The sequence below is a fragment of the Ixodes scapularis genome, unplaced genomic scaffold (genome assembly GCF_016920785.2).
Source record: "Ixodes scapularis isolate PalLabHiFi unplaced genomic scaffold, ASM1692078v2 PGA_scaffold3__209_contigs__length_174095766, whole genome shotgun sequence".
Taxonomy (NCBI): Eukaryota; Metazoa; Arthropoda; class Arachnida; order Ixodida; family Ixodidae; genus Ixodes; species Ixodes scapularis.
Window position 1 is genome coordinate 145,526,910 of NW_024609868.1, and position 144,179 is coordinate 145,671,088.

Here is a 144,179-nt window from a genome sequence, read left to right on the forward strand (position 1 = left end):
CGAAGTGCTCGCCGAGGAAGAATGTGGAAGGCTTGGGACAAAAATCAAAGGAACGAAACAAGGCGTACTATGTGTTTTTTTTCTTTTTTTTTTGGCCAAAACGCACAAGGACGGGGTTCCGCTTCGCGCACTTTTTCAGAAATTTACACTGGGAACAGCCGCCTGTCAACCGTTCTTGCACAACTACTATCCCAAACTCAGATAAACGACTTCTCCAGAATGCCAAACCCTTACCGAGTAATCTGCTTTCTTCAGGAAATGGGATGCGACATTGTTTAAGGCTTTTCCGTCAATATCAAAGCCATGTACTATTCCGTTAACCATGCCGCTCTTCTACCGATCCTTTGTACACAAATCGAAAAGTATGGCGTCCAACATTTCCAAAATGAAGCTGGGATGAACCTCAACAGCTTCTTGGAGCTCGTAGGTATCTATATTACCGCGACTGTTGTATTTCACCAGGACCAGTGCTATGTACAAACATCGGGTGTTTGCATAGGTTGCCGAGTTGCCTCATACCTGTGCGATATGTACCTTGCAGCGTGCGGGAAGACCATCCACGATCATCTCAAAGATCATCGCATCGAGGCCATCTTCTGATACGTAGGTGACTTTCTCTTACAGTGAAATTGTGAAATAGACGAGCGGATTGATGGGTGTTTGGATGTAGTCATGCGCAGCTTGGACCAAAGATGTCCCGGACTCTCTATCACCCATGAACTTCCTGTAGACCGCTGTAATCAGTTTCTCAATCCCTGCTTAAAGTTCACAAGCACACACGTATGCTGGATGTTGTCTAGCCAGGTCATGTAAAGGATTTCTCCCGAGTGATTCCAACATTAAAAACTGTTAAATGAGAATTGGCTACTACTTCTCTTGTCTACCAACTACAGAAATCTTTCCCCCATAGGTTCGGACGCAGTTTTCAAACACAGATCCCTAGTCCTCAAGACTCTGGATACACGAGCACACTCTAGGCACCTGTTTCTGAACACATCTCCAGGCAAGTACAGTGCAAACCAATGAAGGTTATACAACCACCAAAAAACAAGCCTCCTAAACCTCTAGGGATGTTGCCATACATCCACGGGGTTACACATCGCCTGAAAAAGTTCACTGGCCGACATGTATTACAAGTCGTCTTCACAGTTCCCAACAAGGCATATGCCATGTACCGCAAGGTTAACGGTGAGGCAGACAGCAACGAAAAGAACACGTGCGGCGCCGCACATTGGACACAATACGCCCCATGGGAAATCGCTGTTGTTTACAACACTCCGCTGTCAAAAGGGAAATGTTACGTCGAACAAACTGGGCCATGTCTCAATCACCGCGCCAGAAAACACTCCGCCTATGTGCGCACAATTACAGCAGCGGTCCATTTTCCAGCCCATTGTCGCAAATGCCAACGTGCTCCCTTTTTCTCAAACATCACCATTATTGCTAACACAAAAAAACAGATCGCAAGAAAAATTCTAGAGTCCCTGGCCATTGAGAAAAAGAAGGACGAATGTGTAAGCACTGCCTCCATTGAGCGAAAACATCACAAAGCAAATAGGTTTTTGCGAGAAACGCCCCCTTTGTAAAACAGCCTGAAGGAGACCGCATATGACGCTACCTCGGGAAATGCGAGAGTTTCAAGCTGAAACGATAAAGGCGAGGGAGAAGTATTTCATCTAGGCAGTAATGAAAGCCGACAGAGTAATAGGAATATTTCAGTAAATGAAAGTAGGCGAAGGAAAATAGGTTTTTCAGTAAATGGTTCGTAGTCCAGCAGAGTGCATGTGTATGTTCCTTGCTCTCTCTATCTTGTAGATTTCTTCCTTTCGTTCAGCTGGCAAATCTCACAAGGCCCAAGTAGACTCATGTGAGCTACGCTATTACGCCACCTGTGTTTTAGAAATATAATTAGTTCATTTAGGTTATTCAAGCACAGAGTTAAATAACTACCGCTGTACCGTCATCATCATCATGAACTAAATGGCGGGTGGGAAGTGAACTTAACGGGCAAGATCGCCAACTTTGAAATTTGGCGATCCAGTGATTGCACCTTTTGCAAGGGATCAACTGTGCTTTCCAGGCAATTTTTTAAGGTTTCTTGAACGCTATACACCTATTTCTCAAGGCGCAACGTTTCTTGAGGCGCTATTTTGTGTTTTTATTCTGATTCTTAGCCAAATGATTTTAATAAAAGAGATATGAGAGAGCGCTGATTGCCGGTTTGGTTTCCTTGGTGTAAAAAAATTACAATGTAAGAGGCGAGGCTTGATAATTCTGTTGATTGAATTATCAGCCGGAGTCTTGTTAGCTTGATCCCGGCCGCTTAATTATCCTACTATACATGTTTAATTTTATTTGAAGCAAATTATATTATCAGCACGCAATTCACGCCGCTTCAAACCCTTGAACGAAGATTTCGTTGTCTATTCTGTTGCGTGTTCCATGCCATATCACAGCGAAATGCAACACGTTTACACATCACAAAAACGCTTAGAAGCCCATTTTGTTTTGCAAATCTCAACTAAAAGGCTATTGCGTACTTATGAAATATTCGCGATACAACTGTTTCCGCCTTCGGTCATCGTGTCAACCGTTGCGATTGAGCGTACATAAGTTTCTGTTTGAAATGTAAACCCAATATATGTGATCGAGCTGTGTACTATTTTTGTTAGGTTCGATTAATGCAAAAAAAAAATTAATGTCGAGTGCCTATTCGTGCGAATTAATTCCTCTTCCTTAGAACTTCGAGATGAAATGTTTGCTACGATAAAAACAGTTTCATTCCTCTTCTTACAGTAAGCAATTCGAAGGAGCATTATATTTTGCGATCTGCGCATCACTCAACAATTATTAAGCAAAATTCGAGGTATAGATTAAGTAAAAATTCTGACCAATAAATCTAATGGAAAAAATATAGTACAATTTCTTCTATGTTAGCTGAAAAATGTTATTCTATTTATCATGTCGACAAAGCGAACTGCTTTAGTGATCACTTTAAGATAGTTTTTGTAGTTACTACAAGAAACATACCTTCTGAACCAGCTTCTTGTAATTTTGAGGCTATGTCAGATATCACTGTGTCGTATGATGAAGTTTTGAATAGTCTTTCTCAACTAAAAGCTAACTCTTCCGCTGGGCCAGATCATATACTTTATCTTGTTCTGAAACCTTGTGCTTCCTTTGTTACCAAGTTTCTGGTTGTCTTTTTTAATTTATGTCTATCGTCAAAGAAGCTGCTCAGGAATATAGATTCGCGAAGGTTTTTCTGTGCATAAGAGTGGTCCCCGTATTTTGGATTCCAACTATAGACCCATTTCAATAACCAGCGCGTGTTGCAAGACTCTTGAACATATAATTTACTCTAACATATGTTATCACTTGTAAACGCATAATTTGTTGCCCAGTTTCAACGTGGCTTCAGGCAGGCTTCTCTCGCGTCACTCAGTTAGTCGAATTTTCGTATGATGAATTTTCTTCTTTTGAATCTGGGAAACTGGTAGATTCTATAATTTTATACTATAGTAAGGCTTTTGATACCGCGCCACACCCTTTATTTTTTTTAAAACTTTCATCGTTAAGTTCACCTGTTTCTGTCCTTGATTGGATAGCAGACTATCCAACCGGTCGCTCCCAAAGGTAGTCATAAATGGCTCAGAATCTTACTTTGTTTCAGTAACGTCGGGTGTTCCCCAAGGATCGGTGCCTGTTCCGCTTCTGTTTTGCACCTATATAAAAATATAGGCTACAGAACTACCTCCAAAATAATATTATATGCAGATGATTGTGTTATACAGGGATATAAATCAACAAGTTGATGCTGCCGTTTCATAGACGGATATTGATCAAATACTCACATGGCGTAACAGATCGAAAATGAAACTGAGTCTTGGAAAGTGTAATTATATCCGTTTTAGCAGAAAGCGTGAAAACATCCAGACTAATTACTATCTAGATGTAAATCAGATTACCTTGGCGAAGGATGTAAAGTATTTGGGTGCTATTTTTCATCTAACCTAACGTGGAGTAGTCATGTTGAATTAGAAACAATGAAAGCAGGGCGTGTACTTGACTTTATAAAGAGGAACTTTAAACACGTACCCTGTGACGTCAAAGAAATACTATACATTTCTAACGTACTTACTCTCTTAGAATATGCGACTATGTATTGGATTTCGACACTATAACCTTAATTAATAAACGTAAGCCATCCAAAATCGCTCTGTCCGTTTTGTTACTAACTCTTCTCATTTTGACATCAGTGTCACGGCTTTAAAAATCATTGTCATGGGTCTCACTCGAACTTCGCCGCAGGCTATCAATTTGCTCTTTTCTGAATAAAGTGGTTCGTGAACGTAGCGGCATTGATACTAACATCGACCTCAAACTCCCACCTTTACCTCCCAGATATTAGACCACGCAAAAAAATTACGACAAAATAGCACGCCGCACATCTCTTTTCTATCGTCATATTTTCCACGAGCAATAAATCAGTAGAATAGACTGCCTAAAGATTTGGTTTAGAATTCGGATGAAGCTCTTGATTGTCTTCTAAATTTTTACTTACACGAGAGTGAACCATGACTAATGTATTTGTTGTGTTCCCGGCAGGACGGCCGCGGAAGGAGGTGAACACCAGACAACGACCAGACGGTGTCCCGACCAGAATGAGAATGACTTTACTTGTCCCGTGCAATACTATAGAGAGTCGGGGTCGTGGTGCCATCTCACGGAAGGCGCCACAACTACAAGTCACCAAAAAGTGTCGCTTCACGACACTACAGTATTGTTTTGCATTGTGCTGATGTTAGCAGCTTATAGCAGATACGTGTATGTTGTGCTCAGGTTTTTTGTGACTGCGCATTGTATCACTTGTAGCATATATCGGCATGTATTGATATTTTTTTTTGCATTTCCACTTATGTATTTGTTGTGTTTATATTCATGTTACCCCCTACAGTCATGCCCCCAGCAAGAAATGTGGGTAACGAATAAAAAAAATATAATAACTTGCTTTCTAAATAAATTAAAAATATTTTAAAGGTATAGCTTCGTGCCTTAAACAAATGAAAACAACATGCTTGAGAATTTAAAGAACAGGTTCCGACGGAAACGAACAAGTCGCCCCGAGTGCCATGCTCGAGGGTATTATTGCGATGCTGTACCCATGTCCGCCACGCCTCTTTGGCAGGTTTCCAGAATTCCGTTTGCCAATATTTTTTTTTTTTTCAGTAACGTAACCTTTATCAGTAAGAGGAAGTTAAATTAAGGAATAAATATGCTAAGTCTGATAAGCCGCCACCGTCACATCGTTTCCCGGTTAGCACATGCTGCAAGACTTGTTGCAAGACTTCTCAACAGAAACTCCAAACATTTTATCGACGGGAAACTTGTCGTGTGCGTCGGCGCCGGTCACATATATTTGTAAGGAAGCTATCAATTTCCACACGCAGAAGATGTGACTCAAGATTACGCGGTATACGTGCATATCTAAAGCACATCTGAGAAGACAATCTGAGCTAGGTTTTCTTTTATTGAGAGTGAACCTTGACATAAAAAAAATATCTTCTTTAGACTGTAATGCGATTAAATGCAAAGGTGCAAGCGAGCTGGACAAGAATGACGAAAATAATCCCTGGAGAAGGGGAACAAGAGGGACAAAGGACAAACACAAATCTCCAAACACAGCTAGGTGACTGGTGCGCGACCGAAATTCTTCTTTAGACATTTTCTTTGAAAACAAATCCAGTGGCGCCATCTATCTGGTAGCCGACTTACGCTATAGACCGACACGCGGCGCGGCTCTGTTGACGAACACGGCCGGAAGGCCGCGCATGCCCAGAAGCTGTGTGGGCAAAAGCGGCCAGGCTCTCCGTGTTTTCGCCATTGCGTTGTGTGGCGTGCGGTCGTTATTGACGTTGTAGGGATGCTTCTAAATTTATTTCCACGTCTTATTTCTTGTTAACGTATGTCGTATGTTGAGCCCGACTATTCGAGCTTGCTACCCGAGCCTGAACGGCAGCGGTATCGAGACAAACTATGCGTGGACGGCGTTTCTTTCTACGATCCGTACGCCACAAACAAGGCCTGCTGAACTTCCGACGTGAAGTTGCTGCAACCAACGTCGATGGCTCACGACGTCGTTTATATAGTTTTTTTTTTTTTTTTTCGTCAAGCCAATTCACGGCCGACACAGTGCAGGCGTACAATCACTCGAGGCCTACCATTACTTCGAGACGGTGACTGCGCTGCCGGCGGAATCGGCAGACTGTGGGTCTGCGGAAATGTATTTATTACTTGATTAAAAGCACGCAGCGTCCTTCGAGTCCAGGTATGATAGTTTTCAAGTACCGTTTCAGACGGGCATCTTAAAGGCTTTTACGACGAGCTACTTTATAAAATCGGCGAACCAACGCAAGCTGTGCGCACTCAACATCGCGAGCTGACTGGCTGATTTTATAACGGAGCTTAGTGAAAAGGAGCTTTAGAACGCCGTCTGATAGGGGTATTATTACACTCATGACCACCAGGCACAATAAGCGGCAACGCTTTTTCCATCCTGCCGCCGATATCCCTCCGCTTGGTAACACAGGCGTAGCGAGCCACAGACGAGCGCTTGGCCGGTGCTTTGTGCGAGAACACCATGGGAGCAAAATCGGGGTGTTCGATCAGACGACGGTTTCTCTGCACATAAGCAAGCCTCGGGACGGAGATTTAAATAGAAGCCACACTTGCCTTCAAGATAGTGCTTGCCGCACAAACGGTCGTCCGCGCGAGGCGACTATTCTTTTAGATTCACGGATATTATCTACCTTCTCTGCCTTTCAAAGTTCACGGGGAACTTGTGGAAGCTCACTCCGCTACTTTTCCTGTACCTTTCGGAACAATTCGGTGCAATTAACGGCTGCACAGCTTTGCTGCATGCTGAAATGCTGCGACGCCCATGCAAAACGAGCGCCTTTCTGCCGCCGCGCCGCCGCAGATCCGTGACGTCAAGCGCGCGTGTCGGTCTATAAGAAAAAAGAAGGAAAAATGCAGCAACGGCGTGTTTACCTCCCTTCAACTGACGTTCCCCCAAGCGGACAGGAGAAGAGGAGCAGAGCGACAAAGAGGGAGAGAGAGAAGGAGAGAGTGAGAGAGATAGAACTTTACGAACCTCAGAAATACGAGAAGGGTGCCTCATTCCAGGCTCCCTCAGGTGGAGTTAGGAGCGAGACGTTTCTCTTTTTATCGAGTGAGACAAGTAAAAAATACCGTCCTCTCGCCTGATCTTTGTTCTGGTTCGCTGTTCGGGCACGTCGTACGCGTTGTTTAATACGCAGCATTGAGCTGCTCCAGCGTCGTCGGCAGCAAAAACCGCCTGTAATTGTCTCCTCGTCCAAACACGCGAAGCCCCTCGGTTGCATTGACGTTTTTACCCCTCATTTTCTTCAAACAAGCAAACTAAGCCTTTAAACAGGGGAGTTCCGCAGCAGTGCCGGCGGTGCTTATTACTCTGGGATAAGATGGCCTTCTCCGCAACTGCGGAACTTGAGTGCTAACAACCATCGCCGTTCTTTTAATTTTCGTGTGAGTTTAGCCGGACAACTTTTAGTCGACAGTAGGATTGTGGCCAAGAAGCTCTTTTTTCGAAATCTCCACGGCGTAGCTAGCCGCACCCATCACCTACCGCAAATTGCGGCTTTGGTTGCATTTAGCTTGGCGAAAATGCCATTTCCCTGCCCTTGAAGCACCGCTTCAATCCAACACCACCTAGAATAATGAAAGCCTCCAAATGGTCTCCTCTTCCTCTATAAAACGTCATCAGAGTCGGATCGCGCTAACTTTGCTATTGGGCCCGAGCTTGACTTTCGAAGCGCTGATTGGACACGAACCCCAGCCAAACACTGACACAGCGCTCGTGTCTAATCTCACGCCTCGATCGATCTGACTGATGACGCGTGCTGAGGCCTTCTGTCTAGGTGGTGTTGTTCATGCTGACACAATAGCGACGCCTCGAAAAAATATGAACACCTCCGTTCCCTAAAGAAATCGCTCATAATGTTAGTTGCTTGTCCATGATAACGAGACAAAAATACACATGTTTTTACAGTTGGACCCCGAAAGTTGTGTCCTCATATCGGGGTCTTCATATTAACGAGGTCCATATGAACGATGCATGACTGTACCTCAATTACGGAGGTTAATTAAAAAGTACAATTTAAGCATAACACAAACAGCGCGAAAACAAAAGCAAATGCTACGGTGGAAAAATAGTGTCCATCGCGTCATGGTCTCACGTGTCTTGTGGGGAAGTAAACAAATAACTGCTATTGATGGAAGTTGTGCGGATTGTTTTTTCGGCTGTCGGCAAATAGTTGCGACATGAACATTTACTTTTTACTAAGAGATTCATCTCTTGGGCTGTTTCAAATACTTTCCGAAAAAAAAAGATATTACTGAGAAGAAGTCAACATACTGAGAACATTATGTATTGCTTAGGAGATCACAAAGGAAATCCGTACCTTCAACACGATGACTATAAAAGACGGACGCCCGTTGTTCATGATGGGTAGGTCATGTCGATGCTTAAATGATCCCTGTATGCGTATACACATGTTTTGACTGTTCAGCTGATGAATCTGGTACGCGCAATGTACACATATATCTGCATCATAAGGTGCCCAAGTTCAATGGTGGCGAGAGCAAGCAATACTATTTTTGGGGCCCATGAATTGGGTGGTACCGACCGCCAGCTGGTCTAGCTACCGATACACTCTAAGAAAAAAGGGAGCGCGACTTAGTCCCTCGGGAGACCAAATGCGTTGCCACCATCATTAGTACCTTAGGGGAGCAACTGTAACGGGAGCAACTATTGCGCCCCGTCAGTTAGTCCCTCGCACTAGCACCGTTGGGACTAACCGTTACACCCTTTCAGTTACACCTCGAGGACTAGCTCTTAGGCCCTTACACTTGGTACTTTGGGACCAACTGTTACACCGTTTCAATTGAACCTCGAAGACGAACTGTTAGACCCTCGCGCCTGGGCCCCTGGGACTAACTGTCACACCGTTTCAAATGAACCCCGAGGACTAACTGTTAAGCCCTTGCACTTGGACCCCTGGGTCTAAACGTTGCGCCCTTGGATTTAGGCTTCTGGGACTAAAGGTTATCCTTTACATTTGGTCCCGAGCCACAAATCTCCGAAAAGAAATTAATTGTGGAGTTCAGGTTAAACGTAGCTTTATTGCCTCGTAGATACACATCGCATTCAAGGATGACTGAAGTCGAAGTTCCTGGGCGGTAGAATCCACGATAAGGCCAAATTCCGAGGAGTGCACTTGCGTCGACAATGGCTTGGACACTGGGACGTCTGTCCAAGCCGGTCGTGGTCCCAGAACCTTTTATTGGGGCACCGGCAGCTTCTTGCCTGTTTGCGAGGAATTTGGATTATTAGTAACAGGGCAGCGTAAATACCCAATCGCTTGACAAATATATGAGATATAAGTTATAACACATGCATAATAAATTAACAAATAGGCTGCATAAGTGATACAATGGTTCACATCCCACATGCGATCTGTTGACAGGAGACCAGCGCAATATTAGATTTTAGTAGACCGTTCGCTGCGAATTACAGACCCAGCGCGTGCGTGCTCAAACTATGCTTCAAAGTGACGGCACGATCTACCGCCATCAACGCGAAAGTCTAGTGTACAATCGAATAAATATCTCCATTAATGCCGATTCTCACACGCAACGAAGCGCTGATGTAGCGCTGCTCACGTGTAATGAACTACTTTTCGTCTGCCATGAGCAAGAGTTTTGTCGGTGCGATACAAAGCTGGTGACCGATCCCGTCAGCACGCGCTTAGCGCAATGCCTGTAGCGCTCCGCTGCATGTGTGGACAGGCGTTTATGGTGAAGCGATCCTGCCAGGGTCTGCGAAACACACACACACAAAAAAATAAGCCATAGGTAGAACTGGCGTTTCGTTCGATACGATTGAATATGAGGTCTCTGTGCTGCATAAAAAAATCAGCAACCATGGTGCCAAAAAAGAATAGAGCATGGCGCGCGCTTTGCAAGCTAGAGAACGCGCTCAAAATAAAACACTTTCTGAAGCCGCAGTTAATAAATACACCATTAACAGAAGCACTTCGACATACCTTAATCGAGTTCCCTTGACTTGTGACTTCAAAACAAATCAAGTGCAGTGCTTCAGTACTGCGAATCCAAACCGGATCCCGCCATGATCGGAGACGACACAAGGCGACCAGCCTCCGACGAAGGCCGTATTTCGACTTTCAACTTACTAAAAACAGGTTCTTTTCAAACAAAGACACTTCCCATTTTCCCGACGGACCTCATCTGCCCAACCAATGCCAAACCCCCCGCGTGATCAAGAAGCAAAGAATGCGGGGTAGGGGATTGGGGGGAGGGGGCAGTGCGCGCAGAAGATAATCTCTTTTCCCGCTCCCACTACACACGAGACAAGGACACCGAAGAGCTCCAAGGACGGGAGAAGGTCGCAGCTTTCAACACGCCGGTCGAGTGAAGTACAAGAAACACTTCTTTTTTCTTTCTTTTCTCTCTCTCTCTCTCTTAAGCATTTTCAGCTTTCTCGAGTGGCTTTTTTTTTAGTTTGCATTTGTTATGTATTAGTAGGGCGCTGCCAGGTGCGACGTTCCGGGCGTGGTTCGTTCTTCGTTGTTCATCTGGATTGTTTTGGAAACAGCGACCACGATTGCATGAAGGCGTCTGAATAGTGCCCCTGAATGTGCTCTTTAAAGGCGGGCGCTCAAAATTTTCTTCAGCGTGGCAGAAGATTCCCCCTCTTTTCTTTTTTTCCTCCTCCCTTTTCCTCCTCCATTTTCCTCCTCGTTTTTTCCGGCCTTTTCGCACGAGTGCTAATGGGCTTACCGCCCCCCGACAAAATCTCTGTAACCCTTCAAGGTTCTCTGCGTCAATCCCGAAGATCAGGGATTAGTTAGGCAGGCTGGATATGAGCTCGGAAGGGTTCGGGCTGGCTCGCTTTTCTCCTTTTTTTTACTATTTTTCTGCAGCTGCAGATAGTCAACACCAACTAGCCCAACAACGAGTTCTTTTACATTCAGATACTTCCGCATGCGGCCACATACGCTACAACACCGCATATTTATCTCGAGTGAACGGAACTTGAACATCACAGCAGAAGGCAAAAGGGTGGGTATTTGTATCAGAACTTTGAGCTCTAGCCAGAGAGTAGAAAATTGGTCGTTCTAACAACGGCGCACTGAAGAGTGATTGTATCACTATTTTTTTTTTCAAAGTAATATTTATGAGTAAATACAAGTCAGATATTGCAGTCAAAGGGACACAATCTGACCATTTCTGGGACATAACATATAGGTTCGTACTACAGGTGTTTTCTAGAGTGACGGCCGCCTCGTTGAAGCTACTAAGAAAAGTAAAAACAAGCTTCCATAAAAAGTGAAACGGTTTATGGTATATTTCATCTATCTTCAGCCTTTGAAAAAATTTTCTTCGTGGCCAAACGTGCATTTAGGTTCTGTCAACAAATGTAACTGAAAACTCGACAACCGCCAAATATCTTGCGTATCAGCAAAGAGAACGGGAAACACAGAGATTGAACCGCAAAATCACAATTTTCTTCGCGTAAAATAGTGCAACTAGCAATAGTAGCATATTATGCCATTTATTAAAAGACAGCAAGTATTACGAAGTTTTCATTCTCTTCGGTTCCCATTTGTTCGCTGATTAAGAAATGGAATGCCCAGATGGCCTCTGCAGCCCTTGCATCATAATTGTTCGGGGCTCTGTCAGGGTGGGCGAAGGCCAGCGACCATCTCCAAAAAAACCCAGGAGTTAGGAAGGTGTACTACCGCAAGTTTTGGGGCTGCCTGGCTAATTTAGGCGACTGGCGTTCCCCGCCTACTTAGAAAAGAAGCGGAAGAGCGGCCAGCTCAACGTCGTCACCGAGCGGGAAATCCTGCCGAAATGTGTCCTTGAACACGTGCGAGATCTTTACCCGAACCCAGCCGGGATTCGCCACAATTCCTAATTAATCTACGAAAAAAAAAAAACTATAAAAAGGGGTAGGCTTAAACGATTTGTAAATTTTTTTAATATAGTCATGCGGCCTAACTGTCCACAAGTACAAAAAGAAATGCAGTAGAAATGCAGAGCTCTGTTGTGTTCTTTATGTCCATACTTGTCTTTCGCGCTGTACGCCGATTAAAATAAATTCTGCAATATCTGTAGGTTATGCCTGGTTATGTTGCTTCTAAAGGAAAAGTAATCAAGCACGTTCGGTGTTCGGTATCGTGCCACCCAATTTGTGCTAATACAATTTTATGTGGAATTCAACGTCAAAACAGTACTTCCGCGGGAAATAATGCATCCGTCGTTCTTTGCCTTCCTGAAGCTATGAACCACCGATCTCGGCTACAGGACTTTTGGGTCCACAAATATCACGCTCAGTAGATAATTCGCCTTTTCTTCCAAATATACTGGAAATTATTTATTTTTCAAACAGGTCGGGCGGTGATGCGTGTTTGAGTGTAAAACCTATGACTGGACACTGGTTTCCGCCAAGAGTGCAGTGCTTCCTTTCATGCCGCCTGCGACGAGTGTTGAAATTTGAATATAGTAGAAATAAAATCAACTGACACTCTTAGAATTATTTTAAACTTGCGCTTTCTTCAGGTATTAAGATTTCGATCGTACGTTTTATTCACTGTCGTCTTCGATGAGAGAACAACTTGCCGAGGAGGCCGCGCTGTCCGCTTACGCGGCTTGACAGATAAGGTCGCGAATGCTTTTCACGAATATTTAAAGACCAAGCATAAAAATGAAAGACGCTTACAAATCTCTGTAACGCGAAATTGGAGCACAGCCACTTTACGCCAATGAAACCAACTTTATATTTTGGGCACACGTCTTGCGAGAGTTGCAGTATTTTTAATTATGCCTAATAAATTAAATGTTTAGGACTAAGTACCAAACTTTTTTAAAGGTATTAAGAACCGAAATGTCAATTGGAAAACTCTAGAGCTCCTTGAGAAACACCCAAATTAGCTGTTTGCAACGTGATATGGCTCGCGTGACTTCCTTCTGACTAGTAATAAAGCTTATGAAATATGACAAAATACCACGTGACAAAGCGCCCGCCCCATCATAAACTAAATTTCGAATGTCCCGGGATTTGTTTTTATAGGCCGGGAAAAAAAAAGAGATGGGCATGCGCAAGACGCGTGCCCCAGGCTTCATTTATATCAGAAAAGAACTGCCCTCTGTTTTATATACAACTTTGTTTTTTTGTGTTTTTTTTTTTTTACCTACTAGATATTAGAAAAAACGTGAAAATTAACGTTTTGTGGATGTGAGCTATACGTCCAGGCGAAGACTGGGTTCAAGAAAGAACGCAACAAAAACCGACTGATTACGTAACATTTGTTAATGAACTCTTTGATTACAAAAGAAAACGGGATAGTTGATTTATAAAGGTGCTTGGCAGAATCGAAAGCCACCAAATTGTCCAGTGAAAATTAGCGCCATTGCGGTTTGTGTAGGTGAGCCATACGGCCAGGCGAGGATTAGGTTCAAGAAAGAACGCAACTAAAACCGACCGATTGCCTAAAATTCGCTAATTAACATTTATTTAGAAAAGAAAACGGCACCGTGTATTTAGAAAGTTGTTGGTTATAATCCAAAGCCACCTACCCGTCCATTCTTAAAAAAGATGTAACGCGCGTACACTATTATACGGCGTCCTGATACGGCGTCCTTTTAATTTGGGCGCGAAAATATAGTTCTGATTTTATATGGCCTCCATCTCCGCGTGGCACAGCCTAACGCCATGAAGCCAAAGCGACAAATCATGCGCATCGCTGTGACAACGCCACCGTAGAAGGGGGCGAGGAGCGCGGCGGCCGAAAAGATTGCGGTACCACGATTCGCGTCCAAATTAGGCTTTTTAGGACGCCGTGAACTACTTCACGTCCACTTAATCTTTAAAAATGAATGATTTGGTGTTTTTGATGACTACAGATAAGGCATAAACCGCAATTGCGTAACTCTGACGTCTTTTTTATAAAAATATCTAGTCGTTAAAAAAAATCGCCCTGTATAAGCGCGATTGTAAGGCAGTTCTTTACGTCCGGCGACATCATTACGGCATGGAAGGAAACGTTGACCACAGATCGTACGCTGTGTATCATCTGTGGTCACTGTTTGTTGTTTTCGTACGAGAATGAGCAAACATTTGATACCAAATAAAATAGATTTAGCATGCACCAAATTCGGCTTGTTTACTTGATTCAAATCAATATTTGATTTGATTACACTTTTTTGTGTACCCGCACACGCCTACTTTATTCCCTAACGAGTTACAAGTAATAATTACATTGTTGTTTTGTCGTGCGACGTCATAACAATTTATTATTAACAATTGGAGCTATGTGATTACGCGGAGGAGGCGCATTTGAAGATATTCAAAATTGTTCTCAATACACAAACAACTTCAGACGTCTTGCTGTTTGGGTCCTTTCCTAAACGCAGGATCAATAATAAAGCCAAAACCTTATAGAGGAGACTATCTCTATCAACTCAACGCGCCAACACGATGTGAAGCGTGTCTGCGTACGTTGGAAAAGAGATGCCGGCGAGCAAACCATAGCGTCGAATGTCCATGCATCAAAATGTCTGTGCACCGAAATATCCGGGCACCGAAAAGGTCCTTGCAGCAAAAAGTCCGTACACTGAAATGTCTGTGCACCAAAAAGTCCGCACCGAAATGCCCCACAGCAAAACGCTCTACACCAAAAGTGCTAGACCCAGGTGAAGGACGGGATCCTCCGTCACCTCTGCCGGTTTACGAAACATAATGATTCAGAACCACTGGTCTATGGAGCGCCATCCCTGATATACAGAAAACGCCGCTCGTACTTCCCGTTGTCGCCATGAATCCGCCTAAAGAACGAAAGATACCAAATCAGATATTTATATTAAAATTGATACTTCAATGACTACTTCTTTGAAGAGAACAAGGTATTTGTGCTCTCACAACAGCAAAAAGCGTCCTCCAAACCAATGCTAAAAAAGAGCCAATGCAACTCGTTGGGAAGAGCAAGTGCCAAGCTCGCTCAAAACAGCTACTCGGTTGGTTCAGATCCTTGTCGCAGGTGTGCCGGCTGGCTTCTGGATAATCTTTTCAAATCCTCGAAGCTTTCATTTCCTCCACCCCAAACTTGTCAAAAAAAAAAAAAAAAAAAGAAAAACGGAAATTGGCGAGGAGGTAACGAGAGGCGATTTCCTCCTTTCACAGTGGCGAGAAGGAAAGTGAGGGTCGGGTTCCTTCTCTCTGCTTGCGGGCCGGCCTTTAAGTGGAACGTGCCGTGCATCAAGTGTGTCGTTGCGGATTTCGAGTTCGACATTGGACTACCCAGAAAGGTTTGTCACGCAGAGACGGAGGCGCGTTCCCACCGGCGATGCGATCTAGTCGCGCGATAACTTTCATCGCAAAAGCGACCATCGCGGGCAAAAAGCGACGCGATTTGAGCAGCCGCGTCTCGACTCGACTTTTTTGCGATGCGATCTCGTCGCGGAGCGGCTGAGCCAGTCAACGGCGTTCGGAGCGAGAGTTTTCGAGAAACGACTCGCCAACGAAGGCGTTGGACTCGCTTATCGCACACGCCGGTGTGACCATCTAATTTTTTTTTGCGATGCGATCTAGTCACATCGCGCGACTGCTTATATCGCCGGTGGGAATGCTCAGTTTTAGCGATTGAAGTGACCATTTATTCTGACTGTGAGACTCCGGTGTTAAAAGCGTGGCTTCTACAAACTGTTAAGTTTAATTTTAAAAAAGAAAAAAGTGTTAGTATTTGGAGGTGTTGCGTTTGAATAAATGCATATTTTTTTGCGCGAAGGCAAAGTACGTAAATGGGACTTGTGGAATGTCAACCGACCCTTTTTGACGAGATAGTTGGGTGAAGTCGAGTCAACACATTCGTTCACTCGCATTCACACAACGCGTGAAGCTTTACCATGTAATGTCTTAACGTTCGTGGCACATTAAACAAATTCGCCAGTTTCGTCCGAGTTTTGTCAACACTTTAAGCCGTGCTGGGCTGAGTCTCGCCGATCCCCAAGACAAGCGAAATAGCATTCGTCCTCCTGGCGAACATTCCGTTTGCCTTCGGGGACTAAATCATACAGATGCACCCTGTCTGAGGGGGACTAATGGATGCTTTTGCTCGCGCACGCCTATCGGTTGGTCCCGGTCGAGCGCAGTTAGTCCCCAGCTTTTGCGCACGGTACCTTGCTTGAGCCAAGTGGTCCTTTCGGGGAGCAACTGGGAGTTCAGAGGACCAAATGCTGCCGTTAGTCCCTTGAGGCCAACTTTTTTCTTAGAGTGTAGGTACTCTTCTTGACCCTTCCAGTCAGTGGCAGACGAATTAACCTTGTTTCACGCTTTGCCAATCATTTGTTTTTTTCGGTTCCTTGCAACAAGGAGTTAAGTAAACTGCTTCGAATTCGCAATTTCGATAACGGTCCTTCGTCTCGAAAATAGGTTACCACTCCTCCGTGACGTGCGGTGCTTACGAAGCAATTGTGGCTCAATGAATAGCAAAGGTAGGAAGTGAAGTGCGCGAAGTTGCCGGGCTTCGGTTGTCTCCGTTTAACATTGCAGTGTTGAGAACTATAGGACTGAGTGACTGCGTTGGAGATGCCTTTTCTTACCCACGCGAGTAGCTGGCTTCTGAATTAAACACAGTTCGTGAGCAGCTCGTGCTATGTTTTTATCTGCTGCTCCTCTTGCCCCGAAAGCAGTGGCCTGTTTAAATTTGTGCTAAGCAGTTGTCTGCGTTTCTTGCGATATCTGCTTGCAGGCACTGGGGGACCACCAGTGGACCCAGGTATTTCCCTGCTAAAAAACTAAGCCATCGATCTTCAGTTAAATCGCGGCAGCCTTCGGTGTAAGTAGCGACAATTGATGTAGAGTCCTCGCTAAGCCTTATTAATCTCGATTCGGTTCATTCGGATCAGCCATAATGAGATGCAGATGAGGGAGGTACTTCGTTCCCCACGTTTCAGGGACGATCTCTCCTCCCTTCCTGTGGGAATATAGGTTACAATGTCGTTCCTCCTTGGATGAGGGAATATTGCCCCAAGCAAAATATTCTGGGGGGCTAGTCCTTGTCTTAGCGCTATTTTTGATTTCGTAGGAATATTGCCACGCGCGCAGCTGGTCAAGTAGGCAGCGCGGCCGTGGCCTAACGGTTATCGTGCTCTCCTTTCACGCAGAAAGCCAGGGTCCGATTCGTGGCCGCGGGAACGCATTTATTTGACTCTAATGGGATGTTGTGGTATATTCGAGAACCTTGTTGCTAATTCGAGGTTAGAATGATCTACACACCGCAACTTTTACGCTCATTCTTTCAGAAGCCCACACGTGTACAAAAGGGGCTCCGCGTGGCGCGCCGGAGTCAGTTTCGCCCCAGCGTTCGACTCTGCTGTCACGCCGACTTCGACGCCCCCGACGCTCTGGTTTTTATGTTCCCTTTTTCTTTTTTGGGCACAAGTTCGCCCCATTAAACGTTCAGTTTCTTAAGTATTATCCCCTCAACAATTGTAATTCGTGACATTTTGGTGGAGGTGCGGGGTATTTGCATTCTATGCCCGTGGACCGTACCCCTCCGAAAACACGCCGGCCAAGTGACGTGCCCAGCCCCGGGAGGCTACCCTTCGCAGAAGACCAGACCAAGGCCCGGTCAAGTCGTCCTAACCAAGGCCTATCCCCGGAACTTGGACTCTTGCCGCAGAAATCAAGGAAGAACACCGCAACGGTGACCACTCCACCCGTTGTTGTCCTTCCCGTCGCTGCCCGTACGCCCGCGTCCTTCAACGGTGAGCCGTATGAAGACATCGAGTACTGCCTACAGCTGAAGGAGCGAGTGGCCCAACACAACCGATGGACGGACGAGCTGCACCTGCAGAGTCATTACTTTGCGCTCGAAGGGACGGCCAGCCACTGGTTCGAGAATCGCGAGACTTCCTTGATCTCGTGGACCGCCTGCAAGGATGCGCTGAGGCGGACATTCGTCAACCAATATCGATGGGAGAGGGCCTACGATCTTCTTCGATTGAGTACCCAGGGCGCAAACAAGACTATCTCCAGTTTCGTCGAGGATGTTTTGCGCCTGGTCGCTCGCGCCGACCCTCAGGCCACTGAAGAAGCTGCGGATATTAATGCGAGGTGTCAAGGATGACATCTTCGGCGGTCTTGTTCGCAACCCCCATCCACCGTCAAAAAAGTTGTCACGGAGGCCACGAACATGGAACCTGCCCTTCTCGCAAAAGCCAGCAACTGGCATCGGCACTCGAGCGTCGCTGCTGCTTCTGCATCGCGCTACGACATCAGCCTTAGCATCCCCGGGCTTCGCGACATCATCCGCGACATCGTCAAAGAGGAGCTTAAGAAGCTTCTGCCGAGTGTCAAACGCCCGGCTGAACGCGAGGTCGTCCGAGACGAGGTTCAGCGAGCGTTCCTACCACATGCCCCTGTCACCGTCGCCGCACCCGAAGAACCGACGCTGACCTACACCGCCATGGCCCGACAACCGCCGCAAGTTCACCGCCAGGTCACGGCACCACCCCGACGAGACCGTCCGATGCCGCAGTATTCTCGAAGCCAGGAAAGACAAATTCAGTACGTCCGCCAAGAGCAACCCTCGCCAAGGAAGACCGACGTGTGGAGGACGGCCGATCGACGCCCGTTGTGGTACCACTGCGGGGAAGCCGACCATATCTACCGCCGTTGTTCCTACCGGCAAATAGGGCTTCTCGGCTTCCACCCGAGCGACCCACGCCCACGCTACGGTGAGCGACCACAGGAGATTGAAGAGTATCTCCGACGACCTCAGTCTCCTCCACCTGCACCCCGCCGCGGGTCCCGGTCGCCGTCTCCAGGACGTCCAGTCTCGCCGATGCACCGACCTCGTCGTGAGAGCCGGAAAAACGAAGTGCGGCAACGCCTGGAGGTGGCGTTGCCAAAGACGACCGCTGCAAAGAGCCTCCAAGAACGACGGAGCGCCCCCACTCTCTCGACGCTACGCATCACAACGACGCCCCTGCATCGGTGTCCAAGAATCTAAACGTTATTATCGACGGCCACGACGCATCAGCACTCGTGGACACCGGAGCAGACAACTCAGTCTTGAGTGGAAGGCTTTCTCGCCGCCCTCGAAAAGTGACGACGCCGTGGGAGGGGCCGCCCATACGTACTTCTGGTGGACACCTGATTACGCCTGTCGGAAGGTGCACTGCTCGAGTTGTAATCCACAGTGAGGCGAGCCCTGTCAAGTTTGTCGTTCTGCAAGACTGTGCGAGTGACGTTATCCTCGGAATGGACTTTCTCTGCGAGTATGGCGCCGTCATGTATACCTGGGAACAAACCGGCTGACGCAACGAAAACCTGCTCCAACACCGGAGGAATCCAAAGCGACGTCATCCGCCGTCCGAGTCCTCGCAAACCACGTAAACTTACCACCGCGGTCGAGTGTTTTTGTGCGCGTCGGGATCGATGAAGCTTGCTGCGGTGAAGTACTTCTAGAGGGAAAGCCTCAAATTGCTCTTGGGAAGAGGAATAGGTGTCGCAAGAGGACTAGGTGAACTTAAGGATGGCCGAACTGTGGTCCTCGTGACGAAATTCTGAAATGAAACGCAACACCTCACGAAAGGTTCAGTCGTGGCCCACATCGAGGAACTCCAGAGCTCCGCCGTAATCTACGCGATTACTGAAGAGTCCCCTCCACCCGAGCAGACAATACGTCGCCAGCGCAGGTCGACATCGACCCTAAGCTTTCGGGCCCGAAACGATGGCAGCTGATTAAAGTCCTTGCCGAATACCGCGACTGCTTTGTGACGTCTTCGAAGGTGCGCAAAACCACCGTTGCGAAGCACCGCATCGTTACCGAGGACGACGCGCGCCCTGTGCATCAATCGCCCTACAGAGTCTCCGCTAACGAAAGGGAGGTGATTCAGGAGCGTGTTCAAAAGATGCTGAACGACAACATAATCCAACCTTCAAGCAATCCGTGTGTCTCCCCAGTTGTGCTGGTGAAGAAGAAGGGCGGAACGGTTAGGTTCTGCGTGGATCACCGACAGCTGAATGTGATGACGAAGACAGACGTCTACCCACTCCCGCGCATCGACGACACTCTAGACCGGTTGCGCCACTCTCGATATTTCTCATCGATGGACCTGTAGAGCGGCTACTGGCAGATCGAACGAAGTCGACGAACGGGACCGAGAGAAGACAGCTTTTGTCACGCCGGATGGACTGTACGAGTTTAAGGTGATACCCTTCGAATTATGCACGGCGCCAGCAACTTTCCAGCGCGTCATGAACATCGTACTGGCAGGGCTAAAGTGGCAGAACTGTTTTGTCTACCTTGACAACGTCGTAGCATTTTCAACTGACTTCGACGAGCACTTGCGACGACCCCGTGCTATTCTCCAAGCCATACAGACCGCCGGGCACACTTTCAAGCCGTCAAAGTGCTGGTTCGCCTATGACGAACTGAAGTTCCTAGGCCAAGTGGTTAGTAACAAAGGCGTCCGACCAGACCCCGAGAAGACGCGCGCCGTCGCGGCATTTCCAGCACGGACAGACAAGAAGACCGTGCAAAGATTCCTTGGACTTTGTGCCTACTATCGTCACTTCGTTCGGGATTTCGCAAGAATTTCCGCACCGCTTATATACCTCACGAAGGACGCCGAGAAGTTCGAATGGGCCGAGGAGCGGCAGCAAGCATTCGACGAGCTTAGGCGAAGACACCAGACTCCTCCTGTCCTTGGGCACTTTGATCAGGATGAGGAAACCGAGGTTCACACGGACGCTAGTAATGCAGGACTTGGAGCGGTACTAGTTCAAGTGCAAGAAGGCACCGAGCGGGTCATCGCCTGCGCAAGTCGGACGCTGTCGAAATCGGTAAGAAATTACACCACGACTGAAAAAAGAATGTCTTGCGGTCGTCTGGACAATCACAAAGTTCCGCCCGTACTTGTACGCGAGCCCTTTCCGCGTAGTCACAGACCATCACTCGCTCTGCTGGCTTGCGAACCTCAAGGACCCTTTAGGACGACTCGCTCGATGGAGTCTCCGACTAAAAGAGTTCAACATGACTGTAGTGTACAAGTCAGGCCGTAAGCACAGCGACGTCGACTGCCTTTCCAGGGCCCCTGTCGAGACACCTTCCGGCAGCAGCGCCTACAATGACGACGAGTGCTTCCTAGGAGAAATGACCACCGACGACATGGCGTGACGTCAACGAGACGATCCTGAGCTGCCAGCCTTAATAGTGCTCCTGGAAGGGCGCGGGAGTACCGTGCCCGCGTTTTCTCACAAGTCCTGCCGACCTTCGCCATTCGACAAGGTGTACTCTACAAAAAACCTTCAGGGACAACAACTTGCCGTGTCTGCTGGTAATCCCGACCGACCTTCCAGAAGAGATCTTTCAAGCCTGCCACGACGACCCGACGTCCGGACACCTTGGTTACAGTTGGACGGTGGCCCGTATTCGCGAAAAGTATTACTGGCCCAAGCTCCCCAAAACCGTCCACCTCTACACCCGATCCTGTCACGAGTGCCAGCGACGCAAGAAAACGCCGACGAAGCCAGCAGGTCTCCTGCAGCCAAACGCTTCACCAACTGCACCGTTCCAGCAGATCGGAATGTATCCACTTTGTCCTTTTCCGCCGTTGACCCTGGGGAACCGTTGGATAATTGTCGCCACAGATTATCTCACGCGGTACGCAGAAACGAAATCCCTTCCTTCACGGACTGCTGTTGAAGTTGCCAAGTTTTTCATCGAGTCCATCCCCCTCCGGCACGGTGCTCCCGAAGTTCTGATGACAGATCGGGGATCATAGTTCATGGCACAGCTGATCCAAGAAATCCTCCGGCTCAGTCACACAAGCAATCGTCGTACCACTGCGTACCACCCGCAGACCAACGGGCTGACGGAGCGACTCAACACAACAATCGCCGACATGATCTCTATGTACGTCGACGTAGAGCACAAGACGTGGGACGAGGTGTTGCCCTACGTAACGTTCGCCTACAATACGGCGGTTCAAGAGGCCGCAGGATTCACACCTTTCTAGCTGGTACATGATCGGAAGGTAAAGACCATGCTGGACGCCATGCTGCCCCATGGGCCATCTGACAATAAGAGCGACGACGCCCAAATGGTTGCTCAACGCGCCGAAGTCCGCCAGCTCGCCCGACTACTGATTCAAGACCAGTAACGCGTCGACGCGGGCCGCTACAACTTTTGTCGCAGGGACGTCCACTTCCAGCCCGGAGATAGGATGTGGGTGTGGACGCCCATCCGTCGCCGCGGCCTCAGCGAAAAACTGCTTAAACGGTACTTCGGACCAAAAAAGGTATTTCGTCGCCTCGGAGAGCTGAACTACGAACTGATGCCCGACGGAACAAGAACACACCACGCCGCCCACCACGACCTGAAGTCGTCCACGTCGTGCGGCTGAAGCCGTACTACGCTCGATAGGACTATGGACCTTATGTGTTCTAAATGACTCTTTAGTTGGCTGTTCTTTTTATTTGCTTTGTTTTCTTTTGTGGTGCATCGGGGCGATGCACTTTTTAAGGGGGAAGTAATGCCACGCACGCAGCTGGCATTACTCCCCCTTAAGTAGGCAGCGCGGGCGTGGCCTATCGGTTATCGCGCTCTCCTTCCACGCAGAATGCCGGGGTTCGATTCCTGGCCGCGGGTGCGCATTTGTGTTGACTCTAATCTGATGTTCTGGTAAATTCGAGAACCGTGTTGGCTAATTCGAGGTTAGAATGTTCTAGATGCCGACACTTCTACGCCGATTGTTCGAGAAGCCCACGCGCGTACAAAAAGGGGCTGCGCGTGGCGCGCCGGAGTCAGTTTCGCCCCAGCGTTCGACTCTACTGTCGCGCCGACTTCGACGCCCGCGACCCACTGCTTTTTTGGTTCCGTTTTCATTTTTTGGGCACAAGTTCGCCCCATTAAACGTTTAGTTTCTTCAGTTATTATCGCCTCATCAATTGTCATTCGTGACAATGTATAAAGTGGTTCAAGTCACCAGGCTCGATCTAAAATCGACCGTAAAAATTCACGCCTGTACGTAATAATCTAAACTTTTCGTCAAAGGTGGAATTCACAGGTCGGTTTTTTCTTGTAAAATTGCAGAGCGTAGCACTCTTTCTGTAAAAAATAAGGCCCAGAAACTTGCCAGGGTCTACGGCGGGCAGCAACGCAGACGACAGGGTCCATTAGCGGGGTGTGTTTGGCGTTCGTATTGATGGATGGCGCTACCTCCTTATCGCGACGGCTCCAGATCACCGTGGTATATCAAAATGAAAATAATATTTTTGAAATGTACCTTCGGTTAAAAAATAAATGCAAACGATGAAAGCAAAACTTAAAGTAAAAAAAAAAACGGGTCTTCATAACGGCAACGCTTTTGCTGCCAACGGATTTCGTCTGTGTGTCGTCTGCTATATTTCGCTGGTCGGTTACACCTTCAGACGCTGCTCCCGACGCCATCTATCAATACGAACGCCAAACACACACCGCTACTGGACCCTGTCGTCTGGGTGGCCGCCAGCCATAGACCCTGGCAAGTTTCTTGGCCCAATTTTTTACTAAAAGAGATCTACGCTTTGTAATTTTACGAGAAAAAACCGACCTGTGAAATACACCTGTGACGAAAAGTTTAGATGGCTACGTGCAGGCGTCGATTTTTACGGTCCATTTTAGATCGAGCCTGGTAAATTGAACCACCCTATATAGGCCCTTTCTTCTAAACGTGTTCTAACAGTCTGCGCTTATGTGGTACATTGTTTCGCATAAATTGTTTTTAACAAGACCGGGAAATTTTTCTGGAAATTGTATACGCTACTATTACTCAAACGCATAAACCTAGAAATGACATTGCAAGTACTGCAAGTCATGCCGTGCAGTTAAGAGCCGAAAAGATTTAGCGCATATTTTCCCACAGGCGCCAGTACGTTTGAACACGGATCAGAAATTCGAATATGTGGCATTGCTTTGTTTAGCGTGTGTCAGGAAAAACACCCCTGACCGTACATGAACTCAGTTTATACACTCAAATGATATTTTATTTTAGCCTCGAATACAACTGACACATTCACTACCAAGAAAACAACAGGAACAGTAACGAAAAATAAACTCATGGTAAAGGCAGTTTGGGAAATGTGTTATAACCGACTGATTTCTTTCTTCTCCTCGGCATTATTGTTCTCTTCTTTCCCGTCTTTAATGTTTCCAGGGTACGGAGAGCTTGACTTGAGACTTTCAACGGTGTGCAGTCTACCGTTTTGAGACTTGACTTGATTGGGGGCTGACTTGCCGCCGAATCGTCCGAGCACCAGTTTTTCCAGTCGGCCCACAGGCACCTCGCAGGAAACAAATGTGACGTAGCTAAGGATGGTGCTGGCCACAAACACCGAAAAACATTGCATTATCTGCAAAAAAATAGAAACAATATAAATGAGATAGTAAGATGTATACGGATCATGAAATTACCCCAGATAGGTCATATTGAAAGGAAATGACACAAAAAATAGATGGCTCATTTTATATCGATTTGGGTAAAACAAATATGGAACAAAGAGACATTTATTTCTGTTTCGTCCTACTTAGTCTAGCCGCCGTTTTGTTTTACTTCACAAATTTTGATGAGTGTAACCAACACAGTCGTTCTCGCTGGGGAAGTTGTTTTGGTTTCCAAAAAAAAAAAGAACGGAAAGAAAACTACACATAGAGACCGTTCACGTGTTGAAAGTTTATGTGCTCAAGAACTATCAGATAAACTAGAGTTTTTTTTTTTGCAAATAGGTAACCGAAAGTATTAGTTAAATACTTTGCAGTCACATGAATTACCTAGGCTCCTAGGTACACACGTAAGCGATATGAAGGTGAACAGCCCCCTTCTTGTTTTTGACGCTCCTGCAAGTTTTGGAACAAGCTCTGTTCCAAAAGAGGGCTAGAACGCAAAGTTTCGACCCTTGGCCACGTGCCATTTGACATGTTGAGAGTTAATATAGCTTTAGGGAGCCGTAAAACAGGCAAGAAGCCAGGTAAGGTGTTCTCCTTCGTATTGCCGGCGGGTGTACATAGGGCACAGGTGCACTCGTGATTACGAAGCAGCCTACCGGAAATCATCAGGCCCTAGCAAACGTAGAATCTCCAATAAAAAAGCGAAAAGGTGGAGTATCCAATGTTTGTGCATTACTCTCTCCAATAAATATTTAATACTCGCGTGAACAATATCGGTATAGTGTGTTCAAATTCTAAAATTAGCATTTGAAACGAATAATATTTTTAATTATTTGGACTCACAAACTGAAGTGACCAAAACCACACAGGCGTGGTTAATTAATAGAAAGCTTACGGATAATCTGCGTGTACCCGTTTCTAATGTTAAAGTCAGCCGCTCATTGGAGGTGGCTGGATTTAAATCTGAGTCGCGCTGTATTGTTCTCGCTCCTTGGAAACTCCTGATGAACTCCCTGAATACTTTATCTCCATGGGGCGGGAAGGAACTTTTGTTTTATTGGTCATTGGCTTGCGCTTCCAATACAAGTAGTTCTTTGCCAAATCCTTACACTTGCCACTGCCCAGGCAGAAAATGGTAATTTTATGGGACACTCTTATGTTTGAATCATGTCAAAGCCTTCTAACTAGCTCTTTCGTTGAGGCAATTTCCTAAAGCGAAGACTTCTTAAACCAACCGCGAGTTGTGCTCTGCGATTTGCTTAATGAATTGAGCATTGCGTGGCTGCCTTCCATACGACTGCATACGCTGTAATAAGTCTAAATTAAGCTTTGTGAAAAGTCAGTTTTGTGTTGAAATACGGATACATCAGGAAAAGTGTTAAGGACCTGAGCGGCTGAGGCGCTTTCGTCACAAAATAGGCGAATGAGCTTCCTCGGGCTGATATTTGTGTGGTGCCCTGCTACAATCATCGGATATTAAAAAGATAAAAAAAGACACGTTTGTATTCCTAAATTCCCGCAAAGCTAGTCACTGTTACCGACAGAGGAATCCAGCAAATGTCACAGCTTGGAATCTTTTTTTAATGAAGTGGTGCTATCAGAGATAGAATGTGGAGAGGAATATTTCACATGGGGATTTTTTCAAAGGCAAAATGTTTTGTATGAGTAAACGCACATTATATTTGGGTGCTCATTCGCACTGATTATTCGGTTGATACCAGAGGTTTGTCTAAAGCGCTTTGTGTAAGGACCTGTCGTTCGACGATATTGAAAGTTTTCCAAACCAAAAGGGCGAAATTGTGAATGATACTTACCAATGTAAAATGAGAGTAGAATATCCGCTCTCTTGCAATGTTAAACATTGTGAAGTAGAAAGGAACGTGAATCACGTAAATTCCGAATGATAGCCGACTGATTGGGATGAATGCTTGCCAAGAAAGAAATCTACCAAAGAAGCCTGGTGGGAAAAGAACACATGTCTGGTTACTCACATCTGCCTAGCACTCCTCCAAAATCAATCCAAGCATTGCCCAAACTTTAGAAATGTAAAATATTACATATGTTTGTGTTTTGTAGAGTATATCGCATATTTAGATATCTACTTCACTTAGAATATTTAAGCACAGGTGTTTTGGTGCTTATAGTGATACTTTAAACAAAGTTAAGTAATCATATAACTTCACGCGATTATAACTACTGTAATGTAATATTTATAAAAGTGATTATTTTTCTGTTATTCAAAATTGTTGGAAACGTTAAACGCAAACACAAACACATTCTATCAGGGTGATCGATACGTGTGATCACCTCAACACAGATCATTATTTGGGTTACCTTTTATTCTTAAAGGATATGAAAGTCGTAAGCTGGCGAAAATAGTGATATTAGCGTTCTAAAACAAAACAGTTTAACATGTATGTAAAAGTATCACCACCAAGAGAAGTCAGCCGGTTGTGTAACATATATTGATTATACAACCATGGTCCTCAAATGCGGAAATACATTCAGTAACCTTCGCCGACGCGTTCATGAGCCTCGCATGTGAAAAATACAATATCTCAGAAATATAAGTAGTTATGTTGTGCTCAGCGAAATCATATTCCGGAGAATGTCAATAACGAACGTATTCAGTGACTTGTCTTCTTACCCGTGCTAGCTGTAACGAGTTACAAGTAGTAGCGTTACCGGTAACGCTACTACTTGTAACGCTAGTAGTACAACTACTAGCGTTATCTTGTCCGCTAAAGTTGTAACGTACTCGTTAACCTTTCAAAACCGCAACGGGTAACGTTCTTGCGTTACTTATTTCGAAAAACGGGTAACGTAGTTATGTTACTCGTTACAATTGGTCCCAAGACTGTGATATATTACACTTTATTTGTTTCTTCTTGTTGCTAGGCTCCAAGTCATATAAACTTGTGCGCGTTGCGCTATTCGTTGCGTTTTTCCTTGTGAGTATTTAGGTGGAATTGGAAAAGCATAAGGCAATTATGTTCACTTTCTGGATTGACATAGTGTTTCTTGAATAATGGTGCTTATGCATGCCTGTAACGTCGAAGAGTAAGACGTCTTCATTCGTCATTCAAACACACCGTGCATTACCTTTTAACGGAAACGACAATGCGCTCATTTTATTTTGAGGAGACGTAGGTCGGTAACACGTTAAATTTATTTGCAAGTAACAAATCACGTATTCCCTTAATTTTTTCGGTAACGTCTACACAACTGCTTTTTATGTATTGGTGATCGTTACATTGTTCAGACGAAAACTTCGCGTTCGCGGAAGGCAAGTGGTGTTCCTTAGTTACAAAAATAGTTTAGATTTTATATTTTGATCACCACCGAATATTGCTCCTTTCTGAATATAAAACCAGATATAGCTCCGTTATATATGTTGTACATATTGAATTGTGATAATTCAGTCCCGAATATTTTAGTTCTATATAATTTTCAAATAGTGAAAACTTCTTAGCGCTGCGAGTTAACGTTCAAAGGCACACTGCCCCTCGCCTGGCGTACACGCAGTAAGTTGTACACAACGTTATTATCCTAGGCACCATAATCATCAGCAGTCCCGGTATGTCTCTTTTCGTAGGTTTTGTTAAACAGCTTACTGAACAACATTTTGAGTCGTAGTTAAGCAGCTTTTTAAACGCCAAGCTTTACTAAAACGCATTTGCGTGTGTGCAAAAGTGAAAAGTCGCCAAGTGACTCGCCAGTGTACCATATCCTATATTGGTGAAAAACTCTACAATGCCATTTAAATATTTTCCCCGCTTGGTTGCTGTCAAGGTATGTAGCCAAAAGTAGCATACTTTTTGCATTTTTTAATCATCACAGTTCGAAGTCTGATATTTAGTGACCAAATTTTCAACACTATGAAATTTCTGGTTTAAAATGTTTCAGTCACTAATTTTGTATTCACTGTTGCGTAGTGTTTCTTAAGTGACTTCTAGGATTCTTCTACCATTTTTGCCCCTATAGATGTATTATATTCGGCAATGTTACACGCTCATATTTCATCTCTGTTTTAATCTTAGTATTTTCCATTGATTTTCATTCATACTTGTGTTTTTAGAAAGATTATATCGGTATTAATTTCGGCTTCGTTGCAGAAATAACAATTGCATTAAATAAACCTTTGACGTTTATACAATGCTGCGTAGGTTTCATTTTTTGTGTATACAGATGTAAACGAGTTCTGAATAAGAGCTTATGCGCCGCCTAATTATTTGGATTCTGTTGTAACATGTCGTTATTTATGCCTAAGGGAAGTTGATATGAGCGCTAAACCTAAATGTTTAAATTATTGCCGACTTTATACATCGAACCACTACTCACGTGTATGCGTGTAGTCTGTGCAAATAATTCTTTTTTTCATATATAGATGGCAAGTCTACTCAGCGGTGCTCATTTTGTAGGAAGTGCAGAGTACAACACGATTAAATGCGATCACATAATGTTAAAATTACGAGTAAAGAAAACCGTATGCACACAATATTCTTTTCTTTTGAGAGAGTTACCGTGAAGAGCTGATGACACTAAATGCGCCTAACATATTAAAACGAGCATTACAATACCCTTACTTTCAAACGTGTGTCTATCTTCTAGCCCCCCCCCCCCCCCCCAGTATTATGTGTATTATATTAGAATGTGTACAGTGAATCTGTTTTTCGCGTCTTGTGCCTGGAAACAAGGTGTAATTTATCTTTCTTATACAGGAAAAACGCCGAACAAAAAATACTTGAGTTTTAAGGTGCTGAACGTACACCATCTCGTCTGTATCTTCCTTGCTATTTTAATTTTACTCATTTTAATTGTTGCTTCTGTAGAGTCAATGAATCTCCTGTATTCGTCTAGTGAAGACGTCGCGACTTATTCTGGAAGCACACAACTAGGTAGTAAAGCACGGTTGGTCCAAATATAGTAAACAATGTCTTACCACCTCTTCCAGTGGCGATAGCGAACACCGACCACATCAGGCAAAATGACCACATAAACCTGTCTGTGTAGCAGAGCGGGATCTTGATCCACTGCTGCGTTGGGTTTGTGCCACGGTTCCAGTCGTACTTCATAAACAGAGATGACAGGCAGCAGGTTGCTGCTAAGCACCATAGGGAAAGCTGCACTAACTGCGTTTTGGAAACAAAATGTGCTCTGATTACAAAGATGAAAGAGCGTGTTGGTGAAAATACGGGAGTCAAAGAAAGAATAAAAACACTTAAGGACAAGGACAGACAGCACAGTTCTTTCAACTAGCAACACACATTTACTGGTGTCTCCTTCAATAGTGCTATCTTCTTCCTAACGTTTGAGACTAAAGAGGAAGATGCGGAATTAATATTTTCATATACACCCGGAAAAAACCAACACAAATTTACACCCAATACACTAAAGATAAAGAATTCAGAAAGAAAGAAAAAAGAAGAAAAAGAAAAACACTATTGACAAATTGAGATAGAGCGCCCTTTGGCTAATCCAGCTCTGGTTTCAGGTAGTTGATCTCATTTCTGGACAAGGCGAGAGAAGGGGCAGCGATGTTGTGATCGTCATGGGCTATCTTGTATGCCTCAATGATCTCTCTCCCGAGCTTGTTCTTATGTCTCCCAATCGTGCAGGTGTCCTGGAACCGGGCTTCACAGTTTGTACAGAGACGTTGATGAACCACTATTGGGTGAAAAGTGTCGTCCGAAGCACGAGAGACCTCGAGGACGTGCTCTCGTAGGCGGGTGTTAAGGCAACGACCCGTCTGTCCAATGTATCGGTCGCCACAGGAGAGAGGGATGGAGTATACCACCCCCTCTTCACAGGGAACGGTCTGATGAGCGTGTTTGATGGAACATCTTTTGATGGATTCGTTATTGTTCACGCGCCTGCACAGTTGTTTCAGGCGCAACTTGCACGAGAAGACAACCGAAACGTTGAAGCGCGCTGCAATTGCCTTCAGTCTGTGCGCCGAGTTGTGCACATAGGGAATGCAGATAACTCGTGAAGGCTTACTACGTGGAGCACGGGGCCTTTGGGTGGTTAGAATTAACTGAACAAGAATGGTGCTCAGTAGACCTTGCGGATAACCTGCTCTGAGGAGACGTTCTTGTTGTTTTGCAATGCTGAAGCTTGCAAAGTGAGAACATGATTTGGTGCGAGAAGATGAGAGGAGAGACCGGATGATTCCATGTTTTACCAGTTTAGAATGGGAACTGCAGAATGGAAGAATAGGTTTCTGAGACCGTTGTTGGAAGGCCCAACAAATGCCGGTCGGAAGAAGATGCAGACGAAGATCGAGATACTGGAGACCATCGCCTGAGCTGTCTTCCCTTGTGAAATTCAGGCCTGAGGACGAAGAAGTGAAGGCTTGAACTACAGAATCAGAAGAAACTGAGATCGGGTGAATGACTAAGTAATCATCCACGTAACGAAAAACATGGAAGACAAGTGACAACTCTTCAAGGCGTGCTTCAAGCTCCCTATCCACATACGTTAGAAATATTTCGCTGAGGACTGGGGCAAGGCAGGAGCCTATGCAGACACCTTTCTTTTGCCTGAGAATTTCCTTTCCATGTTCGACGAGTGTTGATTGTAGATATAGGGCCAAAAGGTCTAGGACACCCCGTTCAGATACCCCAGATGAGTTCTGAAAGTCGCATGGGCCATGTTCGTGGATGGCACTTGACACAGAATCCATGAGAAATGCGGGATCTAATCGGTAATATAGTTCCTCAATGTCTAACGAAAACATGGTAAAGGCCTCGGGAGTTGAATGGAGGTCATGAAGTCGGGATACAAGTTCTGTGGAGTTGGCAACTCTGAAAGGTTGGTTGAGACTGATCGATGACAGATGCTTTTGCAGAAAAAGAGCAAGAGGCTTCTGCCAACATCCCTTTTCTGAAATGATGCTTCTTAAGGGAACTCCTTCTTTATGGGTTTTTGCCGTGAAAAACACTGTTAGGTATTGCTTGGAAGGAGCCCCAATGGCAGCTTTAAGAGCCGGGAGATTAAGGGAGCAGCAAAGTTGCTTTGCCTTTGAACGGAGAGACCCTGAAGGCCTGGTCTTCAGAGTATCAAAATTCTTTTTCAATGCCTCGCTCACCTTCTGCCCATAGGAACCTTCATCTAAGATGACAAAAACACCTGTTTTATCTGATTCCAGTAGTTTCAGGTGACTTCTTTGCAATTCTTCGACTGTAGCCCGGATCGGAACTTTGCCCGTAGGTGGAGGAGCATGGGCGCAGGCGGATCGGACTCCAGCATCAAGAAAAGCTTGCCGGTCTTGTTCTGGAATGTGAGTCGCAACAGAATGGACTGAAGTTAGTTGGTCGACCCTTGTAGTCGGAAGGTTCGGGGAAAACTTGGGACCCTTGGAAAGGAGATCCAAGGTGCCAGAACTTAGTTGATGATCACATAGAACGACCGGAGGCTCCAATTTCGTTTGGGGGGTCTTATGGTGAATAGTGGTCACACCGGTGACAACCTTCTTCCATGAAGATTCGAGAAGATTGGACGCAGCCTTTTGGAGGAACCGGAAAGATGGGTGGGTTCCATAACCTGGTCCAAAGATGATGGTCATCTGTTGTGGGAGGATCGTTTCCATGAGGCGTAACTGTCGTGACACCTCCTTCCTTGAAATTTGCATGAGTCTGTAGTTTGAAGCCCAGTTGTGGCAACAGAAACCCAGCATAGCTTCCACTCCAGGGTGAGGAATGCCTTTGCGGATGTGAAGCCCAAGGGAACGTAGCCTGAGGCGAAGAAGGGCCATGCTTGAGAAGAAGCTTGCTGCTTGAAAAAACCTTACAGGGTCGAATTCAGACGGTTTGAAGGTGGGACATGGACAAGACATAGAAAGCTCAAAAATATAAGAGACAAAGATGAAAGAGCGTGTTGGTGAAAATACGGGAGTCAAAGAAAGAATAAAAACACTTAAGGACAAGGACAGACAGCACAGTTCTTTCAACTAGCAACACACATTTACTGGTGTCTCCTTCAATAGTGCTATCTTCTTCCTAACGTTTGAGACTAAAGAGGAAGATGCGGAATTAATATTTTCATATACACCCGGAAAAAACCACACAAATTTACACCCAATACACTAAAGATAAAGAATTCAGAAAGAAAGAAAAAAGAAGAAAAAGAAAAACACTATTGACAAATTGAGATAGAGCGCCCTTTGGCTAATCCAGCTCTGGTTTCAGGTAGTTGATCTCATTTCTGGACAAGGCGAGAGAAGGGGCAGCGATGTTGTGATCGTCATGGGCTATCTTGTATGCCTCAATGATCTCTCTCCCGAGCTTGTTCTTATGTCTCCCAATCGTGCAGGTGTCCTGGAACCGGGCTTCACAGTTTGTACAGAGACGTTGATGAACCACTATTGGGTGAAAACCCAATAGTGGTTCTATTGGGTGAAAACCACTATTGGGTGAAAACAAATGCCGGTCTTCTTCCGACCGGCATTTGTTGGGCCTTCCAACAACGGTCTCAGAAACCTATTCTTCCATTCTGCAGTTCCCATTCTAAACTGGTAAAACATAGAATCATCCGGTCTCTCCTCTCATCTTCTCGCACCAAATCATGTTCTCACTTTGCAAGCTTCAGCATTGCAAAACAACAAGAACGTCTCCTCAGAGCAGGTTATCCGCAAGGTCTACTGAGCACCATTCTTGTTCAGTTAATTCTAACCACCCAAAGGCCCCGTGCTCCACGTAGTAAGCCTTCACGAGTTATCTGCATTCCCTATGTGCACAACTCGGCGCACAGACTGAAGGCAATTGCAGCGCGCTTCAACGTTTCGGTTGTCTTCTCGTGCAAGTTGCGCCTGAAACAACTGTGCAGGCGCGTGAACAATAACGAATCCATCAAAAGATGTTCCATCAAACACGCTCATCAGACCGTTCCCTGTGAAGAGGGGGTGGTATTCTCCTGTGGCGACCGATACATTGGACAGACGGGTCGTTGCCTTAACACCCGCCTACGAGAGCACGTCCTCGAGGTCTCTCGTGCTTCGGACGACACTTTTCACCCAATAGTGGTTCATCAACGTCTCTGTACAAACTGTGAAGCCCGGTTCCAGGACACCTGCACGATTGGGAGACATAAGAACAAGCTCGGGAGAGAGATCATTGAGGCATACAAGATAGCCCATGACGATCACAACATCGCTGCCCCTTCTCTCGCCTTGTCCAGAAATGAGATCAACTACCTGAAACCAGAGCTGGATTAGCCAAAGGGCGCTCTATCTCAATTTGTCAATAGTGTTTTTCTTTTTCTTCTTTTTTCTTTCTTTCTGAATTCTTTATCTTTAGTGTATTGGGTGTAAATTTGTGTGGTTTTTTCCGGGTGTATATGAAAATATTAATTCCGCATCTTCCTCTTTAGTCTCAAACGTTAGGAAGAAGATAGCACTATTGAAGGAGACACCAGTAAATGTGTGTTGCTAGTTGAAAGAACTGTGCTGTCTGTCCTTGTCCTTAAGTGTTTTTATTCTTTCTTTGACTCCCGTGCTCTGATTAACTTGTGAACTTTTTGAGAAAAAGCTTGAAATCACAATGATGCTCCTACACAAAGCTAGGAGCCGCGTGAGAGTATTTGTTCTTTATTACTGCCTCTGTGCCGGTGGGAGATAATGTTAACGCAGCTAGCATGCTACAGACGCCCCAAATTTGGCACAAGATTGGCAATCCTAGGGGCCAAACTTTGGCCTAATATGGTTTTGTCAAAAAGCAGTAGTTAGTGCCAGAGTATTTTGGCGTTTCTGTGACTTTTCTTTGGCTCCACAGATGAGTCACAAGGTGTCAGACTCAAGCCAAACATGCTACGTTTGCACCAAAAAACAACCCGTAAAGCTTAAATCTGGCACTTGGATGAAAACTGAAGCCCAAAGGGGCCACATCGAAACCGAACCTGAAAGGAATCATAACTCTGGAACTTGTTCGGTGATCTAGGTTCAAATATGCAAATCGCAGACAAAGTATCAGCGCCGAAGCCGAACGTTGGCACAGGCTTGGCTAATTTGGGCCGAGACACCGACTCTGGCTAAGGACAAGTTTGTCTATATTGGCCCTTTCGGCCTTTTCATGACCCTGAATTCCACTAGAAAAATAAAATATTTAGCCAAAGAGCCGTTCTGCCGGATGAAGATAATTTTATTGCTGTTATAAACTACAGAGGTTCATTTTCAATCAGGTAGAACAAATATTAATTTGTGTATAACTTCTTAAAGTGCTTGGATAAGTTTAACGATAATCATCATAAACGCGATCGTCACGAACACTGTTGTTTATATAAGAATAACACTTGCAATAATCCTGTAATTCAAACACTAAATTAGTTGTTCTGTTGCCAGCTCTCATACAGACACCATGCTAATTTGAACACGTTAAATATTTTCAAAACATTCCCTTTTGAACTTTCAATGGGCAAATCGCCAACTGGGTCAACAAAAAAGATTTGACATTTCATATTTGCTGAACACGACATAACAATTCGTTCCAATGCCTCAATATTATAAATCATAATGTGAATGAAGCTCTGAAGTGTCAAACCATAAAAACTAAAGTTTCTAACAATATATTTATATTTGAGGAGGCATTATAATTTATAGAGAAAATACATACTCGAATTGGAATGCATATACTGGAAACTACAAATTGAGTATATTCGTGACCACTTTACAGAGTTAAAACGAGGACGGCGAGATTCATTACTCACTATTGTGCTTTCTCTGAAAGATTAGGTCTCAAGAAAGGCTCACTTGGGTGGGAGCTTTTGAAATGTCGTAGGCACTCTTTGTGTTTCAAGCTCTTCCATAATATGTTTTATTTTATTGCTTCACGTTGTCTTTATCATTAAAATAATATTTAAGATTATTCCTAAGACTCATATTTGCAAACATGCATCTTCTTTTCACCACAGAAATGTAAGACTGATTCTATGCGTCAAATTTACCTTATGATATATAAGGCGCACCCGATAAGTAGTTTGTTCCACAGGACACTGAACAAAATTCATCTGAAGCACAATATAGAACTTTGCTGCACCGCGTGTTTAGACCTAAAAATTCGATAAATCTTGAGTGGAAGTGATGTACTCTGAGGTTTTAAATATACATAGTTCGTTTTCATTATAGAGGGGCTATCAATATAACGTTATAATTGTAAAAACTTACCTTGGACAACTTGGAGTGTTGAAAGCGTTCAACCAGAAATACGGTTATACATCCAGTGAAATAACAAACACCATGATACGATGGAAGTGGATAAACATCGTTCAAGGTGTCGATGAAGGTCCTGAAAAGAAGACAAATTATGTTTAAAATCCTCCGGAGCAGGCGCGAACATGTCAGTTAATGTTTCATAGCAGGTCGTATTATTCGGCTGTTTCACACAACCCACCTTTTCACAGAAATACACTTATTGGTCTAGGTGACGTCTGCCGATGATATAAAATTACAAAGTCATAGAATATACCTACACAGAAGATTGTTAGTCATGTCCCATTTATGAAGCCCGTCACGGGTCTAAGAACGCGACACTCAGATCACCCGTTTCGCCCTACTGCTTACCTTTGCGTGAAATCTTTGGAGCCATTATTTCGGTTTATGCTATTCTCTGCGTAAACTAAAATATATGCTATTCTTTGCAATGTGATACACGTCTTACCAACGCATCCTAATTTAAGCCAGCCGGATTTACTTCTGTACGTGATAATGCCAATCGTCACGAAAACAAACGGAATTCTCAAGGCACAACACGGGAACATTTGAGGGCGCCTGAAGCATGGACTCTTGCTAAACTTACTGATGAAACATTATCCAAGGTTCCATTATTTTTCACGCTTTGTTAATCATTTACTGTATCCCTCGCATTACATATAGTTCTGCCTATGTCTCCAGGAAGACCTATCTTCTCATAAAGCGGTGACGTTAAGAGTACATTTTCGCTACATGGGACGTTTTATCGAAGGCAATATCAGAAATAGCTTGACCTTCAAGATTTTTGAGAGTTAAAATTGACAAACTAATTCAACTCGACTCACTAAACTAGTCTCACGTTAGATATGCGGAGAGAAACAAAATAGCTGTGGTTTCTATAATGGACTATACTGACTGTAGGTTGTGGGAAACACGTGTTTCCCGTCTCCCTATCTAGGCCTAGCACAAGCAGGCCGTGGGAGCGTTATGGCGACGTCATCTCGGATACGGGGGTAAGGCCGCATTCCTCGAAGAGGGCGTGTCTTCCCTCGCCCTTTTGGGTGAAAGTGCCTCCGGCGCACCCTTCGGAAATGATTGTGGACGCGGCCCATCTGCGGGATAAGTCACACTACCTACCCCGGGCGCGTCCACTTTCCGCTGGCTAGATAAGCGGCCGCGAACGGCGGCCCTGGCTCTCGTCCGGGGAAGGCTCTGGGCCACGGAGCCTCGTTCTTTTTGGAGCTTTCCTCTCTCCGCGAATCTGCCTAATGCGGCAGCGTGGGCCCCCTCCAGGTGAATCTGTCTAATGCGACAGCGCCGACCCTTTTTCCGTTCTTTTTTTTTTATTAGTTTTGCCGACGGGCACAGCGTGGTGGCACAACAGCCAAATAAACCCGCTTCTTCAGTATCTTTGTGTTTTGGAGTGAATCCTCTCCTCGGAGTCCACGGCAGCCTCCGGACGGGCCCGGCCGTAGCAGTCCTCAACACCGAGCTACGGAGTGGGATCGACCTCGTGGTACAGCAAGGCAAGTCGAATCCCACAAATGGGGCCCCAACGTGCGGCCTGTCCGGCGACTGCAAACAAAGCAGCACTTTCGCAATGACAGCGAACCACGCCAATTTCCGGTCAAGGATCAAACAGGTGGACAAAGGGAGAGGCGAACGCCCGACACCCGATGCCACTCAACGGCTTAGTGGCACGTCAGCCACGTAAAGACAATGAATAAGTGTCTCGGCCGAACACGGACGTGACTCAACGCCCGGAATGCGTCCGGGGCATTCCCTTTCGGGACGACGCCAGCCTACTTCGCTGGGGAGAGCGCTCCTGCGCTTTTCGGGGTCAACCCCGTTCTCGAACAGAGTACGGTGACGCAACAAGTAGCAAGTGCAGCTTTTTGCCTTCGAGGCGGCTCGCGGGGCCCACCCAAAGTGGACACCCCGTCAGGGCAGAAACTGAAAGCGTATCTCGGAGCGAGAAAATGCACTGTGCCTGCATTCTCCCACTGCTGGAATACGTAGCGCGGGTGCGGAGACCGCCAATGGTGCCCCCTACGCTGCGACAACGGACCAGCAGTCAACACATCGACGGCAGGACCTTCCCGGATCCAGAAGCGAGATCGACCATCCATGGAGAACTACTGAGTGAGTCCTTTCGTTTTTCTCCCAAGCCTTTCCGTCCCCATCGAGGGAACAGGATTGGCGTCAGAACGGTTTTCGGTGAACTAACCTTTTAAGATTTCCCGATCACCCGCGACTGATTTCGGCAAGAATCAATGAGCGTCGCACGTACCGACATCTTTAAGGGGCACTGACACATCAAAATCATATTTTTTTTTATTATCCGAAACGGTTGAAAACGATGCCGGGACATTACCCTCAAAATTTGAAATTTGGGAATTCAGTATTTGTGAAGTAAAAAAACAATTTCCAAATGCCGAATTCGAAGTTCCCGCGCGATCGGCGCCGGTGCCTTGACGTCAAAAATTGCGGAGACCTGAGAGTCCCCTTTCCTGTCACCACTCCCTGCTGTTGCCATGGCGACCCAAAGCGAGGAGGATAGGAGCGAGCGCCGGCTAGCGCCGGCGTTGCGGCGGACCGGTTTTGAGCGGTGTCGCCTGTTTTCCGTTGGAGGATACAAATCCAGGAGACGGCACCACAGCGAACTCCCGATTTTTGGTATTTCAAAAAGAAGGGCCGTAGTGCGCTCGCAATTGCGTTAAAAAACATGTTTTAGGATTGCCGTCATTAAATGTTATAAAGATGTCGCCTACAAAGCTTCTAAATTTCCTGATTTTTGACGTCACCGATCAAAAGAAGCGAGGAGGCGAGAGGCGGGAAAATCAAACACCAAAAATAAAAAGGCGCGCGTGCGCGCGGGAAAATTTTTTTTCGCGATGCGGTTTTTTTTGCGTGTCTATGGCTGCAACTTGCATCGTTTTAGACAATAAAAATAAATACGACCTTTGGGGTGTCAGTGCCCCTTTTAGGAACCTGTGACTCCGAAAAAAAAAAAAAGCGACGTCGAAAACGTTGCGGAGTTTGGGAGACGTTTAACCAGCTCTACCGGACAAGTGCGAGAGGTTGAACAGCATCCCGAGAACGCGGTAGAAACCGCGTCGTAATTGCGTGTCATAAGGTGACCGCCATGCGGTCACTGGACGATATCGTGAACCACGGCACTCGAGGTGTTCGTTGGGAATCGACCGTAGCACCGATGAGTTTTTGATGCTCAGCAGAACGATCCGGGGTGTAAATATTATGAATAACTGTAAATACTTTCGCGGACTCTGCGGAGTCGGGCGGTGCGTCCGCCGGGCGGTACGTCCGCCGGGCGGTACGCTTGCCACTAACGTCGCTAAGCAACTTGTTTTGTTGCAGACGGGCTTTGGCAGCCGGGCAGTGTACCCGCCGTGTCGAGCAACTCGTGTTGTTGCCGACGTGTGTACCGTGAACACTCTCGTATCGCTGTTGGCACGGGTTTTTTATTTGGGATCGGTTTCTGTTCTTGCTGTTGCGGATAAACTCGAGCTACGGCGCTTGGCCTCTACGAACATTGGAGTTCAAGGTGGCTGTCCTGTGCGGCTGGGAGTTGCATTCGGTGCTCTTCTAGTTCGCGTTGGCCAGGGCAGCACGCGGCTCCAAGACTTTTCGAAGTTAGGTCGCCGTGCTATACCTGGCCACAGGAATTTGTGTTTTAGCCTAAGGTAAAAGCTAACATGTTTGGAAAATAACAATGTTGGCGAGCCTGCCCGATTGCAGCCCTGCATCGTTTCAATATCAAGAAAGGACAGGGTGGTGCATTTGACATATCATTGCGCACGCAAATCGAAGCGATTAGGCATCGTTAGCAAAAGGAGCTACAAAGAACTTTGCCTCTTCGATTAGTCACCAACAAATCCATTGTACGGGGTGACGCGAGTCAGCTTGGTATGTGGACATCCGTGTTCACATTAAGCGGAGTCGTGGAGCTATTTTCACAATAACTCCGCAAGCCGAGCCAGTGCGATGCACGTGACTCACGGCAGAAAAGACACCTTTGTCTCTGCCTTTTTTCTTTTTTTTTATCTCTGGGTCCTTGAGCACCCTGGGATTGGTCGAGTGTCCTCAGTTGGACGGCTCGACCTTGCTCGGACTTTCCGAGGTTCTCTTGGGAAAGAAACGGGTGAGGGGGCAGAGCGCAGGTTGCATTCCAATACCCGGCGGGTGTGAGTCATGGCGCGGCCCACGAGGAGGACAACAGTGCCGGGGCAACGTCATCATCGTCGGGGCTGCCTGTCGCCCTGCCGGCCCGAAAAGCTGGCCACTTCCGCTGTGACCAAGATGGCGTCAGGTTTCCTCCCGCTGCCTGGTTCCGTCTCCAACCCTGGGAACCTGGAGCTGGGGACTTGCTGCCATTCACGGACTTTGAGTGTCATTTCCCGACACACTTCGCCGTCACGGCGACCCTGCTGCTGCACCCAACCTGCGGATTCCCGTCCCGATGCCTGGACCCCGCCTGCAAGCCACCTGCACTGCGGGTGGGCGCTTGTGCCGACGCCAACGACGGTGCGTGTCGTCGGGAGGCGCTGCGGCGTCGTCATTCCTGGATTTCGGCCAAGACATCGTCCTGCCCCTGCGCCATGGTGAGCCACGGACTTCAACGCCGGGAGCTTCTCCGAAGATTTTTCATTTGTCAACCCGAGCATGTGGGGTCGGTGCCGGACGCGGTAGTTTTCTTTTTTTTTTTTTTTTCTTTTCTTGGTTTGAGAGTCGGTGGGCCAATTTTGTTTTTAGTCCTACTTTAGCCTTAAGGGGGGAGGAGTGTGGGAAACACGTGTTTCCCGTCTCCCTGTCTAGGCCTAGCACAAGCAGGCCGTGGGAGCGTTATGGCGACGTCATCCCGGATACGGGGGTAAGGCCGCACTCCTCGAAGAGGGCGTGTCTTCCCTCGCCCTTTTGGGTGAAAGTGCCTCCGGCGCACCCTTCGGAAATGATTGTGGACGCGGCCCATCTGCGGGATAAGCCACACCACGTACCCCGGGTGCGTCCACTTTCCGCTGGCTAGATAAGCGGCCGCGAACGGCGGCCCTGACTCTCGTCGGGGAAGGCTCTGGGCCACGGAGCCTCGTTTTTTTTGGAGCTTTCCCCTTTCCGCGAATCTGCCTAATGCGGCAGCGTGGGCCCCCTTCAGATGAATTTGTCTAATGCGACAGCGCCGACCTTTTTTCCGTTCTTTTCTTTTATTAGTTTTGCCGACGGGCACAGCGTGGTGGCACAACAGCCAAATAAACCCGCTTCTTCAGTATCTTTGTGTTTTGGAGTGAATCCTCTCCTCGGAGTCCACGGCAGCCTCCGGACGGACCCGGCCGTAGCAGTCCTCAACATCGAGCTACGGAGTGGGATCGACCTCGTGGTGCAGTAAGGCAAGTCGAATCCCACAAGGTGTAGGCTTTGCGAATTTCAAAAAAGAAAATTTAACCATTTACAAAAATAGTTTACATAAATGTGACGCAAATACAGGAATATGACAGTCAGTTGGCAGTGTGTTCAATGTAATGGAAGCTTGCATTACAGTTGTGATGCTTAAACTGCTGCATTAATTCAAGGATCTGATCTGGTAGTTCACGAGAAAAACCTTGAGCAAATTTCAACAATAAAGATCTGTTATGTCTATGAGTCTGGAATATATCACGCTATAGAGTGATTTTACCTGGACACATATAACGAACTCGACCTCAAGTTCTATACAAAGTTTCAGATCAATCTGCCAGCCAATTGCTTCAAATAATAAGTAACGGCCCTATGAAATCACTAGTTTCAATATGGCAGCGCGTCTCAGCATAGAGGATGTTATGTAAGTCTGCTTTATTCAGATATTCTACTGCTCTTCAACAACCCGGGCTTACATCGCAGTCAAACAAATTCGTATTTTAGCGGCAATTGCTGTTGAAGACGTAATAATTGAGCTATTGTGTCGCTATAGTAAGGCTTAATTCGCGACCTTGTTGGAGCAATTTGGCGTAACGACCACCGCCACATTTTCATTGCAAGAACGGCTGAAAAGTGGTTGGTTGGTGAGGTCAAGAACAGCGTTTCTCTACAGATACATTAAGAATGACCGGCGTCTTCCGTTTATGGCCAGGCGTCCATCGTTCATCTCGTGCATTTTTTTTTTTTTGTCGGAATCCCGTTTCCACTTTTTCTTTGTCGGGATGCCCGTTTCTATATAATTAATTTCAACACACTTCCCCACGAAAAAAAACGAAAAGCTTCATGTGCCGTTGCAGTAACCTTGAATGTTGAAAGAGAGATAATTCTGCCCTTTTGTGGACGTTTATGCTTCTCGGAGGGACGCGTCAATAGCCTGGCGATTTTTTTTTTTTTTTGTTTAAGTCGTTTTGTAACAGGTCATGTCTGTTATTTGCATAGTATTTAGGGATGATGTATTCTCTTTATGATATAGACAATTGGTCTTTCATTCTTTATTCCATTGAATCTGCAAGTGAATCGTGCAGCCTCGTGTATCAAAACCACGGGTTCGCTACAAGGCGCAAAGTGTACGATGCGCTCTTTTCCGAATTTTCTTTAAGACACGCGTTAGACGCTGATGTATCAGGCTTCTTCGTATTGTGCTTCGTTCCTTGTCTAGTCTGTCTTGTTTCTTAAATTATTGGTTTAATTATGGAGGTCGTTTGACATTTCCGTTCAAGATGGTTCCATTTATTTGTTTAGTCGCTTTGGCATGGTTTCGTATCTTACTCTCCTTTTTTGTTTTTTCTGATTCCATTATTTTTTTTTAGTTCACCTTCGTTTTGAATGTTAAGACTTCTGTGAGTGCCTGCTTCACACTCTTTCTCAAAACCGGACACGACTTCTTCGCCTGTTAGCATGTATTATGTGTTCTTCGCTGAAGTCGCCTGTACGGGATTATCGTTCAGTAGCGTATTGGTCACCTCTGTTGTTCCAGTTGCTGCGCATCTGCCTGTCGTCTGCTGGTCCGATCCATGTATTCTCACGAGACGATCGTCAGTATAGTTTGTGGTCACAGCGGTGACAGTTCCGAGTTCATGCTTGTTGTTATGTGAGGTCACGTAAGGCTGAGTTGGTCTCGCAAGATGTGGTTTAATGGAACCCATATCTGATGTACTACGTTGTTCAGATAAGTGTTGCTTTTCTCTTTCGACTTTTTCCAGTTTCGTCACCTGCTGAGTAACTAATTGCGCTCTAATCTTTAGCATTAATAGACGACCCACGATGCGGTCGTTTAGTTTTATGACGTGAGTGCATTCTTCTTCAAGTTCTTGATTGGGTATGAATGGCTCAATAGCATCGTGCAGGTACTTCAGTTGACATTCGTAGTTTGTTAGCCCCTCGGTGATTTCGTTAAGTTGTCTGCCTGTCGTTGTTTCAGTCATTGCTTTTTCAAGATAATCAAAGAGTGACGTGAACTTGGTGCGTAATGCAGATCTTTGTTGCAGAAGGTGTTCGTTGTCGACATTGTTGAGGGTGATATTGTCTTGGCCATCTGTTGCATTGGTTAAAATATTGCTCATCTTGCCGGTCGACCGTTGGTACGTTGGCTGTAACGACGTTTTGTTAATGTGTGCAGTCAGGTTCTCACTGTTTCATTAAGCCCTCTCCCGGGTTTTGGCACCGGATGTAGGAACTTCTGCTAGTCATCGTTGGTTACGTTAAATCAAACATTTATTTACATTATACACAAGAGACAAAGCAGTTTGATCTGACGTGTCGATCTCATCTGTTCCGATACACGGGATAGACAATAGAGACCTGGCCATGAGCGGAAGATGCCGGTAATTCTAAGGGTAAATATCTACAAATAAACGCTCTTGTTTACCTCATCAAGCAATGACCGACTAGTCAGCCGCTCTTACAACTTTACCGGAGGCAGTCAGTTTGGTATTTCTGTTGGGTACAAAACAGGCGCATAGGTAAACAGTATCAACCACGAGGAAGGGTCTAATCAGTATTTGTCCGTCGTGGATTCTTCGAAAGGGCCTGAATATGCTGCGTTCATAACGGAAGTGCTAATTCTGCATGATGCATGCCCGCTTGTGCGTGCTACATCGGACGACAAGTTCATATTTAGAAGAGTTCTGGCACTGAAGTGAGTAAATGTAGAGTGTTTAAAAAATGTACGCCTTCATTACACTGTTTTGTATTTAATAAACGTAAACACTTGCGAAGTCGCGTCACCGTGATCCATCACGTAGCAATGATTGAAAGTGGCCCTATGTAAAAGCAATTTCAAATACCCTCACATTAAGAAATCGTTGCACGAAGAACGGGGGGGGGGGGGGGGGGGAGGAGGATCGGTGGCCGAGTGGTCTAAAGCGCACGCCCAGCGCGACGCGCGTGGAGCGAAAGCTCGCGCTGCAGAACCCAGGGATCCTGGGTTCGAGTTCCATCCCTGCCCGTTTCGATCTGAATGAGCATCGTACTGGCGTGCGGTCGTGTATCACTACAGCGTGAGCACGCAAAAGACCTCAGGTTAGAAGTATGGCTAACCTGGGGTCTTACCTGGCAAAATTGCTCATCTACAGTGTAAATCAGTGTCGCCCCATCCTGGCAGACCGACCTTACGCTGTATAAATCACTAAACGTCCAATTTGACTTTTTTTGCACGACGAACAAGTCGTCTTCACCCAAACCTTTCAAACGTGTGCCGTTCAGCCGGTAACCGGACAAAAGCTCACCCGTTTTTTGACAGACCCGGACAAAAGGTCACCCCTTTTTTGACAGACCCGGGCAAAAGCTCACCTCGATTTCTTTTTTTTTTCCTACCCGGGCGAAACACGGGCTGAAATAAAGTGCGGACGCAATGGACATTGGACCGTTTTTAGGAGAACTTGTACCTCATCCACCATTGAGTTGCGAATTTTTTTAAAAAATACTTTGAAAGAGCGGGAGTTCGGCCTTTTGGAAAATTACAAGACAGATGACCAATTTAAAAAAAAAAGTTGTGCGGGATTTTAGATAGGCTCGGGTTCCTTACACCACAGCTTGTTCCACAGGAACTAACTACCAGGGAATAGTCTACCGGTGACATCGGCTACCTGCTGAACTATTTTGATTGCACGTATTTCAACGACCGCTTCCGTTATGCTTCTGTTCCATCTGCGGCGGCACCCAGAGGGAATTCTTCCCTTCGCCTGACTCTGCACCGACGGCGACCGGAGTTTCCCCCGGTACGGTGAAATATGTACGACACCACTCTTCAAGATAAAGACCAGATGAGCAACACCTCCGAAAGAAAGAGTACCGGGTTCCAGAAGCTCGTCGGCCACGCCCATCCAAGCTTCTTGAGGCTGATTGAACGCCTACAGCAAAATCAGGCGCTCGTTGCCACGGCATTGAAAAGAGCCCGGAGAGGTGAGCCCACCGTAAAGCGGGTGCGAAAAATTACTCTGCACCTGCAGAATCGTTTTAGAAATATTTGTGAGGGCTTGCATTTACATCGAGATCTACCAAGACTGCTGGAGCTAATGGGGGACTGCATTCGCTTCTAACCATCGTAAATAAACTTGTTTCTACTAAAATCAACAAACCATGCGACTGTCAGATTTAATTCATCGTTGCCTTTTTGTGTCGCACGCTTGCACCTAAGTTGTCCGCACTCGTGTTAAGACCAACATGAAATTTTCTCGTGGTGAGCTTTTGTCCGGGTCTCTGAAAATATGGGTGAGCTTTTGTCCGGGTCTGTGAAAAAATGGGTGAGCTTTTGTCCGGTGAGCTTTTGTCCGGGATTCGTTCAGCCATATATGACTCGCCGAGGATAAAAGCCCATGTGCCCTCTTCTGAGAGGCCTGCAGGTATTGTCACGGACAAAGCCAAAGCACCAGCAAGAGTGTGGTGTCTCTCACTAGAAGTGCACGTCAAGCCTGTGTTGAGATAAACCACTTGAAGCAAACGCGAACCGGTTGCGGGAGGATCAGCCATCAACATCCGGCTATATAAACTTGCAGTAATCTAGAGCGGTTATGGGTTCAGCCGATATACAAATAGCGAATGCCGCTGATCTCGCAATCGGCCGACGCTCGTTGGGAGGGGGTCCTCTCATCGTCGGCATATGTGCCTGTAGTCTCGCCGCGCGTTCCTGCGGATTCGTTGCTTGTCTCCGCGACTGGGGCTTAACTATGCCGACCGAAGGCGATGCTGCCACTCACGATCTATAGAAGGTAGTGCTTCCTTCGGTCACGCCAGAACTTAATACTTAAAACAGACGATACACACTGGCGCTTCAACGCAAGTATTTTCTTGAAAGCAGACTGCTCTGAAGTGTTGGCTTAACGCATCTGAGAGGAGCTTTCTGGGAACTCTTGAATTTCACTGACTAAACTCAACAACTAGAATCACGAACAAAAAAATTAATTGAAAAGTGCTGTCGATGACTCGCGACATTTGGACAGTGGTACTCTTAACAATAAGTTACTTTCTTTAAGGAGTGTCAAAACTTCCGTTTTGAAAACATTGATCTCCTTATGGCAAACTCTCCAGACAACTTTGATATCCCTTTCGTTCTTGCCGCACAGACCCAACCATTACTATTTTATAGAGTAATTACCGCCTATTAATACATAATGTTTATACACTAAGGTCCTATTTATTCTTATTGCTTACAAAAATTGTAATATGATTGTAGTATACAAACTTTCTGGTATACGGCTGGCTCTGTCCTGCGTGTTTTGAAGCAGGTTCATGCAACGCACATTCTTGCAACGCACTATTTAACACAGGCGATTACACATAACTAGTATATAATAGCAATGCAACAAGAAAAGCGTGCAAGCCTTCCGTTCTTAAACTCGTAGCCTCTGGTTGTGAATTGTACACTTGTAGATGACTGTGTTATCTTCCATTTCAAGCTATGCTTCGTTTCACATTAAGTACAGACGCAGCCGACGCAACGAAGTGATGGACCAAATCATACAGCGTCAAAAACGCGCCATCATCGGATTCGTCATGGTGTTCCTAATGTTTTTATACGTTATGCACCAACGCTAAACCAATCATAGACATAAAAGGCCCAGTTACTTGAGTTTCTGACGCTGCTTGATTTGTACCATCACCTCGTCACGTCGGCTGCATCTGGATTTGAGCTGAAATGAAGCGTAGGTCGAAGCGCAGAGGACGTTACGGCTGTAATGAAGACGGTCGGTTAACAACGAAGGTGCATCGTCTCGGCGAAAGTGTCGGCGAACCCGCACATGCTGCCCTTGTTTGTGCGTGTGATTGTCCAGCTCGGTAATAGCAAAACACGAGGGAAATGGGCGCCGTGTCAAAGCCTTTTTCGCTTTCCTTGCTTGGCTCTGTAGGATCGAGTAGTAGTAGTAGTACGCGTTTTGGGGTGGTCGAAGCGTTTGGTGCGTTCGGACAAAACCATAGCCTCCTCTACACTCACGAAGCCTGGCAGATCGTCACGAGACGCGGCAACCGAAAGGGAAAATGTAGAGCGGCAGACAACGGATGAGAGGAAAGCAATTTAACGGGCGCCCCGTTGCTGCGAAACGCCGAAACACACTTTTCCCGAGCGATGGAATGTCCGCTCGTGCTTTTTGCGTTCCTCGCGCTACAGCTTCTTTTCTCGCCGGGTTTGAAAACCATGTTTCGGGCCCTCGCCGCATAAAAAAACTGTGCGTTGACGACCAGGTTCAGCGAGAAATGCTCTGTGCTACCAGATACTCGCTCTCCAAATCTGGGACCGAGCACTCTATGGCTCCGTCGTCGAACTGCCAGGCTTTGTGAGTATAGAGGAGGCTTGGTCAAGACCTGTGCGCTGCCATTTTGACATCATCACAGTGGGACCGAGAGCGGGCATAGATTGGAAACATGAGCTGCGTTCGGCTGAGCATCGTGTCCAGATAAAGGACGCATCGACTGAACACTAGGCCAACCACAAAAACTTGTTGCGATCCGAGTGTGATTACGTTACGTAAAGGTAGAGATTACTCTAGGTGGTGTTGGCAACGCAGGAGCCGAGGGAGAGGAGAAGAAGCACCGGCTTCGGAGGAGATATGGAGACGCCGCCTGGCAGCAAGGACAAATTGGGAGTTTGTCGACCGCAAGAACCTCAAAATCTGCATCCTACGGCTGCTTGGGAACAAGCTTTGGAAGGGCTTTTTGTCAGACGCTGCTAACGAATACGTTCGGGACGTCAACGCATATAATGCGTAGCAAGTTTCCAGTTAGAAACTTCACCACGAAGCAACGCAAATACACACTGTGTTACTACTGCCTTTGTCAAGAAAATGCTGGAAAGAGGCAAATGTCGTGCATTGTTCCGCGTATGTAGAAGCGCGATTCGAGTAAAATAAAACAATAGATTTTATTTAGAAGGACTCGAGAAACGTAGGATGTTTACCACACTAATTTAATGTACAGGACTTTTGCCATACTCAGAACTTAAATGGCACAAAAGCAAAAAATGCACGAAAAATAAGTTATTAACCTTTCACTCCAAACTGGCGATAACCGTGACAAACACACGGCGCAACGCAAAACTAAAAGTTTCCTAAGGAAGGCTTTTGAAACAAAAACAAGACGGCGAGAGAGATGGACGAAGCATATTTTATGTCGACTCGCGGGGTGGACTCGTGCGTGAGCGCTCCTTCTGTTGGCCGTGTGGGTGACGAAGTAGATTTCATTAAAACGTCTGGTTTGTGTGGCCGTAAGTAGGCGTGGCTGATCCCGGATGTTATCGGTTTACTCTTTTTGTTCTCCGTTCTTTCCCCTTTCCGAGTTTATGTCTGTTGTAGCAGAGCAATAAACTTTTAGTTGCAAGTCAGCGCCCTCTCTATGTGTTTTCTCGTCCTGGTCCTATGTCTTGTAGCGCTGTTTCCTCCATACAAGGTTTTCATGAGCAATCATTCTGGTGTGCAGGCACCATGCGATCGTAACAACAAAGAGAGGTTTCATCGCAATGATGGCGGTGGTTGGGACATGCACGAACCAACGAAAGTTTGCAGACGAGTGGGTACGCGCCCAATACAGTTTATTTTGACTTGAGAGGAAAAATTCACATAATTTGTTGAGGAAAAGTAGACAGAAGTGATACATGAACAGCATGCAAAGTTGCATACCTATTTGAAATAGCAGCGTTGATATTGTAATATGTTTATAATAGAATAACATACTCTGTTTTATACCCATAACATATATTTCCCCATGTTCTACGACGATCGCACGAAGTAACTTTAGACACGACACACATGTACAGAAAGAAACCATTAAACACCGCGTGAGAGTTGAAACCTCCGCTTTGTTAGGCGTCGCTAAAAAGAGAGGGTTCATCGTTTTGTCAGCACACCCAAAAACATGAAGTACCAATGAGCATAAGTTCAAGTAAAACAAAGTACTCACCCAAAGCTCGTGCTGAGAGGTGTCAGAAAAGCACCGTAATGTGTATTATACACCTGCCACGCATTCACGGTAGACCCGCCTATCGACAGTGCCACAAAAGCCGCTATGGTCAGCCTGGTGGACCTGTTGGCCAACAACACGAAAACATAAACAGGACGTTCGTTATGAGTCTCGTAAGGCACTCGACAAAAGTTTGACCCGAACGCCAAGAAATATATTCTGACAAGGACACAAACGCTGCTCACACTTAATATTTAGTATACTTATTTCACTGTTCGTCTGACCGCGGTTGACGCTATGATTGCATTGAGCAAAAGTCGGGAGCTCCAAAAGTGTATCGTGATGCTGCTCATCGTCTTTGTACGCTCGCTATCACCACGAAAACCAATCGCGCTCACTAAATGCGTCCCAATCCTGTGCTTTCTTTCTGCTCATGAATGTTTTAGCCGATTATGGGAAACACTCAAAGGCGACGAGCGCTTTGGCGGTGGGCGATTGAGGCCGCATATTGGCTCCATTGGAGAGAAGGGATCGCCTGCGGTTGAACTTGAAATTCAGTATAACACTACAGCTTACAACTGCAGACTAGCGCAGGGTCAGTTTCTTGTCCTCGTCATTTACCCAAAATAAACGCAATTCTCACGCTCTAACAGTTCTTTCACGCGTAAGGCTTTTTCAGTGAGCATTGTTTGCTGACGTTCGGTGGTGCTACGGAATCTTACACCGAGGTTCTTCGACGACGAGATAAACAGACATCCGTGCTTCGTATCGGGTGTGCGATCCAATGAGATTATGGCGGCCGGGAGGTGGCGTCCGTATGCTCCGTGTATGGAGCGAAGTGTAACGGAAGTAGGCATGGCAACGAAAGAGCCGCTCAGTCTCTCGGCCCATAGAAAACTCAGTCAATGTAGGCGCCATATCTATATATGAGGCAAAAAGAAACGGGCTGCCGTGGCATTGCCGTGGGATTTCGGTTATTTGCTCCACACTCTAAAAAACGTTTGTGCGTTTACTTTCACGCACAACACTTTGAGAGCCGACCACCGCAACTTACGGAGGCAGCTCAGCGAATGACACTGCCGAAACAAGTGTTTAGACAAAAAAACGCAGTCTGAGATGTGACATTAAGCAATGCAAACGTGACGTTTTGCATTGCTTAATGTCACAACTCAGACTGCATTTTTCGGTCTAAACATATGTTTCGGCATCGTCATTCGCTGAGCTGCCTCCGAAAGTTCCGGTTATTGGCTCTTCGAGTGTTGTGCGGTGCCTGAAAGTAGACGCACAAACTTTTTTTTAAAGCGTATACCAAGAATGTCTTCGCAGTGGGACTACCCTCCCGCATCTTTAGTGTTCATACCACCACCTGATTTGTTAAAAACTGCAATAACCAATCATTTTCCCTGATACTAACCTTTACTGCCTATGTTTTACATCGTTTGTTATCCGATTTTGGTTTTGCTGAATTTTGTACTGTATTTGCCCCTCCGCTCTGTAATACCGTAGGGTCCTTAGGGTACCGATATAAATAAATAAATAAATAATGTTCATCCGAAGGCAGGAGCTACCCGTGTATCAGACAAACTTCAGCGCAATTCGCATGCTTCTGATATGTGCTGAATTCTATGCGGAGAGCAAGCCGTCTGCTTCTTGCTCAGGAGTTGCAGTGACGTCAGAACGACGCCGTGCTCTGATTGGCTTTGATGGAAAAGATAGTGGGTAGACCTCAATGCTAGATGCCTTGAAATCTACCCACTATTTGTTTTTATCTGCTAATAACAGCTCGGCGTTCTGACATCACCGCAGCCCTGCTGCAAAAAGCAGACGACTTACTCCCGGCGTTTGTTTTCTCCGCTGGTCGAAAACAGTTTTGGCCGGGGCTTGAATATCATAAGTGAGATCTGAACAGGGATGGGCAGTATTTCAAATACAAGTATTGGAAATACGTATTTCAAATACTTTGTGTATTTTGCATTTGTATTTAATTACAAATTGGGTAATGTATTTGACGTGTGTATTTAAATACTAAAACGTAGGTATTTCAAATACAATAGTAATTAAATACAATTTTGTGGGCGAAAATACATCCCTCAAATTTATTGTCACTGTCCAGAGCAGGAAGAAAACTACGTTCTGCACCGAATGCAGTGTCTCTCGATCAAGCACAAGCGTTTGGTGACTTTGTGATTACGGTGCTAGTCCAGGGCAAGAATAGTGACGAAATCGACGTTCACAGGCAGACTGGCTGAATAAGTGCCTGTGACACCTTGTGATGCTTTCCCGCCTGATTTCCATCCATATTTTTGCCTGGAACATTCTAAATGCACGGGTCGTCCAGATTTTCGTAACTGGCGCGACTTGCAACAATAAAAAATTCTCTAGCTAAAGCTGCGCGCCTTGGTTGTCTCGGTTCTTTGTTGGTCTATACCAAAATGTAATCGTCAAAAAAAGCTGCTTGAAGCTCTGTACTTTTTTCATTTATTACGTCCGAGCTGATTACATTTTTTCTGATTATATTTCTATTACGTTACTAGAGCCTCGCACACTAACTCTCGAGTGTGCGATGCCAAATTAAAATGAGATACCCAGTAACGCGTTGCAGGTGTCCTGAAGTCGCTGACGCAAATTTTGAGGAATGTATTTGGAAAAGTATTTGGAGGAGACCAAATACATTTGGTTGTATTTGCAGCTTGTACTTAAATGCCTTTTTGGAAATGTAATTAGATTTGTAATTAAATATTTTTTGACGAAGTATTTTGTATTTGTATTTCGATACATATTTGCATGTATTTTGCCCATCCCTGGATCTGAAGGAGCACTCGAGCACCCATCACTCATTCAAAAATGTAAAAAAAAAACGTGAGGTTCGAAATGAATACTGATAATTCTCTGCGTAGGGCAATGTAACCTGCTCCGATGACGACAGCGCAAATACTTTAATGTGGAGACGGTAGACTCACGAGGAAAAGCCTTATTGAAAACGAGTCTACTTTGCGCAAACAGTAAAAAACGCGTATACGTTTTTTTTTGTTCAAAAGGTTCAATTTATTTCCACATTCCATATATCTATGTGTATAGCCCTAACGTTTAGTTGTCTCAAATAAAAGCCAGCCCACTGGTGGTAGATTTACTTTATTTTTGGTGCGAGTTGTGTACTGCCGCTGAGGTTCTCGCGGTGATGTTAATATCAGTGAATAATGTCTGATCTCCAGAAACGAACATTTTTATTGGAATTGAGGTTTTTGTGTGTTCTCGATAAACACTATATTTATCAAGTTTCCTCAAATTATAAATGAACATGTCAACCAAGTAGCATACCTACAGATCAGCAATAGTCTACCTATAATTGTAGATTCAACTTATGTCTGATCCTTTCCATCAATATTTCTTGAAAAAAATGCAAATACTAAGATTTTTATGCACCGATTTGATGCACCGAACTCGTCACGTATCTTTGGTTTGTTGTGACTAATATCGTCGTCAGCAAATTAACAGGAAGCCAAACTCCCCTGGGAAGATTTGTATCTTTAGTGTCCAATCAGAGAGAAGATTGAGTGCCAAACACTGCAGCGTGCAGTAAACATTACGCTCATACGCGGATGCCATGATGTAAACAGAAAAAAAAAAAAAAAAACATCACGGTGGTGCGTTTCGAATTAGAAGTCCGCAATTGCGTTTGCTGCACTCTAAGAACTGTGTGCGCGTCTACTTAACCGCAAACCACTCAAAGAGCCGATCTCTCCGATCTAGAAAATCAGCTCAACGAATGACGAGGCGGAACATCTGTTGAGACCTTAAATTTAATTCTGCATGCGGTGTGGTATTACGCAATGCAAGCATGACACTTTGCATTGCGTAATGCCACAGCGCAGCCTTCATTTTTAGGTCTAAACGGATGTTCTCCCTCATCACTCGCTGAACTGATTTCCCAGATCGCAAAGATTGGCTCTTTGAGTGTTTTAAGGGTAGTAGACGCCCAGGCACTTCTTAGAGTGCGCATGTTCACCACCTGGGCATGTTTTAAGCGTTTTAGCCTCAGCTAAGGTAAGTTTAATTTTGTCACGGTCAACATTCTGGAGCAGCTATTTCTTTCGGAATTCCATTTCTTCAGGCAGCTCTGACATCCATACATTTTTGAAGGTTTAAATGAGCCTTCAGCAACAACATTTTCTCTATTCACTGAAGTTGCTTTTCACCATTTTATCTTCTCAGCAACATCTCAGAGTTAAAAACAAGGCCATGAAAGAGAATAACGAAGAAAGCACTGGTTTAGGATTTGTTCTAGCTGAACCATTACATAAAACGGACAGTTGATTTTGTTTTTAAATGAATGTCTGATAAGGTCATCTCCCTTTTCATTGAAAATCAGAAGTAATGAGGTCGAAACAAATTATTAGCAGTTCTGTCGAATTTCAATAGATCGTTGAATTATGATTTTACAAAGCTAAATAACAGATTATGAAGGTACTCTTACCTTTTTAGGACTAGAAGAACAATCAGAGATATAAGGAAGAGTTGGAACTCACAGGAAAGGTACCACAGGTGACCGAAACAACCCTGATAACAGAAAACAAAAATTAGCAGCGTGCAAATAATAGCGGATAAGTGATTTCGAACAACTAAAACAAATTATATTCAATTATGATGGATAATAAAAATTAAGATTATTTGAATCATGATATAAATCGTGGTTTAAGCCGTAATTTTAATCACACCGGTGAGTAAGTAGTCCCCAAACTCTTCACAGTTTTTTTGTCATGAGGTGGTTTCTATGGTCATAGGTTTTGTATTAAAATATTAATATAAGCAAGAAATCACCGTAGCATGCTGAAAATAAGTAAAAAGCAGTGATCTTGTGGGCAAATCCAAGTGTTCATCGAAGTTGCTTTGTACTTTTCACTTTTTTCATTTGCGTAATATCCTATTGCAAGAATATCAGAAACAAATGCAAAGAGATAATGTCATGATGTAAGTAAATGAGGACGGGGGAAAAAGCAAATAAAGGTTTTTCCCAACTAAAACAACCAAGCGGCATGGCGGTGTTCACGTCAATAGAAATTGTTAATTAGACTATACTTTAATGAAAATTGATTTATTTTTTCTCTGTTGTTTTCAGTGATTGGATGGATTAAACATTAATTTACCATGTCTAAAAACGCATCTAGCATCAAAGAATATATGTCGCTTATCCACATATTTAAATCAACAAACATTCCATGGTAAATGCGTAGTTGATTCAAATTTTATACTGATTTCGAATTATAAGATATTGTTAAGACTTGAAACGGAAAATTAATTTGTGCGAATTGCTTCACTTTGCGGTCCTGACGATGTGTTGTTTCAACCCTGGATTATGGCCGTTTGCTCGAGAGAACATTTGAATCAACTTACTATTTCTTGTTCCTTGCTAAAATTACGAATCTGGATAAGAAGCCGCCACCACTGGTTCGAAAACTCGTAGTAGAATTTTTCCATGATGGGCTTCAAGTTGGGACCCGATGCAATGAGAGGCACGAGGTGGTAGCACATCAAAACAAAAAAGACGACGACGTTGGCTCTGGAGATGAAAGAAGTAAATATATTTCGAAACATGAACGCTAAAGATTTTATTTTTTTTTAATTTTTATTTTATGACGGGGTGTATTTCGTTACACCTTAAAACAGATATGAGTTTTTTTTTCCTCCACAGAAAAGTCTTAAGGGTATAAGCCCTTCCCAAAACCACCCGATCAGGCAACACTGGTGGTCACTATTTGATTGCTAGGCAGCGTGTGATTGGATCACTCGCCGGACGCAGACGCAGTACTCGGGTCCAATACGTGAGCAGGGGGCTTGCCAAAACAGTGGAGAATTCGTATATTCCGTGCGACAGCTACTGCGTGGATCGCATCTGAAAGGTCTGCCTACCAACATTTCGCTCTAGCGTACTATAGCATGCTGCATCCGCCAGCGTCAGTAAAATGTTGTGCCTCTATTGACTTGCATTGCGTTTTTAAAGCCTAGATGATACTCTTCTTTGTTCTGAGATAAAACTGGAACAAGACGTGGTTCAATTAAGCGCTACTTTTACAAAGTTCAGCTCACGTGAATCAAACCAATAAAAACAAGTTAATATGTATACCAACTATTCAGTTTTAACTGAATTACTTTGGTATATAGGGTGATCCAAGTCTCCAGGCTCGATCTAAAATGAACCGTAAAAATCGACGCCTGCACGTAGCGCAATCTAAACTTTTCGTCGAAGGTGTACATCACAGGATCTACGGTGGGCAGCGACGCAGACGACAAGAGTTCAGTAGCGGGTCTGTTTGTTGCTCGTATTGATATATAGCATCGGGAGCAGCGTCCGAAGGTGCAGCCGACCAGCGGAAGAAGGCAGACGACACGCAGACGAAATCCGTTGGCAGCAAAAGCGCCGCCGATATGCAGACGCGTTTTTTTACTTTAACTTTTGCTTTCATTCTCCGCATTTATTTTTTAACCGAAGATACATTTTAAAAAGATTAGGTTCCTTTTAATAAACCACGGTGGTCGCGAGCCGTCGCGATAAGGAGGTGGCGCGACCTATCAATACGAGCCCCAAACACACCCAGCTACTGAACCCCTGTCGTCTGCGTCGCTGCCCCCGTAGACCCTGGCATGCTTCTTGGCCTTATTTTTTACAGAAAGAGAACTACGCGTTGTAGTTTTACAAGAAAAAATCGGCCTGTGAAACACACCTTTGACGGAAAGTTTAGATTGCTACGTGCAGGCATCGATTTTTAAGGTCCATTTTAGATCGAGCCTGGTGACTTAGACCACCCTATATATTGCATGGTAAATTGCCATGAATTAAACTTAGAAACAATCCCGCTCTCAAATTAGCGGATAACACATTTATTTTTCCCACTGTATTAATGGGTTTAAACTCGCGAATTCCCAGATATCACAAGATCACAAAAATTGAAGCTGTCGCCTTGTAAAACAGCTTTAGATCTCTTGTATTTTTTTTTAAATATACATACTTGTATAAGCTCGCTAGAGTTCCTGCTTAAATATAAGTAAACAGTAAATCTAACATCAGCTTTTAATCGTTTATTGCACGTGTATCTGCGTTCTGTCAAACTAACCACCGATCCATCGTCGCTTTCAAGGAGAAAATTTATTTTAAAACAAAACGCCTTCACCATAAATATCAATTGAAAATTCATTCATGGAGATGCCCGGTACCGGAACGACCACGTCCCGAAACAGCCGCCTACCAATGCAACCTCGTACCGAATGTCCGCACCGAAACGTTCTGTCTCGAAACGTATCGTACCGAAATGTCCTACAGGCCCGTATAAAAACGCTTGTTGTCATTTATGCCCACAATTAAAAAAAAAACAAAAAAACTTAAAAGCAGGTATTGAAATTATAACGGCAACCTGAACCGAAAACCGTTTTTGAGCGAAAATGCTTCGGTTACCATAACAGAAACGAAACCCTCTATTTTAATTTGCTATTAACCGTAAACGAAGTCATAACTGTTAAAAATAAATCAATAACTATGATATAAAGTCGGTTCGTCAAAACGTTTAAAATAGCAAACTGAATTCACAAGGCGGGATTCTGAAATGCCACGGGCATTGATAAGCACGGAGGACATCGGCGTGTGGAGCTCCAGGATAACGTTTCCCGTTATAAATTATAGTAAATATTAAATTTCGACTGCAAAATTTATTCGGCATTCGGCTTCGGTAGACATGCAGCTGACACAATAGGTCCTACTATGCCAATGTTGTTCGACAATAGTTTTTTTTTTCAGTGTACGAAATTGCAAATCGTATTACTAAGACATGTTGTCAAATTGGTCCTCCCAACTGAGAACGTTATTGACACGAAGTATGAATGAATCAGTTAAATTAGTCTTCTTGAAGATCTAGCATTCCATCTCACTCTAGCAAAAAATAACGCCTCGAAATAAAATCAAAATCAGTCATGAATATCATGACTCATTTAAAATATTTTGTCGGTATATATTAAGACATTGGCTAAGCTCTTGTATTGTTGTAGAAGACAGTCGCGCGCGTACTATTTGCGCAACATCTTTGCAAACAGATCCGCCGAAAGTGTATATAATACTTCAACTATTTCAGGTGACAAGGGTAACTTGAAATGGGAGCGCCCGAAGTAACAGGCAAGTGGCAGAAACAAACAGCCAGTGGAATACGTGTTGCTTCTACTTGTCCTTATTGCACTGCGGTCATTTCTAGGTAATCTGCTGAGAAAATGAAAAACAAAAACAGCGCAAAATGAACGAGGTACTAGAAATACAAAGAAAACCAACACCCCGCTTTACACAGACCCAGCGCCGTATCTGTTTACTGCTCGTTTATTTTTCGTCGTTTCTTGTTTCCATTCGACATGCACAATCTAGTCCAACTATTTGCCTCGCTGCTGAGAGAAGCAAGTATTTCACAGCCAGACGGAAACTGCGTACAGTGTCATTTGTGCAAGGTGCCGGAAGCTAGCAACACCCAACTACGTTTCAGAATAAACTGGCAAGCACCAGAAACTATAGGGCCTAGTAAGTACGGGCACCGGAGCAAGCCACATGAAAACACGGCGGCAGAAGGGAACTCCGGTAATGTGTTGTCACCAGCTTTGCTTCGATGTTTATAGTGGCCCACATGTAGCCGCACTTTCATAGCTTTAGGCATTTGCCATGTTAATGCGGTTGCGGTATGCTCCCTGAGATTGCTGCTAGCTCAGCTGCGGTCAGATGCCTCTTGTCGGGGTAACACATGTTGGCTTCGACGACTTTCAGGCTTCTGCCATTAGCAATTCCAATTGTATTCTCAATGGGACCCCATGCCGAAATAAACGGTGTAGACGCCATTTGGATGTCAGACTGACGGCGAGCTAACACAACAACAGAACGTCTAGTAGTAGCGGCTAGGGGTCACCGGGTTCACATAGGTATTTTTACTACAACTGCCAAAATATTTAGGAAGTAAAGCACGTTGTCAAAACGTTGTTGGTGCTGATTGAATACCAAGACGGAAACGCCGCTTTGTCAATGATTGCTCGCATGTTTCATGCTATATCTACAGCAGCGATAGGAAGTAGAGACAAGCAATATTTCTGTAAACCACAAACTTGCTACAGGAGTTTTCACGCAACCTGCTGCGCCATTGAGGAACGAATGATTTCGTTCCTCAATGGCCTCACTCACCTGAGGAAGCGCCGAAAGATTGCGAGAACACCAATGTACAGGCGAGATCCTTTTTGTCTCCTGATGTTGTACGTAAGCAAGAAACCGCTGAAGGGAGGAGAAATGAAATAAGTGCCCAAAACACTTAGGAAGTATTCAAGAACATTTAGCTTATATTTGCACTAAAACACACAATATGTACGTTATATCAAGTAAATATTATTCTCTGAAGAATCAAAATCAATATAATATTATAATATGTGGTGGTCTCGGTGGTAACGCATTACATCACAAATGCAATCCGTCGAGGTTGATTTTTTCTTGCAGCATATATTCAGAATCATTTATCCTGACATTCAGGTTTGCAGATATAATGAACGGTTCCATCAACGCCGGCTAATCTTGTTATCATCGTTATTACCGAGGGGCTTAGTGTTATACTTGGAGTAAGCACTTCCATATTTTCACACAAAATGAAGTGGTGAACGTTATTCTCTATGTACACTGCACAACAGTTTGCTGAAACAAGACTTTTAGCGTGTTGCTTAAGTGAAGCTTAACCTACTTGCTAAATTAATATTTCAATGTGTATTAAACGTCAGACTATATTTAACGAGAAAGTAAAAGAGCACGACCGCTTTTTTTGAATGGAGGAAAGTTGTTCCATTATTTCGACGGTCCCTTGTCCTGAACTAGTCTGTAATCTGCGACTTACCTCACAAAGAAGAAGGCGTCCACCCCAAGGTAACCGAACATAATCACGCAGCCACCAAGTGTGTCACCCATGTGTAAAGCATTTACAAGACGAGCTGAAAAAGATTCGACCACATCAACTGGACAAACGGGTATTAGGCGCACTAGTGCACTTTTAGCACACTTAAGAGGAATATATAAAGCACGGAGTTCACGTTGACGTCCTGCTTATAGCATTTCTATTTTGAATGCATTGGAAAGCTTTATGCAACTCGAATCATAAAAAAGCAACAGGAAATTGATGAATTTTTTACTTGGACGCGTCACTTTGATTGATGTTTTGAACCTACTAGCTAATCTTGTTCGCATAACAGAAGGGTCTACACACGATATCAAAATAGAGTTTATAAGTCACTTGCAAATTTTACACACACTTTAAACTTAGTGCTTGTTGTCAAGAGAAACGCGCATTTTGCACGCAAATGACAGTGTGCATTCTCAGGACCCCTCGCCCAATCAATATTGCAGCAATATATTTCCACAACATAATACGAAATTAATTATATAACCTTTAATTTAGTATTGTCACTTCATGCCGTATTTCTAAAGTAGGTCAGCATCTAATGTTATATTATTTAGTCGAGAAGCACTGTTTCTATAATTTTAATTTTTTTTAATTTTCCGAGATGGTAATTTTATGATTGACCTGGTCATTTCTGAAGGCACTTGAATTACGTCAAAGGAAGCTTTAATGCGTTTGGTTCGTATAATAAAAATTATACATATACCGATTCAATATTCCCCTACCTCCTCTCATCAAATATTCCATAAACCCAAAATGGGCTTCATTTGCGTAAACAAAAATAGAACCAACTGCATTGATCGTTTCCTTTATTTATGTAGACTAAACTATAAAATGAGTGGCTTCCTTTTGCAGTGATTATATATTCTCTCCAAGATATGATTGGTGAGGATGACAAATGATGGATGCGTACTGCAGTTGGGATCTAACGAGAGAAGTAAAGGCAAAGAGGTTTGTTTTTTTGTATTTGTGTTCGTTTGAGGAAGCCAATAGTTTTTGACGTTTTGTTAGTAATATGTTGAATGGGAGTGTTCGACGTAATATCAGATGAAATACGAACGCCAAGATATTTAAATGGAGATACATTTTTGATAGGGTCATTTCCGATTAAGTATGTGTGTGAAGTTAAATGACGTTTTGTGATGAATGTTATCGCATTGGTTCTGTTTGGATATATTTTCATCAACCACGTGATGCACCAGTCGGAGGTTATATAAAAGTCTTCCTGTAATATTTTATAATCCGAGGACCTGTAATTGAACGATAAATGGCGCAATCATCTCTGAACAGACGAGCTCAGAATTACATGTTAAAATGGAGATCATTGACAGATAGCAGAAAAAGCGCATGACCAAGTATCGAAGTCTGCGGGACACCGGATCAGACAGGAAGGGAGGAGGAAAAACCTTGACCATTTAAAATAGACCGGTGTCTGGTCGTTAAGAAGTTTGCTATTCATTTCACTACAAATGTGAATAAGCTATAATTATTCAGTTTATGTAGTAGCCGTTGATGAGGAACGCGATCAAACGCTATGGCGGAATCAATAAATAGAGCATCAACGGCCTTGCACAAGTGAACAGAATTATTGAGATCCAAGACTTGCTCGAAACCAACCGGGTCCCGCACGAACGGCCACGCTGAAAACCGTGCCGGATATGAAATAAAGATGATGGCTTGATAAGTAGGTGTGTGGAAAGGGTCTGTAATTATTCAAAACGCTTTTATATTCTGTTCTGAAAAGAACTAAAGTTGATGATTGGGCTAGTTGGTATGAAGTATTTGAAAATCAAAGCAGCACAAAGGGCGAGGGAGCAAATTAACAAATACACAAACACAGCCCTCACTCACAACTAGATGTTACTGGTCGAAACTTCGACATATTTATAAACTCAGTTAAGATAAAAAAGTAAAAGAAGGAAGAAAGGATCAGCCTATAAAAGCACACATACCTTGAAAGAAACGCCAAGAAAAGTCGTAAAAAATAATGCGCACAACACAGCGCAAGTCATGATGTAAGGAAAGCAATCTCATTTCATAAGTGGGCAATTGAAGGACGGCTGATACACGAATCATCTAATCTTGATATTTCTAAAGCCTCAAGCATTTCACGTGTAAGCTTGTCACGGTGACGTTTTACACCCTGACATATTTCAAAACACCGACACGTTGCGCCATGATGTACAGAGAGAACAGCGCACCCGCAAAACAGTCACTCGAGTCAACACACACACAAAAGAAAGAGACACACATCGCTGACTGACAACTTGCGGGTATATTTACACTTTCGTCTCTTCTTTTTTTGTATTATAGGTTATGGCCAGAGAGAATAACTGGTCCTTTCTCTTTTATTTCGATATGAAGCTAAATTTAAAGCTAACTAAATTGAAATTAATGTAAGGATAGGTAGTCTAATTTTCTTTGTGATAAGGTTAAAGATGGAGTACCAACACACCCGTGGTTATATTTTGCTATATTCTCTGCCTCGATAATTTCTCTTGTGAGCTGGTTGTGATGCTTGAGGTACATAGAGGACAGCATAGACATCTACGGTGCTATTGCCTTTTAATATGCGTCGGGTTTATCCTAAAGTAAGTTTTTGACCTTGATCAACATCTACCTCAAGTCGACCTTCGCTACTTGGAATGGTAACCCCTACCTACAGAAGAAAGATGTCCGCATCGGATGGTGCATTGCCCCTCTCCTCAGCGATCTCTATCTAGCGCACCAGGACAGGAAGTTAAAAAAAAAATCATTAAACACGTCCAAAGTATAAGAGTGTTGCGGTACGTCGACGATTATTTAATCGTTCTAGCTTCCGACGATCGCAACTTTACCAGCATGGTTGCCGACGTCCTCGACAGTTTTAAAGTCTGCGTGAGTCCTTTGGAAATCACTCATGAACTTCCAAACAAGCGCTCTTTAAGATTCCTGTATCTTCGACTTTTCATGCTACCCCACCATTTATGCTGATCCTATGAGCCCAGGGAAAAAAAAAACGCTATTACCACTCAACTCGGTCGATTCAAAACTTGTTAAAAGGAGCATCGTCTGGTTATGCCTCAAAAACTCACTCACAAAACCTTGCTCGCATTCCATCCCAACGTGCTTTGACGGGGAAGTCTCGCGACTGAAGCGCGCAGGATACCCAATCCCGTTTTAGCATCAATGGCCGAAAAGCTCATCAACGAAAGCAGCAAGACGTTTGCACTCAACAAAAGCAAAGAGACAAAACAAAGAAACCCATCATTGTGCCATATATTCATAATTTTCTTACGGACTGAAGAAAATAGCTCACCGACTAAACTTGGAAGTCATCCTCTCAGCTCCTGAAAAACTTGGCTGCTTGTGCAAAACAAGTAAATACCCATACCAATTAAAACTGTCGGCTGCAAAATGAAGCATAAAAACACCTTTGTTTTTTTGTACAAAAAAGGTGGTGCACTAATTTCCCCTCTCTTGTGGAAAACTTTGTATAGGCCAGACCGGAAGGTGTCTTAACGATCGCCTTATTGAGCATAAGAACACATTCACCAACAAAAACTCCGGACATTTAGGCATTCACTGTCGAGACTGTGGCTGCTCAGAGCTGCTGAGTAACTGTGCCGTGCTTGGCAAGCATCACAACCAGGCGGACAGTATAGCAAAACATATCGACAAATGTGTTGGCACTCAGTCTTTGACCTTATCACAAAAAGAATTAGACTGCATAGCCTTACAATAATTTCAATTTAGATAGCTTTACATTTAGCTTCATATCGAAAGAAAAGAAAAAAGACCAGTTATCTCCCTGGCCGTAACCTATAATACAAGCAGAAGAAGAGAAGAAAGTCTTAGTATACCCGAGAGTTGTCATTCAGCGCTGTGTATTTCTTTTGTGTGTGCGTTGACTCGAGTGACTGTTTTGGAGGTTCGCTGTTCCCCCTGTACATCTTGAGCAACCAACTCGCCCGAACATCTGTGTTAACGTTGCGACAAGCACTGGAATAAATGCTGCCGTGACCAGATATCACCAAGGATACATTTGAAGCATGCTATTTTAGCCTGCCATTAAGACAGCGGCCCTTCTGGCCCATATAACGCTTGCCGCATGAAAAGGTAAGTTAATAAACAACCTGTTTAGTACAAGTGACGCAATGATCTTGATGGTTCGTCTTCCAAGTGCTAGCAGCCCCGGCAGAAAGATTGACAACTCTGCACAGCATTGACAGTTTGTCGGGAGCGGAGAACAACACGTCCACATCACAGCTTTCTGCGATACTTTGAGGTTGTGCGCCAAACCGTGAATATGCGAAATAACAACAAACTGTTTATCTGTGCTTTCTTTGGAAGTATTTGAACACGTCAAAAGCCCAATGTTTATTTCAATGATCAGAAACTTGGAAACTGCACGTGGAAGAGGTATCCAGCGGCTGTGAGGAGTTCAATCTGCTTATCGAAGCTAGGTTGAATTTTGTGGGAGCGAGACTTCCGAAGAGCATGTGTAGAGCAGGACCTTGCAACCGCCCGCTTTACAAGTTTTGAGCGCGCTGACTCAAAAGGGCAACAGAGGCTTGCCAGCGCGTGGTTTGTAAGCGCAACATATGTGGCTTGAACGCAGAGTTATTATTAAATCTAAAAATCTTATACAACCAGTTTCAGGCAGTTCACGAGTGGCGAAATTCACATCCTAAATTTTCGTAAACTTGAGTCATCGACGCATTAAAATAAAAGGTTCTGCGGAGCCGTCAATTTCTCTGTAATGGATGCTAGAACTTACGAGACGAAAAATCGTGATGATTTTGTCACTTTAGCTGAAAGGTTTGTCTATTAAGGCGAAAGCCTTATATGCCTTATCGTTCAGTCCTAGATCGAAAACACGTCGGCGACCCGAAAGGTACCAGTTCAAAACCTCTGCTGTGCGCCGCCATGCGCTCCTTAAAACCTGCGCCGTCACGGATTCGGCGCATCAAAGAATATTTTTCCTACATGTAGGAAACTCTTATTATGGAACTTTAGCTCGGGCAGCGGTGAAGAGCGGGCGTGTGACACGGCTTGAGGTTAACGGCGCCAAACGTGCGTCGGTAGAGAGCGCCATGTCTTCGGAGGTTTGCTATCACCGGGATCGGCGCTTGGGCTTTCGGCCTTCAAGTTGCCTTCGGGAGAACATAAGAGGCCCTGTGAATTTTTCACTTCCTTTGTCATGCAGCAAGCGTAATGTGGGCCACACAGGCCACTGTTTTAATGACAGGCTAAGAAAGCATGCTTGCAATACGTCCTTGATGGTATCCGGCCACCTTGGCACACATTGCCGTGACTATCGCTGTGTGCCGGGGATTCAAAGAAGTGAGGTTGTAAAACGTCACCATGACCAGAAGACACATCAAATTCTTCAGGCTTTAGAAATAGCAAAAATAGATGATGCCTGTGTCAGCCGTCCTTCAATTGCCCTTTCATGAAGAGATTGCTTTCCTTGCACTATGGCTTGAGCTGTGTGTCCAGCATTAATTTTTACGACTTGTTTCTTTTGTAGGGATCAGTCTTTTATAGGCTTATTCTTCCTTTCTTTTGTATCTCTGACTGCGGTGTTATATATATATATACCGCTGTTTCAATCAATGAAATTTTGTTGTGAGTTAGCACTCTGTCTCTGTATTTCTTCATCTGGTCCGTCGTTTTTTCCGTTTTTTTAATTATCAAATTTGAATATAGAAACGCCTCGTGAATTTTTCTTTTCAATCATCCGGTGATTGATTGGTGGTTAGCGATTGGTGAGACAGCCTTCCAAGGTGATGACCAGATATTTGTTTTATTCATTTAAATACCTTGGTAGAAATGCCATCTGAACCCGGACTAGACTTAGTAGGCAGGTGGTCAATGGCACATTCAACTCCAGTTAAGATCGGATCAGTTCATACATGTACGCGCTAAAAATACCTTAGCAATGAAAGACAATATATGTATAACAAACTAACTATACAAGATTTGACAAGCAAGGAGAGTGCTCTGTAAAACGTTTTTAAGTGTATCTGTGGATAAATAAGCGAAATTGTTGTCAAAGTTATTTATTCATACCTTGTAAAGTACATTTTACTTTTGTAGCATCAGAATAGCTCATGCTATAAGAAAACAATGAATGGTCACACTAGGATTACGCAAGGTCTCAAAGATAATACGACATTTTTTTTATAAGAACAGATCCTGCAGGTCCGCTATTAGTTAGAAAACAACCGTCCACTGACATTTACGGAAAAGAGGCCAGCTAATGAATAAGGATCAAATTCAAGATTAGATCTCAGCAAAAATTGTATTTCCTAGCTCGAACGCTATCTGCGCTTCGTAATTTGCTGCTATCCTTCTATTAAATTCATTCATAGGCCTCTACATGCATTGCGGAGAGGTAGATGCCCGAGAAGGCTTGAACATTCTACGAGTCTTCAGCAAGACGGTATTCTGAAAGTCTACGAAGCACGCGTGGACGCAATCCGCATTCCCTTTTTGTCATTCAATTTACTTACAGATGTTGAGGAAATCGAAAGCGCTGTAGGAATGACCCAGCACCACTGAGAACATGGCGATAAATCGGATTCCATGAAGAAATCTGTACGCATAGGCCTCCGATGTCCGGTCATGAGAGACGGCCATCATGAGACTTGTGTTCGCCGGCACGGAATATACGGTTAGAGCTGTCATCAAGGCGCCTGCGCAGGTACAAAATGAAAACACGTTTCCGTGGTAAGAAGAACAGAGTGTACCGTCCGACACCCCTTGAAAGAAAAAAATTAAGTGGATTATTGGAAGGTTAAGTGGTTTTATGGGCAGAATAGTGCCGGGTATTTGTACTTCGTGAGGATTCTAAATGGAGAATACAATAGTAAAGTCTTTAGTAGAATTTAGCACGCACCATGAATCTACGTGGGGTTTACGATTGAGACATACCTTTATAAATGTTTTCGCCGATATGTACACATCCCGACACTGTTAGCGCGAACACGACATCGGGGCATTTTAGTATTTTACTTCTGAATAGTATTACTGAGCACAAACTTTTATCGGTTACATTATAGAACTAAATGAGCGTTTTTTCCTTAGCAATAACAACTTGGATGACATCCCTTGGTTTCAAAGACAAAAACTGGAAAAACCTGTGATTGCTTGTTCGCGCTAACAATGTCGCGCTCTGTACGTATTTTACGACTACATTTTTAGAGTGGTAAGTTAGTCCAGTTTTATGTTTGGTAAATTGGGATTTATCCTTTTTTGGGGACTGTAGTTCACGAGTTACCAAACCAGCCAGAGGCCCCCAGATTCACAAAACAATCTTTAAAAAAAAGCACCTATGAAAAAAGAATTTGTGCTAACGAAGCGAAATAATTGTAATTTTTGCGTGTGTAGTGCAGATTCGGAAGTGTCTTAATAATTTTTATTTTGTACGACATGACCGCCAATATTGCTGAGACACTTAGCCGCAATGGCAAAGGATTGTAAATGCAGAATTGTATTCCAACCGAGCCTAACACAAATCTTGTGTTTTTTGTGGTCTGTGTATAACGTCGCGTGACCTGACGATACGTCACGTAAGGTCACTTGGTTTCTAGGAGTCACGCCAGCCACGGTGCGAGTCGTATTGGCAAGTGACGTCAATTCATCACGTGACACGTTCGTGACGTGAATCACGTCACACCACGATTTGGCATTATGACGGCACGTTACCACGTTATATGATGTGAGGTCACGTGGCTAAGCCATAAAGTGCCATTGTGCCACATGAAGTTAGTCCAGCCAAAATTATAACTTGTCATCGTGACTTCACCTTAGGTGACATCACTTAATTAGCCAGACTGGGTATGCTCATAACGATCTTACATTAATAGGCTGTTAAGACCTGCAATCTTGATGGTGTCGCATGAAGGTTACAAATGAAGTGATGAAGCTCGCTATCATCTCGCGCTCAGCAGTCGCGCACAGAACTGCGGCCGCCAGCGAACTTGACGCAGTTTTGACGTGGCCGATACTCTCGTCACACTTCGGGATGTTTCCCGATTGGGGCGTCATGAGCTGGCCTTGTATTCCAGGTGTTATTGGTCTGGCTCTCAACAGAAGAGTCGTGAATTCGACTCCCGCCTCCTTCTAAAGGTCTTACATTTTATGTAAGACCTTAAGAATAATTTGAGACATGCGGAGACATTTAATTCGCAATACATACTTTGTTTCATCATTTAATTCGACGCGTGAGGTCACATTTCACGTGAGCGTTGTGGATTGTTTAAAATTCCTGCTCGAGGTCATGTTGACTGATCAGGATTTTCTTGTCCCACCGACGCCAACCTCGGCGTTTCTGCGACCAAACATTTATAAATCTATCGCTTAAAAAAAAAAAAAAATTCTGAAGTTGCGTAACAACTGGTTTGTCGGAAACCACTACAAATGTAATTTATTTGCCGGCACTAAAGTGTTTGGCGAATTTAACATAAACCTTTGAAATATTATAATCAAAAGTAATACTGACCTCGTTGCTGGCTCTTCCCCACACTTCGCCTCTTTAAGTAGATGTCGATTCCGCTGCTTACACACAGTAGTAAGAGCACGCTTCCTAGGAAAGCTCTGCAATTGAATTGTTCGACTTTAATTAGGAAGGTGCACAAACGATACAGGGTTCTTAAAATTAATACAAGGAATCAGGAGCCAACAAGCAGGTGTCATTGTTTTAATGTTTGGCGCTTTTGTTTTAACTCACAATTATAATCATAATTCCCAGAAGATTTTCTTTTTTAGATCTTGAAGTCAATTGCTTGGTAATAGGATGGGGAACTTTGTGTACTGCGCATATAACTTACTCGAAAATCGGAAGTGGCCTTTATTTGCTAAGTCCTATAATGCATTTGATGCACAAGCTAAGGACCAATTGTTAAAACTTGTTTAAAATGAACGACACGACAGGTGACGTTATTGTGTCATTTCGGCTACTTAACCTGACGTCATGAAAGGTGGTGAACTCACGTGACCGCCAGGGCACATCAGGTTACGTCAAATGACGTGACAGACTGCCACGCGACGCAGTGCCGTCACGCGATGTCGTGTGACATCGCGTCATGGGCCATCAGGTATGCGCGAGCACACGACGATCAAATTGCTAGGAGTAGCCACTTCCTTTATAAACCATTACATGGTTCACAATTAATATTTTACATCAATGCATTATTTTCGACCGTACACATTTTTTGCGGAGGTAAGTTTTATTTTTTTCAGCGAATACGAATGACTGCCTTACACAAGGTTTAGGCACATAGATATATAGGCATGGCTAATTAGCAGTCTTTTTTGTTAGGAGAGAACTAGCAATAAGACGTGAATATAGGCATTATAAATGTTAAGAAAACACTGAACTTAAAAAAATTGTAAGGCTCTAATTGTCACACATAGTTTTTTTGTAATAATTTTTATACGAAGACTAAAAATATAATCATTTACGCCGTTATACGCAATTTAGGGGGAAGGGTACCTTTGCACTAGGCCCCGAGTGTGCTTAGGAAACTAGGCACCTTTTCTCTGCTCTGATTGGTTGGAATAATGATCGGCGTGCGAAATGTTCATTGTAAAATTATTTCTGCGGGCCATAATGGTATTTTTATCGACAAGCGTTTTATGTTTCAGCAACAAATAACCTTTATAGAGTCATTATTGTTTTCAAAGATCTCCCGAGATTTCTTTTCCGCTTCGGTTTCAAACATGAGGTAGGAAGCTTCTGGAGGCGACATGACGACACCAGTGGTGAAGCCGAGCGAAATCTCCGGTTTGGAGGGACACGGCACGAACGATGGCCAATTTTAAAAGATTCTGTTGGACAAACTTGGGCACCCTTGGGGCGCGCTCGCACCCTCCACGACCTGAATTTCCGGATTCACTTTGGATTCTCTATTTTGTTTTTCTCGTTTGAGCCGGTATGTCGCTTTCTCTTATTCCTACCTGCATGGTTTGAAATGATTACAAACATGGCTGCCGGCGGTGCTCGCTCAACAAACCTGGCTCCTTGAGTTTTTTTTTTTTTTTTTTTTTTTTAAATTTTACGAGTGGGAGTTATTTTACGTTCACCGAGCTGTTTAGAGAAAGACCTCCTCAGCCGCCCTCGTTTACAACAAACAACTGTCGCAAGTACGAGTCTTCGAACGCACATGTGCGTGTGCTTGGGATCGCAGCGGGACTGACTTAAGCCTAGCGTACCGCATCAACTATGTTGCGTGATCTGGCTTGATTTGTTCTTTTTCACATGTTGGTGCTAAATAAAGATAAACTCTTTAGACATTTACTTTTAAAAATTATATGATTTAATTAAGATGAACTTTTTAGAGATTTTTAGAGAATCTTCAGAGAAGCACGCCTTATAAAAACAAAATATTTATAGATAATGACAAAGAGAACGCAGGAGCGTGTGGGCTTAACGATAACTGACGCTGAATAAATTTTAAAAAGTGTCCTAGATGGGTGTTCGTTATTCTTTTAGCGTAAGGTATTACTAAATAGAACGAAGCACAACTAACAAATATTGCAGATATTGGTCCTTGCTTCTTTCTCGTCTTAAGATATACTATTCAGGTACTTTTGTTTAGATTCTTCCTATACATACTTTTTATTGATATTCATAAAACTTGAACGGCTGTTTAAATAATATTACGAAAAAGCGGAGTTGGGCTACTTTTTGTGGATCGTTAGTTTTCATAATCTCATCACTGGGTGAATAAATAATACATTATTTATATACTTTAAAATGAGTTTGCTTCAGAACGTTTGCTCCCATATAATTCAGTACCGGTTTCGAACTTTATATTGAGAGTTGTTTTAAATTACATTTATTACTATTTCAAAACAAGCCTCATTTTCTACAGTTCAGCACAAAGTGTTTTGTCAATATGTGCATAGAACGCAATTAATAACAGCAGTCAATTTTTAGGGTGTGACTTAAAAATCAGAACGGAGTGACGTTATCCGGTTACGTACATTATTCCGATTTGTGTCTTGCTGATGGGTGGGTACTCGTTGGTGACGCAATCCTTGACCTGGAGGTCGATTACTCCGCCAGCCACTGAAGGCAAAGGACAAATCTCATTAGAGCCACACTATTGCATGAACGGGTACTTGGGTTGGACAGAAGTTTTGCAAAATATTTGTTGAATAAGAAAGAACACGATATCGGTTTGTAACTCACCCGAATCAAGGAGAGACTGAATGTCGGCTTGGCTGCACTCTGCTATAAAGCAGATGCCGAGTCGGAAACCCTGAATGCGGGTGTCATTTATGCTGTTCAATACGTACTCCACCACCTATAAACACCAAATATAGAACGTCAGCGACAAAGCACCAAAAATGTTTAGCACTTTTAAAACAAGATCTCCCAAAATATGATAGAGAACACAAGCACGAGACATATAGCGAAGCCAATCGTTGTGCACTCAAATGATGTTTGGCTCCATCTACCCGCTTACGTTATCTTTGGTAAGTCTTATATAGGGTGCGTACAGAGGAACTTCCGGCGTGAAAAGACCCGAGAAAATGAACGACTCTACATAGACATATCAAACTTTTCCTCGGATGTCCATTCAGATGCAGCAGACGTAGTCCGGACGGAGTCCTCTCAATGGGCCTATCGGAAGATGACGCCAGAAATTACATACATGTCGCTGTAGCACCGTCCAGATCGACGCGTATCAAAAGTATCTGTGCCGCAACACGTAAAAAAAATGCGTAACCCGGCGAACGTATATGGTGCGGAGGCTTAGCTCTTGGTTTGGACGGCCGCATAGAAAACATGGGCGTATTTAGAATATGGACGAAGAAGGGAGAGTATACTTAGCGCGGTAGGCACTGACGGAGGAACTTCGCGGCCACGGGTTTATTGCGGCCGCTAAAAGTGCGTCTGCTGCGCGTCGTCGCGACAATGGCAAGGTCTATCCATTCCAGGCGCGAAGCTCGGTGACGATCGAACGTAAGGATATCGCCGCGAGGCCGCAAGAGTTCCTTCACTACTTTGCACGAAACAGAGAGGAGTAACGGAAGTGTTCTAATTCGCGTCGCCGAAACTAAAGGCCCGTTCACACACTTGCGACCACTTAGAACTGACTGCCTTGAAACCTCTTAGAATTTTTGAACGAGATTACACACTGGCACGCTGGCACCATATATGTGGTGACCCTGGAACTGCAATTGACTTGAGCGAAGGTTTTGCGGGATTTCTGAGATCAAATGTGCACAATACCTTTGAGAAGTGGACGTTTGTGACGTTGACAAAGGTTTTCCGAGCCAAGAAAGAAAGCATGATGCGCGAGAGCAATATAAAATACGCGGGACCACCAAGTTTTCGCTGCTACCCAATAGATGGCGGAAGCGTGTACTCTCACCTAGAGTTCCGGTATAGGCTCCCTGCTAGAGCTAGAGTTGCGCGTTCATCCCCGTAGCGCCGTCTTTCCTGCACGGTATATGTTGATCCCGCTCCCTACATGACTGGATTCGGCGAATATCGGCGCCGCGCGTCAAGGCCCGTTCACACTCTTGCGACCGAGTACGACTGAGAGAGACGAGATCTCTTAAAACTTCTTAAATGTTTTTTAGAATGAGGGAACACACTGGCATTGTGGCGCCATCTATGCGGTGACGCTGGAACTGCATTTCACAAGAGCGAAGGTTTTGCGGGATTTCCGAGGTCAAAAGTGCGTAATACCCATAGAAAGGCTCGTTTATAACATTGACAAAAGTTTTTCGAGCCAAGAAAGAAAGGATAATCCGCGCGAAATAAAAAAAAAATATGCCGGACCGCCGAGTTTACACTGCTTCCCATTAGATGGCGCCAGTGTGTTCTCTGGTTTAAGAAGTTTTAAGGAACCCAGGTTTAAAAGTCGCAAGAGTGTGAACGGGCCTCTAGAGGCGCGTGGGGCGCTTAAAAGCAGGGGCGCCTCAGGACGCTGGCGGAATGCCGGGAAGCGTGCAACGTGTACTTTTTTGCACAGCATTTGATCCGGTTCCTCACGTGATCGGATCTCGGCGAGTAGCGGCGCGGCGGCACGTGGAAAACAGGCGCGCAAATCTGGCTCCCGTAGGGAGCCTATACAGGAACTCTACTCTCGTCGTAAGAGCTATTAAGAGGTTCCAAGGCTCACGGTCTTAAGAAGTCGTAAGTGAGAGAACGGGCCTTAAGAGGGTGACGGCAGTGCACGATTGTGACTTTGACACAAGAAGACCAAGTGTGCGACATTGGTAGGACCAGGCAGTCATTGCCTACCTTATTTATCACGCGACTGATCGCAAGCTACAAGACTTGCCTAGAACATCATATTTTGACAGAAGAATAAATACTTCTTTGAAGACGTGGTTTCAGTAGGCATCCTTCATTAATGCACGCTAGCAGTCGAGTCGGCGGAGTCCGGTGAGGCAGCATGGTGGTGGCGTCATTGGAGCACATGGTGAGCACAGCATTTTCACGCCGACAAAACGAAACTTTCCCGAGGGAAGCTCACACGACCGCGAGTTTGCGACGCAACTTGGCGAACAAAAAAGCGGCGCCGAAAAACCTTACTTCGGTCTCGACGGGTACTTCGTCTACACGCTCGGCTCGACCAAGCGCGGAAAAGTTGAGCAGTCGTCGGCAAAACAAGACTTCATCACGCACATACACACAAAAAATATGTCGCGCACAAAAGCGGGTACAGACAGAAAGTTCCGACGAAAGAGACGCGACATGGCGCAGAAAAGTCTCTGCAGTAAGACGGCAGCAGCGTAACCCGGCCAATCCCGAGCTCGGCGCCACCGGCGGTGCCGACGTAGAGACGGTGATTGTTCGTCAAGCACCAGCAAGCACACAAAGGGCACGTGATCGTCGACGGCGACAAAGCGCCCTCCGTAATTGGCCAGTCCTTCAATACGGGCGCCTACGTCACAATACGGACACACGGAAGAGTTTAAATACAAGGACATACGATAATACACAGTTGGACACGCGGAAGAGTCATGTAGTTTTTATTGACACTAGTAAACTAGAAGTCTGCTGGGAGCCTTCAGAAAGTAGCAACGAAGGGCACCAGGAACTGTACGAGTTTAATGCGCTCTTCTACCTTCATTTTATTTTTTGGGGTTCAACAGCTGCCTCCGCCTGTCTGTATTAGTTATCAAATAGCGCCCCTGATATTACAGGTAAAACAAAAGCTGAAGTGGCACATAAAAAATAACAATCAAGATACAACGAAAAGCAATAAAATCAGGAGTAATTCATCAGTTCCCGAAGCGGGTTGGAGCTCAGTCAGTTGGATCGTGGATACAGCACATAAAAAAGGAAGGCAAGTGAACTGTGAGAACAGGGTGATATAAAAGAAACAGGCCCACACATTTATTTCTTTTGGTTCATACCTTTCTCTATATATCTACAGTAGTTGCTATCTACAAGTTGTTAGACAATCTGAGGTAATGTTGAAAAAATGAATAAAAAGTGAAAGCCGTTTACAAATCCCTGTAACGCCGAATTGGAGCGCAGCTCTTGAGGAGGAGGAGTGAAGGGTACTGAGGGGAGGGTAGACCCCTCCTCCTCCCCTCATTCTTTAATATGCTCCGGGGGGGCGGTCACGTGACCTCGGGGGGGGGGGTGTCACGTGACTTCGGGGACGGGGGTCACGTGACCTCGGGGGGTCACGTGACCTCAGAGGGGTCACGTGACCTCAGAGGGGTCACGTGACCTGGGGGTCACGTGGGGGTCACCTTGGGGTCACGTGACCTTGAAATGACCTTGGGAGGGGTCACGTGACCTTGGGGGTCACGTGACCTTGGGGAGGAGACCACGTGACCTCGGGGGTCACGTGACCTCAGAGGGGTCACGTGACGGGGGTCACGTGACCTTCAAAGGGTCACGTGGGGTCTTGGGGTCACGTGACCTTGATATGACCTTGAGAGGGGTCACGTGACCTCGAGGGGTCACGTGACCTTGGGAGTCACGTGGGGTCACGTGACCTTGAGATGACCTTGGGAGGGGTCACGTGACCTGGAGGGGTCACGTGACCTTGGGGGTCACGTGACCTTGGGATGACCTTGGTTACGCCGACGGCGACGCCGACGGCGACGGCGACGGCGACGGCGACGCCGCTCAAGCCGGGAACGGGCCCCTAAGAGCTGCGCTCTAAAAGAAAAGGGTTTGCATGTTCATAAAACGAATTCCCTGAAGCCTGCTATAAACTCACGGGTGTGCTATAAAAAAAGACTATCTGGAGCGCAGCAAAGATGGTGAGCTTGCTAGCTGCACGTCGTTACTCCAAAACGTTGGAACTACTGTAGGTGATTGCAGTACGGTCAGTGCTCCATGAAATCAAAACTGGTTTTACTGAAGAATATGTTGGCCGAATAATGTATTTTGTATGACGGTACGCTAGTGGGATTGCTAGGCGTAACGTCCGACATGCACTTATTTGTTTCTTTGGAAAATACTGGAAAACAAAATAAATTGTCCGGGAACAAAAGGCAGCGCAAAATCCAAGATATAGTAAATCTAACCGAAAGCTCTGTGTGGCATCTTACAGGCAGAGGCCGTTCAAGCCGCCGCGTTTAAGGCCTGGTCGTTCGTAATGGAAGTAAACACCCTTATTGTGTATTTATAATAACTGTATGGAACTTTCATTCTCATATTCAAATTAACGTCTGTGTTTTCGGTTGATCTTTGCTAAGTGTCCAAGCTTCAAATGTTATGCTTGCAAACTATTATGATTGCTCGAAAACCGGAAAATGCTACAATCATTTTACGCACTTTTCGAAAATGAAGCATATTTATTACAAACTGCAAATATAGTCTCAGTAAAACCACGCGCCCAGTGTTCCTGCAGCTAATATCCTCGATTGGATTGATTTACCAAAAATATTGTAGAACTAATGATTAAAGTAACGATTATCGTGTGTTATCGGTGTGATTTTTTGCCCATATGTTCCAACCTTCACAACTGACTAACATGGTGTGATATTGCTTCTGATTTTCGGTTCCATCTATCAGAAGCCCCATGGACACAATACAGACTTCAAACGCGGTCCAAGATTTTTTTTGTTTCCTTTTTCTTTTTGACGAGCGACGTTGTGATTGACATCTGGAAAATCATGGAACAGAATCGCATCAATCGCACAATGGAAAACGGGCGTAACACGGTGATTTTAATTGTTGTAGGTATAAAGAAAAAAATGTAACAAAGGACGTTTCTCGGTGTTTTCAAGGAAAAAGAACACGTTACAGCATACGTAATCTCAAACAAAAGCAACGCTTTGCCGTTACAATAACCTATAAATAAAATGCACGTTACTTGGCATTCTTTTTTTTTTCCGAATTGAAATGTTCTACCGCCTTATTTCAAGACGCATTACGTGGGTGTTTGATTTTTTAGAGTGTGATTGCTTGGGGCAAAATATATGCAATATTTTAATGTGGGATGAGTGGAAAAATTTATGACGGCGCACAATAACTAAAAAGAAATGAGGTTGTTTTGTTTTTTAATCTTGGGACGACTTAATGGGTAATGTAACTACGCTGCCCGCTCCTCGAAATAAGCAACGTAAATACCTTTTTTGTACAAATCCGCCTTTTTGGTAAACATCCATAAACCCCTATAATGACCCCCGATACGACTATATCACAATCGTGGAAAACCCGAAAAATGCCGATTTGAAGCGGTTCTTTATTTAAAAAAAAAAACAAGCTTCAAGCAAAGGAAATCTTCGTCTACAGCTTTATTTTGTGTCGTCTCTGTACACAGCGGACTTTTCCGCGAGGCTTCTTACCTCGAAACCACACAACTTATCTGGTTTCAATTTCTTATCGTTACTGGAAGGTTTACAAAGTATTCGGATTTCAGATGTGTTCCCAGGGGATGTAGTGAATATCATGCCCGTCTCCTTTTTTCCTTCATTGCGAAACTAGATAAACACCGAGTCAACTTCTTCAAGGTAGGGGGGTGGAGTGCTGGTCCGGATGGTGACGACTGATGATAGAGCCCGGGAAGTTGAATAATAAAGGAAAACAACTAAAAGCTTTTTAATCCCGCTGAACACATTACGACGATGGCCGGCTTTACAGTGCCCAATGTGGCCACGTTTATTACGAAACAAAACAAGATGAACTCAACGGTGAGTTAAAACCACAAAATTAAACCCCATTCTATTGTCCTCTCTTTTAAAATTGAATCTAGTCCAAACCCCCGAGAATCCTCTTGGCAATCCGTTCGTAGACTCCTATAGGCCTCCTTCTCCCTCAGGGACCGACCTACCCCTTCAAATTCCACCACTCCCACGTATTGCACTGTTATCTAGTGGGCGGCGAGCTGTCATCCTGGTGCTGCAACCGCCAAAACAAGATTCCTTGTAGAGTCATTGCCTGCATTTTTTCCCAGGCTGGCTGGCGCCAACAGCTCAATCATTACATCGGGCAAAATGCGACAGTTGGACACTAAGTGGCGAATCCCTCTATACACAGGCACACTCGGTTAAAGCCACAAGCAGCTCCAAGCGCGGGCTCTCCCAGGGATCTGACCGTGCAGCCCATCAAACCCGAGATGTTTTTGAACGACAGCGGAGGAAGCGCTCCCACCTCGGCCGCTATGCCCCTGCGAATGCTTCCACCAAAACGCCGACAACATAGATAGATAAAAAAGGAACAATTACGACGCAACTATAAGAAAATTAAGTTTTCTAGAAAAACAACAAAAACAAACAGCTTTTTTTAATAAACAGGATGTCTACATACTTAACACGCCGACTTTTTCTTCGACGCCAAAATAAATAAAAAATAGTACAATATTTGTGTAAAAATAAACCACCAAACAACACTTCGAAGTGGAAGAAAAATAAACCCCGAAAACACGGAACCCTAATCATCCGTTACCCTTCTCAAGATGTAAAGAGTACGTTATTACGTTACAAAAAGGAACGCGTTACCGCTAGGGACGTTACAATTAACGCGTTACGTCCAACACTGCTTTCAATTGAAAACGACGCGATATGCGTAATAAATGTACTTTCATATAGATTTCTGATCGATTAAGGTTTTTAAACAATGCCGCTTTAGGTTCTTATCTTGCCCCTGTAACTATTAATGATCAAAATGTGAAGAAATAAATACTTTAATTTGTTGGACATATTCGGACCCAAACTATAGGACCGAATTATTTATGCTACTATGAAATCAAACGCAGTTATATTGTTTTGTGGTCGTTTTTTTTTTCTTGGCATCTTTTCGTTTTACTGCGACCTTGGGAGCATTTTTAGGCCCTTCTATACCGAGCCATTTTTCCTCGTACAAATGATCGCCTACATTCGAAAACATTATACATCAACTATCTAATATAACCTTCTCCCAACGTTCAAACAAAAATGGGCGCCAAGTTTCGAAGCATATGCATTGCGACAAGCATTCATTCACGACGAGCAAAAGTCTATTTCGGCGAGAACGTGCTTTCTCTATAGAGCCCTCTTCCAACAACTATCAACCTATTACGATATTACTTTATGCAAACACGATAACCAACCGAGCGTAATGGGAAGCACCCACAGAGTAAACACTATTTATCCTTATGGGAAAACTTCTCCAAGGTTGGGGCTGAAGGAAAGAAACCTTTCGCGTGATAAAAAACAAACTTAGTGACATGCGTCGTCTCAAAATCTGGCGAAGCGTTAATTAAATCACACTCCTTATACACAAACAACAACAACGCATCCCAACCGCAATATATGTTGTTCTCAACGATGCGAAAAAGGCCGGACTTATAACCAAAAAAAAACAAAAAAACATCCAGGAAGTTTTTGGCTTCACAAAGGCACTTCCAAACTTCACCGTACATCACAAAACATTTCTGTTTCCATACATAAAAGGTGCTAGGATGTTCTATAAAATAAACTGGTATCCAACTCGACACAGTAACAAAGCTGCAAGTACAACCAGCGTTTCGCACCTATAACTTGTAATAAGTAGTCTTACCAACAAAGGACCAGAGGGACTTTCTGATTCAAGAAAGTCTCTCGATCACTGAAATATCTTTGCAGGTATGGCAACCCGTCGAAACGTTCTACTTGTCAAAGCACGATATGTCGAGAGGGCCAAAGAGGATTCGAGTTCATAGGTGATTGTTGTTATTTCATTATTTCGATGTTTCACGTTCTTGTTTAGTTAGTGTAGACCTAGATTCACTAAATGAGCTTCGCTTCAAATAGTAATTTTACTTTATCCTAAGCTAGAGCCTTTAAAGATACAAGTGTGGCCGGTCGAACACTTCCGAAACACAAATAAACGCGATTGCTTTTTATTTGTAATTAGGTAATCTGAGCGCTTCTAGAAGGTTCAATAAGATTTCCAACTTTCTCATGGTTCATTCAGACCTAGTTGTCACTGGAACCATTGTGTAAACATGTAATAACAGTTACTTTTTTGTTTAGTATCAATTGTTCTGAATGGGGGATAGTTCCCGGATGCTTTTGATGGGAAAGATTAAGTTGATTCTTCACCAATAATTGGGAGAATCAAAAATCGACATCGTTCTGATATTATTCTCGGTGAGTAGCAGGGAAATCGCATCTTTTCGACAAACTGCCCTTCGACCGAACCCCAGCTCTGTCCCATCCCAAAACACTCCAGGATTATTCCTTTCGAATGTTATTGTTTGAAACTTTCGTAATCGCTGAAGGGTCTCATGAACGCTGCTTTGAGCTTTTATCGTCACATTGAAGCAGTATTTTAGCAAGTGCCCGTTGCGCTTTGAATCGGCAAAAGAAGTGAAAGGAGTATAAAAAATAAGGAAACGCTAATGTTGAACTGCCCGGGTCGCCGACGCTCCACCCCGGTTTTCCTGTTTGCAATTTGCGTGCATACACCTGATCAAACCAGCCTTCTTCTTTTATGCACAGACTACCTTGGCAGCCTGGGAGCATCATTAGAGAGCTGTATGAATACAAAAATTTATTATATTTGCACAGCCGTCTACCATTATTGGAGAGTAGTATTAATACAAAAAAAATTAAAGACGCAGAGAATTCTCTGTAATGCGAAATTAGAGAGCAGCTCTTGAGGAGGACAAGGTGAGGGTACGGAAGAAAGGGTATGCCACTCCTCCCCCTCCGTACCCTCCTTTCATCCTCTCCTTCTCCCCTCCCACATTGCAAAAACTATTGGCTTACTTTACCATTAAATTTAGCGGAAAATTTAGCGAAAAATTCTCTGCTAAATTTAGCGGCAAAATTAACTTCACGTGACCTCAACACCAATTCAGTTTCCCCGCTAAATTTAGCGTGGCAACCGGCGTAACCGCGCGCGGTTACGCTGACGCCGACGCCAACGCCGCTCAACCCGGAAACGGGCACAAATCGTATTTGCTAAACAAATCGTATTTTCTAAGAACAAATCGCATTTGCTAACCCGTGGAGCGTAATTGGAGAGCAGTGTTAATAAAAAGATTACCTGTATTTTTTCACAACATAAATGATCTAATAGCGAAAATAAGCAAAGAGCACCGCTTTTTTTCTTGCTTTTTTTGCATGGTGCTGTTTGCCCGAATATATTCGTATTCGAATGCTGAAGCTAAATACAATATTAAAGTAAGTGGCGAGCAGGTGGCCCCTTCGACGTAACAAGTTGCCTAATACAAGTTGGCCTATTCGACGAGCTGTCCTTTGACGTCATGCCCTTTGGCGAGTTGGCCTAGACCCAATTCTTTTGACGCCTTGCACTCTCGCACCCGTTCTGGCATATAAAGCGCTAGACTTTCCCGCTCTTACGTACGACTACTCTTACCTAACTAGAAGCACCAAATTTTCCGGCCTTTCACGTGTGCGAGGAGGCTAATGACGTTATAGAACGCCATGAATGTTTTCATAAACAGTCATAGCGCTATTTATCCATCTATGTTTTGGGATCGTTTTACTATCTCATAAAATAATTGTCGCACACGTGAAAAAGGAACGTTGCACATGTGTATCAATAGGTGAACGTTATTCGCTTGTAGCAACCCTGCTTCAGATTCGAAGCAAAAATCAATACAAAACTATAAGGAAAAAAAAAAGAACGTTTTAAAAGCAAACATTTATAATGGCGCCCGTTCAACCACAGCGCTAACCGCGTCGAATCTTCGCACAGAGGTATAACCAAACTGGTCACCGGTTTCACCAAACTGATCACCGGTATGATCAAACAGCTCACCGCCTGTCGAGCTGTCGATAGCTTTGAGCGTAGTGGTGTCCGGAGCTGTTTTCTCCGCGCAGCGACGTGGCGGACCAGTTTGAAACTACTGACCGGTTTGGTCAAACCAATGGGCAGTGTGATCAAACCGGCGGGCAGTTCATTGAGACCATTTACGGTTTTACTAAAAGAAAGCTAAAGCGTTTTGTTCATTATTTTTTTTATTTGAGGGAACACACCTATATCGTTCTCATTTGACATCTAAGATCTCAAATTTCCACTTTTTTTTAAGTTTGTGAATGTAGCTGCAGAAAGTCATTTTCGAAGTACCGCTGAAGGCACTCTTTTCCGGAGCGTGACTTCATAAAAGGAGATTTCGGAATCTCCGCTCTCGCTCATTATCAGCGCCTATCAAAGGTGTGCACGCGCACCCTTGCTATTTTAAAAAAAAATGAAGACATTAAAAGACGTCGCGACTGGGGCCAGTGCGGGGGAATATACTTGGCGAGCGTACCACTACACGCGCGGCTATTGATCGGCACGCGCTTGGCGACCGAAATATCCTCTCATGGCGTCATGACTGGTCGGAGGTTTTTCGTGTTTTCTCCCGTTCAGTTATATCAACGGGGCAAACAAACGTAATATTCAGATTCAAGGGATAAAACTACCCTTGAATAAACTTTTTGTAGAGTCTTTCAGCTTGTCTTCAGCAGCTGCTTCGCCACCAGTGGAGAAAGAGAGGCGTTGCGGCCCCTTCTCGGGACTCTTGCTGGGGCTTGTAGACTGCCGGGCATGTGATCGATGCACTCTGCCGGCAACCTCCGACCAGGCTCTCGCTGAACTGCTACAAGGAAAACTATGTAGCGCCATGTCGTCACTGTACTTCATTTCCCCATACAATAGACCGCAGTGGAAGCTGTTAGCCATCTCAGCGAATCCAGCGGTGTAAACGCATCACAGGACTAATCGTTACTGTGTCCTTCCCAAGAGCCATACGTGACACCCGGCCGAGTTTACAATGGCTAGGTTTGCATGCGGCTTCCAATGCTGTCCTTCGTAAGCTTAGACTGACTACAGTGTTTCGTTAATCGCATGGTGTATAAGCAATAAAGCCCTCGAGTGTCCCTCCACTTGCTCAAGTTCCTGTGCTACATTCCAGAGCGGCGAACAGCGTGTGCTGCAGGCATTCAAACCCGCCGTAGCTCCTAGCGTGACCTGTGCGTCGTCGCGGTTCTGCGGCCGGCCTCTTCACCCGGCTCCTTCTTATCTCCTCCAAACCTCAACAATACAATCCAAAACAACGCCACTACTTTACGTGGAAATATTTCTCCTAGAATTAAACTTGTGCAATGAAGCGCATAGGTAGATTAATTAATATTCATTCCCTATGGTTGATGATTGGGCTAGTTGGCAATGAAGTCCCCAACGAAACAGACCATGGAAGAAAGAAACAATACAAAAACGAAAGGGCTAAATTCGCTGTACAGTTTACGTGTAATCTAGAGCATCCTCACAGCTGCTCCTCATACTCGTCCGAAGAAGCATAGTTCGAGCCTTATATGATAATGAGAGTAAACTGTTAAACTGTTTTGACTGTTAAAGGGAGCCTGGTGTTTCCTTGAATTCGAACAAACAGTGGAAGTTGTATTTTAGGGAACTTCCTAGCGTCGGCGCGCCGACGCTAGGAAAGCGTAAGAGCGGAGAGAAAACACTAGCAAAAGTGACGTCATCAGGGCGGTCAGGTGACTCTCGCTCGCTCCTAAACTGGCTCGGAGAGGCCGTCAATGACGTCAGAATGCCCTGGGCAAATAACAGGCGGCAGAGAGGTTCACCGCATGACCGGCGGTAATCTCTGCACGTATTATTCGAAATAAATGTGGTTTCGTTTACTTCTACCGCAGATAACAGCGATAACTGAATTCACGGGACAAAAATGAATGGAAGTCCGGTCCTAACTCAATTTTTTTAAGTGCTTCAGCTTTGTTTTAAGATTAAAGATTAAAACAGCGCAAGGACACGGACAAGAACAAGAAGGTAGACAAACGCCTTGTTTGTCTACCTTCTTGTTCTTGTCCGTGTCCTTGCGCTGTTTTAATCTTTAATCATGAAATACCAACTAGCCCAAACTTCTGCTTTAATCAATTTGTTTTAAGCACTGCACATTCCTGGAACGTCGATTGGCAACCGTAGTAACAGATATCTGCGCCATGATTCTCCGTCCGAAATGCGTATACACTGTACCGGTGCTCCCGTAATGTGTTATTCAGACAACGTCCTCTTTCCCTGATGTATTGTCGTCAAGCCAATAAAGGGATGGAATACACAACCCCTTCTACGCATTTCACAAAGTCTGTTTTGAAGCTTTTTCTAATATTTCTGTTTCTATTTAGATTATCAATTTGCTCTCCTGCACATGTTAGCCAAATTTTCCGGGGCTCAAAGTGCCGCATCAACCGCCGCATTATGGTCTACTCACGTTAGGTTATGGCGAATCTTACAAAGATTGAATATTACCATGACTTTCTTCTTCCTTTTTTTTTTTTTTTGCATTCCTTTGCCTTTTAGTTTTTGTGTTTTTCTTTTCTGGCTTGTCTCGTTGGTATCGGTAATGTTAACCACAAATAAAGCTTCTTTTGTAAGTAGCGCCTTGTTTGTGTCCCTTCCTTGACTTTGTCTCACGCGCTGAATTCGCTGGCCTATTCGTTCTAACATTTTACTATTTTTGCGGTTGTGAAGTTTCAATTGATGGACCCTGCAGTAGCCTCTCTTAACCGAGCCACGTTATTCGAGTTGCCTGCCGAAGAATCTGTCACAGGCACGTTTTCTGCGCGTGCTGGAGCGCCTATTTTCAGATGTTGCCCATTTGGGGTAAACGTACAATTTGCCTCAGTACACTTATGGTCTGTTCAAGAGGTCGCCATCTCAAATAAGCACCCGTATCGAACGGGTGCACGTATTACACGAGTGCCGTCATCAAACAGTTACCCTTCGTCAAACGGGTACCGGGGTACCCGTGTCCTATAAGGGCGTATATACTGGACGCCATATTTGAGGGCGATGTTTAGAGCGCGTGCTCAAAACGAGCTCACATTAATAGCGTGCTAGGACCAGCAATCTTGATGGTGCGGAATGCACGTTGCAAAAGAACTGCGGAAACTCGCCGTGAGCACGTGCTCAGCAGCCGCGCACACAGATGTGGCCGCCAGTGAATACTCCCTATAGTACTATGTCACCTGGGCGGGTCGACCAGTTTGCAACCCCTTCGAATTTCACTTCTTTTTTTTTTAACATGAAGCTTTTTTTAACGCTACTCCAAAGTCCTGAAATGTTCTTTGAACGTCCGTCCGCCCGTCCGAACGTCCGTACATTTTCCGCTAAGTTTAGCGGGGAACGTGGCGTCACGTGACGTCATCTGACGTGACGCGACCTATGCACCTTGGGAAAATTGACGGCACGTGACATATACGTCAACTCAGTGTCCTAGAAAAATATAGCGGTAAAATTCGCGTCTCGTGGCCAAAACATAAATTCAGTTTCCCCACTAAATTAAACGGGAAATTGCCGTCACGTGACCATTACACCAGTACAGTTACCCCTAAATTCATCGGGAAAATTCACGTATTATGACCTAGACACCAATCCAGTTTTCCCGCTAAATTTAGGGGGTGAAATCGACATCGCGTGACTTGACGTCACCTGACCAATGCAACCCTGCAGTTTCCCCGCTAAATTTAGTGAAAAAATATATGTCACGTGACACACCGATTTCTTCACCAATTCCATATAATGCATTTCATGCATTGTAGGGAACGCTACTTTACAGTTAAAGGCCGGTGCACGCTTTTCTCGTAGGGTATTTTCTTTATAAATCGTAATTATGACCAATATTGTCGTGTCATTCAATTTTAAGTAAATAAATAAGTTGATTATCCGTGATCGGGAATTTATCAAGTGATTTTCTCAATCATAATACACAAGAAAGGTGCGTTGTACGAGATCGCGAACAGTGTCTTCAACTGGAATTTCTAGATGAATATTCTTCCCTCGCATGAGTAGGAATGCTTTGCTAGGCGCAGGCAGACACGAATGATACTTTCGTGTTTTTTTACTGATTTCCTAGAAACAAACTTTGTTGAACTCAGCCGTACCTCAAAAAAACATGTAAGTGATTAACTCGTGAAAAAGTATATACTCAATAACGCATTAGTGCTGATTTTTTTTAGCGAATAGACATGCTGGTTCCCTCTGCCGCATATTACGTCTAGAGCCGTATACAGCTATATGCGGGAGGTGATTATTTAAGCACACGATCCACAAGCTACATGTGCATAACATTCTTGTTTTCAAAATAGCAGCGCACACCGAACTTCGGTTCTAAGCAAGTCTTATTGGGTATATAGTGCCTCGTTCCTGGAGCAATGATGCATCCCTGAAAGTTATTTTTAAGCCCAGCTCAGCAATCCTGTGACATTACCGAAATCGTTCACGGCGACGATATATTCCGTCGGTCACCTTAGACGCGTAAATGTTCAGCAATCATACAGCGATTGAGAAATCTAATAATATTTCCTACATCCTCAACGAGGTTGCATCTTTCGCCCATCGCCGCGGTGTCCTTGATTTAACTACTCAATCGCTTCGGTGGATATGGCGATTACCTCACCGCTGCTTGCTACCACCGCATTTTCTCGGCAACATTTCCTTCGCAGCTGCACACGTGGTAATTTTTTTTTTTTTTTTTTTAACGCGAGAGCGTTAAGGAGCTCGTGTCGAAGAAATGCCGGCGTCGGCGTTGGTTGGGACGAGAAACTAGCGAGTTTTAGAATATGGGGCCCCACAGCTTTGGGTGCCCCAAACAGCTTGGGGCGTCCAACTGCGCATGCGCAGAACTTCTGCGCATGCGCAGTTGAACGCCCCAAGCAGTTTGGGCCACCCAAAGCTGTGCCCCCCCCCCCCCCCCCCCCTTTCTAAAACTTTCTATTGCCGTCTCGAGTCGGGAGACTCGAGACGGCAAATCCACTTGACCTCGCGCAGGAATTTCAAACAATCCACAACGCTCACGTGGAACGTGACATCACGCGAACAATGAAAGCGATGAAAACATGACGTGTAATGCGAATTAAAGATCTCCGCATGTCTCAAATGATTTCATTTTATGAAGTAATTCATTTGCCTTACAGAAAACATTAGAAGCATTTTAGGCGGGATGCGAACAGACTACCCTTCAGTTCTGAACCAGACACGCTACTGAGTAGGCCACGCAGACACGCTTGCACGGCTTTCGCGTTCTACTCTTAAACGAGAAACTCAAAGGTCGCTTCACACAGGGGTGCTTTCTTACAGCTTTGCACTCGACATATGAAGCACGAATGTCCCAGTAACTCCTCACGTAGCGTAAGGAACCGTAAGCAAATACCCCTGTGTGAACCGACCTTAAGCGTCCTCCTGCAATTTTGTTTATGCACTTTCGCTACTTGTTGATGCTTTGGAAGGGGCGGCGCCTTTTTTGTAGATGCGAGAAAAGAAGCTCCACATTTGTGTATTGAAAAGCGAATACTGATAAGTATCCGCGCGCTTCGAAGCACCTCCGTATTTAATAAGAAGTTTTGAGCCGTGAATTTGAGCAAAACGATAATGCTTTTACGTTATCTCCAGGTGACTGACTTTTTTGACTGAAGGCCAGGCTTTCTAGAGTATGGCTTAAATAATGGTAGCATGTGCAAAATGACGCCGCCTTCAGTGCCACTCCAATGTTGAGTTCAAGCGAAATGAACGGACCAAACTGCAATTTTAAACATAAATTGGTGGTGACAAGAATCGAGATACTGTATTTCTCACAAAACTAGCACAATAACACAAGAAAGCAAATCTTGCATTTCTAGGTTTGCATTCTGTTTCATATATGCTACTGACCTAAAACTGGAATTTCGATTAACGATGCCCACTGGGTATCTTTGAATAATCCATTAACTCAAACATTCATCACCGAGGACCATATGCTTCGAAGGTACACTCTAAGAAAAAATGGGGGAAAAAAGTAGCAACGGTGCGTCTTCCTCGATTCTACTGACGCGCCCCCAAGTGGACACGAGTAGAAGGGAGGAACGAGACGTTTTTCCTCCTTCTCCAGGCAGATGGGAGAAAGCTTTCGCCCTCCCGACTCATCTTCTTTCAGTTTCGTTTTTGGAGCACATCGCGCACGTTGTTTAATAAGTTAATGTTCAGTTGATTGAGCTTCAGCGGCAGCGAAGGCCGCCTGTAATTCCGTCTTCTAGTCCAAACGTGCAGAACATTTCGGTTGCATTGACGTTTTTACCGCTAATTTTATCAAACGTGCAAACGAAGCCGCTAGAAACAGCGAAGTTCCGGAGCAGTGCCAGCAGCGCTACGTACACTGGGTAAGATGGCCGTCTCTGAATTGCGGCGGGACCCACGCGGAACTACAATAGCGGAACCACGCGGAACTGTGTCGACGTTTTCGACGTTACGGAAATCGCAGGAACTGCGTCCAAGACATGCAGGTTTTCCTGCCGGCTGCCTGGGTGCCTTCCGTGCTGCGTTCTGTTCTGTTTTCCTGTGTCGAGTGCCAACCAGCGTTCAACGTGGTTCTGTATTTCTGCGTGTCAGCAATATAGCAGCAACATCGTTATGGCAGTGTTGTGCGTAGTGAACAGATGACTGGAATTATCGCCGATGTGACCGTGTGTTCGCGTATCAGTGGTGTAACAACAAGATGGGATTACATAAACTGTCGGGCATTGATGCCGCTGGTCGGGCCGTGATCAGAGGGGGCGGGTTGTCGCAGGTTGACATTCCGCTTTACATTAAAGAGTTTAAGACTACTTGAGGAATTAGGTGCAGTCGATCGACGTGTGGATAGTCATGTTAGAACCCTGGTCTGAACGGTAAGCTCCTATCGTACGGTGGCCAGGTGACGAACTCCACGGAAACTTACCGTGAGCGATTGCGCTCTGGGGAAAAGACTGAACAGTGCGAAATTATGACGGAAAGTATGTATATTTACAGTGGAATTTTAGCATTAAAAAAAGGTAAAATCGGAAAAAAAAGATATTCTTTATTTTGGTGTTTAAATATACTACGGTTCCTGGAGAAACTACCCTCCAAGTGGCGCGCTGGGATGAGCGCAAAAAGTTGTCGAGCTCGCCGCGGCCTAGGTCCGTACACTTAACACCTGCCGCAAGTCGCGGCTTTGACTGCATTCAAGTTGATCGAAAAGCGATTTCTCAGCCCGTGAAGCATCTGACCCCGTGAAGCAGCTGAGTGAATATCGGCTCTACAGAGATTAATTCAAGACGGCAATTTCAGCCGTGCGCGAACAGCACAAATAGAAAAACAAACACTACAATAGAAATACTGGCCACGAAGTGCCGTGCGGGGAAACAAACTCATGGCTTGGAACCGCAATGGAGCGGCTCGATTTATTGGCTTTCAAATAATTAAGGCATGATCGAGCGTTTTCCTTTTAATAAGAGATTCATCCCCTCAGCCATTATAAATACTCTCAGATGCATGACATTGCTGGAAAAAAAATCAACATGCTAGGAATATTCGTTCTTGCTTAGGGAGTCGCCGAGAAATTTCGTACGTTCAAAACGATCAGTATAAAAGACGGAAACACAGAGCTCAGGAGTAGTGATCGGGTTAGTGTGCTGTTGTATTGATGTTTGTATGTGCGATGCATGTCTGTGTATGTTTATTTGTGTCTACATGTGTGAACGATAGAGGTTCCCGGAGCGCAATGGTGGCGTGGGTGTGGCGTGAAAAATTCTAAATATTTTTTTTTTGTAGAACATGAATTGGGCGGTCCCTAGCGCCACCTAGCCTAGCTACTTGCGACTACTCTGCTTGACCCTGCCATCTGATGGCAAGCGATTTAACCTCCTTCTACTCTACGCGGCTAGGCCATAATTTCGTGTTGCCGTGCTGAAATGAGCCAAGAGGCTGCTTCGGATTTGCTTTTTTGAGAGCGGCTGTTGGTTTTGCGGGCGAATAGTGTACCACTCCTCCGTGGTGTGCGGTTGGCGCCACGGTTGATGAAGGAATTGTGGCTCGAGGAATGGCAAAGGTATGACATAAAGTGCGCGAACTGGGTGCCGGTTGTCTCCGTTTAACATCGCAGTGCTGACGATGAGAAGACTGCATGCTTTCGAAACGTAAGCTTCTTTACCTGCAGGGGGAAGCCGGCCTCGGAAATAAATAAAGTTCACGGAAAGCTCGTGTTACGTTTTTATTTGCTGCTCCTCTCGCTCTGTACAATAAACTTAGTGTTCTCGTTAAGCCTTATCGAGCTCAATTTGCTCGATTCGTGGCCGCCATGATGAGATGCAGGCGACGGAGGAACTTTTGCTCCCCTGCTTTAGGGACGAAAGTTTCTCCCTTTCTGAAGGAACATATGTATCAAGAGGGTTCCTCTATTTAGGGAGGACTATACAGACCCTTTTTTCTAAGAGTAGTTGCCTGGGCTACACGCTTCGGCGTCTGCGGCAAATACCGTTTTAAAACAAGAGTTTAAAGAAATGGGTTTTTGCACGTTTGTTTGGCAAAGCCATGTTTCAATTAATCGAACACTTCGTTTGAGATGAAACAAGCGCTTGTGGTGCGAGTACCGTACTTACACCCCCCCACTTTTATTTTGGGCTTTCGGGTAATTTGGTAAAACAATCTATTGCACAACACGCAAGATACAAAGTACCAATGACGCAGGACCACAACAGTGTAGTGGGTGGTCCTGTTTTACGATTCGCACTGATTATATGAGAGACAGTAGGAGACTGAACACAAAATTATGACATTTTAACACTGAAATAGGGTACAATAGTTGACGTAGAAAATAAGTAATGCGTATCTGGGGAAGGGCTTAAGATATATACATAGTTTGCACGTAACTTCAACCAAGGTTTAAAATATAATGGTGCGTCCCAGAAAGACGAAACCAAGAGAATAAGTTTGTTGATTTTTTGGACGAAGTCCGGCATTTTTAATTTATATTTCGCAATGAAATACTTATTGAAGACCAGTAAACTAACTTTTGAAGTATTCTACTTCGTGCAAAACTTCCAATAACAAAGTTGAACAGCATCCTCTAAAACATCACATCCAATTATGTGGTGGTTATCAAGAAACCTCCAACACGCTTCATTTTCTGGGCTTTAAAGAGGTCCGCGAATTACGAAATACAGCACAATGACCGCGCCCTCGCCTGGTATTGTAGCGTCCTCTAACGTGGTTAGAACGGATTAAGTCTGCCAGCTGCCCGAGCTCACTGCCGCCTCAAAAGACAAAATAAAAAAAATAAAAAATAACAAAACGAGCTGTGATAATGACGCCCACATTATTTTTTTGCTCAGTGGCGGTAGCTACAATAGATCAGATGCAAAATTCGCAGGGCCATCTAATGGGGTGCAGCAGAACATGCTCCTTGTCACCAGTTGGCTTCGGCGCTGGCAAAGGCCAGGGCGCAAAAGCGTACTACAAAAAGAATCCTTCGCTCGTACAATCACTCCCGCAGAAAAAGCGCTTTCGAAAATCAGGCGCCCTCGCGCGTGTCTTTGCCGACACTCAAAGCCAAATTTCGAGCTGAAGTGCACGTCCGCCATGTTTGTTGTGGCGAGAAACCAGCCCCCGGCTGGGCAACGAGCACGTACAGCCCCTGCAATATGAAAGACCCACTGGGAGCGCGTGGCTGAGGCGGTGGCTGGCGGGGGCGCTGCGAGCGTCCCGGGTGATTCCATTCTGCTTTGGGTGGAGGACGCTCAAAACCGAAAGCAGAAACTGATTAGCGCGTTGCGCTTTAGCTGAGCACCAAATGAACCTCCTCCTCTCGAAGGTGAATGGAACTGCCTGGAGCGCTCGCAGCGCCCCCGCCAGCCACAGCCTCGGCCACGCGCTCCCAGTGGGTCTTTCATATTGAAGGGGACTGTACATGCGCAAGAAGAGCGTAAAACAGTACTAACCCTTAGCTCGCAGGTGCGGGTGAGCATCGATGCCGGTGAACACTAGGCCTCGATTGTTACCGTCAACGCTACGAAATTGACAAACAACAAAGGAATCTCGACGGAACAAAGATGACAGTGCACATAGTGTGGCCAGACGATCAAAAAATTTCGCATATGGTCTGTTATTCGTTATACTTGGTATAGTATTACTCCCGTATGTTTCCGATGTTACGAGCTCATGAGACAATCAGACAGCTAAAAAACACTACGGCATGACGTGCTCTTTCCAGCTGAGAGGAACAGCCAGTGTTCCGAGTCTTTTTCTGCGTGCGTATCTGTCAGCTCGTCCTAGCAAGCGCAGAGAGCACGGCATGACGTAGCACTTTCTGCGGTGTTTGATTGGCCCTTCGGCTGGTATTATGGCTGCACTCGGGTGCAATGTGAAAAAGTATAATGATGGGCAAGTGAGTTTCGAAAGTGGTGAATATTGCAGCAATTTCACACAGTTAAGTTTTAAAACAATTGTACAATGTATAACTGGATACCTTCGGCAATCAATTTAGGTAGTTTGTTAAAACATCAACGTCCGTTTCGTCTCTTCTGTACTGTGCAATTAAGCTTGCATTTTATTTTATACACTTAATTGCTGCTAATTTTCCAGTTAAATGTTTACCACGACAGGTATTTATAGCTTTATTTACGGCTCACTTGCATAAATGTGTTCAGCTGGTAATTTTGTAAATAATGTTTTGTGCGTTATACACTTTAAAATGAAGGCTAAACACAATTTTAAAGTCATATCAGACGGCTGCAAAGGCCACTAGAACTATCTGAGGTAATGTTGGTCAAGTTTTCAGCAGCACTGGAGCTTCTTTGATGCACAAATAACCTAAATAGCTCCAGTAAAGACAAGCGTCATTTAAAGCACTTCCCTGGTGCCAGCTGCAAAGCATCCCATCTTGCACTTACGTTGCAAATAGGTTTAAAAAAAAATGCATTGCTGGTCGCACACGCCACATATGTACGTGCTCTCAGGTTTACCGGAACGATCCCGACAAGTTACAATTTATTCAATGGCGGAGTGCCTTGACTTGTTAGTGCTTGTTTGCAACGAGCCCCTCTGCTTTTCTGAAGTAGTCGTGGGGGAAGGTTTACTTAAAACCCTTGATAAAATGCACGCCTAGCCTTTCATCCGACTCAAAAAAAAAAAAAAAAAAAATTCTTCTGGAAGCGCGCCAGACACGTGCATTGAGTGAGTGCGTCGACGCCATTCGCTCCTCGGGCGCTCATTTTAAGTGCTGTGACGTTATTCGCTTCCAATAGCTGAACAAGGCGTGTACCTTATGTTGCTGCGGATCCTGACAGTCCTTGCAAAACAAACGGAAACATATCAATTGGCTTTATATTTACTGCGCCCGCTACACTATGTATTGACTGCTACCCCAAGTAATGGCGCCATACGCCCGCTGAGATATATTTTGCTGCGTTACGATCACCGCTTGATATTTAAAATCTCGTGGAGAGCAAAGATTGGTCATTCAGAATTGACTAGCTTGTGCCGACGTTAACATGCTTAAGCAGGTTCTTCTAAGTCATACTTTGTCCTGCTGCTTGTCCGCCCTGGCATCCATAGTCCGGTGCCAAGCAAAGTTATCGGGGTATTAATGACACAGTCCGGAGGTTCAATTTCCACTCAGTAGCGTGGTAAATATCGCTTGATAAAGTTAGTTCTGTCGAATTATGGTGGGCCATGTCTAATTAAAACGAAGTATGCTTGTGCGTGCATGACGTGCGTTGTCTCCTATGGGATAAGTATGCTTTAGTTTTATTTGGTCGGTGTACAGTGTTTTTGTCACACTCGAGCGTAACAGTTTTTGCATGAAATCCAACCCATAAGCACATGATGGGTTAAAGATACGAGGCATGATCAAATAAAAATGTTGGTTCCGCTTCAGGTTGACTAGACTGCGAGAAGCTTTATGACGTCGCAATTATTGTGACACGCGCAGACAAAAATGGAAGCGAGAAAGCGTTCATTCCGCTCACATGTCTGGTTTCGATGACACCATCGACAAGATGAACGGTGTGTCTGGGAATCGGGCAAAGGTGAGTAAGCAAGCTATGACTCAGCTCCTAACAATAAAATGGTTTTGATCAGTGGACATTCACGACAATATTAAGGTGGTGTATGGTGACAGAATGTGCCTGGAATAACACAATAACTGATTAGACGCAAATGTTTGCGGAACGAGAGGGAAACGCCGCATCTCCAACAATAAAACGCCTGTCTTCATGCATATAAAAAAAAATATTTTAAAGAACCCTCTTGTGTTCTTCCTTCCCTCTCGGCTGTTTTCCTTAATTATTCCCTACATGCTGAGTCACGTCTTCGCTCGCCTTACTAAATCACATGAACAGGTTTTATTGGATCACGCCTTATTCATACCTCCTTCCGCCAACCGTATTCGGTAGCTGCTAAAGGTTTACGCCGCTTTATGTCCTTTTCAACTATTAGTGATCTCCGCGAACGTTATTCGCTTAGTTCAGGCAGAATAGCATATCTCTGGAACAGCTTCGTCCCAGGTTCAATCTCCGTCGGAAGTGTTTTTGTATCTGTACTTTCGAGTGACCCCATGTAGGCTTATACGCTTGATATAATGCTAACCTACGTTTAAAAAAATCGGTCGTGATGATCGAGAGATTTTTTTTTCGTAGAAAATTACAATATTTTTTAACGAGAAGTAAAAGGAGGACAACACAGCGATCGAAACAGATATCTCAAATGGACAACCCCATGACACAATCAAATAAGTTATCCATTTTATACCGTAAAACCTACATAACACCCTTAAACATTAAAACAAATTTTGTGTTAAAACGGATAGGCTGCTCACCCTCTTATGTGACATGTCCACGACCGGCTTCATGTATTTGATGAAAGCTTCGTCTGCTGATGGCTTGATGTATAGGTTGCAATACTGTCCCCTGGCGGTCTCCTGGCCGTAGGTGTCATACACCACGGTCTCGATGCATTCGTCAAAGGCTCCAGGATCTGCCTGTGTTCCCTGCAGCATGCCCGTTGGGTACTTGCCACTTGCATCGATCACTGCGAGAACGGACAGGCGGCAGCGTGAGAGAAATCTCACTTTACCGCCAGGGATATACATACCTGTGTCCGGAGACAACTGAAAGGTTTGTTTCCTTAAAATTTATTTCTGCTAAAGCAATGTTTCCCCATTGGCGAGGGGGAGGGGTGGAGGGGGTGAGGTCACGAAGGGGCTAGGGAATTTGCAACAATTTGCATTATCTTTCTCTGTTGTGGCTTGCCAAAAACAAAGGGCGAGTTGCAGCTCCAAATCAAGCTGGAACTAAGAGTTGTGGTGTCCAAACTGCGTATTAGTTTCGAAAAACTATGCTCATTTTAGTCAAGCTTTTTTGTTTTCTTTTGGCGTTATTCATTTTTCCTATTCCATAAATAATATATCAGCAATTTGTTTGAAACTTTGTGTACCTGTTCCTGAATTTAATTCTAAAACGATTCGCAATGCGAAAAATGTGTGTGAGTGTGTGTGTGTGGGGGGGGGGGATGGGGAGAAAGATGGTATTTTTTTAAAATATCGATGGTCCGCAGGTGCAGAGTTTGGAAAGCACTTCACTAAAAATTATTTTGTTAAATGGACATTAAGGATGAAATATGACAATTTTTAATCGCCTGCATTGTCCTCGTATGATATGAGATGAACCCGCACCTAATTAAATCTACCCAAAAAGGCAAAAATACAGCAGTATTTGCGTCGCGAAACTCACGTGAGCGATTTAGAAAAGATGGGTCTATTTCAGGGAGCAATTTTTCGAAATAAAAGACATTATTTATTTGCGCTTAGCACCAAATGCAACTCTCGGCGTAAATACTGCGCTAATATGTTTTTATTTCGCGAATGGTTACGATGTGGCATGCGTTTCCTATACAAAAACTTATAATTTTTTTTCTTTTATATAGTGTAGTTTTTTATAAGGTTATCTCACATGATCGAAAACCGTCAACATTACAACCGGTGTTTCTTTTTTTGGGGGCTTACCAATTGCATTTGAAACCGAATCTAGAAATATTATTTCATAATTATCCAAATTTATGAAATCATAGTGTTCTCCCCACTAAAAAAAAAACGGTATAACTTTGCGCTATTTGAACTACGGAACTGGAAATTTATCTGAATTTTCTCTGAATATGAGTTTTTTTTTAATGATTCTTTTAACTTCAATTTTGATTTCCGGTTTCCACAAACAATTCCAGTTAGATTTCTAGTATCGCGATCCAGATAGTGAAAAGTTATATTGCGTTTTTCGGTAGGGATTGCAATGTTAATTTTACTAGCAGGTGAAATAGGCATGTAAATGGTATACGAATGTTTTCTAAGAGCCTTTCATGTCACTACTTCAAATCTTTGAATGTAGGCTGGCACAAGTACAAAATAATTGACGATAATAATCCTTGGAAAAGGGGAAAAAGGAGGACAAATGGCAAACATATTCCTCCAAACACGCTAGGTCACTGGTGCGCGACCGAAAAAAATTCACCCGGTACAGATATCAAACCAGGGACCTGTCTATTTCCAGTGGAGTGCTCTAACAATGCAGCTAAACAGGAGTTAGGGGTCAGTAGAGCAAATGTGTTCTATCAGCTGTCAGAAAGCTGTTTGGTCATACGATTGTGGAAACGCTATAGAAAATTGGTTTAAGATAGTAAAGGAACGCATTTGCACTCTGTAATGTGTAATGCGAAGTGTCCTGAGCTGAGTTAGTGCATAACGCTTTGTGATCTTACATTTCCGCAGCGGCAAGATTGTGCAACATACAGTTTCTGGAGTAAAACAGGATCTCAGATACGATCCCTACTCAGCAGTTTACATGGCTATTGGTATGTTGAACCTTGTATTGTTCTTCACGTTCTTTCAATAAGATTCTCTAAGGACGCAATATCTTTAGTTTATCAGCCGCTGATAATTTAACCTGTATCTTACACTCGGAGGCTTCCTTCTTAAGTTCTGGGATACTTTATGGATGTTAGGTGCAATCGCAGGCCGACGCATCCTGTCAATATTTCTTCGTTCAGTTCCACTTTGTGTTCACATGCGTTCAACTGTTAAAGATACTAACGAGCTGGAATACCTAGATTCTTTTAACATTTGAGCTTGTGCATCAAACTGGTCCTTGCTGTGTTGACATAACGTAAACAATGCCACTTTTAAGCAGCTGTCCACTATTCCCTTTTTGATTAGCTTAAAATGGTCCGGGTCATATGAAAGAAAGCGTTTTTGAGTGCGTGGTGAGTTGGTGCAAGATGCATGATTTTCTTGGAAGGATACCTAGAGGTTCCGAAACTGTAGCTTGCTGTTGGTTAGTTATTAATGTGTGAAGTTTAGTGTCTGTACTTGTGCCGCTAAGGATGTACGTAAGTTGTTAACGGTTGCCAAGCCACTTAGTTCAGGCTGTTCGAAAAGCAGAACTAAATATTTGTCTACGTACATGAAGACAAGTGACACTACGTTGGTGGATAGGTTTTTGGCTATGTTCTGGTCCCATTAAGCTAAATATGTTTCCCATAAATCAACATCAACAGACAAGGCTATGTACGTTTCCGTCGTTTGTATGTATATATTGTTCTTGAATGTGACCACTATAGATGAAATGTAGAATTCTGGTATTTCAGGAGTTCGATGAATGGGTGTACAATGTACAACCGTGATTTTGCAAAGACACTATTCAACTGGCTTCGATGCAATCGTTGACCGCTTCGAAGAGTTTGGTGGGCGGGACTGAATAGAATGGCTCTGCTATGCCTAGAAAAAAAATTACAGCCAAGGTATTTTGTTTTAGATAATATATCATTAATTCTGAATCCGTTACCTTGAAAGGGAATTAAGGTCAATTTTTTTAAAGTAAATTAAAATGTTCCGAGACATTGTACTCTGCCATGTTCTTCCCTCAGTCACCACAAATCTAAAATGATAACCTTCTTCGTGGTTTTGGCTGTAAAAATACATTTGCAGTATTTTTTAGCCTTGGCAACTGCGATCTGTTTTCAAAACGTGTCGAAATACAATGTTTTTCACATTTGAAAAGCCTTGGACTGTCATATTAAAAATGGAAACCCGCAACCTGTTGAAATTATTTTTAGAGAAAAAGCTGCCTCCTCGATGTAAATATATCTTGGTGCAGCTACAAAACCTTTTATTTTGTCATAAGTTAAAATATTTATCTTTACTTTTGTTAAATGGGTTAAAATATGTGTTATATTTATAGTTTTCGCGCTTTTTGGACATTTGTTTTCAGCAGCCTTTATGCACACTCATCGATGCTCCTAGGCCTATCATAATCTTGGGTTTTAGTAGCAATTACTGTAACATAAAAGGGACAGGAGAGAACAATGTCTACTCACAAATGGAGCTTTTTAGAGAAAGACGTGAGAGAAGCGTGGAATGCGATTTAAAATTTACAAAAATGAATGAAAATGAAAAAAGAGTAATGTTGCGGATTGTTGTGTAATGATGAAAAAAGGAAATTAAAATATAATATAAATATTTCAGAAGAAATAAATAAAAAAGGAATAAATAAAAAAAGACAAAAAATTGAGATAAATAGAAAAAAAAAGCTTAAAGAGGACAGAAATAATTAAGAAAAGAGGTTGAGGAATATCAGCTTTCTCACTCGGTGCAGCTGACGGTGTGTTGCAGACAGCCTGCTATCATCATCATCTAAGGCGCCATCAAGCCACGAGCACGGGCTCGCGTGTCTCGCCGTCGAGTTTTCGGAACTAGATGTCCTGACGGCCGCACATGCTTAGATTATGATCCTCATAAATAAATATATTGACCCCTGATGACCAGCGGCAACTCCAAAGACCGAGGCGTGGTGGACACCAGTAGCCACCGCATTCATGGCCCTGGGACATTCGACTCCAACAAAGAAGTATAGAAGTTCAACAAGAGAAGATACTAAGTTTGCTTGAAAATCGCGGAGACAACGGCCGACGTCGACAAGAATAATTGATTGATAGCTTTACTTAGGTGGAAAACGGTTCAGCTGCTTAGGTCGACGGCGGTTCAGCGCATCAAGACGAGCCAAAAAACGTGAAAGACCTCCTGGCAGGATTGAGGTATAGTTTTGCGACTTGCGAATATGAGACTGGAACGAACGCTAGAAGCTGTTCAATTTTGACGCCATTCTTTGTTGGTCTACATGAAAGACGCACCCGGGCACGTTTAGTGATAGAGAGGGACCTGACGCTAGACACTGTTCTGCTGCTAGCCGAGACCTGCCTCAGGGCTGAAGCGGAGTCTCGCCAGCTGAATTGTCCAGATAAAAATGTGCTGCACATAGAAAGAGTGAAGCATCCTTCTTCTGGCCAAGCCAAGTGCTTCCGGTGCGACAACCACGACCGCATGAAGTCGGCTTGACGATGTCGGATTGAATCCTGCTACAACTGCGGCAAGTAAGGACACGTCACGAAGATTTGCCGCTCTAGCGACCACGAGAAACACCGAGGAAATCGCAAGCGGGTCGTAAAAATCGTTACAAGCGTGTTCGCTACTCGCAATATAGAGGCGAATTCGTCACCTGTCTCGTCCAAGGGATTCCCGTTAATATGTAAGTGGACACTGGCTCTATGTTGGTGACACTGTATATCGACACTTGGGAGAAGCTAGGAGTTCCGCGACCCGAGCAAAGTGAGTGCAAACTGTGTTGCTTCAACAACCAGAGGATTCTTCTTAATGGGCAATCTGTTTTCAGCGTCACACTAGGCCATCGGACATCTGCGTTGGAAGCCCTGGTGGCATAAAAGAGACACACGAACTTGCTTGAAAGGACGTGGATGGACAAGCTCAAGATGGATTTGAACAGACTATTTGTTAGATCGGTTGAACTGACTTCACGCGTCACGCTAGAGTCAATTTTTATGCGATTCTCTGGCGGGTTCCCTGATAGTCTTGGCTGCTCGCGAAGCTGAAGTTCCAGCTACAGTTAGAACTTATGCAAGTCTACTGTTCTTCAAGCCGAGACCTATTCCGTTCACAACACATGCGGCGCTAGGAAAATATCTTCATAAAGGGATCAACAAGGTTATTTCACTTGTTGAAGCGTACAGAAGTGCAAAACCAATTGTGGTCGTCCCGAAAGCTGACGGTTCATTACGCGTGTTGTTGAGGCTTCAGCATCCCCGTAAATCCGTAACTGGACATAACTCAGTATCCTCTACCGCGACCCTAAGTACTGTTTTCCAAGCTCAACGAGGGTAATCGGTTTACATAGGTGGATCTGTCTTAAGTCCGAATCGCACTGGCGCCAGCTGTTTTCCAACGAAGTATGTACTACGTCACTGTAGGTGTGGATGAAGTGGCTTCTGATATTTCATCAAGGGCGCCATCAAGCCAGGAGCACGGCCTCGTGTGTCTCGCGGCTCGAGTGTTCAGAGCTAGATGTCCTGACGGCCGGACATGCTTAAATTTTGCTTCTCAAAGATAAATATCTTGACAGGCTCAACCAAACTGAAACACGGCACACGGATGCACGTTTCACTCTGAGCTTTGATAGCGTTTCCCTCTCAGGTCTTACTGGTCATCCGGTTGTGGAAACGCTTTAGAAGTTTGGTTTCGGAGAGAAATAGGACGTACTTTGCTTTACACGCCAGAAACTGGGAATTCGTCTCTCTGTTCTCCGAAACCAAAATTCTAACGCTCGTTCAAAACCAGATAACCAGAGAGCTTTTATGATGGAAAATCTATCAAGTGTCAGGGTTACAAGTGCATCAGCGCGCCATCGTTGCACTGAGAAAGAAAGAGCTGACATACCTCAGCCTATTTTCTTAATTATTTTTGTCCTATTTATGTTTTTTTTAATATTCTTTAATTTGTGTATCTTTACATTTCTCCATTGCCGAATGTTTTTGTATAGTTTTTCAATCTTAAAAAAAATTATGTTGTAATTTAGCTTAGTTATTTTTTATAATTGCACCTTCACCTGCTACAATACTATTTTTTCCGTAGTTTTCATTTATCTCATTCCACGCTTTCTTCTCGTCCTTCTCTATAAAGCCCCAGTTTTGAGTAGAGTTTCTTCTGGCCTGTCCCTTCCCTCCTCCTTTCCTATCGTGCCCCTTATGGTATATACACTGTTTAACCAACTAGCTTAGCAATTGATTTTAATTCTCAGAACAAGTGAGAAGAATTACAGGCCAGCCTCCATTTTACCAATATTTTCAAAAGGATTGGAAAAAATCATACATCAAAGGCTTTACACTTTTTCTGAGAAACACTAAATTCTCAGTCCTCGGCAGTACGGGGTTCGGAAAGGGTACTCGACAGAGTTAGCGTCACTTAACCAAAAAAAGATAATTCTAAACAATATTGAAAATAAACTGCTTACATTGGGAATCTGCCGATTTTTCAAAAGCTTTCGATCGTATAAACCCTAAAACTATCCTTCAAAAACTAGAACTTTCTGGCATTCGGGGAATAGCCCTGAAAATACTCGAGAGTTACTTACAGTTTCGCTTTCAAAGCGTTGTAATAAATTGCCAACGTTCTGATTCTAGAAACTTTAATGCAGGTGTTACGCAAGGCAGTATTGTAGGGCCTATTTTATTTAATCTCTATATTAACGACATAGCTAACATTGACGATGAAGCAAGGATGATAATTTATGCAGATGATGCTAGTATATGTTTGGCAGGGTCCGATATTTCGGACATTATGAAGACAGGTAATACATTTCTAGAAAAGCTTTATACGTGGACAGTCCAGAACTCTTTTGTGATAAATAGTAATAAAGCGAAAGCTTTTGTTTTCCGGGCAAAAGGGGTAAAAATGAGCGGATATCAGCTTCTCTCCTTAGACTCACGCAGAATCGAAATTGTGCAGAATGTCAAAGTTCTTGGTGTTATGTTTAATGAATACATGAGATGGGATGAAACAGTTCAGATGATAGCGAAAAAACTATCGAAGCTGGTAGGTATAATTTATAAGCATAGAAAAACCTTACCCCAGTATGGCCTACGACTTCTTCATAACTCTTGTTTTAAATACTGTCTCTTGGTGTGGGGAACTACAACTTCTGCAAATATTTATCGTATTCATAGACTTCAGAAAAAAGTAATTTGTATTTTGTGTAATGACAGCCACAGGGTACCGTTATTCAATAAATTAGGAATTGTTCCACTGACGAATTATTATGAGTATAAACTTGCCCTTGCACATAAAGCAGCGATAAACTACCCGGAAAATTTTTTTCTTTCTCTTCCTTCCCTCCACTCACAAAACACCTCGTATGCCACCCGCCATGCCGACGCCTGGACGGTCCCGCGCTCGAGAACAAACTACGGTAATCAGATGGTGAGATACCAGCGACCCAAAATGTTAAACTATTTTTATTGCGGAATATAACAATTGAAACTGTTTTAACAGACGCATACTATCTTTACTAGTTTCGACAGAAATCTGATTGTGTACTCTTGAGTGTGGTTTTCTTTTGAGTGCCTCTTCTGTTGTTGCTGTTGTGGGTGGAGAGGGCACTGTCAAGCAGTTTTGCACCGCTTTTTTCACTAATCCCTCTCTTCTTGTATGAAGAGGAATAAGGAAACTTGAAACTTGAAACTATCCCCAATCGTTTGTGGTGAATTCTGACTATGCCACTCGTTCCTGGTGCAGTCTGAGAGAAACAAATTCTGAAAGTCATGTGCTCACTTATGTTTACGAAAGCAACACTGGGCAATATTTAAATGTTCCTTTCCTTGTGGGTTATATGAGCAAAATGTTTAGAACGTTTGATTTGCTGCTGGGTGGAATTACGTACTTTGCAGCTCTTACTATGTGACTGCTACTGAAATGAATGGCGTCGCGAGATTGAGAGTCCTATTATTACACCGTTGTCAATTAAAGTGGGCCATTGACCCGAGCTGTCGGGGTCTCTAATTTTAACTCAACTATTTAAGAAAAAAAGGTTCACATAATCGGGCTAGTTTTCAGTTTATCGGAACTGCTGCATCTCATGACCTAGGTGATAAGCAACAAAAATATCAAAACGAATTTAAAAGACAACCCCCAAAAAATGTCAAGTGTTAGAGTTGTAGACATTCTGCCTGCCGCCGCGTTAAAACTGCATCGCGATTGCAAACAAAGGAAAACACAAATGTGACATGCCTTTGAAGTGGTAGAATAAATTGCGTTGCTCTCTAGGGATGGATGAAAAAAATGCATATATATGTATGTAATATATATATATATATATATATATATATATATATATATATATATATATATATATATATATATATATATATATATATATATGTATATATATATATATATATATATATATATATATATATATATATATATGTGGTGTTTTTTGTAAGTTCCCAGATTCGTTTAAAAAAGCCGTGAAAGCTACACTTATGCGGTTTGTGCTGGTGAGTTATACGGCCAGGAAGACATTGTATATGGGGCTAATCGTAACGATCAGTCGAATAATTAAGTAAAACGGTTAATTAACTTTTTAATTAATGAAAATAGTCATATGGTGCCTGTAAGAAACTTGATGAGCATCGTCGAAAACCCCAAAATGAGTAATTTTCAGAAAGGCTTTGAATGCGTGAGAAGCGCAGTAGTGCGCTGAAGTTACCACAAGTGGGGCAGGTACAAGGCTAGTGGTTGCAGAACGCGATGATTACCTAATCGTCCGCGTTCCGCACGCGCTAGCCTTGTACCTGCTCCACGAGTGGTAACTTTAGTGCACTACTACGCTTCTCACGCTCACAAAGTCTTTCTGAAAAATACTGATTTAATGGTTTCGATGACCCTGAGCAAGTTTCTTATTGGAACCACATGTCTATTTTCAATAATTAAAAAGTTATTTACCAAATTTTAATTAATTAGCCGACTTATCGCAAAGCTTAGCCACCCACATAATGTCCCCCTCGCCGTATAACTCGCCTCCAGAAGCCGCATAACTGTAACTTGCACGGCTCTATTTAAGCAAAGCTGCTAAGCTAAAAAACGCACTCTATACACCAACACGGTGTTTAAAAACAAGACCGCTTTGCCCACACCAGGTGTGGCCACTGCGCGTGGGCAGAAAACGAATTCGGGAGGACTGAACCGTTTGCGCATGCTCAGTAGCAACAGCAGCGGCACCGCACCGGCGTGACGTCAGTGAGTTGAGTGGGTCTATATATATATATATATACATACATAGATATATATATAAGTAAAAAAAGCCACCGACGTTCAAACAAACTTGGATAGTTTAATCGAACGTTTCGAAAGGGGCCCTTCTTCTTCAAGCGTGACTTCCCTTAAGAAGGAGGGTCCCCCTCCGAAACGTCCGATTAAACTATTCAAGATTGTTCGAACCTCGGTGGCTTTTTTTACTTATATGCGAACGCCTTCGGCTCCCCACAACTTCAAGATGTCATATATATCTGTCTCAGGCCGAAACGTCGACCAATATGAAATAAAACTCCACTAAACTCTTCGAGGTACATTTACTCTTATATATATATATATACATATGTGTGTGTGTGTGTGTGTGTGTTTGTGTGGGTGGGTGTGAAGAAGGGTAAATATAAAAACAATGGACCGGGAAAAGTTAATAAGTCAAAGATGCGTACTGTCGAAGTTACGAATTCGAAGTTTATTACGACGTTTCGAGCGGGGACCGCTCTTCATCAGGTAACGAGTGTACAGCCCGTCAATGTTGATATACCCCTAAGAAGAAATTAGAGGGGGTAAAGTGTAAGAGGAAATGGAAATAACGTTGTCAAATCAGAAAGTAGTGCACCCAGAGGGGAAAGGAAACCAAAAACTGCAAATGATAAAAAAAAAAAAAAAAACTAAACGGTTGGCGGAGAAATTATCCACACTCGCACAACAAGAGAAGCGCAAAAAAAAAAAAGTGAGAAGTTTTGAAGCAAAAGAAGAAAAACACACAAGAAAATGTGTGTCCGAAAGTTCCTGGTTGGGAATGGGTGGCTCGTCTTCAAAGCAGATATAGGTCATATGTGATCTCCGCCGCGACCAAATCCCGAGACATTCGTTTGTGCTAGAAGATCGAAGTTTGAGGTGGATTAAAACTTTGGCGGATTTTTCCTTGAATAAGGAGTGATAGGGTGTAACGGTCTGTGCCACCTGAGATTAACTGCTTGAGCCGCATTTATTCGTTCTGGAGGTTCTCTTCACACTTGAACGTATTAGGATGTGGTTTAAACATCGATTCTTAAATTTGAAGAACGCCTATTGTATACAGCGTGTGCATCTTAAGAAGCTCAAGGACGGAGACGATCAGCTCTCCAACGAGGCAGCTGCAAACTAAACAGCCTTCCCGGACGTTCATTAATACCCTGGTTGAACGTATTAAACCTATAAATAAAATCAGATTCTTTTTGCTTTCTTTCAATTTTTTTTGCTGAAGCCTGATTCCAAAATTACAACAGAAATGTGCTTGATTGAGTGATTAGGAAGAGACAGGCGCTTTGAGAGAGGAAGGTCGGGGAGTGTTTGTGTGTGACATTTGTGGTTATTAAAGCGTAGTCTGAAAGCCAGATTAGTGTGTCCGATGTACTGTTTGTTACAGACATTGCAGTGCAGGAGATAAATCACGTTTGACGTGCCGTAATCGCAGCTACCCACTATGTTCCACGTGAACTCTGAATTTGTGCTCGTGGCGTTCTTTGTTTCTGAGATATGCTTGCATACTTTACACCTGGGCTTTCGGCATGGGCGGCAACCTAGGCTTGCGGGAGTGGTAGTTTTTGATTTTACTAAGACGTCCCGGATATTCCTGCCACGTCGATAGACGGCCCGAGGAGCGGCGGGAAGGATTTCTTTGAGGCGGTCGCTCTGTGACAGAAGATTGTAATTTATGCTCAGTATGTTGTTGATGCTTGGAAGATAGGCTGTATACGTTAAATAAGGTTAGACTCTCTGCTTTCTTGAGGACGCTCGATTCGGTTGCCAATGTTGTCTGGGCGGTCGAGGTTTCTTGCCTTGCTTATAGCGTCATCGATTACGTTTGCTGGATACCTCTGCTGGGTTAGTACGCGTTTCAGTTCCTGAGCGTTTTGTTCAAAGTCGTTGTTGTCTGAGCATATGCGCTTAAATCTGTGCGCCTGAGAGTACGGCAGACTAGTCTTACAGTGTCGAGGATGGCAGCTGTTAAAATGGAGGTATTGTTGTCTATCGGTAGGTTTTCTGTAAAGTTTCGTACTTGATTTGTTATTAGCAATTTCCACAGTTACATCCAGGAAGTTATGCACTTCTGCGATACGCAGTGAGTAAATTTTACCGATGATTGAGCTAAATTGAAGGCGGCGATGAATTTAATGAGTCCGTCTTCAGTACCGGCCCAGATCATGAATATGTCGTCGGTGTATCTTGTGTAAAACAGCAGTTGAGTGGGGCGTTCGGCGAGAAAGGCGATTTCCAGTTGTGACATGAATATGTTAGCGTAATTTGGCGCCATCTTAGTTTCCATAGCGGTTCCGTTGGTCTCAAGGCCAGGATTGGAAGCCATTTGCTTTAGATCCCTTAGGAACGCCCAGATGGCGCGATGAGCGGACTACTAGCGAAGAAGCGGGGAGCGAGGTCGGACGCGCTGAGCCGATGAGCACCGCTAAACGCCCTTCGTCTTCCCCTTCCTTCTCCTTCTCCCCTCGAAGTGAGAGAGAAGTTTGCGGGTGGGGTGGGCGGTGGTCAACTGGGTCGGCTGGTCGTGCGGTCCAGCCGTCGGGTGCAGGAGCACATCGCTTCAAAAAGGAGATGTTCTAAGAAACTATACTTCGTTTCAGCTTCCGTCCGAGCGCAGCCAAAGACTGAGGGATGGTCGCAATTTTGAGGAGAACATTCCTACGCACCACAAAGTAGTCCGCAAAACTAGTTTTTTTTTTAAACAACTGTTTTGTGCGTAAACATTGCAAAATATTCCAGATATGTACTGCTGAGAATGATTTGTAACTAAAGGAATTGAATATCTGAAATTTATGTTTTTATCAATCTATGTAATTGCATGTGGTTTGATGAAAACCCGTACATCCGCTAGCAACACGGCTGCAGCGCTCAGTATTTCTGTGTGGTTTCGCTTGCGTAATGGCTGAATCATGTGCTTCGCTGCTTTCCTCAACGAGTCGCTTCAAAACATCCTTTCGCAAAGGCACGTTTGGGCGTCAGGCGCGAGAGGTCGTTATGAATGTCTGCTTTCAAATTCGGCAGGAGACTCCGGCCGCGTCGTACCTCGAATGCGTAGTAATCAAGAAAAGCGTCCGGGCCACTACAATTCACTGAAACACGGCGAACTCAGGGCGCACTTTACCTGCCGATCAGATTGAACGCCGAGAAGCTGGTGGAAAGGACTGCGCCTCGGGCCCTGGTATATCCAGAAAATACAAGAAAACATCAATGGCCGGGTCATCGGGCACCTTGCAACGTGCACATATATCTCGAAACTATGCCGAAGAGGTAGAAAGCTTGGACACAGACGCCAGCGGCCAGCCTACGTACTGGAATCCCCTGTGACTAAATTTCAGAACGTGAAAGGGCACTTTTTAAACCTGTAGCAGACAATACCGTTGATACACCCGTAGCAGACGAAATACTCGGCGAGCGCGGGCGGCGCGACGACCAGCGGCGCAGCGGAGTGATACAAAGGTGCAGGCTCCGGCCACACGTGGCTTTGGCTGCGCTCGGACGGAAGCTTAGACAAAGTATATTCGCTTACTGTTTGTGGCAAAGATTGCTTTTTTTAAATTTTTTTAGTGATGCTGAGAAAGAATATTAGTTCTATTGTGTATAGATCAGTCAGCTCTTACAAACTTATATTTTTCTCATTTAAAGGCAAATAATACGTGCCTAACAACACACATCTTCAAACAAATCATGACAAAATTGCCTTTGGAGTGCATCGGTAGATCTAAAGATCAAGATGCTGTATCGTTGTTTCCGAATATGTGTGTATATGCGTACGCATGTAACCTGGATTTGCAACTAAAACCCGAGACCTTCTCACTCAGATTTTCAGGGGCCGCACTTTAAATATCTGACTGCGAAAGCTTTGCAAACTAAACAGGTGTTTCGTATAGGGAATACTAGTAACGTCGGTTGTATGATACTACATAAAGAGGCCGATGAATAATGTTGGTGTTAGAAGGGTACTGAAGATTCTATTGAACGTGGATTCATCGGATAACTTAGTAATCGCTTAACGCTGTTTTATTCATGTTCAGGTTAGGAAATTTATAAACGTTACAATTTCAAAGCGGATTTCTAAGCCTTCGCTGGAAATATTTTATGAGCTTATCAGATGCACGTCTCAACATTAAAAGAACCAGCTTTGCCCCCTTTATCACGCGCTACAAATTGTGATGTCCTGATGATAACTACGTAGTTTCCATGAACACAGCATTTTAGTATTTATTCTATTCATATTTCATTCTTCTGGGTGCAAGTAAACAATAAAAATTCGTAATTACCTTCTAAGAGGGCAAACAAAAAGCATTTGCATATATAAAAAAAAATTAAATCTTGTACAATTGCGACCGCTGAAGTTGAAGAAAACTTTCTGATACGCCGTCAGTTATGCAAAACTAAGGCGCGAATTTGCCTAATTGTTTTTCTTTCAGGGTGAAAATCAGTTTGCTGTAAAGAAAAGAAAGAACAACAAGAAACAACGTTTTTTGGCGACTTTTAGGGTTACATTGTCCTCAACCTACTTTGCTACCGGACAGAAACAAAGCAAACCCCTTTCTTATGCTTGCAAGCAGCTAACAGCTTATATGCCCAGCGAAGCGTATGATACGATAACGGCCAGTGTTTTTAGGTGAGCCGGCCGCGATAATGACGAATTGCATGCCCGAAAGGGCGGAGCGCTAACTTTACCGGCGCTCTTTCCTGTTTAGTTTCGGTTTGACGCTATTTACCAAAGTAACACTTCTCGACCCTGTAGCGCCTACCAGGAATTTTTTTATCCAAATTTGACGACGCGGTTAGACCATACTGTGGTCGATCTTCAACCCTCTAAATACATTTTGTGCGCTCAAGTGAAAAATTAAAAAGTTAGTTAAAATATTGTAGTTAATTAGCTAACTAATTACCTAATTTCACCTTTTTTCTAGAGGCTGCCATGGTCACTAATACTTCCCCAGGGCTCAAATTACTCTATCTCACGTTTCCTTCTTTTGAAAATTTGGTGCAGCTAAAAAAAAGACACCCCGCATAAACATTCACGGGCTGTACATTCGCTACGTGATGAAGAGCGGTCCCCGCTCGAAACGTCGTAATAAACTTCGAGTTAGTAACTCCGACAGTACGTATCTTTGATATATATATATATATATATATATATATACGCTTGTGCACCTCGACAGAATATCAAAACAGCACTTTAAAACTGTGGAAGAGCATCCGTATTTCCCAATCACCTAAACGCCATGATGATACGAAGTAAGCCTCATTAAGTATACAAAACCCATAATAGTATATAATCTGGCGATTTCAGCTTTACTATATTGAAGGAAGTCAAGCAAGCTCCGGATTTTTCTTAGCCCGTGACGACGCGCATCGAACATTGAGAAGAGGAAAATTCTTTTTAAGAATGTGACCTTTTTGTTCACCGCTTTCCGCACGAGCATCTAAGTAATGCGAGTTGTTTTTCTTCTGTCTTTTCCTGCCACTTGGCACATAAGTCTGTTTCAAGGTGATTCTCTAACGCCGATGAAGCACCCTCTCTCTGAAGTAATATATGTGGCACCATTCATCCTGAAAACACGTTGCTCATTGTACTAGGGCATAAGGATGGTGCGAACAGGACAAGCGTTTATTCTCTTCGTCTCTTTTTATTGTTCACTTACACTAAATGTTTTCAGGATGTTATCCAGCTAGCCGAACGCTTAATTCTGGCGCATTCCTGCTTTGGGTTTCGGACAGAGCTCCTTGCCTAAAGCTGCTGAACGCGAGACTAAACAAAAAGACATGCTTATAGTAGCTGTTTCCTGCTCACAAAGACCGAGAAGCACAAAAGGTGCTATGAATGAGCTGGAAACCTGCTAAGTGCGTGTGTGTGACGTCATGAGGTCACATGAATTTGACACTAGGTGAAGTCATTTTGCAACATGACATCGCAATGTCAGATGATCTCATATTGCTAGACGACGTCCCGTGCCACATGATTCCAAGGTGGCATATGGATTGATGGTGTCACGGGAAATCAATCAGGAGATTTCCTGCTGTCCCAGGGCGTGATAGTGTCGCGTGACGTCCCAGCGTTCCGTGACGTCATTGTGTCATGTGACAAAATGGTGTCACGAGACGTCAAAATGTAGCGTGACGTCACGATGTCTGATGACATCAAAACGTCATTTGACGTGACGTCACAACGTGTGACGTCATGACGCCTTGGTGTTGCATGACAGTGTCACGTGATGTCATGTGACGTCAGAGTACCACTGAATGTCACGTGACACCATGGCGTAACAGTCCTTGGTGTCGGTTCTTCGTGACAGTCCCTCATGAAGGTTTTTTTTTCAGAGAATTTGGCCGATAAAGAACATTGTGTTTGAATATGGTACCGTGGCGGTTGATGCGCATATCCAAAAGTAGCTCTTTCTGTTGATATTCAAGAAATTATTGGGAGAAGGTGGGAAAGGGGGCTCCCCTCGATGTGTTTTTCTTTATCGATAAGGGATTCTGATTGCACCTCTTGACGCTCTCGCTACCTTCTTTCACACTAAGAAGTTTTATATCTTTAGGGGGGGTATGCGTGTTCCAGAGAAAGTTTGAGCGCTATATTACTTTGATTCACAAAATAGGGCGCTGTACGTGGAGCATCCTTAATGTCCTACTGCGGAAAATTGTGTAAGCGAATTTTCACTCTCTCCAAAAAACTTTACGGGAGGTTACTTATGCGACTATTTGGAATATTTATTAAAACAAAAATTGTAATTTTTCTCGGGGGTTTGTGTCTTCCGTGGCCATTGTAGGAATTCAAGCGGGACCTGGCAGGTCTTTTTTCAGTCCGGGCAAAAACCTCATTAACTTTTTTTTTTTATTAATTGTTATAAAAACGTACCGCGAAGTCTTAAAAAAAATGAATAAATACTTGTTGTATCAATAAAGATATCCAAAATAAAGCTTTCGCTTACCGATTTGGAACAATAGAACTAAATATACAATATACCCTATTATACACATAAAGAAAAATAGAAATATAGTTGGATTAGGCAAAACCAATTTGCGGGCTTGTGGTTTGCGTGAAGCCAAAATACCTTGTGTCATAAATGTCGATCATTTGTATAAATAGCTTGAAAATTAATAAATATTTACTATAAAAAAATTTTTTTTATATGGATATACATTTTCTGGACATTCAAATACGTATAGCACTTTACATAAAATATAGACGAGTACAAACCAATATAATTCTAACATTCGAAATTGCGGGCGCGGTCACGGGCAAATTTGTTTACTTTTTTTATTTGCCGAGTATTTGAGGAAACAGAGCAGTCAACACTGTCGTGATTCGGGCATCGTGCGTGCCTCATTTGCTCTACATTTATGCTTTATTTGCACGTGTGACTGTGTGTGGTGCGTGTTGCCATGTATGCTTGTGTTCCATAACACATCTCAAGGATGCTTCTGATATAGCAAAAACGGTATCCTTTGGGCGCTCGTCAGCATTGTAAGGGTGTTATGTAAAACCCTTATGGTATCAACCCTTGAAAGATTTTATTTAAACCCTGTAGTTGTAAATAATTTATGTGTGCTTGTATATCTATCTGCGTGTGGAGGATAATAAGCCGGAAATATAGAGGTTTTGAGAAGCAGTTTGCATGTAGTCGGAGATGATCATAATAATGGTGAGCGTTTTTTTTTTCTTAAGAAAGTAAAAAGTGATGAAGGTCGCCTACCACGAAGCGCTATATTCATGCAACGAAACTCTTATTTCATGAATTTTCGGTGTGCATAATTTCTTCTTTGGTTTCACAAATAACGAGGAATATTTCGGGGCAAGCAAATCAAGCGAGGAAACGACTAAAGGATAATCGATGCAATAAGAGCGGCATCCGTTCATCTGCGTCAAAACCAATCTGCCAATATCGGAGTGGTATACATTTTTTTCTTTAATTGGCTTCTTAGTGTTCACTTATGACCGTACGATATGAAAAAGGGAGCATTTTGTATTATATTTCTTCGTGTTTCTCCTCCAATAACGATCTACGTTATGGTTCTTCTCTACGAGGCATGCGTATACGTATGTTACAAACTCTGCGTCAACATAATACCGCCATACTAGAATTGAAAGTTGGGCTAGTTGGTTTGAATCGATATTAAAGAACAGCGCGAATAACACACGGAAAAGGAGGAGAGAATAGGCAGCGCCTCGTCCTATGTCTTTTCCCCTCCTTGTCCGTGGGTTATTCGCGCTGTTTTTCAATATGGATAATACTGACACTTGACAGCCTTTAGAAGGCAATTGATTAAAATCAATTTTTATGACGGAAGTCGGTGCTTAAGATTAGCACATCATACAAAAGCAACAGATTTAAAAACAGACCCTTCGTTGTCAAAGAAAATGCGAATTACTAGTATTACTTGTTCGTACTCACTGTATTGCCGCCTGTGAAATCTGAATTGAACCTTTGCCTAATTACCCCAAGCGCCAAGACGAATGCTCAGAACGTACGCACACGACTGGCGCGCGCTCTCCTTCACGCTTGAAAAGATTCTAAATAAATACACAACGTAAAGAGCATTGAATGAGCCATTTTGTCGCTGAATAGGAGCGTGTTTGGAACCATACAGGGATATCAGCAGAGACGCGAATTCCTCGATGTCGTACTCCTTTTGTCTTAATATACAATTCGCAATAGTTTCTTTTTTTTACATTGGTACAGCTAATGCAGCAAACGGTAGTACGTGCTGCTCGTGTAAACAAGCTCGCAGCATGGTGCTTAGGTGATTTCGCAAGACAAAAGGTCTATTTACCATAATTTAAAGGGATACTACAACGAAATTTCGGCGCTTATTTTTTGGTCTATATGTGTTCAAAAAGGCACCATCAAATCGAACATACCAATAACTTGTTAAAAAAGTCACGAAAAGGAATTTTAAAACGAATTAAACGATTAGCAAAGAGCACCTGGTGGATGTCGCTAGCGCCTCGCTTGTAATGCCCGTCTAGGAACCTTGACAGCTAGTGACGGAGGTTGTCTCGTTTCCGGCCACGACGAGAGAAGAGGGGCAGGAGGAACTCCCCTCTTCCCAAGAATGCCTTTTGTGTGTCGCAGAAGTCGTTATTGTCCCCCTTACAAGATTACAGAAGATTAACCCGTCACTCAAAATTCGCACAAAAGCAGCCGCTTCGGTGGCTGGAACGACAAGGCCATCCTCTCGACGTCAGCCTCGCCGTAGCTTTGCTCGTCTTGAGACGACCTACGTCACGATTGCGTTGGATGTCACGAGGTCTCCGCTGGGCCTTCTCCGAGCGCTTGCCAGAGTGGGCCGTTTATAACGAAAAATACAGTCACCAGGCTCAAAATACAAACGTGCGATTGTCATTTACGGATATTGTGGATCATATTCAAACTATTTTTGAACACGACGGGAATATTTCAGATTTCGTTGAAGTATCGCTTTAAAAGATTCATGCGAGCGGTCATCTTCAGGTGAAGGCGAGCGGGTTGAACATGAATACATAAAATTGAAAGAATAAAACAAAGAGGACAAGCACAGGACAACCACTCTCTTTCATTTAGCAACGACGTTTGTTTTGGGCAAAGACATTGCATCCTGAGCGAGACCCCGACAAGATAGGTTGATAAGGGGGAAGGCTAACAGCGAGATGGAAAGGGTGATATGGGGGACGGAAAGGAAACCTGGGAGATGGAAAGGTGATAAAGGGGAAGGGGAACTGGGACATGGAAGGGGTTATAGCAGAAGGAAAGGGAGAGCCACGAGGTACCTGTCTTATGTCGATAGGACCATACAGTTACAGCTCAAGGACACTAGCCCGGAATGCACCGCAGTTCGCTACGTTGATAACTACCTGATTATTCACCCTGAAGCTGACAAAGACGAGGTGATCGGGGCCTCGTTCGAAAGCGCAGGAGGCAAACTAAAATTCAAAAAGGAACATCCTTCCTCGGAAGGGCTACAATTTCTAGATCTGCGATTGAAAAAAACCAACGAAGGCGTTTGCTGGGCGTTCAGTCAGCGTTCAGAAAAGCCGGTGCTCCCTTTTGAGATTGCTCACTCAAAGACTGCTAAGATAGGTATCATCAAGACGCCACTCACATCAGCTAAAACGAAATCCTGTCAACATTCGGCAACAGATAGCATTAAGAGCCAAACTCGACGACTCCTGAGTTCCGGATATCCGGTGGAACGCCTCGTGTCCGTTTTCCACCAACTTATTAACCCAAAAGCAACTACAAAAACGCCTTTCAGTCGAAGGATACCCAGCACACCTTACATTTATAATGCTTCCCGTCGTATCCGATCCATTGGATCACGCTATGACACGAAAGTTGTCTTTTCCAGTAGATTCAAAGTGGCAAGCATGTGCAACATGATCAACCGACAAGATGCCAAGCCGGCTTGCGAAAAGAGCACGCCACCCTTTCCGGACCAGCTGCACAGAAAACGTTTACTCCATCCCTCTCACATGCGGTGCCGAGTACATAGGACAAACCGGCCGATGTGTCAATGACCGCTTGAGAGAGTACGAAAACGAGGCCCATTCAAGAACAGACAACACCATTCATCCAATCGCTGTTCAGGGGAACGAATGCATTGGATGCGCGCCTGACTTTGCAGGAACCAAGACAAGAGGGGGACACCGCAATCGCCACAGACGTAAAATCATCGAATCTTTCCTCATCCAGAACGCAGAAAACAACGTTTCATCGGCCTCAGTAACCTTATCAAGACGGGAATTAGAATTCATAAAGCCTGAACTTGAAAAATATCGCAACTCCCCGTAAATACACAACATCACGGTAGTTCTGCCCGTGCCTCGTGGTTCTCCCTTTCCTTCTCTTATCACCCCTTCTATGTCCCAGTTTCCCTTCCCCTTTATCACCTTTCCATCTCCCAGGTTTCCTTTCCGTCCCCCATATCAACCTATCTTGTCGTGGTCTCGCTCAGGGTGCAATGTCTTTGCCCAAAATAAACGTCGTTGCTAAATGAAAGAAAGTGGTTGTACTGTGCTTGTCCTCTGTGGTGTATAATATAAATTTAATGTGGTCATTTTTTCTTTTCCTGACGGCAGCCCGTCTGTGGAAGCTTATTTACGTTAATGGTAGTTAATAACTGGATCTATTATACGTTGGAGATGTCAGGTATTGAGAAAATCCAAATGTGACCAAGATATGTCTTCCTTTTAACAAGACACCATTTTACTTTAAACAACATGCAATGCCTACACTTTTTTGTCGGCAAGCACTGCTATACCGATTGGTTCCTTTCCAAGAATATTAATATTATGGATAAAAAAAAGGCAATCTCCTAAAAACTTTTAATTTTCCGATTAATTTCGTAAAGTGATTGCTGGTAAGCATATATTTTTTTATACTACTGTCCATTTTGGTACTGATGATTAAAAATTAAAACAGCGCAAGGACACGGACAAGAACAAGGAGCTGATCTTGTCCGTGTCCTTGCGCTGTTTAAATTTTTAATCATGAAATACCAACTAGCCCAAACTTCCACGTTGGTACTGATGTATTGTTTTTGTTTTTGGACGCAGAAACTGACAAATTTGACTATTTTAGATGCAGAAAATGACAAACCTAGGGGAGGCCACGCATAAAAGAACAAACGCAAGGTCGCACGAAACCATTATTATTTTTATGTCTGAATCACATTGGACTTGCAATTATACTCTCTGAGGCTGCAGAAATAAGATAAAATAAAACAAACAGTGATTCGACTATGGGTATGCGTAAAATTACGATTCGAAGAAAAACATATCAGAATTATTTTAATTTTGTTTTATCCCGAAATACACGCCCACGTGCCCCTGGTTCCCTCAACGCAGAAGGTAAAACGCTGACTGTGAGCCGCAAAAAAAATTTTTAAAAGCGTTAAAAAATATTTAAGACGGATGGTATGGTACTATCGTTTATTTTCTGTGCGAAAGATGTTGGTCAAGAGTGCAGCTTATATTCAAGTTCGATGGGTACTACAGTGAAATCTCTCAGATTCGCTAGGTAATGCACCCTGTCGTCAATTTAATAAACTACACGAAATGCGGGCGTGATGTTTATTATATTAATGAAAACCTTTATTTTTCTAGAGAACGTGCCATGTGGATTGCTTATTTTGTTTCGTTACCGTAATTGTAAAATACACAGTCACACGAGGACCTTTCAAAGCAATGTTTCTCGATAGCTTCTGTGCGTTAACGTAGTCATTGGAATAAGAAACTGTTGAAGATACTTTATCGCCACTCATGGATTGCACGCAAGCTCTGTGTTAGCACTCCAGCAGAATTCGCGGCAATCAATGCCTCGACGAGTGCCTGGCAGTTGCGCGTGTTATTTCGCTGAAATGACGGGAAGAACCGAACCCTCACAATGTATCAAGCCCAGCGCTTGACCTGTGCTTTGGCAACTCCATCGCGGGGCAGTTACGGATATTGACGTCATATAATCGGCACCTGATAACCTGGCTCTATCTTCAGGCGGCGTGTTGAGGGTGGGAATGCTGTTATACTCGCAGACAACTTTCTGTGGCTATGCAGTCAAAGGTACGGCAGCGCGTGCTTGAACTCTGATTAAAGTCGTTCACGTGCGCTGCTCTCATAGAAAATTCCACAAAATGTTTTCCATTAGAATTATCTTTATTTTTCGCCTGCAACTCTCGTTGCTGGAAGGAAAGAAGCAACGCGTGTTTCGTATGTTTTTAACACCACGAATTACGCCTAAGCGGGGAACGTGTAAACGTGTAAAACCATGAAATGAATGTGTAAAAATTGTTGCTTCACCCTTTCAAACGTGATTGCCTCTATGATAATAAAAAAAAACAATTGCCATCATCATTGTGACAAGGCCAACACATGTACTTTTGCCAAGCAAACCTAAAGATCCGACCGTACAAACTGAGTTTACATAAAACAGAATTGACACCTATTTTTTTTTGCCATTGGAGTAGTATCACTCCTTTTTGGTATGCATTGAGAGCTCTAGGTTATCTTTAAACTAAGAACAAAGTCTGAAAATCTACAATCTTTATTACCGTGCCTAACAAGCATAACCAGTTGGACGAGAAAAACGTTGCGAAAATCATTGCGTCGACTGCTTGTGCTAGAATATACCAGACACCAGATACGTGAAATACGTGGCTCTGGAGGTGGGCAAACAGAGAAGTTCTACAGCCAACAAAAAAGAAATAACTGCCTGAGGTAGACGTGTCTTGACTCATCTTTTAAAAGAAGCATTGCGTTTACTTTGGCGCGACAAGCTCCTGTGTAATTTTATTGTTTTCTTCACAAAACGAGTAAACATATCACGAGAAGGCCGCATAAAAAAATTGGGATCTCTGTGACTATCACAAGTGAGTGAGTGAATGCTGTCGCTGAAAAAAGCTGACGTTCTTCAGTGGCGGTCATGTCCCAAGCATTTACATGACATTGCATTTATACTCATCCAAATTACATTTAGTTAAAGATGAAGGTTTTCCGCTCTCTCGTTCTCTGGGGATTTGTCGTGATATAAGTATCTCCAAAAGCAGAAAAAAAAGAACATTTGTATTCTTATTGGATTATATAACATCAGACCAAATAAAAATACGAAAACAATTGCGTGTGAGGTTTATTTTTTTTATTTTTCAGTAAATATGCAGACAGCTGATACCCAGTTAAGCAGGCATTTGTTACAAGATCTGGAGCTTGTCTATCGCATGGAGGAACTAGGAGGAGCATTAAGACTTTTGTCTTCTTGACTTGGTATTGACCTTTATATAATTTCTACCTCCTCTTTTTATCAGAGCGCAGTGCTAACCATTGAGATATATGTCTAAAGCCTAAATTGTAGCTTTCATTTGCATCAACAAATATTATGTGTGTGCGATATACTCACAAATGAAATTTACATTTGCCAATTTCGCTCTGCAGTGTAACAGAGAGCACGCTTTTCTTGCAGCCAATTGGCACGTACGGCTGATAAGGTTAAAGCTGCAGCGCCATGCACATTTAAGTAACTAGCAATAATCCCCCTGAGGGCATCATTAATTAAAAACACGTTCGTGTCACGTTACACTAATGACGTGGCACTGCTGTTGTCGGTGTGCAAGTGAAGAAAATTCACATCATGTCGAGAAGGTTTTTGTCCACTCGCGGTCCCGATACTGGGCGTGGAAAAACACGGACTGCTTGTAAACAGTGCGTGTGTCGGTAAAGCTTTCATGATCTTAAGGATAACAAGTGTGTTAATCAGCTGTAAGGGTAATTGGAATTGAATGCATGAGTGTTTTTTCTTTCCTTGAGTCCCATTACTCGGAGTGCAAAGCTGCACTGGGAATTTTTCTGGATTTTGCTTTCTACGCAACGTTCTATATGCGTTTGAAATTATGCATTTTATTATTTTTCACACGTGCCATAAACGATGTTTAAAAATTTTGCCTTATGTTCACTTTTTCACATATTACTTTAACTAGATCTGTGGTTAATTACGGGGTCTTGACAAAAGACTGTGTAAACTTTTTGGAAAAAATTAAGGCACCTAACGCCAGTGATAAATCTTCTTAATGTAACGTTCTACTGAGCAGTAGAGTTTCTTTCTTTTCTACAAGAAGGAAAATTGAGCTTAAGGCATTTAGTCGCCACGCAAAAATCGGTTTATCAATTTACCATGTTGCATTTTACTACATAGTGCACTTGGGTAGTAAAAATTTTCAGCAGAAAAAAAAAGAAAAAAAAATCTTATCGTTAAGAAGAGAAACCTTATTTTTGGCATTCTACGCAGTCACTTTGCCGACGATGTACGCGTAGTGAGAAGTGCTCCCGAGAGATGGCGCACACCGCGTCCAGGGATCGCCGCCCATTCAGATTGTTTTGCAGGATCGTCTCCAATCAAAACTCAAATCGGCCGACGCTCCCCGAGTCGTGCGCATCTGTTGGCCGTTCTTCCCACTACGCGCACATCGCAAACGAAGTGGCAGCGTGGATTGCCCAGGACAGGCTTTTTTTTTATGGTGTAAGTAATTTTATTTGATTTTTCAACTCCAAACTTCCACAATTTGCTTGCACCTCTCTTCTAAACTGCAGCATAATACGTCGAGAAACCAATATTTTCGTGCCGTCTGAATTGATTAAAAAGCGTTCATTTTCTTAATGTAGAATTAACGCATGTACGCCTCTTTTATTTAAAAGCTTGTGTGATCTAAAATCCTGTACAATATTTTTATACGAACATGTGTGCTCTTCTGCGATGCAAAAGCACTCATCAAGCACCCCACGAATGAAATAAAGAAGTTGTTTTTTATACTGAATCTATGTCAGAATCTCTTTTAGTGAAAAAACTTGGCATGCAGCAAACATAGGAACGGGTAAATGTAGATTCACCAATGAAAAATGTAAACCAAGCCCATAAAGAGACATACCAATGTCTAGAAAAACAGCCAAAACCACAGCATTAATTAGGTGTCTAGCGAACTTTCTTCTCTAAACCACACATTATATCTGTCGAGATCGGTATAACGTTTGCAATTGATACGCACAATAGACCTATCGCTAAATTACCTAAGGATCACGGAGAATGCAGCGATTGGTGTTCCACGCGCCACACGCGCAGGCCTTCCCCATATAAAATATCTGAAGTAAATAAGCAAAATAAAGCTTTGACGAATGCGCGAGCAAGACGCGATTTGTTTTGGGCATTTGCTTTAGAAAAGTTATTACTGCTGAGGCCAGGACGTGCAACGCGTGGAACACCAATCCCTGCATTCGCCTTGATGCTTGAGTAATTAAATTAAAATTTAATATCAGTAGGTGTCCAGCAGCCCGATTAATGTTGACTATTATCTGCTCCTTCAAGATATTATCACAACATCCATGAGAGTTCCAAAGTAAAAATCGCGAACCACAATCAATGAAGATAACAAACTATTTTTTTAACTTAAAATAACTAATATCGGTAAATCCGCTTACGTCTAAAGGCCCAGGAATCCACTCTCTTGACCGCACGCAGAAGCTTGATAAGGCCGAAACTACACGTTGTCGACAGATCGGCTTGAAGCACCTTTCGAGTGAAGGAGCCCGACGGGTCGTCGAGCAACTTTCCCACCACTTTACGCACTTCGGCGATGACGTCCAACCGTGGCTTGGCTGTGGCCTCCGGATCGCACATCGCTGACTCGGGCAGAAAAACGCACAACGTCCAAACAATCACGAGCAGATTCGTGAATCTTAGAACACGAAACTCTGCCATTGTAAACTTTGTTTTCGGCAAATCTGGCAGACTCAAATCCAGGCGACACTGCGCGTTTCCAGGCCGCACAATGTTTGTTAAATCTGCACAGTTCCGATGAAGGAAGTGATATTTGCAGCTGCTCGAAAAAAGAGAGACTGATTCCCCCTAAATGACTCTTTACGGCTCAACGGGCAGCGTTGGGGCGAGCGCGATACTCGGAATATTTTTCCTCTTCCGCCGTCGGTAACCGCACGTCATGCGGGGATTTCTTTCGATAAGCAAAGCGAGGGCAGAGGCAGAAGCGTGGAGGCGCGTCGGCCACGGATATTTTCCGAGCTTGAGGCTTGCCCCCCACTCCTTTCCCTCTATCACATCAGGAGTTTTGTTCTTCGGTTTGTCGAGAAAAACAAGCGTTGTGTAAGTGACGTCTAACTTGTCCAGCTGATTGGAGAAAGTTTGAGCAATTTTCGTGCGCTCAGGTTATTCGTCTCGTTCCCTTGGGCGGCGGCGATTTTGCCTCGGATATCGACAAAATTTTGCCTATACAGAACCGCGCAAGGAATGCGTTTAGGGTTAGGACATTTTTTGTTTGTAATTGACAATGCCCAATGTGGGGAAAGCCCTCGGGAATGCCTTGTGTTATTTAATGTCCGTAACCTAAGTAAAGTCTGCGTTGTGGCACTTAACGTTGCGTTTGACCATGCTCAGGGTTACACCGCAAACTTCTTTTTTAAGGCTACACATAATTTCGGCATCATCAATTGCCAGTATCTTGGAAATCTTCAGCGACGGGCTTTCTCATGTGCATAGCGGGAAAGACGATGTTTCAGATTTCTTTCCACTGCAAACTTGCACCACCTGCTTGCACCACTGTAGTAAATTGCAGCACGGTACGTTGATTAACCGATTTCTGTGGGGCACCTCAATGCTCCAAAAACGTAAGCTTACGTGCTGAAGAAAAAAAAACAACAAAAAACACGACTGCTCAGTGGCACGTTATATTTAGCAAATTTAACGCTGCCGAGTGGTGCCTTAATTTTTCCCAAATAGCTGACTACCGTTTGCAAGGTTCCCATAAATAATGCCAGGACCTAACTAAATAGTATAAAAAAGTGAACACGAGACACATTCTTAATCATATGATTCGTGGCCTGTGTGAAAAATAATAAAGTGCATTATTTGTTTTGTACATCGTCAGTGAGGTGTTTTGTTCGATACCCATAAGGCATTAATACACCCAGGCAGCGTTACATTTTTAACCCCTAGAAGAAACAAGGATTCCTCAGTCTGTCGCCGATTTGTGACAAAATTACTTGTTAAACACGCACCCACATGAGAGTGATATTCAATACACCTGCTGTACTCCGGATCACAGCAGTTAGGTTATTTCAGATGCAGTATTAGAGGATCACGTACGTACGTCGACTCAAAAAGTCAATGGCTTCTTGAGTGCACCCCCATGCCAAGGAGTCAATGTCGCGTTACTATCGAGCGGGATTTGTCTGTCGTGGCACGGAAATGAATGTCTCACTGGGGGCATTTAGAAGATCACTTTCACAAACCCATGATTTGCCCAGCTTCCCGATTTGAGCACCCTTCAAATGGGACACACAAGCTCCCCACACCAACATTGTTCTTAAATAATACATACTCCAACACATTTTCAGTGAAACAACCTCGACTCACCTCAGATGTGTTAAACCAAGTTGAAACAAAACATTGTTCAATTTTAGGTTTCAATATTGCTGAGCGGAAGTCAAGCTTCTCATGAGCATCCTCATGTTTCAGGGAGTTTGTTTTCCTGAATGGATAATACAGCCACCGGCAGAATGAGCTGGCCAAGATAGAATTAGCCAAAATGGTAAAACTGCCATTTCCCCATACAGCAGCTTGTGCTGTATACCCATACTTTACCTGTATCCCCATACAGCAATATCGAACAAAACACCTGACTAATGGTGTACAAAACAGATAATGCACTTTATTATTTTCCACACAACTACTCTGCCGGCGTCACAATAAGTAAAGAAACCGATTGACATATTGCGGCAATTGTAAAGGTGGCCGTCCATTCCAACCTTATTTTTAACAGTCTAACGTAAACAGACCTCAACGCGTAGGTTTCAGCTGTTGTGACCTAAACGCTGTCGATACCCCTGATTCGGCCGAACCGTTTACAATGTGCGAGACCTTTGGAGGGGGCACGATATTAACTCACTTGTATTTTTTCTCAGAGTGATATATTTGGACAACAGTATTCAGCGGTTAGACAAGAAATATTTTATCTACATTTTCAGTCAGGTGGAAAACCTTCAATTGGGGCAAATGAAGGTTTTTTGCCTCACTGATAATGTGGATGAAAATATTTATACACCAAGAAAAATATAACTGAACGTTTCAAGAATTGCTTTGTTCCATTATTGGTACCCCTCTATGCCGACTCGCTAAACCAAAAATACAGAGGGTGTCTTATCATCCTCATCATCATTATCATCATTTATATTCCTTGAAGGCCCAGGGGGCATTATACAAGGGAGTGAACACTTAAAAAAAACAAGTAACAAGACTATTTATCTACAAAAACACGCTGTAATCTAGTTATGGGTTAGAAAAAATAAGCTAATGACTGCAGAAAATTTCTTAGTATCAGATAAGGAAACAATTACGTCATGCAGTGAGTTCCAGTCGTCAATGGCCAACGGTAAAGTAGACATTTGGTGAGTGACGGTTGACGATGAAATCAGACGGAGTTTACAAGAATGGTCGAGACGAGGGAAAATGCGGTAAGGAGGTGATAACAAACTTTGTCTGAGATGACTGTTATAATACTGTCGTATGTTACACCAAAGACGACTTGAAGGCGAAAGCCCAAGCGCCAATATAAGCCTGATAGCGGACCTCCGAAGACCGCGTGCTCCCTCACGATGGACTTTCGTGGCGCCGACGTGCTTTCGTAATTTTCGTGTTGTCGACGTGCTTTCGCTCAAGGACATTTAAGTTCGACTGAACGATGAGACATATAAGGCTTTTGCCTCGAAAACAAAAACATCTTTCACAGTTAATATTAGTTCCTAGGTAGTGGCGTCATTCCATAATACACATTGAATGTTCTAGTAAAATGCATTACCATGTGAGCAATGAATAATTTGTTTAGTTATGTTTTAGTGGCTTGATCCAGCTAGTTCTAATGTGAACCTGCAATATTGAATAATCAGAGTGAGAGAGCATTGTGCCGAACTATTTCACTTGTAAAAGCGTTGACGCGGTGAAGTTCCTTTCAAAGTCAATGGACTAAAGCCATGCTTCCGATAGCGCGAGACGCCAATGTTATATACAGTTAATACAGAGACCTGTGTTTCGTCTTCAGGGAGATGTACTTAATTTTGCCCATATGTTTCGTGTCGCTTCCTACCAGAGGCACTTTTCGTTTGCGTGTGTGTGTTTGGTAGGAAGGGGGGGGAGGGAGGGGGAGCAACATTTCACACTTTCAATATGGATAGCCAAAACTGCAACTGATACTACCTTACCCAACATAAGTTGTGTATTTTCCCTACAAAAAGTTAAAAAAGTGTCCTACTGTATACTTGCTTTCTGATCTCGCCACATAATTGCCGAAAAGCCGGATTGAAGCCAAAGGTTAACCCAAGAACTAGCAGCGAATCTTAAATCTGGCTCTTGTTTTGCAACTTCATCCCAAAATTTCAACAACAAAATCGAACAACCATCAATGATGTTTAATTTTGACTCTTGCTCTTCAAATTCGGGCCAACATTTTCAGAATTTGGCGAAGGACGGTCTGTTTGGCTGTGCTTCTTTGTGTCTTCGGGCTTTTCAAGAATCTAAATTTTTAGACAAAAAATACTTTTCGGCCCAAAGAACTGTGCTACCTGAATGGACACCTCCGAGACAAAGCTGTTCATTCAGAACTCGTTAACCTGCTGAGTTGACCGGCATCCGATAAAATCTTTTTTTTTTTTTAAGAACTTACAAGGCATAGTAACTTACCCAAATCATTGTCGGAACTGAATGTTGGAGTACCTTGTTTGCCTTAAGGGCTCTGGAGAGCTATGTTTTTATACCTCGAACCTTTAGCCAACCAGTCCTCTTTTTAATTTGGTGAACTGGGCCAGTTGGTTGTCGTTTTACATGATGGGGAAGACAGCTCTGGAAACGCGGACTACGAAGAACAAACGCGACAGTACATGGCTATTGAACAAACACGGCAGAACAACAGTATTGTATTCCTAACGCGCGTGTTGGTAAGATGTACTAGATAACAGAAAGTATAAAACAAAGAGAGAGAGAGAATGTACTCGTCTGGTGTTTCGTCCTCTCTCCGTTTTATACTTTCTGTTATGTAGTACAGTATTGTCCTGTCTTGTTTGTGCTTCATAGCAGTCCGCATTTTCTCAGCGATTGGCTGAGTGTTATATTTTCTGCCTTAAGATGCTTTATATTTTTACTGCCCGACAAAATGTGTTTATTTACTCTGTCGGAAGCTTTCTTGCGCTAAAAAAGTGCTAAAAGTACCCACATGTCCATAACATATGAATTTGCTTTTACCTAGAATGAATATAAACGGATTGTTACTTCGTCATTTTTTAACCCTAAAAAGAGAGAAACAGGAACCTGACTGCACGTGTTGTCCTGTCTTATTTGTCCGCTCTCGACGGTTAAATCATTTAGTCCTTCAAAAGATACTGAACCAAACAATTCGGTGTCCATGATAAGTGGCGCACGTTCTTTCCACCAGCCAGAAGCCGCAGGTGTGCGGGAGCACACGCAAAACAATTGGCGTCCGTCTCCCATTCACGATTATGATAAAAGTGAAATGTATGGGCATTGTGCCAAAAGAGAATAAATGCAGGCTTTTTATGTCCACAAGTGAAAGCTACGTGCTTGTTAGACCGATTAATCAGTCGCCTTTTACACCAGACCACACTGTGGAAGTGACAAGCTTGTATTTATTCTCCTTTTCGCCGGAACCCACACATTTCACTGTCGCATTAAGTGTGAATGGAGGACAATGACGTCCATTTCGTTGCGTGTGCTCGTGCACACCGGCGGCTGCTGGCCCGTGGAAATTTCGTGCGCCATTTATTATAGAGATTGGAATGTTTGGTTCAGTATACCTTTAAGAAGCTCACCTGCATCCTTGCATAAGCTTCATTGATTCGTTCTTTTTTTATTGTTTTTTTTTTAAACTGAAATGGCTTTCGACCTTGTTATTATTATAGTTTCAGACATCTGATACTAGTCCGTGCTCTGCAGTGGCATATTTTCTATTTTCTGTATTTTTTTTTAAGTTAGAGTGTGACTGCACGTAGGCAAGTCAGCTGTTCCTGATACTATACTAAACATTCATTTATTCATTTATTTCTGCTTAATTATTAAACTTATTATTAATATTACTCTGCGAGAAAGCGCGCGAGCGTATTTGTGTGCGTGTGTAGTGTTGATGTAATCATTCTGTTTTTGTTGTGTTTTTAGCTTATTATGCTTTTTTTGCAGTGTGTATTTTGTAGTCTTGGTGCGCCTGACCGCACAGTTGTGCCTTAAATGTTATTGAAAATAGATTCTTGATTCCTGCTTAATACTGTTATCTACACTGGGATTAAGCACTGGTGTCGCTTTCAAGAGGGTTCTGTTCTTGCTCGAAGAGGGCACAAACGCATCACCTTTGCCTTCCTTGCTAAACGGATTTCCTACATGGCGCACGAAACTCGGCATCTCGCATAGGCCATCAGTGCACAACCGATCAGCATCACATACATGGCGCCAATATAAACTTCGAATGTTGGTTCACGCAGCGAGCTACTCAATTCATCCTCAAACTTAAGTTCGTCAGGGTGGTGCAGGCTCAGCAGAATTACGCAGAGATGCAGAGACTGCAAAAATCTATAACTTTTCTACGGCTTCAAAATGTTCCATGGCCACGGGCAAAATATGACGCAGTGGGTCACATCGACTTCTTCAGTACGACCTTACGGTGATTCCAATTTTGGACGCCCATATTTTAACTTTAACTTTACTGCAGATATTTAAGCAACCAAACGACTTGTCTTCGCACGACTAAATAAAGTCGATTTTGTATCCCGACTCCGTGTCCTTGACCACAAGCTAAATTGCAGCGACTAGACCGCTTCATTTTTTTAAGACCACCAGACATTCACTTTGACCGTTTAACTACATGCTTATATTGTGAGACCTCCCTCACCCTGTCTACACTCTACCAGCGGTTCCAATATACACTCTCATGCGTTAACTCTGTTTATCAGATTGCGGGGAGCAATTAAAATTACGATATTTGCTGTCAAAACTGTCGCGCTGATGTTCATGATCAACTGAATCAGTCACAAGGGTTGTCTTCAACACAGACCGCGGGAGGAAGCTCCAAAGCTTAATCTTACACATCTCTGGTTACGACTAAAAACATGTGCGTCTGAGCCACCTTCAAGGATGCAGCCATATGTACGACTACCAAATTCACGTACGGAACAAAGATTTGCTTACTCAGCGAGCATAGTACCCCCTCCCTATTTTACACCCCTCCGCCGAATCCAGAAGCCGGACTTCCTTCGTAACTTCAAGGCCTTCACCACTTTTTTACTCTTGCGACCGACATTGCCTCAAAGTCAAAAGGCACGGAAAGTGCTCATCTGCGACAACCTGGCAACACATACGCAAGTGTTCGTACGGTGCGATTACGCGCTTCCTGCATTAACAGCACCATTCGATGGCCCATTAAAGGTCACGACCATCATCAATGAACGCACCGACGTCGTTGCCACCAAGGCGTCTCGAGGCTGCATTTATGGCCGCATCAGTTCATCAGCTTTTTATGGTGCTGTCATCAAATCTTCGCCTTTTTTGAAAACAACATTATCACTATATCCGCAGCCACACCCAAGTCCTCACATTTAGGAAGAAAGCGTTGCGGAATATAAACTGACTGATATTTTATAGCGCAAAAGAACAATTTACACTGAATCGCAAACACAAGTAAAAAATGAACCACTCCTTCAGCGCGGACTATCAACTCAGTGTTGTATTTCTTCTTTCACCACGCTGTTTGCAGATCTATCGCACTTTTTCATTTCCTGTTTGTTGATAAGTAAAACAACTATTTCTCGGTTAAGGCTTTAGAAAGTTTGATGGCAAATTTTTATTCAGCTTCACAATGTTTTACACTAAATAGTTTCTTGCTGCACATGTTGAAAGTTCTTTCTGATAACAGTGCTGATTTTTTGTTGTTGTTTTTTTCAAGCCCGATTGAGCATCCACAGTTTCGACAATGATTCCACGAATCTCGAGAAATTGCTTTTTTATGTTGTTGGTGTGCTTTCTTTAACCGCAACGTTTGGTAGATGTGCAAACGGCGTTGAAGACCAAATAGAATGAGTTGATAGTGAGCGCCGTACGAGTGGTAAATGTTTTCGAGTGTGCGTGTTTCGGCGTGAATTGTTTTTGTGAGCTCTAAATTATAAGTATTAATATCCATCTTGCCTAATCCTTCATCTTAATAAACTGACTGCCTCTTTGGCATCTGCGAAAGGTGTTTTAAACAGACACGCACCAGGGGAAAAGATTTGTTATTTACTATACCTTAAATAAATGTGTGCATTTTATGGTGCATCAGCCGCTCTCGTGTCATAGCAACGCACTTAACAGAGCCCAGCATAGGCGTAGACTACGGTAGGGCATCGGGGCTCGTCCCCCCCTGATGAGATCCGGGTGGGCGGGGGGGTGGGGGGCGGAGCCCCTCCGGGCTGGGGCATGATTCTTACGGAGACGCTTTTTAAGTGCCATGTAACGAGTCTCTAGTAGTGGCATGTAAACAAAATAATGCCCACTTTTCCTTTATTGACAAAATACATGAAAAATGGAATCCCAGCGTGCTTCCGGGGAAGGGGGGGGGGGTTCTTTTCCGTTTGCGCGGAGAAGCACCCCCCCGCCCCCCCTCCGGGAAAATGCAAAGTCTACGCCGCTGGAGTCCACTACAAAAAGCTGGCGTGCTAAGTTTAGACCACTGAGTGCAACAGCAAAAATAATATGTGCGAGATCCATTTCCTTTTAGAATAATTGAAAATTACATAAACGCCACTTTCTCAGGGCTAACAACATGTTTATTCAAATTGTTGTAACTATAAAAAAATGAATGTTCCAATAGAAACTCTATTTGGTCAGAACTTGATACAAATTTGGCATGCGCATGCTGTAGAATGTGTGGAATGTAAGTTTCTATATATTCTAGTGCATATTCAAGCCAACTTTGATTGTAATTAGACAAGATCAAGGACGAAATATTTATTGAAAAGTATAACTATGACCCTACAATTTTATAAAACCACAAAGCGTTGTAATAATCAAATAGGTGTGTAAACACACTCTTTCGCGGTGTGAAAAATAATTAAATAATTTTTGTAAGGACCTAAAGCTATAGAAGACTGCAAAGGAAAGAAGACGGCTAGGCATACTTTGCTACATTTGTTTTTATTTGACAGACTGCGCAAACAAGAATGGATAAAAGGTATGCTATTCTGGGTAGTCGGAAGTTCCTCAAGCGCGTATTTTGCCAATTCGCGATCACCACCGGTTTTTTTATTTTTTTTTTATTGAATTCCTAAAATATGAAATACGAAAATAATAAAGTGCCGAAAAACACGCAAAAATAGTTTTGGAAAATATATCTGTTGTTCACCCCGCGTTACCACTTAAATCGATATCATCCGACATTACGCCCCTGCTGATGTGTGCCCAAAACCACACTCCGTCATAAAAATTAGACATTGCACCAAACAAATGATCTGTGAACTAGTGTTTGAACAGCTGGTCGGTCGCTGAGTTCTGCCAACTGGCTTCCTATCGCAATTGGGCACGGCGATCTCGTTTTGCAGCCGCATCCCTTGTTCCTCGCATTCACCATGATTTCGACGACGTTGTCACCCTTGCGGCGGTTTTGCCGGTACACAAAGCCCACAAGAAATGGCCCTCACCCCATGTGTAGTCCGCGTTGCTGCCGCCGTTCCTACCGTGAGCAAAGTAGCCGCTTCGAAAGCAGTCGCCGATTGTGCGCTCTATCACGTCCAGATTTCACGCTCGAAAATAAAAGCTCTAAGAACTGGCCCTATTAATAGCACGCACCTAAAAACTGTCCACTACGCTGGTGGAGAAAGCAGTGCAGCGGCCATGGGGCGGCTCGGGGAAGCTGCGAAGTAAGCACACGTAAGTTCCCTGCGTGCACACACGCTCCTCGACGCAAAACATCGGTGCTCAGCCTTCTTGTTCGCCACAGGCAAGCTCCTTGTTACGTTACCCCCCCCCCCCCCCCCCGCCCCCGCGCACACACTCCACCCTTATTTTCAGTATTCTTTTATTTATGTTGGTGAATGAATAATTCACCCCTCAAATACTTCAATGTTTATCAGTTTCTTACCTTTAGTAGCTTTCTACACAGACACATCTAGGCCGTTTTCTTTTAAATTATTCTGCATCATTCATATCGACAGAGCGAATGAGAAGTTGTTTAAAACAAAATAACTACTTATTATTTTCGTCGTGTCAATACTAGTAACAATAAAATGTTAATGTTTAAATTCTCACTCCACACACAAGTATAACTTATCAAATATTCACAATATCAACAGGCATATTTTATACAAAAATAAATCTACACAATAAATGAAAGCACAAAAGACAGCCATTGCCTAAAACTAAAAAAACGAAAGTTGCTGATTTTTCTTTAAATTATCACAATTTCTTACGGGTATCTGCAAACTTCGGTCGATGTGTCAATTTGTGTCAGCTAAAGCTAATCATGAGAAAAATATATTGTACTGAAATGGATATCCTACTACTGTATTCGTTATGTCGCTTTATATCCAGCTCCCTTAAATGATGTATTCATCTTCATCGATATAACAAAAAAATTACTAAATTTACATGACATCTTTATTTGGAAATAAATATTATTCCAGAGCGCTTTTCCTCTGAAGTCATACACGGCTTTATACAAAAAATACAGAAAATAAAAAAAGAAACTTTAAGATTGAACTAAATACACTATACGATAAGTTATCTTGTTTCGTAGCTTTGTTGTAGTTATGCTACTAGATGGAAATCCCGGCTATTCACTCGATTCTAGAGCATTATATCTCCTAGGACCAGAGTAACGCAAACCTTTGATCCGCGTGTTTTGCCGCCAACATGACCGACAGAGCAGCTCGGCGCGAGTCACGTGGTACTTACAGTTCCAGGAGGTGCCCGCCCCACATAGCCGACAGAGCAGCTCGGCGCTAATCACTTAAGGTTCCAGGAGTTGCCACCCTATGGGAGAACACATGAAGATCGACAAAACACGACTGATTAAGAAATAAACGCCGAGCTTGCACTTTTCGAAACTAGTCTGTCGTAAATTTGGTAAAGCACTAAACAGTGAAAAGACGGTGAGAGTGCAGGAGAGCTGGTGGTAGCTAATCATGTCGTATTACACCTGAGACTGCGGTGGAAGAAATCGGAAGAACTTTCAGTAGAAGGAACAGACACAGAGAACGTCTCAAACTCAGCTAACTGGTTTATTTCTCAAACAGCCTTTAAGTACCCACGGAACTTTTTCCCAACCACACTCTACAGATAAACTCCTTTGTTGCCGACATTTCGAACCGGATGGAACACGCGCAAAAGATACAAAACAACCCACACATCAGACGAGGACTGAACAATGGGACACAGCGGATCATCGCAGTGACCTTGAGAGAGATATGTCCCGAATTATCCTAACTGTCGCGTCAAAACGCACAGAAAAAAAAAAGACACACACAGGTGGACTCTAAACCGTGGCGACGCACCCAGACATAAAGAGACCACAAAGAGAGCACCTTTTTTTCTCTTTTTCTTTTCCTTGGGTAAACACACCCAAGTGATCTCGAAACCGCGATCACAAACACATTAAAAAAAAATTTTATAGATGTATATACACATATACATTGGTCAGAGGCAAACGTTCTGCATAAAGAGCGAAATGACATTAAGAGGGTCGTTAAAGAAACAATAAGAATAAGTTCTATTGGAAACTGCATAAGTCAAGCATCGATGCAACTTGGACGCAACTCCAAAAAGTTTCTCAAACTTTGAACGAACGCATTCGGTTTACGAGAAAAGGGGGGGAGAGACAGTGTATATGTGTATATACATCTATAAAAAAAAAATTTTAATGTGTTTGTGATCGTGGTTTCGAGATCACTTGGGTGTGTTTTCCCAAGGAAAAGAAAAAGAGAAAAAAAGATGTTCTCTTTGTGGTCTCTTTATGTCTGGGTGCGTCGCCACGGTTTAGAGGCCACCTGTGTGTGTCTTTTTTTTGTGTGCGTTTTGACGCGACTGTTAGGATAATTCCGGACATATCTCTCTCAAGGTCACTGCGATGATTCGCTGTGTCCCATTGTTAAGTCCTCGTCTGATGTGTGGGTTGTTTTGTATCTTTTGCGCGTGTTCCATCCGGTTCGAAATGTCTGCAACAAAGGAGTTTATCTGTAGAGTGTGGTTGGGAAAAAGTTCCGTGGGTACTTAAAGGCTGTTTGAGAAATAAACCAGTTAGCTGAGTTTGCGACGTTCTCTGTGTCTGTTCCTTCTACTGAAAGTTCTTCCGATTTCTTCCACCGCAGTCTCAGGTGTAATATGACACTAAACAGTGCTTTACCGAATTTGGTAAAGCACTGTTTGGTAAAGCACGTGTGAAAATTTTGAGAAGGCAATTTCCGCGGCAAGGGCGTTTGAAGCAGGCAACTTTTTCACGCAGCGTAGATGGACTTTTGCGGTCGGCCGGAACGCGTCACGTGAATGGTATGACGTTTTTTGTTTTTTTTTTTGCGCGTTTTCTGAACAGCGCGAGACACCGTGAATGCTCGCACTTTCTAGCTTCTTTCGAGCGATCATCCTCAACTGCACCGAGTCGTCTGCTGCATGATGCCGCTCAGGCAATTAAAACAAATTACTTCCTTACGTGGCACTCAACTTGGCGAAAATTATCGTAAAATGTTCCTTTATTACGACAAAAACTATTGTCGTTCTTTACAATCCCAAAATATTGAAGGAAAAACAATTTCCCCATGTTCTCCAATACATCTGTGACCGGAGTTTGAACCTCCGGGCGTTCACCGCTAGTCGCCGAGAGGTGGCGTTCTATACGGCACGACTCTAGAGTTCCTGCATAGAATCCGTGCGGGAGCCAGAGTTGCGCGTTCATCCCCGTAGCGCCGTCTTTCCCGCAAGGCATGTTGATCTTGTTCCTCACGTGATTGGATCTCGGCGAATAGCGGCGCGGAGGAACATGGAAACGAGACGCGCAATTTGGGCTCCCGTAGGGAGCGTTTGCAGGAACTCTACGCTTCTCTGCTCCGAAGAAGCTATATAGTGCTCTACGCGATTCATCTTAATGTCTGGCACCAGCAACAAACATAAGCCGTGATTGCGGAAGGTGTCTCTCATGAGTTTTCCTTGTACCCAAAAGATCATCTTGTGACTCAGTCGAAAAAAAAACGAAAGGGTATATGTCTTTGAAATCCCCTAAGCGGCAAAACCAAGCGAGATCACGAGACCCCGATTGTTGGATAGTCGGAGAATACTTGCGGTCATTTTCTTTATTTCAAGGCCGTATGATGCGCGCTTTTCGAGGAACGGCGGAAGCCTTCATCGACGATCCGTGAGAGCCACTGTTCTCGAAATAGATCTCGGACAACTTAAACTACCGCCAGCCCGCATCTCTAGAAAAGCGGGTAGAGGGGAAACACTAGCGATGACGATTCTTAATGCAATTGTCACGCTTCGTGTCACATCGCAGATTCGTTTTTCTTTTTTATACCATAAGATACCTTTTTTTTTTTTTTTTACTTTTGCCGCCTTATTTGCTGAGCCCCAGTGAGGGGTTTTGGCGAATAAAAAGGTGAGATAGTTATTTTATAGTGAACCGTCTGGCCTATAATTATAAATATAGTTTGCGAAGATTGCAATAGAAAGGGTCTAGTTTGTTGTAAAATTAGTAAACAAAATGTGAATAGTTTTGAAGTTTCAGGTGATTCATATATTCCTCTATGAGTTAACTACCACAGAAAGTTGATAAAAATAGTTCAGCCTAAAATAATTATGTTACATTTATAAAATTTAACTATTTTGTTAATTCAAGTTATTAAGAAGTTTTATTCTTTATTTTTTTTAATTTGCCATTTCCTTTGGACTTTGAGGAAACCTTGTCTCGGGTAGTTTAGATTGTCCGGAAGTTATATATATATATATATATATATATATAAATATATATACCGCGTGTTTCATTTTAATTCGGACAAATTTATTCACAAAACAATCCGTAAAACGTGAGCTAAAACGGTTTGGGCAGGTGAGATATACGGCCATGGGGACATCACGTAAGTGGCTATCCTTTACGATAAGTCGGGTAATCAATTGATCTTTCTTAAATGACTTGTTCTTTTGTAAAATAATTATATATTTTTAATTATATACCTTCTGAGCGTCATCAAAAACCGCTAGATCAGTCATTGCCTCAAAGACTTTAAGCGCATGAGAAGCGTAGTATTGCACTAAAGTTACAACTTGTGAAGCAGGCGCAAATCTAGCAGTGGCAAAACGTGAATGAAAACGTTCCGCCACTGCTAGCTTTGTGCCTGCAGCACGAGTGGTAGTTTTGGTACGCTCCCGAGTTTCCCCCGAGCTTCAAGTCGTTCTAAAATTGACTGATATAGTGGTGTTCGATTATGCTCAGCATGTTTCTAATTCAAACCATATAAATACTTTACTAGTTAACAAGTTAATTAGGCAGGTTTAGTTAATTTCTCTACTTATCGCGAAGATAACCCATCTAAGGGAGGTCCAAGTCACGAGGCGCGGTCTAGAATGGACCGGAAAAATCGACACCGGCACGTCGCAATCTGAACTTTACCTCAAAAGTCTATGTCACACGTCATTTTTTTCTTGTAAAATTACAAAGCGTAGCTTTCTTTCTGTAAAAATTGAGGCCAAGAAACTTGTCAGGGTCTAGGGCGGGCAGCGACGTAGACGACAGGGGTCCAGTAGCGGGGTGTGTTTGGCGTTCGTATATATAGATGACGCTAACTGGCTTATCGCGACGGCTCGCGACCACCGTCGTTTATTAATACGAACATAATCTTTTTGAAATGTACCTTCCGTTAAAAATAAGTGCGGACAATAAAAGCAAAACTTAAAGTAAAAAAACGCGTCTGCATAATCACGGCGCTTTTGCTGCCAACGGATTTCGTCTGCGAGTCGTCTGCACCCTACGCCATCTATCCATATGAACGCCAAACACACCCCGCTACTGGATTTGGTCGTCTGGGTCGTCGCCCGCCAGAGACCCTGGCAAGTTTCTTGGCCCTAATTTTTACAGAAAAAAAACTACGCTTTGTAAATAATTAAAATAATTCCTGGAGAAGGGGAACAACAGGGACAAAGGACAAACACAAATCTCCAAACACAGCTAGGTGACTGATGCGCAACCGAAAAAATTCGCCTGGTCTGGGTATCGAACCCGGGACCTCTCCATTAAAAAACCTTAAATTGCAAGCTTCACCCTTTTTGGTGTTAGACTGGTGGCAGCTGATAAAACCTGTTTGCTCTACTGACGTCTAACCCCTGGTTACGTCAGTTGGTAGAGCGCTCCACCTGTAATAGAGAGGTCCCGGGTTTGATACCCGGACCAGGCGGATATTTTCGGTTGCGCACCAGTCACCTAGCTGTGTTTGGAGATTTGTGTTTGTCCTTTGTTCCTGTTGTTCCCCTTCTCCAGGGATTATTTATTATTTTCATCATTCTTGTCCAGTTCGCTTGCACATTTGCATTTAATTGCATTCTAATCATAACTCTAAATTGCAAGCTTCACTCTTGTTGGTGTTAGACTGGTGGCAGCTGATAAAACCTGTTTGCTCTACTGACGTATAACCCCTGGTTAGGTCAGTTGGTAGAGCGCTCCACCTGTAATGGAGAGGTCCCGGGTTCGATACCCGGACCAGGCGGATTTTTTTTGGTTGCACACCAGTCACCTAGCTGTGTTTGGAGATTTGTGTTTGTCCTTTGTCCCTGTTGTTCCCCTTGTCCAGGAATTATTTTAATTATTTTCATCGTTCTTGTCCAGCTCGCTTGCACCTTTGCATTTAATTCCATTCTAATCATAACCTTAAATTGCAAGCTTCACCCTTCTGGGTGTTAGACTGGTGGCAGCTGATAAAACCGTTTTGCTCTACTGACGTCTAACCCCTGGTTAGGTCAGTTGGTAGAGCGCTCCACCTGTAATGGAGAGGTCCCGGGTTCGATAACCGGACCAGGCGGATATTTTTCGGTTGCACACTAGTCACCTAGCTGTGTTTGGAGATTTGTGTTTGTCCTTTGTCCCTGTTGTTCCCCTTCTCCAGGGATTATTTTAATTATTTTCATCGTTCTTGTCCAGCTCGCTTGCACCTTTGCATTTAATTGCATTCTAATCATAACCTTAAATTGCAAGCTTCACCCTTGTTGGTGTTAGACTGGTGGCAGCTGATAAAACCTGTTTGCTCTACTGACGTCTAACCTCCGGTTAGGTCAGTTGGTAGAGCGCTCCACCTGTAATGGAGAGGTCCCGGGTTCGATAACCGGATCACGCGGATTTTTTTCGGTTGCACACTAGTCACCCAGCTGTGTTTGGAGATTTGTGTTTGTCCTTTGTCCCTGTTGTTCCCCTTCTCCAGGGATTATTTTAATTATTTTCATCGTTCTTGTCCAGCTCGCTTGCACCTTTGCATTTAATTGCATTCTAATCATAACCTTAAATTGCAAGCTTCACCCTTGTTGGTGTTAGACTGGTGGCAGGTGATAAAACCTGTTTGCTCTACTGACGTCTAACCTCCGGTTAGGTCAGTTGGTAGAGCGCTCCACCTGTAAATCCGCCTGGTCCGGTTCGATAACCGGACCAGGCGGATTTTTTTCGGTTGCGCACCAGTCACCTAGCTGTATTTGGAGATTTGTGTTTGTCCTTTGTCCCTGTTGTTCCCCGTCTCCAGGGATTATTTTAATTATTTTCATCATTCTTGTCTAGCTCGCTTGCACCTTTGCATTTTATTGCATTCTAATCATACGCTTTGTAATTTTACAAGAAAAAACCGACCTGTGAAATACACCTTTGACGGAAAGCTTAGATATCTACGTGCAGGCGTCGAATTCTACGGTCCTGGATGAAGAAAGAATAAAACAATTAAAACAGGGACAACACAACCGCATCTTTCAACTAGCAACAGACGAATAAACTTTCAAAAGCGAGCAGCCGACTATACCCAGTAGGAGTCGGTGAGAGAAGGGGGAGAGAAGGAAAGATAAGAAACGCGAAGTGCAAGTCAGGGTGGTAGGGTTATCTCGGATGAGAGATGGGCAGTATTTCAAATACAAGTATTTGGAATACGTATTTCAAATACAAGTATTTGGAATACGTATTTCAAATATTTTGTGCATTTTGCATTTGTATTTAATTACAAATTGGGTAATATATTTGACGTGTGTATTTATATACTAAAACGTGGGTATTTCAAATAATATTGTAATTAAATACAATTTTGTGGGCGAAAATACATCCTTCAAATTTATTGTCACTGTCCAGAGCAGGAAGATAACTACGTTCTGCACCGAATGCAGTGTCTCTCAATCAAGCACAAGCGTTTAGTGACTTTGTGATTACGGTGCTAGTTCAGGGCAAGAATGGTGACGAAATCGACGTTCACAGGCAGGCTGGCTAAATAAGTGCCTGTGACAACTAGTGATGCCTTCCAGCCTGATTTCCATCCATATTTTTGCCTGGAACATTCTAAGTGCGTGGGTCGTCCAGATTTTCGTAACTGGTGCGAGTTGCAACAATAAAAAATCCTCTAGCTAGTGCTGTGCGTGTTGGTCGTCTCGGTTCTTTGTTGGTCTATACCAGGGGTGGCCAAACCGCGGCTCGCGAGCCGCATGCGGCTTTCGCTGGTCCAAGTGCGGCTTGCGGATCCCTCCTAACCGCTCATTCACACTGGAAGCGGATCCGCGTTCGCAAAGCGGTTGCGAACGCGGTTGTATAAAGATCCAGTACAATTGCACGCGCACTCGATGACATCAAGTGCGCGTGCAGTTGCACTGAATCTTTATACAACCGCGTTCGCAACCGCTTTGCGAACGCGGATCCGCTTCCAGTGTGAATGAGTGGTAAGGGGACCTCCCCCCCCCCTCCTTGTTACCTTCCGCCCTTTCCGCGTTTCCCAAGGATTTCAGAATAATGAACAGTTTGCGGTTTGGCCGCCTTGTGCCCCCATACGTACAGTCGAACCACTTTTCACTCATATGTTTCCAAGTTCTTTCATTGTTCTTTGTTCTTTCAGTGTCCCATGTTCTTTCATTGTTCGAAGGAGTTTGCCGGACCCTAGGGGGAAAGGCATCAAAGACATGGACTGTCAAACCGTGCATGCATTTTGGCTTGGGGTCGAGGAAATGTTCAGTCTCGCGGCCTTTGTCACTCGCCGGTGATACTTGTCCCCTTTAGATAACGGATGTTCCCTATCGTTTCTTGTTGAAGGTCGCGGAATCCCGATTTAATGTCATTCATAGCCCCCCCCCCCCTGCGGCTCTTACAAGTTTCTTGGTTTTGTTTGCGGCTCATAGACCGGGTCAGCCTGGCCACCCCTGGTCTATACCAAAATGTAATTGACAAAAAGAGCTGCTTGAAGCTCTGCACTTTTTTCACCTATTACGTCCAAGCTGATTACATTTTCTGTGATTATATTTCTTTTACGTTACTAGAGCCTCGCACACTAGCTCCCGAGTGTGCGATGCAAAATTAAAATGAGATACCCAGAAACCCGTTGCAGGTGCCCTGAAGTCGCTGACGCAGATTTAGAGGAATGTATTTGGAAAAGTATTTGGAGGAGACCAAATACATTTGGTTGTATTTGTATCTTGTACTTGAATGCTTTTTTGGAAGTGCAATTAGATTTGTAATTAAATACGTTTTTGACAAAGTATTTTGCATTTGTATATCGATACATATTTGCATGTATTTTGCCCATCCGCAGCCTTAACCGATTAGTACCTAGATTTGCGGCTTCATGTCAGTGCCACTGGACTCCGCTGGGCCTTTCAACAAAGGTCTGCTAAGCCTGTCCTACCGTTTTCTAGCGCCCATTCGAAGTCGGTAAAACACGGTATCATCAAATCGTTGTTTTCTTCATCCTTCACGAAGTCTTGCTGTCATCTGTCAGAAGATATCTTCAAATTGCAGCACACGAGGCTCGTCAGGGCAGGGTTTCCCGTCGACCTTCTCCGATCTGTAATGGAAAGGATGATTCGCGGACCTGATCGCCAGTCACCAGCCACAAAAAAGAAAGCCCGATTCGCCGTCATTCCTTACGTACACAATTCAGCCCACCGGATAAAATCCATCGCCTCAAAGTTTGACACGAATGTTGTCTTCTCGTGCCGCAAGCGTCTTAAACCACTCTGTCAACAAGTAAACAACAACCGGATTCCGATTGGCTGCACCGTCAAAGACGAAAAGAAATTCATTCCATGCAAAGAGAAGAAAGTTTACTTCATCCCCTTGAGCTGTGGCCATCAATATATAGGACAGACCGGCAGATGCACCAATCGCAGACTCCGCGAACATCACAACGAAGTTTCTAAGGCCTCTCCAGATTCTTATCATCCCATAGTCATACATGCCCGTTCGTGCTTGCGTTGTCATCCCCTCTTTGATGACACAAAAATCCTGGGGGGGGAGGGGGGGGCATGACAGCAGATTCGGCAGGAAAATCATAGAATCATTCGCCATGACCACAGCAAATTACAACGTGTCAAACCCTTCCCTCCGGCTGACGAAAACTGAGGTTGAATTTTTAAAATCCGAGATAACCCTACCACCCTGACTTGCACTTCGCGTTTCTTATCTTTCCTTCTCTCCCCCTTCTCTCTCCTACTCCTACTGGGTATAGTCGGCTGCTCGCTTTTGAAAGTTTACTCGTCTGTTGCTAGTTGAAAGATGTGGTTGGTGTTGTCCCTGTTTTAATTGTTTTATTCTTTCTTCATCCATGACTTAGACCAACACGCTCTTCTCCTAACCTTTCTACGGTCCCTTTTAGATCGAACCTGGTGACTTGGACCACCCTATATATGATGTCCCCCTGGCCGTATAGCTCACCTGCCGAAACTGTATTAGTGTAAAGACAGTGAGTGTGCAGGCGAGCTGGTGATAGCTAATCATGTAATATAACACCCGAGACTGTGGTGGAAGAAATTGGAAACTTTTAGTAGATGGAACAGACACGGAAAGGGACGTCTCAGAGACGTCCCTTTCTGTGTCTGTTTCTTATACTGAAAGTTTCCAATTTCTTCCACCACAGTCTCTGGTGTTTATTAGTGCATCTTTTACGTTTTTTTTTTTTAATAAATCTGTTCGAATTGAGATAATATAGGAAGACTCGGGAGCGTTTGCTCACCCGCAACAAGGCAGATACTACAACACTCCTTTTTTACTTCGGCAGTCTGCTAACGACTGCCGGCCGCTTGAGCTCGAGCGTGGATAGCGCGCACGTTCGCACGGGTGCCAAGCGGGAGTTCTTTCGCGCAGTGATGTGCAAAAGTTTTTTGTGTGTATGTTTGTACAGCCGGAAGTTAGTCTGCCTCAGTGGGCGTCTGGTGTTTCAGGTGTAGATGAGCAAGTTTAGTGATTGGGCGGAAAGCGCACAATGTATACAGTGTGTTTTTTTTTCTTATTTCGTTTTTTATAATCTTTACCGATTCGTTTAAAAAAAAGCTGTGCAAGCTACTTATACGGTTTGCGCAGGTCTGGTGCAGGGGAGTTATACGTCCAGGTGGACAATGTACATGGTGTCACAAAAGAAATTTGCAAATTTCTGATTATCGCAAAAATAAACTAGGCATCGCCGCACGCTCATCCGGCCAAAGGTAGCGCTAGAGGTTACAACCAGATGCCAAAGTTTAAGCCCGATCCGATACTTTAATCAAAAGTTATAAGCGATTTTCTGAAAATTTCAATCAGTCAAATGGAGCCTATTCTTGCCCATTTTCGGTTTTTGGTGCCATAGAGACCCACGTGTTCGAAAACTCAGTCGGCCTCCAGTTTCCCACTGAAAGTTTTATAAAATCACTTATAACTTTTGAATAAGGTATCGGATCGGGCTGAAACTTTGCCATCTGGTTGTACCCTCTAGCGCCACCTTTGGGCAAAGAATGGGCGTACGGCAATGCCTAGTTTATTTTTTAGGTAAAAAAAAATAAACTTTTTTTTTTGTAACAGCCCGTACTTGAGGCTAATCATAAAGATAAGTTAGCTAATTAAGTAGCATTTGTTAATTAACTTTTCATTAAGTTAAAATAGTCATATGAAATTAATTAGGAACTTGCTGAGCGTCATTCAATACCCATAAATCAGTAATTTTAAGAAAGGTTTCAAGCGCGTGAGAAGCGCAGTATTGCGCTGAATTTGCCCCTCGTGAAGTAGGTACAAGGCTGGGGCTCTCATAAGAGACGGAAAAATCGCGCGGGCGCCTCACAGCAACCGCCAGCCTTGTGTCTTTTCCACGAGTGGTAGCTTTAGTGCACTACTACTCTTTTCACGTGCTCAGAATCTTTACAAAAATTACTTATTTAGTGGTTTTTGGATGACGCTCAGCAAGTTTTTAATTGGAATCATGCATATGTTTATTTTTATTATTTAAAATGTTAATTAACAAACTTTTTTTATTAGCCAACTCATCATTACGATTAGCCCTCTATTCTGTCCTGCTGGTCCTATAACTATGGTGCCTGGAATGCGTCTCCGACTGGTATGTTTACCGCGGCAGTGGTCCCTTGATTTCCGCCTGGTGACGCCATAGAAGTGTCATGCTGTCGCCGGTCGCGACCCTGGGGGCGTCCCAACAGTTGTGGTATAAGTGGCAGACGCCTGTTCTGCTGCAGGCCGCTCTCCACTGTGACAGTTCACGGAAGATAGAGCAGCCGGAAGATGGGACGCCTGGAACGTCGTCACGACAGCGACTCTCGCGTTCGCTCGTGAGTTTCGCGAACATTTCTACGGCCAACCGCTAGGATCGCGACAGGCAACAGCATGACACTCCGGCTTCTGTGACGTCATATGTTGCCACATTGGGACCGCTTTTCATATATGGGTAGGATAGGACGGTAAACACACAAGTCGAAGACGCGATCCAGGCACCATAGTATAACTATCCTGCACAAACTGCATAAGCGTAGCTTTTACCTAAGTGGAGCTTTCACAACTTTCTTTTAAAACAAACCTGTAAAGCTTAAAAGGAAAAAAAAAACTACCTGTATCTTTCTTTCCTTTCTCCCTCTCTCTCTCTCTCTCTCTCTATATATATATATATATAGATATATATATATACGGGCATGGTGGCGGGCATGGACGGGCATGGTGGCAGGAGGCCGAAGGCGTGGGTATATAACTGAGAAGAAAAAACCCTTAGTGAAAACGGCAACAACGGACGATTTAATCTTCGACGTTTCGGCCGGAGTCCGGCCTTCGTCTTCCTGACGAAGGCCGGACTCCGGCCGAAAGGTCGAAGATTAAATCGTCCGTTGTTGCTGTTTTCACTAAGGGTTTTTTCTTCTCAGTTATATATATATATAGGGTGCAAGTATAAACGCACCGGCGAGCTGGTGAAATGATTTCATAATATGTGTGCTTGTCCGTTATTTTATCTTTCCCCAGTATTGAGGATTCATTAGATGAACATGGTGTTTTATAGGCTTCACAAATTTGTTTATTAAAGTACGTGTAAGGTACATTAATGCGGTCTGTGCAGGAGTGTTACACGGCCAGGTGCACATAATATATTAAAGCTAATCGTCGCTATCAGCGTTTAAAGAAAAATAATGTGTTAATTATATTTTCTTTAGTGAAAATTAACATATAGTTTTAATTATAATCTGGCTGAGGGTCATCGAAAAAAACTACATCAGTAATTTGTACAAAGACTTTGAGTGCATAGGCACCGTAGCGGTGTGCTAATGTTACCACTCGTCCAGCAGACACAAGGCTGGCGGTGAGGAAACGGGGATAAGAGACAAGAAAACCGCGCGGTCGTGTAATGACACTGGTAGCCCTTAGCCTCCTGCACGAGCGGAAACTTCAGCGCTTCACCGTGCTCCTCACGTGCTGCTACTATTTCTGAAATCCACCAGTTAAGTTATTTTCGATGACGTTAAGGACGTTCCTAATTGAAACCACATGTCTATTTTCACCAATTAAGAAGTTAACGAGCGCATCTGAGTTAATTTGCTGACTTATCGTTAACGATTCGCCACATATATCATGTCCCCCTGGCCGTATAATTAACCTGGACATGCCGCATTACTGTAGCACACGCATATTTTTTTTAAAGAAACTTCTAAATCCTAAAAAAAAACTATATGTAGTAACGCAGTCCTGACAATTAACCGAGGCCTACTTGAAAAAAAAAGAAAATTAAGTGGTTATATACATTAACATTTTAAGTACTGCATCGCGGAATGCGTTGATATCGCTGTCTTCCTTAGATTTGGTCGTTATTTACTTGCTCTTCCCTACTTCAATTAGGGAGATCTTTTGTTTTGTTAACAGAGCCACTAGCCAAATACTTTCGAAGTAGAAAAAAACAAACAAATCTTTTATTGATTTTTTACTGAAAATGTTGCGTTGCTAAAAAAAAATGTCTTCAATTTCTAGTTTCTAGAAATAAAACTATGAAAACTACGATATGTTACTACCATCCTTGCGTAAGTATGAGCGTAAACAATATGAACGAACATAGGGAGTGGGACTAGTTGTTCATGATGCATAAACAGCGAGAAATACAGACGGAGCAGAACAAATACGCAAATGACGAGCGTTGGTCCTGATTTGGTGTTTCTTTTCCTCCGACCGTGTTTTTGCTCATGTTCTACATTATCGTCAGCTCCCTTACAAAAATATGTATGGACACTTCTAGGACGTTCTATAGAGCAGCGTCCATAGGCAGAACAAAAGGCGTCTATAGGCAGTCCACGACCTCTGTTGTCTCCGTGAAGTCGTCCTATGGCTGCCCTATAGAATATTGGCCAACGGACGTTCTATGGACGTCCTATTTTATGGATGATGTGTGGTCATCCTATACACTCTCTATGGTAAGACGCCATATAGAGTCCATAGGGACTCCATAGGGTGTCTACACAATGTCTTTACGGTGTCTATAGGGTGTCCGCAGAAAACCCATACGAAGTCTACAAGGAGTCCTTAGGGAGTCCACAGGGAAGCCATACAAGGTCTACACAGGGTCCTCATGGGGTCTGCAGAGAAGCCATACAAGGTCTACAGGGAGTCCCTACAGGGTCCGCAGAGAAGCCACTCAGTCTGCAGGGGGTCTGCTACGGGGTCCGCACCGACCTACGTTTCTAGAGCAAGTCAGTTGGGAAACGCTAAAGAGCTCGCTCTGAAAAAGCGGCACCGATCTGTACTCAAAAACCGAACTAATTGCGATCGCAACGCCACCATTCCACCCGCAGCGGCCACTCGGATAACTGCACGACCGGGTTTGCTGGTTTGGGACTATCGATATTCGACAGCATGTGACTGTTCTGCTTTGGCTTTAATCGGCCACTTTGGCGCCAAGACATATACGGTAGAAGAGGGGTTTCAGGGATGCCAACCCCCGGCTCCCAGGCGGACGCGCCGCGAATTCCAACCGAAGTTAGGACGCACCCAAGTCGGGACGCGCTACCTGAAGTCCCCGGTGAGGCAGGGCTGTAAAAAGAAATATTAATTGTGCCGCAAAACCCTGTAAGCTAAAACTGTATGCAAACATCACGCCCTTGTCATTTTGTACTATCTCCAATAAAAGTTTCTACAAAAAGAGCTTTTCCCATTTGTTTTTATGCAAAAACGTGCTCTCTAAAAGTCATTTTAAAGAGTGTAGGGTCCTTAGGGGTCTGCAAAGGAGCCATACAAGGTCTATAGGGAGTACGTACGGGGTTCACAGGGAAGCCATACAGGGTCCACAGGGAAGACATACAGGGTCTACACGGGCTCCTTATGGAGTCTGCAGAGAAGCCATACAGGGTCTGCACGGAGTCCCTACGGGGTCCATAGAGAAGCCACTTTAACCGATGGTGGTACCGCGGTGTGAGAATCGCACTCCCTGGCTCCTGGATGATTGGCCTTATAATAAAATGGCTTGCATACACTTTTCTGACGTGAAAAAAAAAGCAAAAAACGTAAAGGAAGGTTTTGATACTGCGCGTATACAGCATAACTAGAATTACTTACGCGTCGCGCGCAGACCCAGCCTAGTATACCGCTGTTTTACGACGATCATCCAGATGACCGCAATTTCGATAGGCACCAGTGCGCCCCCTATGGGTTGTGAAAGTTGCGACTATCTACGGGGGCCGCAGCGACCCACATATATCTACCTCCCACTGAGAAAGTAAAAACATTATTCCGGCACATACTAAACACTTCCATCTCAACAATGAATATACCCTGAGGTTGGATATGCCTCCAGACATCAATGTAACATATTGATACCCGGAACTTAATTAACAACTCTTTAACTCGGACACCTCGCTACACCTAAAGAAAACGTCTACCCGGCAACACTCTATTAATGTACCAATATATAGCTCACACCATAGAAAGGCAATAGGATGTCCATAGACTCACCAGGACCATAGAACGGAAATAGGAAGGAATAAAAAACATCTTCTTTCGCGAAGATCTCTATAGCGTTGTTGTGTCCACTCTGTGGCAAACCAGTGGTACATAGACGGTCTAAGAACTGTCTACAGGAATCCATAGGATAGACAAAGGGGTAATAGAACGGCAAAGGAATGGACATAGGACGTCCATACATATTTTTGTACGGGTTCGTCGCTCACGTTATCGGGAAAATAATTAGCTTATCTTTCTACCATAGGTGATCGTCAATTCGTGGGGCGTTGAAGAAAAAGAAACCAATTTTCATGAATCTATCGAAAATGCGTAGAAGGAAAAGATAGATTGTGTTGTGAGTCAGCGCTGTGTGTGTGTTTTGTCTGCTGTGATTGTATCACTGTGTGTGATTGTTTTTGTAGCCTGTGGTGACTTGTGTTTGGGTGTAACTCCTTACTTGCACTGTTATTTTGAGGCACGGATAATCAACTCACCAACACCTTTGTTTTGTGAAAGTTGAATCCGCGAATCTCAAATGCCGCACGACAACGACACCCATGTTAACCTGGAGCGTAAGGGATTAATGTGCGCTGCATTACTATGCGTAACTCAATCTGGCAGGGTACTTCAGTGTAGATTTCAATTAAAATTATAGCTTTAAACAGACATACAAATCCTTACCAACTACCTCCGCAGGTGCGACGCAGCACTAGTGCATTTTCCCTTTCATTATGTTTTGCCCTTCTGTTCATATGTCTTTTTTTCGGTCATTTATTTTATTCCTTGTGCATGTTTTGGGGTGTCGTTTTCGATTCTGGTGAAGCTCTAGCAAGGGAAACATTACAATAAGGTACATCTA

The 144,179-nt window shown here is 43.8% G+C and overlaps 1 protein-coding gene across 1 annotated transcript; it reads right to left on the reverse strand.

Moving 5' to 3' along the window:
* Window positions 1-24,136: 24,136 nt before the first annotated feature.
* LOC8040867 (nose resistant to fluoxetine protein 6) lies at window positions 24,137-118,824 on the reverse strand. The gene is made up of 15 exons (XM_040222384.3): window positions 118,341-118,824; window positions 93,047-93,258; window positions 70,231-70,345; window positions 70,023-70,107; window positions 67,537-67,631; window positions 65,546-65,728; window positions 58,989-59,082; window positions 58,295-58,381; window positions 54,490-54,655; window positions 53,573-53,655; window positions 49,099-49,221; window positions 35,716-35,836; window positions 29,500-29,689; window positions 26,372-26,514; window positions 24,137-24,523 (listed from the first exon to the last, which is right to left on the reverse strand). The coding sequence occupies exons 1-15, from the start codon at window positions 118,618-118,620 to the stop codon at window positions 24,257-24,259; spliced, it is 2,244 nt and encodes a 747-aa protein (XP_040078318.3). The 5' UTR covers window positions 118,621-118,824; the 3' UTR covers window positions 24,137-24,256.
* Window positions 118,825-144,179: the final 25,355 nt, after the last annotated feature.

Coding starts and splice junctions, on each gene's coding strand:
- LOC8040867 (XM_040222384.3), bottom strand. CDS start 118,620: ATGGCAGAGTTTCGTGTTCTAAGATTCACGAATCTGCTCGTGATTGTT. Junction 93,259..118,340: donor GGATTCCTGGGCCTTTAGAC/GTAAGCGGATTT, acceptor CCGTTCTCGCAG/TGATCGATGCAAGTGGCAAG. Junction 70,346..93,046: donor TGGACATGTCACATAAGAGG/GTGAGCAGCCTA, acceptor TGGTGTTTATAG/GTGGTGGAGTACGTATTGAA.